This window comes from Myxine glutinosa, chromosome 11 (assembly GCF_964187855.1).
Source record: "Myxine glutinosa chromosome 11, kmMyxGlut1.1, whole genome shotgun sequence".
NCBI classification, from domain to species: Eukaryota; Metazoa; Chordata; class Myxini; order Myxiniformes; family Myxinidae; genus Myxine; species Myxine glutinosa.
In genome coordinates, this window is record NC_136271.1 from 75,820,004 (window position 1) to 75,964,182 (window position 144,179).

At 46.2% G+C, this 144,179-nt stretch overlaps 1 protein-coding gene across 2 annotated transcripts; it reads right to left on the reverse strand.

Annotated features, from left to right (window-relative positions):
* Positions 1-31,725: 31,725 nt before the first annotated feature.
* LOC137436787 (delta-type opioid receptor-like) lies at positions 31,726-111,762 on the reverse strand. Of its 2 annotated transcripts, XM_078786801.1 has the most exons (3): positions 111,410-111,762; positions 62,744-62,760; positions 31,726-32,613 (listed from the first exon to the last, which is right to left on the reverse strand). In XM_078786801.1, exons 1-3 carry the CDS (start codon positions 111,750-111,752, stop codon positions 32,086-32,088), a joined length of 888 nt encoding a protein of 295 aa, XP_078642927.1. In that variant the 5' UTR covers positions 111,753-111,762; the 3' UTR covers positions 31,726-32,085. The 2 variants fall into 2 exon arrangements, with proteins under 2 accessions (XP_078642927.1, XP_067986984.1); XM_068130883.1 differs by lacking the exon at positions 62,744-62,760 and having other exon boundaries at positions 31,726-32,624.
* Positions 111,763-144,179: the final 32,417 nt, after the last annotated feature.

Consider the following 144,179-nt stretch of genomic DNA (forward strand, 5'->3'; position numbering starts at 1 on the left):
CATGTTTTAGGCAAAATTTGGTCACGTTTTTGAGAGATTTACATGTTTTAGGCTAAATTTGGTCACGTTTTTGAGAGATTTCCATGTTTTAGGGTAAATTTGGTCACGTTTTTGAGAGATTTACATGTTTTAGGCTAAATTTGGTCACGTTTTTGAGAGATTTACATGTCACGTGGTCACGTTTTTGAGAGATTTCCATGTTTTAGGTTAAATTTGGTCACGTTTTTGAGAGATTTACATGTTTTAGGTTAAATTTGGTCACGTTTTTGAGAGATTTCCATGTTTTAGGTTAAATTTGGTCACGTTTTTGAGAGATTTATGTGTTTTAGACTAAATGTGGTCACGTTTTTGAGAGATTTACGTGTTTTCGGCTAAATTTGGTCACGTTTTTTTTAGAGATTTACGTGTTTTAGGCTAAATTTGGTCACGTTTTTGAGAGATTTACATGTTTTAGGCTAAATTTGGTCACGTTTTTGAGAGATTTACATGTTTTAGGCTAAATTTGGTCACGTTTTTGAGAGATTTACATGTTTTAGGCTAAATTTGGTCACGTTTTTGAGAGATTTACATGTTTTAGGCTAAATTTGGTCACGTTTTTGAGAGTTTACATGTTTTACGCTAAATTTGGTCACGTTTTTGAGAGATTTACGTTTCAGGCAAAATTTGGTCACGTTTTTGAGAGATTTACATGTTTTAGGCAAAATTCGGTCACGTTTTTGAGAGATTTACATGTTTTAGGGAAAATTCGGTCACGTTTTTGAGAGATTTACATGTTTTAGGCTAAATTTGGTCACGTTTTTGAGAGATTTATGTGTTTTAGACTAAATGTGGTCACGTTTTTGAGAGATTTACGTGTTTTCGGCTAAATTTGGTCACGTTTTTGAGAGATTTACGTGTTTTAGGCTAAATTTGGTCACGTTGTTGAGAGATTTACATGTTTTAGGCTAAATTTGGTCACGTTTTTGAGAGTTTACATGTTTTAGGCTAAATTCGGTCACGTTTTAAAGACATTTATGTGTTTTAGGCTAAATTTGGTCACGTTTTTGAGAGATTTATGTGTTTTAGGCTAAATTTGGTCACGTTTTTAAGAGATATATGTGTTTTAGGCTAAATTTGGTCACGTTTTTGAGAGATTTGCATGTTTTAGGCTAAATTTGGTCACGTTTTTGAGAGATTTACATGTTTTAGGCTAAAGTTGGTCACGTTTTTTAGAGATTTACATGTTTTTGGCTAAATTTGGTCACGTTTTTGAGAGATTTACATGTCACGTGGTCACGTTTTTGAGAGATTTCCATGTTTTAGGTTAAATTTGGTCACGTTTTTTAGAGATTTACATGTTTTAGGTTAAATTTGGTCACGTTTTTGAGAGATTTACATGTTTTAGGCTAAATTTGGTCACGTTTTTGAGAGATTTATGTGTTTTAGACTAAATGTGGTCACGTTTTTGAGAGATTTACGTGTTTTCGGCTAAATTTCGTCACGTTTTTTTTAGAGATTTACGTGTTTTAGGCTAAATTTGGTCACGTTTTTGAGAGATTTACATGTTTTAGGCTAAATTTGGTCACGTTTTTGAGAGATTTACATGTTTTAGGCTAAATTTGGTCACGTTTTTGAGAGATTTACATGTTTTAGGCTAAATTTGGTCACGTTTTTGAGAGATTTACATGTTTTAGGCTAAATTTGGTCACGTTTTTGAGAGTTTACATGTTTTACGCTAAATTTGGTCACGTTTTTGAGAGATTTACATGTTTCAGGCAAAATTTGGTCACGTTTTTGAGAGATTTACATGTTTTAGGCAAAATTCGGTCACGTTTTTGAGAGATTTACATGTTTTAGGGAAAATTCGGTCACGTTTTTGAGAGATTTACATGTTTTAGGCTAAATTTGGTCACGTTTTTGAGAGATTTATGTGTTTTAGACTAAATGTGGTCACGTTTTTGAGAGATTTACGTGTTTTCGGCTAAATTTGGTCACGTTTTTGAGAGATTTACGTGTTTTAGGCTAAATTTGGTCACGTTGTTGAGAGATTTACATGTTTTAGGCTAAATTTGGTCACGTTTTTGAGAGTTTACATGTTTTAGGCTAAATTCGGTCATGTTTTTGAGAGATTTACATGTTTTAGGCTAAATTCGGTCATGTTTTTGAGAGATTTACATGTTTTAGGCTAAATTCGGTCACGTTTTTGAGAGATTTACATGTTTTAGTCTAAATTCGGTCACGTTTTTGAGAGATTTGCATGTTTTAGGCTAAATTTGGTCACGTTTTTGAGAGATTTCCATGTTTTAGGGTAAATTTGGTCATGTTTTTGAGAGATTTACATGTTTTAGGCTAAAGTTGGTCACGTTTTTGAGAGATTTACATGTTTTTGGCTAAATTTGGTCACGTTTTTGAGAGATTTACATGTTTTTGGCTAAATTTGGTCACGTTTTTGAGAGATTTACATGTTTTAGGTTAAATTTGGTCACGTTTTTGAGATTTACATGTTTTAGGTTAAATTTGGTCACGTTTTTGAGAGATTTACATGTTTTAGGGTAAATTTGGTCACGTTTTTGAGAGATTTACATGTTTTAGTCTAAATTTGGTCACGTTTTTGAGAGATGTCCATGTTTTAGGCAAAATTTGGTCATGTTTTTGAGAGATTTACATGTCACGTGGTCACGTTTTTGAGAGATTTACATGTTTTAGGTTAAATTTCGTCACGTTTTTGAGAGATTTACATGTTTTAGGTTAAATTTGGTCACGTTTTTGAGAGATTTACATGTTTTAGGCTAAATTTGGTCACGTTTTTGAGAGATGTATGTGTTTTAGACTAAATGTGGTCACGTTTTTGAGAGATTTACGTGTTTTCGGCTAAATTTGGTCACGTTTTTTTAGAGATGTACGTGTTTTAGGCTAAATTTGGTCACGTTTTTGAAAGATTTACATGTTTTAGGCTAAATTTGGTCACGTTTTTGAGAGATTTACATGTTTTAGGCTAAATTTGGTCACGTTTTTGAGAGATTTACATGTTTTAGGCTAAATTTGGTCACGTTTTTGAGAGATTTACATGTTTTAGGCTAAATTTGGTCACGTTTTTGAGAGTTTACATGTTTTACGCTAAATTTGGTCACGTTTTTGAGAGATTTACATGTTTTAGGCTAAATTCGGTCACGTTTTTGAGAGATTTACATGTTTTAGGCTAAATTTGGTCACGTTTTTGAGAGATTTATGTGTTTTAGACTAAATGTGGTCACGTTTTTGAGAGATTTATGTGTTTTCGGCTAAATTTGGTCACGTTTTTGAGAGATTTTCGTGTTTTAGGCTAAATTTGGTCACGTTTTAAAGAGATTTACGTATTTTAGGCTAAATTTGGTCACGTTTTTGAGAGATTTACATGTTTTAGGCTAAATTTGGTCACGTTTTTTAGAGATTTACATGTTTTCGGCTAAATTTGGCCACGTTTTTGAGAGACTTACATGTTTTAGGCAAAATTCGGTCACGTTTTTGAGAGATTTACATGTTTTAGGCAAAATTCGGTCACGTTTTTGAGAGATTTACATGTTTTAGGCTAAATTTGGTCACGTTTTTGAGAGATTTATGTGTTTTAGGCTAAATTTGGTCACGTTTTTGAGAGATTTATGTGTTTTAAGCTAAATGTGGTCACGTTTTTGAGAGATTTATGTGTTTTAGGCAAAATTTGGTCACGTTTTTTAGAGATTTACATGTTTTAGGCTAAATTTGATCACGTTTTTGAGAGATTTATGTGTTTTAGATTGAGAGAGATTTACATGTTTACATGTTTTACGTGAGAGATTTACATGTTTTAGGCAAAATTTGGTCACGTTTTTGAGAGATTTACGTGTTGCAGGCTAAATTTGCTCACGTTTTTGAGAGATTTACATGTTTTAGGCTAAATTTGTTCAGGTTTTTATGAGATTTACATGTTTTAGGCTAAAGGTGGTCACGTTTTTGAGAGATTTACATGTTTTAGGCTAAAGTTGGTCACGTTTTTGAGAGATTTACATGTTTTAGGCTAAAGTTGGTCACGTTTTTGAGAGATTTACATGTTTTAGGCTAAATTTGGTCACGTTGTTGAGAGTTTACATGTTTTAGGCTAAATTTGGCCACGTTTTTGAGACATTTACATGTTTTAGGCAAAATTCGGTCACGTTTTTGAGAGATTTACATGTTTTAGGCAAAATTCGGTCACGTTTTTGAGAGATTTACATGTTTTAGGCAAAATTTGGTCACGTTTTTGAGAGATTTACATGTTTTAGGCAAAATTTGGTCACGTTTTTGAGAGATTTACATGTTTTAGGCTAAATTTGGCCACGTTTTTGAGAGATTTGCATGTTTTAGGCTAAATTCGGTCACGTTTTTGAGAGATTTACATGTTTTAGGCAAAATTCGGTCACGTTTTTGAGAGATTTACATGTTTTAGGCTAAATTTGGCCACGTTTTTGAGAGATTTACATGTTTTAGGGAAAATTCGGTCACGTTTTTGAGAGATTTACATGTTTTAGGCAAAATTCGGTCACGTTTTTGAGAGATTTACATGTTTTAGGCAAAATTCGGTCACGTTTTTGAGAGATTTACATGCTTTAGGCAAAATTTGGTCACGTTTTTGAGAGATTTACATGTTTTAGGCTAAATTCGGTCACGTTTTTGAGAGATTTACATGTTTTAGGCAAAATTCGGTCACGTTTTTGAGAGATTTACATGTTTTAGGCTAAATTTGGTCACGTTTTTGAGAGATTTATGTGTTTTAGGCTAAATTTGGTCACGTTTTTGAGAGATTTATGTGTTTTAAGCTAAATGTGGTCATGTTTTTGAGAGATTTATGTGTTTTAGGCTAAATTTGGTCACGTTTTTGAGAGATTTACATGTTTTAGGCTAAATTTGATCACGTTTTTGAGAGATTTATGTGTTTTAGATTGAGAGAGATTTACATGTTTACATGTTTTACGTGAGAGATTTACATGTTTTAGGCAAAATTTGGTCACGTTTTTGAGAGATTTACGTGTTGTAGGCTAAATTTGCTCACGTTTTTGAGAGATTTACATGTTTTAGGCTAAATTTGTTCAGGTTTTTATGAGATTTACATGTTTTAGGCTAAAGGTGGTCACGTTTTTGAGATTTACATGTTTTAGGCTAAAGTTGGTCACGTTTTTGAGAGATTTACATGTTTTAGGCTAAAGTTGGTCACGTTTTTGAGAGATTTACATGTTTTAGGCTAAATTTGGTCACGTTTTTGAGAGTTTACATGTTTTAGGCTAAATTTGGCCACGTTTTTGAGACATTTACATGTTTTAGGCAAAATTCGGTGACGTTTTTGAGAGATTTACATGTTTTAGGCAAAATTCGGTCACGTTTTTGAGAGATTTACATGTTTTAGGCAAAATTTGGTCACGTTTTTGAGAGATTTACATGTTTTAGGCAAAATTTGGTCACGTTTTTGAGAGATTTACATGTTTTAGGCTAAATTTGGTCACGTTTTTGAGAGATTTACATGTTTTAGGCTAAATTTGGCCACGTTTTTGAGAGATTTGCATGTTTTAGGCTAAATTCGGTCACGTTTTTGAGAGATTTACATGTTTTAGGCAAAATTCGGTCACGTTTTTGAGAGATTTACATGTTTTAGGCTAAATTTGGCCACGTTTTTGAGAGATTTACATGTTTTAGGCAAAATTCGGTCACGTTTTTGAGAGATTTACATGTTTTAGGCAAAATTCGGTCACGTTTTTGAGAGATTTACATGTTTTAGGCAAAATTCGGTCACGTTTTTGAGAGATTTACATGTTTTAGGCAAAATTTGGTCACGTTTTTGAGAGATTTACATGTTTTAGGCTAAATTCGGTCACGTTTTTGAGAGATTTACATGTTTTAGGCAAAATTCGGTCACGTTTTTGAGAGATTTACATGTTTTAGGCTAAATTTGGTCACGTTTTTGAGAGATTTATGTGTTTTAGGCTAAATTTGGTCACGTTTTTGAGAGATTTATGTGTTTTAAGCTAAATGTGGTCATGTTTTTGAGAGATTTATGTGTTTTAGGCTAAATTTGGTCACGTTTTTGAGAGATTTACATGTTTTAGGCTAAATTTGATCACGTTTTTGAGAGATTTATGTGTTTTAGATTGAGAGAGATTTACATGTTTACATGTTTTACGTGAGAGATTTACATGTTTTAGGCAAAATTTGGTCACGTTTTTGAGAGATTTACGTGTTGTAGGCTAAATTTGCTCACGTTTTTGAGAGATTTACATGTTTTAGGCTAAATTTGTTCAGGTTTTTATGAGATTTACATGTTTTAGGCTAAAGGTGGTCACGTTTTTGAGAGATTTACATGTTTTAGGCTAAAGTTGGTCACGTTTTTGAGAGATTTACATGTTTTAGGCTAAAGTTGGTCACGTTTTTGAGAGATTTACATGTTTTAGGCTAAATTTGGTCACGTTTTTGAGAGTTTACATGTTTTAGGCTAAATTTGGCCACGTTTTTGAGACATTTACATGTTTTAGGCAAAATTCGGTCACGTTTTTGAGAGATTTACATGTTTTAGGCAAAATTCGGTCACGTTTTTGAGAGATTTACATGTTTTAGGCAAAATTTGGTCACGTTTTTGAGAGATTTACATGTTTTAGGCAAAATTTGGTCACGTTTTTGAGAGATTTACATGTTTTAGGCTAAATTTGGCCACGTTTTTGAGAGATTTGCATGTTTTAGGCTAAATTCGGTCACGTTTTTGAGAGATTTACATGTTTTAGGCAAAATTCGGTCACGTTTTTGAGAGATTTACATGTTTTAGGCTAAATTTGGCCACGTTTTTGAGAGATTTACATGTTTTAGGCAAAATTCGGTCACGTTTTTGAGAGATTTACATGTTTTAGGCAAAATTCGGTCACGTTTTTGAGAGATTTACATGTTTTAGGCAAAATTTGGTCACGTTTTTGAGAGATTTACATGTTTTAGGCTAAATTCGGTCACGTTTTTGAGAGATTTACATGTTTTAGGCAAAATTCGGTCACGTTTTTGAGAGATTTACATGTTTTAGGCTAAATTTGGTCACGTTTTTGAGAGATTTATGTGTTTTAGGCTAAATTTGGTCACGTTTTTGAGAGATTTATGTGTTTTAAGCTAAATGTGGTCATGTTTTTGAGAGATTTATGTGTTTTAGGCTAAATTTGGTCACGTTTTTGAGAGATTTACATGTTTTAGGCTAAATTTGATCACGTTTTTGAGAGATTTATGTGTTTTAGATTGAGAGAGATTTACATGTTTACATGTTTTACGTGAGAGATTTACATGTTTTAGGCTAAATTTGGTCACGTTTTTGAGAGATTTACATGTTTTAGGCTAAAGTTGGTCACGTTTTTGAGAGATTTACATGTTTTAGGCTAAAGTTGGTCACGTTTTTGAGAGATTTACATGTTTTAGGCTAAATTTGGTCACGTTTTTGAGAGTTTACATGTTTTAGGCTAAATTTGGTCACGTTTTTGAGAGATTTACATGTTTTAGGCTAGATTTGGTCACGTTTTTGAGAGTTTACATGTTTTAGGCTAAATTTGGTCACGTTTTTGAGAGATTTACATGTTTTAGGCTAATGTTCGTCACGTTTTAAAGAGATTTATGTGTTTTAGGCTAAATTTGGTCACGTTTTTGAGAGATTTATGTGTTTTAGGCTAAATTTGGTCACGTTTTTGAGAGATTTACATGTTTTAGGCTAAAGTTCGTCACGTTTTTGAGAGATTTACATGTTTTAGGCTAAAGTTGGTCACGTTTTTGAGAGATTTACATGTTTTTGGCTAAATTTGGTCACGTTTTTGAGAGATTTACATGTTTTAGGTTAAATTTGGTCACGTTTTTGAGAGATTTACATGTTTTAGGCTAAATTTGGCCACGTTTTTGAGAGATTTACATGTTTTAGGCAAAATTCGGTCACGTTTTTGAGAGATTTACATGTTTTAGGCAAAATTCGGTCACGTTTTTGAGAGATTTACATGTTTTAGGCTAAATTTGGTCACGTTTTTGAGAGATTTACATGTTTTCGGCTAAATTTGGTCACGTTTTTGAGAGATTTACATGTTTTAGGCAAAATTTGGTCACGCTTTTGAGAGATTTACGTGTTTTAGGCAAAATTCGGTCACGTTTTTGAGAGATTTACATGTTTTAGGCAAAATTCGGTCACGTTTTTGAGAGATTTACATGTTTTAGGCAAAATTCGGTCACGTTTTTGAGAGATTTACGTGTTTTAGGCTAAATTTGGTCACGTTTTTGAGAGATTTACATGTTTTAAGCTAAATTTGGTCACGTTTTTGAGAGTTTACATGTTTTAGGCTAAATTTGGTCACGTTTTTGAGAGTTTACATGTTTTAGGCTAAATTTGGTCACGTTTTTGAGAGTTTACATGTTTTAGGCTAAATTTGGTCACGTTTTTGAGAGATTTACATGTTGTAGGCTAAATTTGGTCACGTTTTTGAGAGATTTACATGTTTTAGGCTAAATTTGGTCACGTTTTAAAGAGATTTACGTGTTTTAGGCTAAATTTGGTCACGTTTTAAAGACATTTATGTGTTTTAGGCTAAATTTGGTCACGTTTTTGAGAGATTTATGTGTTTTAGGCTAAATTTGGTCACGTTTTTGAGAGATATATGTGTTTTAGGCTAAATTTGGTCACGTTTTTGAGAGATTTACATGTTTTAGGCTAAATTTGGCCACGTTTTTGAGAGATTTACATGTTTTAGGCAAAATTCGGCCACGTTTTTGAGAGATTTACATGTTTTAGGCAAAATTCGGCCACGTTTTTGAGAGATTTACATGTTTTAGGCAAAATTCGGTCACGTTTTTGAGAGATTTACATGTTTTAGTCAAAATTTGGTCACGTTTTTGAGAGATTTACATGTTTTAGGCAAAATTTGGTCACGTTTTTGAGAGATTTACATGTTTTAGGCTAAATTTGGTCACGTTTTTGAGAGATTTACATGTTTTAGGCTAAATTTGGTCACGTTTTTGAGAGATTTACATGTTTTAGGCTAAATTTGGTCACGTTTTTGAGAGATTTACATGTTTTAGGCTAAATTTGGTCACGTTTTTTAGAGATTTACATGTTTTAGGCAAAATTCGGTCACTTTTTGAGAGATTTACATGTTTTAGGCTAAATTTGGCCACGTTTTTTAGAGATTTACATGTTTTAGGCAAAATTCGGTCACTTTTTGAGAGATTTACATGTTTTAGGCTAAATTCGGTCACTTTTTGAGAGATTTACATGTTTTAGGCTAAATTTGGTCACGTTTTTGAGAGATTTACATGTTTTAGGCTAAATTTGGCCACGTTTTTGAGAGATTTACATGTTTTCGGCAAAATTCGGTCACTTTTTGAGAGATTTACATGTTTTAGGCTAAATTTGGTCACGTTTTTGAGAGATTTACGTGTTTTAGGCTAAATTTGGTCACGTTTTTGAGAGGTTTTTTATGTTTTAAGCTAAATTTGGTCACGTTTTTGAGAGATTTACATGTTTTAAGCTAAATGTGGTCACGTTTTTTAGAGATTTACATGTTTTAAGCTAAATGTGGTCACGTTTTTTAGAGATTTACATGTTTTAGGCTAAATTTGGTCACGTTTTTGAGAGTTTACATGTTTTAGGCTAAATTTGGTCACCTTTTTGAGAGATTTACATGTTTTAGGCTAAATTTGGCCACGTTTTTGAGAGATTTACATGTTTTAGGCAAAATTCGGTCACTTTTTTGAGAGTTTACATGTTTTAGGCTAAATTTGGTCACCTTTTTGAGAGTTACATGTTTTAGGCTAAATTTGGTCACCTTTTTGAGAGATTTACATGTTTTAGGCTAAATTTGGCCACGTTTTTGAGAGATTTACATGTTTTAGGCAAAATTCGGTCACGTTTTTGAGAGATTTGCATGTTTTAGGCAAAATTCGGTCACGCTTTTGAGAGATTTACATGTTTTAGGCAAATTTCGGTCACGTTTTTGAGAGATTTACATGTTTTAGGCAAAATTTGGTCACGTTTTTGAGAGATTTACATGTTTTAGGCTAAATTTGGCCACATTTTTGAGAGATTTACATGTTTTAGGCTAAATTCGGTCACGTTTTTGAGAGATTTACATGTTTTAGGCAAAATTCGGTCACGTTTTTGAGAGATTTACATGTTTTAGGTTAAATTTGGTCACGTTTTTGAGAGATTTACATGTTTTAGGCTAAATTTGGTCACGTTTTTAAGAGATTTATGTGTTTTAGGCTAAATTTGGTCACGTTTTTGAGAGATTTACATGTTTTCGGCTAAAGTTCGTCACGTTTTTGAGAGATTTACATGTTTTAGGCTAAAGTTGGTCACGTTTTTGAGAGATTTACATGTTTTAGGTTAAATTTGGTCACGTTTTTGAGAGATTTACATGTTTTAGGCTAAATTTGGTCACGTTTTTGAGAGATTTACATGTTTTAGGCTAAATTTGGTCACGTTTTTGAGAGATTCACATGTTTTAGGCAAAATTTGGTCACGTTTTTGAGAGATTTACATTTTTTAGGCGACATTTGGCCACGTTTTTGAGAGATTTACATTTTTTAGGCTACATTTGGCCACGTTTTTGAGAGATTTCCATGTTTTAGGAAAAATTTGGTCACGTTTTTGAGAGATTTACATGTTTTAGGCTAAATTTGGCCACGTTTTTGAGAGATTTACATGTTTTAAATTCGGTCACGTTTTTGAGCGATTTACATGTTTTAGGCAAAATTCGGTCACGTTTTTGAGAGATTTACATGTTTTAGTCAAAATTCGGTCACGTTTTTGAGAGATTTACATGTTTTAGGCAAAATTTGGTCACGTTTTTGAGAGATTTACATGTTTTAGGCTAAATTTGGTCACGTTTTTGAGAGATTTCCATGTTTTAGGAAAAATTTGGTCACGTTTTTGAGAGATTTATGTGTTTTAGGCTAAATTTGGTCACGTTTTTGAGAGATTTATGTGTTTTAAGCTAAATGTGGTCACGTTTTTGAGAGATTTATGTGTTTTAGGCTAAATTTGGTCACGTTTTTGAGAGATTTACATGTTTTAGTCGAAATTTGGTCACGTTTTTGAGAGATTTACATGTTTTAGGCTAAATTTGGTCACGTTTTTGAGAGATTTCCATGTTTTAGGCAAAATTTGGTCACGTTTTTGAGAGATTTACATGTTTTAGGCTAAATCTGGCCACGTTTTTGAGAGATTTACATGTTTTAGGCTAAATTCGGTCACGTTTTTGAGAGATTTACATGTTTTAGGCTAAATTTGGTCACGTTTTTGAGAGATTTACATGTTTTAGGCTAAATTCTGTCACGTTTTTGAGAGATTTATGTGTTTTAGGCTAAATTTGGTCACGTTTTTAAGAGATTTATGTGTTTTAGGCTAAATTTGGACACGTTTTTGAGAGATTTACATGTTTTCGGCTAACGTTCGTCACGTTTTTGAGAGATTTACATGTTTTAGGTTAAATTTGGTCACGTTTTTGAGAGATTTACATGTTTTAGGCTAAATTTGGTCACGTTTTTAAGAGATTTATGTGTTTTAGGCTAAATTTGGTCACGTTTTTGAGAGATTTACATGTTTTCGGCTAAAGTTCGTCACGTTTTTGAGAGATTTACATGTTTTAGGCAAAATTTGGTCACGTTTTTGAGAGATTTACATGTTTTAGGTTAAATTTGTTCACGTTTTTGAGAGATTTACATGTTTTAGGCTAAATTTGGTCACGTTTTTGAGAGATTTACATGTTTTAGGCAAAATTTGGTCACGTTTTTGAGAGATTTACATGTTTTTGGTTAAATTTGGTCACGTTTTTGAGAGATTTACATGTTTTAGGCTAAATTTGGTCACGTTTTTAAGAGATTTATGTGTTTTAGGCTAAATTTGGTCACGTTTTTGAGAGATTTACATGTTTTAGGCTAAAGTTGGTCACGTTTTTGAGAGATTTACATGTTTTAGGTTAAATTTGGTCACGTTTTTGAGAGATTTACATGTTTTAGGCTAAATTTGGTCACGTTTTTGAGAGATTTACATGTTTTAGGCTAAATTTGGTCACGTTTTTGAGAGATTTACATGTTTTAGGCAAAATTTGGTCACGTTTTTGAGAGATTTACATTTTTTAGGCTACATTTGGCCACGTTTTTGAGAGATTTACATTTTTTAGGCTACATTTGGCCACGTTTTTGAGAGATTTACATTTTTTAGGCTACATTTGGCCACGTTTTTGAGAGATTTCCATGTTTTAGGAAAAATTTGGTCACGTTTTTGAGAGATTTACGTTTTAGGCAAAATTCGGTCACGTTTTTGAGCGATTTCCATGTTTTAGGCAAAATTCGGTCACGTTTTTGAGAGATTTACATGTTTTAGTCAAAATTCGGTCACGTTTTTGAGAGATTTACATGTTTTAGGCAAAATTTGGTCACGTTTTTGAGAGATTTACATGTTTTAGGCTAAATTTGGTCACGTTTTTGAGAGATTTACATGTTTTAGGCTAAATTTGGTCACGTTTTTGAGAGATTTCCATGTTTTAGGAAAAATTTGGTCACGTTTTTGAGAGATTTACATGTTTTAGGCAAAATTTGGTCACGTTTTTGAGAGATTTACATGTTTTAGGCTAAATTTGGCCACGTTTTTGAGAGATTTGCATGTTTTAGGCTAAATTCGGTCACGTTTTTGAGAGATTTACATGTTTTAGGCAAAATTCGGTCACGTTTTTGAGAGATTTACATGTTTTAGGCTAAATTTGGCCACGTTTTTGAGAGATTTACATGTTTTAGGCAAAATTCGGTCACGTTTTTGAGAGATTTACATGTTTTAGGCAAAATTCGGTCACGTTTTTGAGAGATTTACATGTTTTAGGCAAAATTCGGTCACGTTTTTGAGAGATTTACATATTTTAGGCAAAATTTGGTCACGTTTTTGAGAGATTTATGTGTTTTAAGCTAAATGTGGTCACGTTTTTGAGAGATTTGTGTTTTAGGCTAAATTTGGTCACGTTTTTGAGAGATTTATGTGTTTTAAGCTAAATGTGGTCACGTTTTTGAGAGATTTATGTGTTTTAGGCTAAATTTGGTCACGTTTTTGAGAGATTTATGTGTTTTAGGCTAAATTTGGTCACGTTTTTGAGAGATTTATGTGTTTTAAGCTAAATGTGGTCACGTTTTTGAGAGATTTATGTGTTTTAGGCTAAATTTGGTCACGTTTTTGAGAGATTTATGTGTTTTAGGCTAAATTTGGTCACGTTTTTGAGAGATTTATGTGTTTTAAGCTAAATGTGGTCACGTTTTTGAGAGATTTACATGTTTTAGGCTAAATTTGGTCACGTTTTTGAGAGATTTATGTGTTTTAGGCTAAATTTGGTCACGTTTTTTGAGAGATTTACATGTTTTAGGCTAAATTTGGTCACGTTTTTGAGAGATTTACATGTTTTAGTCGAAATTTGGTCACGTTTTTGAGAGATTTACATGTTTTAGGCTAAATTTGGTCACGTTTTTGAGAGATTTCCATGTTTTAGGCAAAATTTGGTCACGTTTTTGAGAGATTTACATGTTTTAGGCTAAATCTGGCCACGTTTTTGAGAGATTTACATGTTTTAGGCTAAATTCGGTCACGTTTTTGAGAGATTTACATGTTTTAGGCTAAATTTGGTCACGTTTTTGAGAGATTTACATGTTTTAGGCTAAATTCGGTCACGTTTTTGAGAGATTTATGTGTTTTAGGCTAAATTTGGTCACGTTTTTAAGAGATTTATGTGTTTTAGGCTAAATTTGGACACGTTTTTGAGAGATTTACATGTTTTCGGCTAACGTTCGTCACGTTTTTGAGAGATTTACATGTTTTAGGTTAAATTTGGTCACGTTTTTGAGAGATTTACATGTTTTAGGCTAAATTTGGTCACGTTTTTAAGAGATTTATGTGTTTTAGGCTAAATTTGGTCACGTTTTTGAGAGATTTACATGTTTTAGTCAAAATTCGGTCACGTTTTTGAGAGATTTACATGTTTTAGGCAAAATTTGGTCACGTTTTTGAGAGATTTACATGTTTTAGGCTAAATTTGGTCACGTTTTTGAGAGATTTCCATGTTTTAGGAAAAATTTGGTCACGTTTTTGAGAGATTTATGTGTTTTAGGCTAAATTTGGTCACGTTTTTGAGAGATTTATGTGTTTTAAGCTAAATGTGGTCACGTTTTTGAGAGATTTATGTGTTTTAGGCTAAATTTGGTCACGTTTTTGAGAGATTTACATGTTTTAGTCGAAATTTGGTCACGTTTTTGAGAGATTTACATGTTTTAGGCTAAATTTGGTCACGTTTTTGAGAGATTTCCATGTTTTAGGCAAAATTTGGTCACGTTTTTGAGAGATTTACATGTTTTAGGCTAAATCTGGCCACGTTTTTGAGAGATTTACATGTTTTAGGCTAAATTCGGTCACGTTTTTGAGAGATTTACATGTTTTAGGCTAAATTTGGTCACGTTTTTGAGAGATTTACATGTTTTAGGCTAAATTCTGTCACGTTTTTGAGAGATTTATGTGTTTTAGGCTAAATTTGGTCACGTTTTTAAGAGATTTATGTGTTTTAGGCTAAATTTGGACACGTTTTTGAGAGATTTACATGTTTTCGGCTAACGTTCGTCACGTTTTTGAGAGATTTACATGTTTTAGGTTAAATTTGGTCACGTTTTTGAGAGATTTACATGTTTTAGGCTAAATTTGGTCACGTTTTTAAGAGATTTATGTGTTTTAGGCTAAATTTGGTCACGTTTTTGAGAGATTTACATGTTTTCGGCTAAAGTTCGTCACGTTTTTGAGAGATTTACATGTTTTAGGCAAAATTTGGTCACGTTTTTGAGAGATTTACATGTTTTAGGTTAAATTTGTTCACGTTTTTGAGAGATTTACATGTTTTAGGCTAAATTTGGTCACGTTTTTGAGAGATTTACATGTTTTAGGCAAAATTTGGTCACGTTTTTGAGAGATTTACATGTTTTTGGTTAAATTTGGTCACGTTTTTGAGAGATTTACATGTTTTAGGCTAAATTTGGTCACGTTTTTAAGAGATTTATGTGTTTTAGGCTAAATTTGGTCACGTTTTTGAGAGATTTACATGTTTTAGGCTAAAGTTGGTCACGTTTTTGAGAGATTTACATGTTTTAGGTTAAATTTGGTCACGTTTTTGAGAGATTTACATGTTTTAGGCTAAATTTGGTCACGTTTTTGAGAGATTTACATGTTTTAGGCTAAATTTGGTCACGTTTTTGAGAGATTTACATGTTTTAGGCAAAATTTGGTCACGTTTTTGAGAGATTTACATTTTTTAGGCTACATTTGGCCACGTTTTTGAGAGATTTACATTTTTTAGGCTACATTTGGCCACGTTTTTGAGAGATTTACATTTTTTAGGCTACATTTGGCCACGTTTTTGAGAGATTTCCATGTTTTAGGAAAAATTTGGTCACGTTTTTGAGAGATTTACGTTTTAGGCAAAATTCGGTCACGTTTTTGAGCGATTTCCATGTTTTAGGCAAAATTCGGTCACGTTTTTGAGAGATTTACATGTTTTAGTCAAAATTCGGTCACGTTTTTGAGAGATTTACATGTTTTAGGCAAAATTTGGTCACGTTTTTGAGAGATTTACATGTTTTAGGCTAAATTTGGTCACGTTTTTGAGAGATTTACATGTTTTAGGCTAAATTTGGTCACGTTTTTGAGAGATTTCCATGTTTTAGGAAAAATTTGGTCACGTTTTTGAGAGATTTACATGTTTTAGGCAAAATTTGGTCACGTTTTTGAGAGATTTACATGTTTTAGGCTAAATTTGGCCACGTTTTTGAGAGATTTGCATGTTTTAGGCTAAATTCGGTCACGTTTTTGAGAGATTTACATGTTTTAGGCAAAATTCGGTCACGTTTTTGAGAGATTTACATGTTTTAGGCTAAATTTGGCCACGTTTTTGAGAGATTTACATGTTTTAGGCAAAATTCGGTCACGTTTTTGAGAGATTTACATGTTTTAGGCAAAATTCGGTCACGTTTTTGAGAGATTTACATGTTTTAGGCAAAATTCGGTCACGTTTTTGAGAGATTTACATATTTTAGGCAAAATTTGGTCACGTTTTTGAGAGATTTATGTGTTTTAAGCTAAATGTGGTCACGTTTTTGAGAGATTTGTGTTTTAGGCTAAATTTGGTCACGTTTTTGAGAGATTTATGTGTTTTAAGCTAAATGTGGTCACGTTTTTGAGAGATTTATGTGTTTTAGGCTAAATTTGGTCACGTTTTTGAGAGATTTATGTGTTTTAGGCTAAATTTGGTCACGTTTTTGAGAGATTTATGTGTTTTAAGCTAAATGTGGTCACGTTTTTGAGAGATTTATGTGTTTTAGGCTAAATTTGGTCACGTTTTTGAGAGATTTATGTGTTTTAGGCTAAATTTGGTCACGTTTTTGAGAGATTTATGTGTTTTAAGCTAAATGTGGTCACGTTTTTGAGAGATTTACATGTTTTAGGCTAAATTTGGTCACGTTTTTGAGAGATTTATGTGTTTTAGGCTAAATTTGGTCACGTTTTTTGAGAGATTTACATGTTTTAGGCTAAATTTGGTCACGTTTTTGAGAGATTTACATGTTTTAGTCGAAATTTGGTCACGTTTTTGAGAGATTTACATGTTTTAGGCTAAATTTGGTCACGTTTTTGAGAGATTTCCATGTTTTAGGCAAAATTTGGTCACGTTTTTGAGAGATTTACATGTTTTAGGCTAAATCTGGCCACGTTTTTGAGAGATTTACATGTTTTAGGCTAAATTCGGTCACGTTTTTGAGAGATTTACATGTTTTAGGCTAAATTTGGTCACGTTTTTGAGAGATTTACATGTTTTAGGCTAAATTCGGTCACGTTTTTGAGAGATTTATGTGTTTTAGGCTAAATTTGGTCACGTTTTTAAGAGATTTATGTGTTTTAGGCTAAATTTGGACACGTTTTTGAGAGATTTACATGTTTTCGGCTAACGTTCGTCACGTTTTTGAGAGATTTACATGTTTTAGGTTAAATTTGGTCACGTTTTTGAGAGATTTACATGTTTTAGGCTAAATTTGGTCACGTTTTTAAGAGATTTATGTGTTTTAGGCTAAATTTGGTCACGTTTTTGAGAGATTTACATGTTTTCGGCTAAAGTTCGTCACGTTTTTGAGAGATTTACATGTTTTAGGCAAAATTTGGTCACGTTTTTGAGAGATTTACATGTTTTAGGTTAAATTTGGTCACGTTTTTGAGAGATTTACATGTTTTAGGCTAAATTTGGTCACGTTTTTGAGAGATTTACATGTTTTAGGCAAAATTTGGTCACGTTTTTGAGAGATTTACATGTTTTTGGTTAAATTTGGTCACGTTTTTGAGAGATTTACATGTTTTAGGCTAAATTTGGTCACGTTTTTAAGAGATTTATGTGTTTTAGGCTAAATTTGGTCACGTTTTTGAGAGATTTACATGTTTTAGGCTAAATTTGGTCACGTTTTTGAGAGATTTACATGTTTTAGGCTAAATGTGGTCACGCTTTTGAGAGATTTACATGTTTTAGGCTAAATTTGGTCACGTTTTTGAGAGATTTACATGTTTTAAGCTAAATTTGGTCACGTTTTTGAGAGATTTACATGTTTTAGGCTAAATTTGGTCACGTTTTTGAGAGTTTACATGTTTTAGGCTAAATTTGGTCACGTTTTTGAGAGATTTACATGTTGTAGGCTAAATTTGGTCACGTTTTTGAGAGATTTACATTTTTTAGGCTACATTTGGCCACGTTTTTGAGAGATTTACATTTTTTAGGCTACATTTGGCCACGTTTTTGAGAGATTTCCATGTTTTAGGAAAAATTTGGTCACGTTTTTGAGAGATTTACATGTTTTAGGCTAAATTTGGCCACGTTTTTGAGAGATTTACATGTTTTAGGCAAAATTCGGTCACGTTTTTGAGCGATTTCCATGTTTTAGGCAAAATTCGGTCACGTTTTTGAGAGATTTACATGTTTTAGTCAAAATTCGGTCACGTTTTTGAGAGATTTACATGTTTTAGGCAAAATTTGGTCACGTTTTTGAGAGATTTACATGTTTTAGGCTAAATTTGGTCACGTTTTTGAGAGATTTACATGTTTTAGGCTAAATTTGGTCACGTTTTTGAGAGATTTCCATGTTTTAGGAAAAATTTGGTCACGTTTTTGAGAGATTTACATGTTTTAGGCAAAATTCGGTCACGTTTTTGAGAGATTTACATGTTTTAGGCAAATTTCGGTCACGTTTTTGAGAGATTTACATGTTTTAGGCAAAATTTGGTCACGTTTTTGAGAGATTTACATGTTTTAGGCTAAATTTGGCCACGTTTTTGAGAGATTTGCATGTTTTAGGCTAAATTCGGTCACGTTTTTGAGAGATTTACATGTTTTAGGCAAAATTCGGTCACGTTTTTGAGAGATTTACATGTTTTAGGCTAAATTTGGCCACGTTTTTGAGAGATTTACATGTTTTAGGCAAAATTCGGTCACGTTTTTGAGAGATTTACATGTTTTAGGCAAAATTCGGTCACGTTTTTGAGAGATTTACATGTTTTAGGCAAAATTCGGTCACGTTTTTGAGAGATTTACATATTTTAGGCAAAATTTGGTCACGTTTTTGAGAGATTTATGTGTTTTAAGCTAAATGTGGTCACGTTTTTGAGAGATTTGTGTTTTAGGCTAAATTTGGTCACGTTTTTGAGAGATTTATGTGTTTTAAGCTAAATGTGGTCACGTTTTTGAGAGATTTATGTGTTTTAGGCTAAATTTGGTCACGTTTTTGAGAGATTTACATGTTTTAGTCGAAATTTGGTCACGTTTTTGAGAGATTTATGTGTTTTAAGCTAAATGTGGTCACGTTTTTGAGAGATTTATGTGTTTTAGGCTAAATTTGGTCACGTTTTTGAGAGATTTATGTGTTTTAGGCTAAATTTGGTCACGTTTTTGAGAGATTTATGTGTTTTAAGCTAAATGTGGTCACGTTTTTGAGAGATTTACATGTTTTAGGCTAAATTTGGTCACGTTTTTGAGAGAGTTATGTGTTTTAGGCTAAATTTGGTCACGTTTTTTGAGAGATTTACATGTTTTAGGCTAAATTTGGTCACGTTTTTGAGAGATTTACATGTTTTAGTCGAAATTTGGTCACGTTTTTGAGAGATTTACATGTTTTAGGCTAAATTTGGTCACGTTTTTGAGAGATTTCCATGTTTTAGGCAAAATTTGGTCACGTTTTTGAGAGATTTACATGTTTTAGGCTAAATCTGGCCACGTTTTTGAGAGATTTACATGTTTTCGGCTAAATTCGGTCACGTTTTTGAGAGATTTACATGTTTTAGGCTAAATTTGGTCACGTTTTTGAGAGATTTACATGTTTTAGGCTAAATTCGGTCACGTTTTTGAGAGATTTATGTGTTTTAGGCTAAATTTGGTCACGTTTTTAAGAGATTTATGTGTTTTAGGCTAAATTTGGACACGTTTTTGAGAGATTTACATATTTTCGGCTAACGTTCGTCACGTTTTTGAGAGATTTACATGTTTTAGGTTAAATTTGGTCACGTTTTTGAGAGATTTACATGTTTTAGGCTAAATTTGGTCACGTTTTTAAGAGATTTATGTGTTTTAGGCTAAATTTGGTCACGTTTTTGAGAGATTTACATGTTTTCGGCTAAAGTTCGTCACGTTTTTGAGAGATTTACATGTTTTAGGCAAAATTTGGTCACGTTTTTGAGAGATTTACATGTTTTAGGTTAAATTTGGTCACGTTTTTGAGAGATTTACATGTTTTAGGCTAAATTTGGTCACGTTTTTGAGAGATTTACATGTTTTAGGCAAAATTTGGTCACGTTTTTGAGAGATTTACATGTTTTTGGTTAAATTTGGTCACGTTTTTGAGAGATTTACATGTTTTAGGCTAAATTTGGTCACGTTTTTAAGAGATTTATGTGTTTTAGGCTAAATTTGGTCACGTTTTTTAGAGATTTACATGTTTTCGGCTAAAGTTCGTCACGTTTTTGAGAGATTTACATGTTTTAGGCTAAAGTTGGTCACGTTTTTGAGAGATTTACATGTTTTAGGTTAAATTTGGTCACGTTTTTGAGAGATTTACATGTTTTAGGCTAAATTTGGTCACGTTTTTGAGAGATTTACATGTTTTAGGCTAAATTTGGTCACGTTTTTGAGAGATTTACATGTTTTAGGCAAAATTTGGTCACGTTTTTGAGAGATTTACATTTTTTAGGCTACATTTGGCCACGTTTTTGAGAGATTTACATTTTTTAGGCTACATTTGGCCACGTTTTTGAGAGATTTACATTTTTTAGGCTACATTTGGCCACGTTTTTGAGAGATTTCCATGTTTTAGGAAAAATTTGGTCACGTTTTTGAGAGATTTACATGTTTTAGGCTAAATTTGGCCACGTTTTTGAGAGATTTACATGTTTTAGGCAAAATTCGGTCACGTTTTTGAGCGATTTCCATGTTTTAGGCAAAATTCGGTCACGTTTTTGAGAGATTTACATGTTTTAGTCAAAATTCGGTCACGTTTTTGAGAGATTTACATGTTTTAGGCAAAATTTGGTCACGTTTTTGAGAGATTTACATGTTTTAGGCTAAATTTGGTCACGTTTTTGAGAGATTTACATGTTTTAGGCTAAATTTGGTCACGTTTTTGAGAGATTTCCATGTTTTAGGAAAAATTTGGTCACGTTTTTGAGAGATTTACATGTTTTAGGCAAAATTCGGTCACGTTTTTGAGAGATTTACATGTTTTAGGCAAATTTCGGTCACGTTTTTGAGAGATTTACATGTTTTAGGCAAAATTTGGTCACGTTTTTGAGAGATTTACATGTTTTAGGCTAAATTTGGCCACGTTTTTGAGAGATTTGCATGTTTTAGGCTAAATTCGGTCACGTTTTTGAGAGATTTACATGTTTTAGGCAAAATTCGGTCACGTTTTTGAGAGATTTACATGTTTTAGGCTAAATTTGGCCACGTTTTTGAGAGATTTACATGTTTTAGGCAAAATTCGGTCACGTTTTTGAGAGATTTACATGTTTTAGGCAAAATTCGGTCACGTTTTTGAGAGATTTACATGTTTTAGGCAAAATTCGGTCACGTTTTTGAGAGATTTACATGTTTTAGGCAAAATTCGGTCACGTTTTTGAGAGATTTACATATTTTAGGCAAAATTTGGTCACGTTTTTGAGAGATTTATGTGTTTTAAGCTAAATGTGGTCACGTTTTTGAGAGATTTATGTGTTTTAGGCTAAATTTGGTCACGTTTTTGAGAGATTTATGTGTTTTAAGCTAAATGTGGTCACGTTTTTGAGAGATTTATGTGTTTTAGGCTAAATTTGGTCACGTTTTTGAGAGATTTACATGTTTTAGTCGAAATTTGGTCACGTTTTTGAGAGATTTATGTGTTTTAAGCTAAATGTGGTCACGTTTTTGAGAGATTTATGTGTTTTAGGCTAAATTTGGTCACGTTTTTGAGAGATTTATGTGTTTTAGGCTAAATTTGGTCACGTTTTTGAGAGATTTATGTGTTTTAAGCTAAATGTGGTCACGTTTTTGAGAGATTTACGTGTTTTAGGCTAAATTTGGTCACGTTTTTGAGAGATTTATGTGTTTTAGGCTAAATTTGGTCACGTTTTTGAGAGATTTATGTGTTTTAAGCTAAATGTGGTCACGTTTTTGAGAGATTTATGTGTTTTAGGCTAAATTTGGTCACGTTTTTGAGAGATTTATGTGTTTTAGATTGAGAGAGATTTACATGTTTACATGTTTTACGTGAGAGATTTACATGTTTTAGGCAAAATTTGGTCACGTTTTTGAGAGATTTACGTGTTGTAGGCTAAATTTGCTCACGTTTTTGAGAGATTTACATGTTTTAGGCTAAATTTGGTCAGGTTTTTATGAGATTTACATGTTTTAGGCTAAAGGTGGTCACGTTTTTGAGAGATTTACATGTTTTAGGCTAAAGTTGGTCACGTTTTTGAGAGATTTACATGTTTTAGGCTAAATTTGGTCACGTTTTTGAGAGTTTACATGTTTTAGGCTAAATTTGGTCACGTTTTTGAGAGATTTACATGTTTTAGGCTAAATTTGGTCACGTTTTAAAGAGATTTATGTGTTTTAGGCTAAATTTGGTCACGTTTTTGAGAGATTTATGTGTTTTAGGCTAAATTTGATCACGTTTTTGAGAGATTTACATGTTTTAGGCTAATGTTCGTCACGTTTTTGAGAGATTTACATGTTTTAGGCTAAAGTTGGTCACGTTTTTGAGAGATTTACATGTTTTTGGCTAAATCTGGTAACGTTTTTGAGAGATTTACATGTTTTAGGTTAAATTTGGTCACGTTTTTGAGAGATTTACATGTTTTAGGCTAAATTTGGTCACGTTTTTGAGAGATTTATGTGTTTTAGACTAAATGTGGTCACGTTTTTGAGAGATTTACGTGTTTTAGGCTAAATTTGGTCACGTTTTTGAGAGATTTACATGTTTTAGGCTAAATTTGGTCACGTTTTTGAGAGATTTACATGTTTTAGGCTAAATTTGGTCACGTTTTTGAGAGATTTACATGTTTTAGGCTAAATTTGGTCACGTTTTTGAGAGATTTACATGTTTTAGGCTAAATTTGGTCACGTTTTTGAGAGTTTACATGTTTTACGCTAAATTTGGTCACGTTTTTGAGAGATTTACATGTTTTAGGCTAAATTTGGTCACGTTTTTGAGAGTTTACATGTTTTACGCTAAATTTGGTCACGTTTTTTAGAGATTTACATGTTTCAGGCAAAATTTGGTCACGTTTTTGAGAGATTTACATGTTTTAGGCAAAATTCGGTCACGTTTTTGAGAGATTTACATGTTTTAGGGAAAATTCGGTCACGTTTTTGAGAGATTTACATGTTTTAGGCTAAATTTGGTCACGTTTTTGAGAGATTTATGTGTTTTAGACTAAATGTGGTCACGTTTTTGAGAGATTTACGTGTTTTCGGCTAAATTTGGTCACGTTTTTGAGAGATTTACGTGTTTTAGGCTAAATTTGGTCACGTTGTTGAGAGATTTACATGTTTTAGGCTAAATTTGGTCACGTTTTTGAGAGTTTACATGTTTTAGGCTAAATTCGGTCACGTTTTAAAGACATTTATGTGTTTTAGGCTAAATTTGGTCACGTTTTTGAGAGATTTATGTGTTTTAGGCTAAATTTGGTCACGTTTTTAAGAGATATATGTGTTTTAGGCTAAATTTGGTCACGTTTTTGAGAGATATATGTGTTTTAGGCTAAATTTGGTCACGTTTTTGAGAGATTTACATGTTTTAGGCTAAAGTTGGTCACGTTTTTTAGAGATTTACATGTTTTTGGCTAAATTTGGTCACGTTTTTGAGAGATTTACATGTTTTAGGTTAAATTTGGTCACGTTTTTGAGAGATTTACATGTTTTAGGCTAAATTTGGCCACGTTTTTGAGAGATTTACATGTTTTAGGCAAAATTCGGCCACGTTTTTGAGAGATTTACATGTTTTAGGCAAAATTCGGTCACGTTTTTGAGAGATTTACATGTTTTAGGCAAAATTCGGTCACGTTTTTGAGAGATTTACATGTTTTAGTCAAAATTTGGTCACGTTTTTGAGAGATTTACATGTTTTAGGCAAAATTTGGTCACGTTTTTGAGAGATTTACATGTTTTAGGCTAAATTTGGTCACGTTTTTGAGAGATTTACATGTTTTAGGCTAAATTTGGTCACGTTTTTGAGAGATTTACATGTTTTAGGCTAAATTTGGTCACGTTTTTGAGAGATTTACATGTTTTAGGCTAAATTTGGTCACGTTTTTGAGAGATTTACATGTTTTAGGCTAAATTTGGCCACGTTTTTGAGAGATTTACATGTTTTAGGCAAAATTCGGTCACTTTTTGAGAGATTTACATGTTTTAGGCTAAATTCGGTCACTTTTTGAGAGATTTACATGTTTTAGGCTAAATTTGGTCACGTTTTTGAGAGATTTACATGTTTTAGGCTAAATTTGGCCACGTTTTTGAGAGATTTACATGTTTTCGGCAAAATTCGGTCACTTTTTGAGAGATTTACATGTTTTAGGCTAAATTTGGTCACGTTTTTGAGAGATTTACATGTTTTAGGCTAAATTTGGTCACGTTTTTGAGAGATTTACGTGTTTTAGGCTAAATTTGGTCACGTTTTTGAGAGGTTTTTTATGTTTTAAGCTAAATTTGGTCACGTTTTTGAGAGATTTACATGTTTTAAGCTAAATGTGGTCACGTTTTTTAGAGATTTACATGTTTTAGGCTAAATTTGGTCACTTTTTTGAGAGTTTACATGTTTTAGGCTAAATTTGGTCACCTTTTTGAGAGTTACATGTTTTAGGCTAAATTTGGTCACCTTTTTGAGAGATTTAAATGTTTTAGGCTAAATTTGGCCACGTTTTTGAGAGATTTACATGTTTTAGGCAAAATTCGGTCACGTTTTTGAGAGATTTACATGTTTTAGGCAAAATTTGGTCACGTTTTTGAGAGATTTACATGTTTTAGGGTAAATTTGGCCACGTTTTTGAGAGATTTACATGTTTTAGGCTAAATTCGGTCACGTTTTTGAGAGATTTACATGTTTTAGGCAAAATTTGGTCACGTTTTTGAGAGATTTACATGTTTTAGGCTAAATTAGTCCTGGACAAAATCACAGACTGGTCAAACAAGTGGAACATGTCTTTCAATCCTGACAAATCTCACACTCTTACAATGTCTCTCCGAAAGGACCGACTGGACAACCCTCCCATCTACTTTCTCAACAATCCTCTCCAAGAAGTTCTTTCGCTCAAGCTTTTGGGTCTCACTATCTGCCATGATCTTTCTTGGGAAAACCACATTTCCAAGCTGGCCTCCCAAGCCAGTCGCCGACTGGGCATCCTCCGTCGTGCGAAGTCCTTCCTTGGCACACCTGAGCTCCTCACCACATACAAGGCTTTCATCCGCAGCTCAATGGAATACTGTTCCCCCCCTCTGGGCTGGTGCTCCTGCCTCACACCTTGCTCGGCTTCACGCTGTTGAGGCCAAAGCTTTCAGAATCATTGGAATCTCCTGCGATGTAGTCAACGCCGAGGGCCTTTCACTCACTCACCGCAGGCAGGTTGGTTGTCTTTCTGTCTTCTTCCGACTCCTCTCCGGCCTTGCTCCCTCAGCTCTCTCTGTGCTCTTTCCCCCCAATATTCCTTCAGGTCGCACAAGATCTGCCTGCAACCCTCTTATGGTTAAACTGCCAAAGTCTAGGCTCTCTGCTCACCTTCACTCTTTCATTCCCCTTTTCTCCCGCCTCTGGAACAAACTCCCCCACTCCCTTCAATCCCACTCCTCCCTCCAGGTCTTTAAAACAGCTGTTCACCACCATCTCTTATCGTCCCCCATCGAAAACCTTGATCTTTTCTACCCCCGGTAATTCACCCCAGAGTCGTTGCAGTGTTCATATGTTTTAATCCTCTCACACCTCCCCCCAAGTCCTCCCGATGTCCCTGCTCTCAAATGTTGTGTTTGTGTCCTTCCCCTCTTCCCCCTCTCTTTTGTGTCCTTCCCCCTCTCTCCCCATCTTGTCTGCCGCTCCCCTTGTTTTTTGTGTTTTGTGTGTCGGTTTGTCTTTTTGTGTGATTAATGTTAGCTCTTTCACGAGCCTCGATCTTGTATACAAAAAAAAAAAAAAAAACACAATTTTCATATCCACAATATATATATATATATATAGATAGAAGGATTTTTTTTTAATGTAGGAGAGGTATATGGTTTTCTGGTGTAAAGTATATTTATGTTTGAAGGTAAACCGGATTGACGTGCTGTGGTGGTGTGGAGTTTGATTAAAGTTTGTCTGATATGAACATTGCTTTCCTGGTGTGAAATAACATTATATTCTTTTGTTTTTGCTGTATTGAATCATTTTGTTGTCCAGCTGTTTCCTTTTGCCCCAATTGTGTTTGCTGGTCCATAATTGTCCCCAGTTTGCTCATTTATAAGCATTGATTCCTGTATTATAGATTATTTGGAGACCATATGCTTCACACTTTTAGACAAAGGCAACTCGTAAGATCCTCATTGCGAAAGAAGATCCACCCTTAAGAAAACCACAACACACCTCCTCAACAAACCCTGTCACTCACAAACACCTACATCACCAAAATGAGCCCCCTAATTCCCATCCATTATGCATTCTTAACTCTGACCAACATAAGTAATGTGGAGTTCCCTCATTTGTGTACTCAATGCTTAAATAATGGCAGAGAGAGTAAAAATATGGAGTGAGGGGACCTCTCACTTGTTTTTTTGTGTGGTGTGTTGACACAATATTACCCCGCGTGTGGAGTGCCGTGCAGGGTTAAGCAATATTGGTTCACTCTGTCCGTCTGTCAGAAATCAGTTTATGATGGAGGAACTACTTCATTTCAATTGAGCTTTAGTTTTTAAACTGTAGAACACGAAGCAGAACTTTGGCTCTGAATTTGGCGAATTGTACTGAATTTTCAAAAAAATTTTATGAATTATTGCCCACCACAAAGCCTGCAGGGCCTCTCTAGGTGGTGCCGACCCAACAGATAAAACAAAAGCAGAACAACCAGCCCCTTGGATTGACACAAGACAAATATAGAAAAGTCTCTTCACAGAACAAAAAGGGCTGGTTGGGGGTGAACGAGTCTACTTCGAGACAACAGTGCCTCTATCCCCCATTATATTGTGCCGATCGCGCATGCGCACAGAGTAAGGTATTTCTTTTAGTGTGCCTTCCTCTCTGGCAGTCAACCAAACTTAAAAATCATTCCAAACAGGAAACTTACTGTTTTTAGGGACGTCATAATGGACACATACAGCAGGCACGAATAACTAATATGACATGTTAAACAATGTGGTGTAAAAGATGGCGCCTCAATGGTGGTAAACTTCCGAAGAAATGTTTTTTTTTCTGCAGCTTTTAAAAGTTTCATTTTATTTCAGTTGATTTATAAACTTGAACACTGCAGAACCTAAATCATCTGGTTTGCATTGAAGAAACCTTCAGTTTTGCAGTACTTGGGCAAAACTTTACACAATCTTGACCAATCAAGCAAGGCAAGGTGCTTTTACAACTGCATGCTACTACAGTGTTGTAATAAACTTTTATTGTGTAAATAAGTATGCACAGCCATTTGTAAAGAACTTTCAGATTAAACTGAAGCAATATTTCTGATCCCAGCCGTGGCAGAGCAAAGATTGTGGTCAAAAATCATTTGCAGACAAATCGAGTTTTTAATGTTAATTTACAAGTTTATATTTCAAGTTAAAATTCGTGCCAGTTAAATCCCAGCGCCAAAGCTTTTCCCAGTAAATACAGTATGGAACAGGCAACGTCAAATCTGTACCATTACAGATAGTTTAAAAAGTTAAATGTGGTTCTTCTTCTTTCGTGTGCATCAAATGGCTGTAAGTGGCATAATTGGCTGACGGGGGCGGGGCTCTCCCGCTGATGCAACGCCCCTTGTAGGTTAAGGCAGGAGTTTGTTCAGTGTGCCGGCGATAGCTTGCCTACTCTTCGCGAGTGACAGCACGGGATATTTAACGTCCATCAGCTGGCACAGGAGATGCCCAGTCTTAACGTCCATCCGAGGGACGTCACACATTGATGTGTCGCCTTGTATGTGAAACAGCAGAATGGCAGTTTGTAGTGGGCCGAGATTAAAACCCATGCTGGGCAGCTCAGAGTACATCTAGGCCACCCTGCCAGCCCTGCTAAATGTGATCGCATAAAGCGTTGATGAACACTTGGCTACACGAAGACCAAAAGAACCAATTAGCATACACCGATTTCAGCACTTCGAAGCAACATCATCTCAAATCTGAGACTTGCGCAGACCAAAGGTCAAATCAAATACACTTGAATCAAAAGAAGACACATAACGTTAACCCCTTCTTTTTTGCTCAATAATGGTAATTTATGCTTCAGCTCTGCTCTTGGAGCACGAACAGCACCTCAAATGCATTCCATGAAAAAAATATTGCATTTGAAGCCATTGCAAAGCAGGTGCGGCATAGCGATGAGAGTGATGTGCAGTCGCCATTACCGGTGAAAACCATCGACAGTGCATTATGATAGACCCATTATTATATATATATATATACACAGTGTGTTTCAAAAAGATTGATACAACTTTGACTTCTTGCCATTTCTTTGTTTTTTGACCTATTCCATTTTCCTTTTCAGGGTTTGGTGGTGTTATTGTGGTATTTGTTCCCTGGGATTTTTTTAGCTCCATAGCTCGACTATGCCATTGACAGTGGAGCAGAAGACAAAAGTGGTGGCTCTGTGTGGAATTCAGACAATCATATGTCGACTCCCGCCGGAGGTTCTGCCGGGAATACAACCTCATCATTGAGAGGTACCTGAAAGGGCCTAAGCCTAAGGTCACGCGCTTCTGTGCCGGCACACATCGAGAACGTCGATTACAAGGATTTTGCGTAAATGCCAATTTCAGACCTTGGGCTCTCACTAACTCTAGCAGTGACTTTACTGCAATAGCAATCAGTGGTAGAAAATACCATGTCATAAGCTTTCAAGAAATGTTTGGTTCACATTCTTGAGGTTTCTGTTTCTTTGTCAATAAACGTTTAAAGTTGTATCACTCTTTTTGAAACACACTGTGTATATATATATATATATATATATATATATATATATATATACATATATATATATATATATATATGTATATATATATATATATATATATATATATATATATATATATATATATATATATATATATATTTCTCTCCACAAGTTCACATAGACATCAGTCCTGGACATTGCTATTTCTGCCTTAACCAGCAGAATAAAATGGTTAATATCAAAACTTAGAAAAATTAAGTTAATTTTCTATTGGACTTAAAGCCAAAAGCCACCATTAATGTTCAGCATCAAGTTTAACTTTTTGTTTTCACATTATGTTTCAATTTTTTTTTTTTAACATAATTTGGTTGTTTGCTGAGTTTGGGGTTCTAAAGAATGAATCAAGAACATTCAAAGTGACTATCATAACACATTAATATGTGAAAATGAGAATTTCTGTATTTTATCCTGATGTTTTGCTTTGATTGAATGGAGCAGTTGATGATGGAATTGTTGTTATTATGGGACTTGTAATTTAGAGCATGCAAAATTTAGAACACAATTCAATCTTTAATTATTATTGGCAAAATTAGAACCAGCTAACTGGAAACAGGGGGGCACTGCATCAGCGCTCCGAGCAATGATGCAACCAGCAGCCACAGGCTGAACACTAAATGATGATGATAATGGAGTAAATATTTGCCCAGTAAAGTGGAAACTAGTCTGTGTAGTCTGGGGCCTTGGGACAGCCTTCTGTTTGGCTTTTGAGGGATGAGGGATGTGCCTGGAATTCCAAGCATAAAAGGACAATGACACCAGAGACAAACATGAAGAAGATCAAGGATAAAGACATTGGTGAAGTCGCTTCGCTGGGATCGCATCTCATTTTGAGCTATGCTCGGGCGGGTTCTCCCTTTGAAACAATGACGCTCTGAGGTTCAGCATACATAACAGCCTTGGCTGCAGTGGGGAGCAACTTAGCTACTTGGAGCAAACCTGTTCATGGGGCGTTGTTTCTACAAGGCTCTTGTGCTCCAATCAGGCCGTTCATCATGCTGGCAACGCTCAGCTCAACATCATAAACGGTGGAAGATTTCCCCATGGCAAGGCTGACGTCATGACTCCAAACAGGTATGCTTTGCACAGAAATGCCAAACAAAGCACTATCTCTCAGCACCCATGCATTGCACCGATCTTATAACATCATCTTCTAGTAATGCTTAGGTATCTGATTCAAAATTGTCTGTGTTTAAAATTAATTGCAACTGTCTACTGCTCACTACACTGCCAAGTCAATCATAAAGTGTTGGATGCAGAATCTCAAAGCACCTGCATATGGACTGCTGCCCTGGTTTGAGTTTCAGACATTGTGAACCGATGTATTTTGGTGAGCCGTAGCTTTTATTTAATTAATGGGATAAGGATAGGTTTTTGGTAATTTGAGTAAATTGTGTATATTGTAAATAAAGAGATTGTTTTCTGTTATCAACACTGAGGCATGTGTGTTGTTTCACTAGTATCTTGATAAAAAGACTATTTACTTGAACTGCTTGAAATCCGAGCCACAACTGGCTCCGTGATGCAGGCTGCGATTTGCTACCTTCTTGGGTGTGGCTGCCTAATTGCATGCAATCTGTGGGTTGTCGCAACTCCCGAGCACACAAAAAGATCATTTCATGATGAACATCGTGCAATTAGTGCGATCTTTGGTTCTCCAGTAATTGCAACTCCATGTAGACATGACATTAGGATTTTGATTAGGACGAGGTCATTTTCTTCGTGGATCATGACACACCACTATATTCTGAGGAGCTTCCTTTTCACAAAGTTCCGCTTTATTTATGTAATGGAGGGTATGAAAGCGGACAAGCCGGTAAAATTGTTGCTGATATAAACCCAGATAATCGTTTAAACCAGCATTGTTGGCATAATGGTTAGAGCGTCCTCTCTGAGTCTGGGAGGTTGGCAGCAACAACCCCGGTCGTCATACCAAAGACTTTAAAAAATGTTTCATGCTCAGCATTTAAAAATGATTGTGCCGGGCAAACACCCATTGGTAGTTATAATTGTGCAGGCTTTGGTGGGCCTAATGGCACACTCCTACGTCAAAGTTCCTTGGAAGGGAACTCATATCCATATATATATATATATATATATATATATATATATATATATATAAATGCCATTGTCTCTGTGTTTGTCTGTCTGCCTTTGCTTCTTATGCACGGCCACATCTTTTAAGTTACAAACTCCAAACTCGGTGTACAAATACAACTCTGTATAGGGGGTAACATAGGCTATGTGGCCGTGGCCTCACACGGGGGTGTGAAGGGCCGGGGATGGTGGGGATGGTGGGGTGGGGAAGACACAAATTTAGCCTCCTTCCCTCCCCCACCCACCCCACAAAATGGAGTGGTTTGTCAAAGCCCCCCCCTCCAAATGTATATGCAGTATATATCTCTCCGCTCTCCTCCTTTTCCCTCCATCCCATTCCCCTCCCTCCCATTCTCCCGATTCCCGCCCCTCCCCTACTTCCCCTTCCCATCCCTTCCCTTCCCCTCCCTTCCCTTCCCTTCCTCTCCCCTCCCTCCCTCTCCCCTCTTCCCACTTCCCCTCCGTCCCCCTCCCCCTTCTAGCAGCAAGAGACGTGACAACTAATTGGTCTGTCAGCGAAGCAACGAGTAGGCTCTTCTAGTTATTATATAATAAACCTTATGATCTAGATAGAAAAGTCAGCACACAGATTCTTCGAGCACACCCACAGTCCCACACCTTTCTCCAACAAGCCAAAATTGAAATGCGTCCACATTTTCTCTCATAAATAAACAAATATGGCAGAGCCACCAAAACATAGGGATCCTCCATTTTCACTCAAGGTCGAGGCACAAGTGCATGGATTCCGCCAACGAAACTCTACAATTGACAATTAATGAATAAATTACAGGTAGTAGTAAAAGTACACAGTACACCTTAAACTATAGTTTTCTTTCCTGTGTAAATATTTAACTTGGTTTGCCTTGTTCTGCAAATTGCGATTGTATTTACAATAATGGACTCATTAAAGCAAAGTTGCTTTCATAGCCCGAAATTAACTTGTGCTAAATGCTTTACCATGAAGTTTATACCATACAATACTGCACTTTTTGAGATACGAGAGGCAAAAGCAAGCTGTTTACTACATTTTACAATTCATACTGATCAGTTAACAAACTTCCACGTTCAGAGGTTGAATTCTATATCACCTTGGACCCGAGCAGAGGTTTAGTCAAAGTATTTTTTTGGTAGTTACACCTACAAAGGAGTTGCTCATTCGATTGAATGCACCTGGGGACTGCTCGAGAGAGCATAAGTGATTTGAGAGAATTCCGATGATGGATCCAGTCGTGATATGTCTGGTGAAATAACCTCCCCGATGGGATCAAGGCCTAGTCATGCAGGCTGCTGCATTCGTTCCGGAAAAGAGCCCAAGGACGGATCCTTGTTGGGCAGGGGGCTGCGGGAGCACGCCGATGGACGGTGTGGCTCGACGTTTCTCTGAGCCATCGCTGGAAGGCAAAACTCATGGAAGCATCGCTTGAAGTTGTGATCTAAGAAGGCGTATAGCACCGGGTTGAGACAACTGTTGGTATATCCGAGGGCAATGCAAAAGTGCCAGGCGGTGGTTACTGCTGGGGTGCTGGGTAAAGTGACGATGGCCTCGACAATGACAAATATATGAATAGGAGTCCAGCAGACGATGAAGACGGCAACGACGATGAGGACCATTCGAGTGATGCGGCGCAGGTTCCGATCCTTCTCCTTGGAGCCAGAAAGTAAGCGGATGCTGCGGAGACGATGAACCATGAGACTGTAGCAGACAGTTATGATGAGCACAGGGAAGATGAATGCAAAAACAAAAACAAAAACTTGGAGGAAGGTCTCCAAGTAGGACAATCGATCTGGGAAGTCGAGTAAACACTGGACGTTGTCTGAAAAAAAAAAATGAAAGCAGGAAAGATTCAACATTTCGATTCAACAAAAATGGCAAAATTTTGCATCACTTTATTTTTACTTTTCTCTTGAATATACTTCTCTATCGAGTTGAACTTTTTACTGTTACATATATGGAAAAAAAGGAGATTCAGGTGAATGAAAAGGATACTTCACCCACCTAGCCTTTTCTGTGCATAAAAACACACACACATACACACACAGACATGCACACACACACAAACACACATACACACACCCAAATTCGCAGACACACACAACACACACATATACACACACACAAACACATACACACACACACACACACACGAACACACACACCCAAACTCGAAAACACACACACACACACACACACACCCAAACTCGCAGGCACACACAAACACACACACACATACAAACACACACACAAACACACACACAAACATGCAGACACACACACACACACACACACACACACACACACATCAGTAGTTGAATGGAACAGGGTATGTATGGGAGAAATGACATATTGTATTCTAAATAACATGTTTTACTATATCACGGGAGCTACAGGGCATTTATACACTATATTATATGATTCTATTCTAAATAACATGTTTTACTATCTATATAATAATAGCGTAAGGACTCGACTTTGTTATCCCTTTTAAGCCAGACCCAGTGACCCGATGCCCACGGCACTAATGGATTTACGATCTACGAACCGCGCTCTTTGTTTATCACGTACAGCCATACTCGAAAAATCTGAATTAGCCGACGATGGGGCCCAAAAGCATCCGATTAACTGCCGATATGACGCCATCTTACGACGCCATCGTATTGGCGTCTGCTGGGCGAAGGCGAAGCAAGCCGTCCGCTGATTGGACAGGCGAAGGCGACAGCAAGCCGTCCACTGAGTGGACAATCCCAGAGTGGTGCTATGCCGATTCCTATTACGAATCCATTCATTTTTCAAAAGTATATGGTAGCGTTGTCATTTAAGTAGATTGCAGTAAATACGTTGTTCATATACGCACTCTTCATTCTCATCTTTCTTCCTAACTCTTATTCGGACAAGCAAATCCCCTATGCCATCCATAATGGTACACTCTATCCATACACCACATCCTCCCTTCCGTGGATGTTCCACGGGTTTCGGCTAGTCTTTCTAATAATAGCGGAAGGACTCGACATTGTTATCCCTTTTACGCCGCACCCAGTGACCCGATGCCCACGGCACGAATAGATTTACGATCTACAAACCGCGCTCTTTGTTTATCACGTACAGCCATACTCGAAAAATCGGAATCAGCCGAAGTTGGGGCCCAAAAGCATCCGATTAACTGCCGATACGACGCCATCTTATTGGCGTCTGCTGGGTGAAGGCGAAGCAAGCCGTCCGCTGATTGGACAGTCGAAGGCGACAGCAAGCCGTCCACTGAGTGGACAATCCTGAGCATGCATTTGTGCCGGTGTCGTCGATCGCGGTGTACGCTTCCTACTGCTCTGCCTTGACATTGACGCTTACCAATGCGCCAGTATGGGGCTAATTCCAGTCGATTTACTAATCCGTTCATTTTTTAAAAAGACGATGGTTCTACTGCTGTTCCTTTCCATTGACACACACCACTGCGCCAGTGTGGCCAGAGTGGTGCTATGCCAATTCCTATTACGAATCCATTCATTTTTCAAAAGTATATCGTAGCGTTGTCATGTAAGTAGATTGCAATAAATACATTGTTCATATACGCACTCTTCATTCTCATCTTTCTTCCTAACTCTTACTCGGACAAGCAAATCCCCTCTGCCATCCAAAATGGTACACTCTATCCATACACCACATCCTCCCTTCCGTGGGTGTTCCACGGGTTTCGACGAGTATTATAGGAGCTACAGTGCATTTATACACGATATTATATTATTGTATTCTATATAACATGTTTTACTATATCATAGGAGCTACAGGGCATTTATACACTATGCTCTATTATTATATTCTAAACAACATGTTTTACTATATCACAGGAGCTACAGGGAATTTATACACTATATTATATTATTGTATTCTAAATAACATGTTTTACTATATCAGAGGAGCTACAGGGCATTTATACACTATGTTATATTATTGTATTCTAAATAACATGTTTTACTATATCAGAGGAGCTACAGGGCATTTATACACTATGTTATATTATTGTATTCTAAATAACATGTTTTACTATATCAGAGGAGCTACAGGGCATTTATACACTATGTTATATTATTGTATTATAAACAACATGTTTTACTATATCAGAGGAGCTACAGGGCATTTATACACTATGTTATATTATTGTATTTTAAATAACATGTTTTACTATATCAGAGGAGCTACAGGGCATTTATACACTATGTTATATTATTGTATTCTAAACAACATGTTTTACTATATCAGAGGAGCTACAGGGCATTTATACACTATATTGTATTGTTACGGTCCGCGGATTAGGATGTTATTTTACCGAGCGGTGGTGCTGCCGCGGCCGAACAGTGCTTCCCTGATTAAAACCCGATTTACCCCAAACTTTGGCCGGATCGCGCCACCGCTATTCAATCGGGAAAACTCTAAAGCGACCGCATGCAAAGAGGAAAAGGAATAAGACGAGAAAAGGGTTGAAAATACTACTAAATTTATTTACTATTTACAGGCTCAAAATAACCAAGTGTTACATATTTATGTGAATGTAGGTGAATTACCAGTCAGGTTGCTTATCCGTGTGTATTATATTAAGGGTTGTTGTGATTGGAGGGTCAGGAGCCCTTCTGAACCAGTGGCCGGAAACGGAAGTGACCGAAAACGGAAGAAGAAAAAACACGAGGAGAAAAAAGGACGGTGATTCTTCTTCCTCGCCCCGCGATGACCAAAGGTGGAATCGACCTTGCGCTGCCGGGAAAACCGAGGCGTTCCGAAACCTGTCAGGCGAGAGGAATTCCCGGGGACGTGTACCTGCCCGGTGGAGACGTCAAGTTGACGTGGGGCCGTGCATCGACCCCGCGTCTGGAATCGGTCGCGGCACCGTCCAAACAGACGCGTGCGGGTCGCACGTTGGGGCCTAACGCGCCTTGCAAGCGGCGTGGGGTTTGGCTTGCTCTACCGTATCCGCTGCGCGAGGCCACGAGGGGCTGCCGCCACGGTGCCTGGTACGATACCTGCCCGGTGGAGAAACGTCCACCCGGGGTTCGTTCTACCGCCCGAGTGCGGTGACGGTGACCATCCTCTTGGTCAAGAGGGGCCCAGAGACATTGTGCGGGACCGAGACCAAAAGGGTTTCGTGAGTACTCACCGGGACACACATGTATAAGATGGCCATCTTAATCATAGGGAATTGATTGTGAATTGGGAATTGGTGAGGATTATGTATTGTTGATTGCTCGGGGAAAATCTCCGTGGTTGTGTCATTGAAATATTGTTGATGGTTGTGTCATTGAAATTGTTTGGTATCATTACCCTTGAAATATATCCTTGAACGTCAGTTGTCTCTTGGGTGAAATTCATATGGCTTGCGTGGCGAAAGCGCATATATAATACAGCTTTCTGGCGAAGTTCCTCTCACGGTCCGGGGGTCACTGAGACCAGGTATTCACCGAGGGGACCACGTAACAGAATTGGGGGCTCGTCCAAATTACGATTTGCGGTTTCGCAATTGGGTCTACGTCCGGGATTTAAAATTGTATAAAATAATAAAATAATAATTTTTATTAATTAAAATTTATTAATTAATTATTAATTGGTAAATTTTTTTTTTTGAGAAATTGGGGTAAAATCTTGGGTGAAGGTTAACAGGTGTTAACGATAGGCACCATGGCGTTTGTGGCACAGAACTTTGGGGTAACACCGAGTGAGGCACAGTTCCGAGCGTTGCTAAAGTCGGACCTCTTGAAATTGGCCAAACATTTTAACTTGGAGGTCCGAACTAATTTGAGGAAGGCAGAGTTGCAGGCCACGGTGATACAATCTATGGTGGGATTAGGAACATGGGACGAGTTAGCCTGGGAGTGGCTACCCGAAGAACCGGAAGACGTTGAGCTCCGGAAACTGGAGTTGCAATTACGGAGCCAGGAACGGATTAAAGAAGAAGAAAGGAAAGCAGAAGAGAGGAGGGAAGAGAAACAAGCGGAGGAAAGGAGAGTGGAACGAGAACTCCAGGAAAGGTTAGAAGACAAAAAAGCAGAGGAGAGGAGAGCTGCAAGGGACCTCGAAGCAGAGGAGAGAAAAGCGGAAAGGGAATTAAAGGAACGTGACATGGAGCTTCAGCAAGAAATCAAATTCAAGGAGCTGGAGTTAATGAGAGAACGGGGAGAGGCACCACCCTTGCTGACGGGGTCGACACCTAACCAGAAAACCTGGGATGTGGGCAGACATGTGAGGCTGGTTCCACCGTTCAGTGAAAAAGAAGTCGCGAAATTTTTTCCACACTTTGAGAAAGTGGCTCGACAATTAAACTGGCCGGAGGAGGCATGGACCATACTCGTGCAATGTGTGCTGGTGGGGAGAGCTCAGGAAATTTATTCGGCGCTACCAATGGACCAATGTGCAGATTATGAGGTACTGAAGAAGCACATCCTCAAAGCCTATGAGTTGGTTCCGGAAGCTTACAGGCAAAAATTCAGGAATGCCAGGAAGAGGGAGAGTGAGACCCATGTGGAGTTTGCCAGAGTGAAAGAAAACATGTTTGATCGGTGGTGTGAGTCAAAAGGAGTCGGGAAAGACTTCGAGGCATTGCGGGACTTGATCCTGGTGGAGGAATTCCAGCAGTGTGTCCACGAGGACATCAAAGTGTACCTGCAGGAAAAGAAGGTACCAAAGTTGTGGGACGCAGCCACCATGGCAGATGATTATGCCTTAACCCACCGAATAGGGGTCCACGAACCTAACTCCTCGCCTAGATCTCCGCAGGGGAGGTGGGGAACCGCAGGTGCGGAGAACGACCATACATGGCGGCGGCCTCGAGATGATTATGGGGACAACTATGATACCCCACCGGTTCGAAATCAGAGGGATGCGGGCCCAAGACAAACTTATAGTTCGGGGGGCCCGAGGCAGACCCCGAGTTTTTCCTCCGGACCTACTTGCGCGTTTTGCAAGAAACCTGGACACTTGATGTCCAGTTGTTACCTCATGAAAAGGGACAACCCAGAGTGGAGTCCGACTATTACAACTCCGAATGCGATGGCTAGCGTAAGAAAGCGCCATCAAAAGGGTTACCAACCATTTATTTCAGAGGGGTTTGTGTCACTGGATGGAGCCTCGACTAACCGGAGACCGGTTAGGATATTGAGGGACACAGGGGCCCATCAATCTTTAATGCTTGAAGGCATTTTGCCATGGTCCGAGGAGACGGCAACGGGGGATAGTGTGCGTTTACAGGGGATCGGGGGCGGTGTTAGTGCTCCCCTTCAGGTCATCCAGTTGGAGTCCGATTTGGTGTCAGGACCGGTCACCGTCGGTTTACAAGCCACGCTTCCTGTAGAGGGTGTATCTGTGGTTATCGGGAATGATTTGGCCGGGGGTCAAGTTTATGGTAACCAGAGGGTTGGTAAAGAGCCCAGCAGGGAAAATAACACCACACCAACTCGGGATGGCGACAAAAGTGCCAAGTTATTTGTAGGGGGACTGAACTTCAAAACAGAGGAAGAAGTTCTGACCTCTGTCTTCAACAGATATGGGCCGCTGGTGGAAGTGCGGTTGGTAAGAGACTGGGAAACGCAACAGTCAAGAGGGTTCGGCTTTGTCACGTTTGCCAGCACAAAAGACGCCAGAGAGGCAGAGAAGAATTGGAATGGCAAGGATTTGGAGGGTCGGACCATAACAGTAGGGAAGGCATTTCGTAGGCGTCGAGAGGTCTACAGGAGAGGACAACTGGGCGGTAGTTTTGGTGGTGGCCGCAATCAATATTATTATGAAGGCTCCCTGAGTTACAGCAGCTCCCGAAGGAAGGATTGTCAAAGTAGTGGCCGAGAAGGAGACCGCTATTCATGGGACTACAGGGACAAGTGGTCCCACCATAATTATTAGGGAAGTTCTGAGAAGTTGAAGCACTGAAGGCGGCGGAGCCGCCGAGCCAAGATTCCTACACGAATTAACCGTGAACGCCGTTCCTAAAGGCGTCCATGTAGTGAACTTTCATGCACGGACTAACCGTGAACTCCACGTTCCTCAAGGCGCCTATGTAGAGAACTTTCCTGCACGGACTAACCGTGAACTCCGCGTTCCTAAAGGCATCCATGTAGTGAATACTCGGCTTGGCCTCCCGGAAAAAGTGCTATCGAGTTGCTTAACTTTGGATCTTTGATCAACCCCTTAACCTTCATTCCCAAGATACGGATGGTCAAAGTCAGAGGGTCATGAGATGGAGTTTGATTTGGCAGGGACAATGTCGTTGTTGGTACTTAGTCCAGAGGGAGGAATCTGGAGGGGTTGTGGTGAAATTTTGGTTGCTTTATTTTTACGTGATAACTGTGCCCGGGGGGAACTGATAATGTGGGGGGGGGGTTGAGTTATCTGGTTTGTTTCTCCAAATTGGCCGGCAAAGAAAGTTTTCGCTGGGTTCAAACTTTCTTTCTTGAAGGGGGGGAGTGTTACATATTTATGTGAATGTAGGTGAATTACCAGTCAGGTTGCTTATCCGTGTGTATTATATTAAGGGTTGTTGTGATTGGAGGGTCAGGAGCCCTTCTGAACCAGTGGCCGGAAACGGAAGTGACCGAAAACGGAAGAAGAAAAAACACGAGGAGAAAAAAGGACGGTGATTCTTCTTCCTCGCCCCGCGACGACCAAAGGTGGAATCGACCTTGCGCTGCCGGGAAAACCGAGGCGTTCCGAAACCTGTCAGGCGAGAGGAATTCCCGGGGACGTGTACCTGCCCGGTGGAGACGTCAAGTTGACGTGGGGCCGTGCATCGACCCCGCGTCTGGAATCGGTCGCGGCACCGTCCAAACAGACGCGTGCGGGTCGCACGTTGGGGCCTAACGCGCCTTGCAAGCGGCGTGGGGTTTGGCTTGCTCTACCGTATCCGCTGCGCGAGGCCACGAGGGGCTGCCGCCACGGTGCCTGGTACGATACCTGCCCGGTGGAGAAACGTCCACCCGGGGTTCGTTCTACCGCCCGAGTGCGGTGACGGTGACCATCCTCTTGGTCAAGAGGGGCCCAGAGACATTGTGCGGGACCGAGACCAAAAGGGTTTCGTGAGTACTCACCGGGACACACATGTATAAGATGGCCATCTTAATCATAGGGAATTGATTGTGAATTGGGAATTGGTGAGGATTATGTATTGTTGATTGCTCGGGGAAAATCTCCGTGGTTGTGTCATTGAAATATTGTTGATGGTTGTGTCATTGAAATTGTTTGGTATCATTACCCTTGAAATATATCCTTGAACGTCAGTTGTCTCTTGGGTGAAATTCATATGGCTTGCGTGGCGAAAGCGCATATATAATACAGCTTTCTGGCGAAGTTCCTCTCACGGTCCGGGGGTCACTGAGACCAGGTATTCACCGAGGGGACCACGTAACAGAATTGGGGGCTCGTCCAAATTACGATTTGCGGTTTCGCAATTGGGTCTACGTCCGGGATTTAAAATTGTATAAAATAATAAAATAATAATTTTTATTAATTAAAATTTATTAATTAATTATTAATTGGTAAATTTTTTTTTTTGAGAAATTGGGGTAAAATCTTGGGTGAAGGTTAACAGGTGTTAACGATAGGCACCATGGCGTTTGTGGCACAGAACTTTGGGGTAACACCGAGTGAGGCACAGTTCCGAGCGTTGCTAAAGTCGGACCTCTTGAAATTGGCCAAACATTTTAACTTGGAGGTCCGAACTAATTTGAGGAAGGCAGAGTTGCAGGCCACGGTGATACAATCTATGGTGGGATTAGGAACATGGGACGAGTTAGCCTGGGAGTGGCTACCCGAAGAACCGGAAGACGTTGAGCTCCGGAAACTGGAGTTGCAATTACGGAGCCAGGAACGGATTAAAGAAGAAGAAAGGAAAGCAGAAGAGAGGAGGGAAGAGAAACAAGCGGAGGAAAGGAGAGTGGAACGAGAACTCCAGGAAAGGTTAGAAGACAAAAAAGCAGAGGAGAGGAGAGCTGCAAGGGACCTCGAAGCAGAGGAGAGAAAAGCGGAAAGGGAATTAAAGGAACGTGACATGGAGCTTCAGCAAGAAATCAAATTCAAGGAGCTGGAGTTAATGAGAGAACGGGGAGAGGCACCACCCTTGCTGACGGGGTCGACACCTAACCAGAAAACCTGGGATGTGGGCAGACATGTGAGGCTGGTTCCACCGTTCAGTGAAAAAGAAGTCGCGAAATTTTTTCCACACTTTGAGAAAGTGGCTCGACAATTAAACTGGCCGGAGGAGGCATGGACCATACTCGTGCAATGTGTGCTGGTGGGGAGAGCTCAGGAAATTTATTCGGCGCTACCAATGGACCAATGTGCAGATTATGAGGTACTGAAGAAGCACATCCTCAAAGCCTATGAGTTGGTTCCGGAAGCTTACAGGCAAAAATTCAGGAATGCCAGGAAGAGGGAGAGTGAGACCCATGTGGAGTTTGCCAGAGTGAAAGAAAACATGTTTGATCGGTGGTGTGAGTCAAAAGGAGTCGGGAAAGACTTCGAGGCATTGCGGGACTTGATCCTGGTGGAGGAATTCCAGCAGTGTGTCCACGAGGACATCAAAGTGTACCTGCAGGAAAAGAAGGTACCAAAGTTGTGGGACGCAGCCACCATGGCAGATGATTATGCCTTAACCCACCGAATAGGGGTCCACGAACCTAACTCCTCGCCTAGATCTCCGCAGGGGAGGTGGGGAACCGCAGGTGCGGAGAACGACCATACATGGCGGCGGCCTCGAGATGATTATGGGGACAACTATGATACCCCACCGGTTCGAAATCAGAGGGATGCGGGCCCAAGACAAACTTATAGTTCGGGGGGCCCGAGGCAGACCCCGAGTTTTTCCTCCGGACCTACTTGCGCGTTTTGCAAGAAACCTGGACACTTGATGTCCAGTTGTTACCTCATGAAAAGGGACAACCCAGAGTGGAGTCCAACTATTACAACTCCGAATGCGATGGCTAGCGTAAGAAAGCGCCATCAAAAGGGTTGCCAACCATTTATTTCAGAGGGGTTTGTGTCACTGGATGGAGCCTCGACTAACCGGAGACCGGTTAGGATATTGAGGGACACAGGGGCCCATCAATCTTTAATGCTTGAAGGCATTTTGCCATGGTCCGAGGAGACGGCAACGGGGGATAGTGTGCGTTTACAGGGGATCGGGGGCGGTGTTAGTGCTCCCCTTCAGGTCATCCAGTTGGAGTCCGATTTGGTGTCAGGACCGGTCACCGTCGGTTTACAAGCCACGCTTCCTGTAGAGGGTGTATCTGTGGTTATCGGGAATGATTTGGCCGGGGGTCAAGTTTATGGTAACCAGAGGGTTGGTAAAGAGCCCAGCAGGGAAAATAACACCACACCAACTCGGGATGGCGACAAAAGTGCCAAGTTATTTGTAGGGGGACTGAACTTCAAAACAGAGGAAGAAGTTCTGACCTCTGTCTTCAACAGATATGGGCCGCTGGTGGAAGTGCGGTTGGTAAGAGACTGGGAAACGCAACAGTCAAGAGGGTTCGGCTTTGTCACGTTTGCCAGCACAAAAGACGCCAGAGAGGCAGAGAAGAATTGGAATGGCAAGGATTTGGAGGGTCGGACCATAACAGTAGGGAAGGCATTTCGTAGGCGTCGAGAGGTCTACAGGAGAGGACAACTGGGCGGTAGTTTTGGTGGTGGCCGCAATCAATATTATTATGAAGGCTCCCTGAGTTACAGCAGCTCCCGAAGGAAGGATTGTCAAAGTAGTGGCCGAGAAGGAGACCGCTATTCATGGGACTACAGGGACAAGTGGTCCCACCATAATTATTAGGGAAGTTCTGAGAAGTTGAAGCACTGAAGGCGGCGGAGCCGCCGAGCCAAGATTCCTACACGAATTAACCGTGAACGCCGTTCCTAAAGGCGTCCATGTAGTGAACTTTCATGCACGGACTAACCGTGAACTCCACGTTCCTCAAGGCACCTATGTAGAGAACTTTCCTGCACGGACTAACCGTGAACTCCGCGTTCCTAAAGGCATCCATGTAGTGAATACTCGGCTTGGCCTCCCGGAAAAAGTGCTATCGAGTTGCTTAACTTTGGATCTTTGATCAACCCCTTAACCTTCATTCCCAAGATACGGATGGTCAAAGTCAGAGGGTCATGAGATGGAGTTTGATTTGGCAGGGACAATGTCGTTGTTGGTACTTAGTCCAGAGGGAGTAATCTGGAGGGGTTGTGGTGAAATTTTGGTTGCTTTATTTTTACGTGATAACTGTGCCCGGGGGGAACTGATAATGTGGGGGGGGGGTTGAGTTATCTGGTTTGTTTCTCCAAATTGGCCGGCAAAGAAAGTTTTCGCTGGGTTCAAACTTTCTTTCTTGAAGGGGGGGAGTGTTACATATTTATGTGAATGTAGGTGAATTACCAGTCAGGTTGCTTATCCGTGTGTATTATATTAAGGGTTGTTGTGATTGGAGGGTCAGGAGCCCTTCTGAACCAGTGGCCGGAAACGGAAGTGACCGAAAACGGAAGAAGAAAAAACACGAGGAGAAAAAAGGACGGTGATTCTTCTTCCTCGCCCCGCGACGACCAAAGGTGGAATCGACCTTGCGCTGCCGGGAAAACTGAGGCGTTCCGAAACCTGTCAGGCGAGAGGAATTCCCGGGGACGTGTACCTGCCCGGTGGAGACGTCAAGTTGACGTGGGGCCGTGCATCGACCCCGCGTCTGGAATCGGTCGCGGCACCGTCCAAACAGACGCGTGCGGGTCGCACGTTGGGGCCTAACGCGCCTTGCAAGCGGCGTGGGGTTTGGCTTGCTCTACCGTATCCGCTGCGCGAGGCCACGAGGGGCTGCCGCCACGGTGCCTGGTACGATACCTGCCCGGTGGAGAAACGTCCACCCGGGGTTCGTTCTACCGCCCGAGTGCGGTGACGGTGACCATCCTCTTGGTCAAGAGGGGCCCAGAGACATTGTGCGGGACCGAGACCAAAAGGGTTTCGTGAGTACTCACCGGGACACACATGTATAAGATGGCCATCTTAATCATAGGGAATTGATTGTGAATTGGGAATTGGTGAGGATTATGTATTGTTGATTGCTCGGGGAAAATCTCCGTGGTTGTGTCATTGAAATATTGTTGATGGTTGTGTCATTGAAATTGTTTGGTATCATTACCCTTGAAATATATCCTTGAACGTCAGTTGTCTCTTGGGTGAAATTCATATGGATTGCGTGGCGAAAGCACATATATAATACAGCTTTCTGGCGAAGTTCCTCTCACGGTCCGGGGGTCACTGAGACCAGGTATTCACCGAGGGGACCACGTAACACAAGGAAGAAGGAAAGATAAGAAAATAATATACAGAAGCTTTTTGGAGACACAGTGCAACGCTAGCTTACCTACAGTCTTAATTAACCCAGGGACAGAACAAACAAGGACAGACTCACGCGGGGAATGATGATAGGACTGGCGGGAGATGGATGGATGGCTGGCCGGATAGGGAGGTCCAACTGGTCCTGCCGCCGATCGACTCGTGGGCAGCCGCCGCTCCTTCGCGGCCCTGCTCCAAACTGCCGTCCAGGCCTCACGCTGCTGTGGCTGCAGTTTCGGTGGCTCCAGCTGCAGCAAATGCAGTTGCGGTGGCTCAAGCTGCAGCAAGTGCAGTTTCGGTGGCTCGAGCTGCAGTGAGTGCAGTTTCGGTGGCTCGAGCTGCAGTTCAACCCTGGACTTCTTCTCGTCTCTCTGTCAAAGCTCATCTCTTTGGGAAACGCCCTGCCTGCGGGTTATATAGGCCCCGCCCCTCAACCTTCGCGAACCTCCTCGATGTTTCTCTCCACACCCTCTCCAAGTCCAACCCCTGGCTCATGGTTGGTCGAGTGGGGCTGGCTCACTCCTCCCCTCTATGACGAGGTGGAGACACGCCTTTCTTCTCCGACCCTGCCTCGTGGCCAATGGCGGCAATTGTTGGTTGGCAATGCGAATGGCAATTGACGAAAAGGGGGAATGGAAGTTTTGGGAGTGGGAATGAAGGGAATCTATTTCTTTCACTGGTGCAATGGAGTATTTCAATTAATGGGAGACACAGCCTTACCCTAAAACACATAATAAGATATAAGCTATCGAACAGGGGTATTCTATGATTAGCTGTGGTGTGGATGCTTTATGGACTAATTATGGGACGCCCTTTGACCTTTACACAGCTCCGGAGGCAGGAGGCGCAGAATAAACAATAATAATAATAAAGCACACAATCAAAAAAAAAATACAGTCCTCATATCCGCAACACTGCACCCTCCTCCTCTTAGGCACGGCCCGGGCCTACAACTTTTATTTAGTGTGACACGTAGGTGTAGTTCCCTCTACTTTTAACCTGACCCTGAGTGCGACAGTTTTAAAACATAAATAAATGTGTCCCGCTGCTCCATTGCACCCTGCCTAACAGACTTACGCCCACAGTTAACCGAATTGCAGAATGGTCTTCAAACTACACACTGACGGTGGGGAGCATTATTTACAATGACACTACTTTTATTTACAAGACTAACCCAGGACCTGTAGTTGTTCTTTCTGGGGGGGGAGACAGTCTGCTCTGCATCAATGCACCATGAAAGCACCTATAATGCACCAACACACCCTCAAGCACCAATCGGTGCAGTCACCACAGTTCATCAGTGTTCAATGCATGTTCAATAAAAATATAATCAACAACCCCTAACCCTGTAGGTGGTCTCTTGCTCTTCGGCTCCCTCTGCTGGCTATTATTATGTCTTCCAGTTGTTGTCATTTTTTTCATTTGCTTACTGGCGGCCTATTTGCAATAAAGCTTGCCCAAACGTGTCCATTTTATTTATTTTATTTATGGCCCACAGGGCCGACTACTTGTGGTTCACCTGTGGGGCATCGGTGCCCTGTGGCCAAGGTCCGCCAGCAAGATTTCGGGCCCTCCTGGCCGGTTCCAGCAGAGGGGCCATGCCCCAACCCATGGGGTCCATCAGTGGTGCTCGGCCACAGGCATGTGGTCCATAATGTGGTGCATCGATGCAGACAGCTGGTTCTGGGAATTTCGGGCGCACGATGGCCGACTCATGCACGCTCCCCTCGGCGCCCAATGGCGCACAGGTCATGTGGGAGACAAAAGAGACAAATGAGCGAGGGGTAAGGTCACAAGGGTACACATCAATAAGGCAATGCAAGGCGAAATGCGTACGGAGGGCGAAGTGAGAAAGCTCGTCCCTACCGTACGTCACCCCCCTGTCACCTACACTACCCTTGCCCTTACCCCATATGTACAAAAATCTACACATTTACAAATTCGTCGCTAATGTCTCGTCTCCCCATATTTCTCCAATACCAAATTCGTCACCACAATCCCTCTAGCCAAAATTTGCCATCACCCAATTCAATTCGTCATCAATCCTCATAAGGAGGAAGAGATGGAACATCAAGCACAATGTCACACCCACGTCATGATGCGTCTCACATTCCAAACATTTGCACAGTAAAATAACAAAACATGGCATGGTGTGGAGGTACGTCATCTTTACTTCAGGTGAGTGGATGCAGATGGTGCGAGGAGACTCCAATCCTAACTATCCTCTAAATGACATTAACACACTTTGCACTACCCGGGGTCTTTCCCTGCCTATCCATTGGCCAACTTACACTATGGGTTCTAAAAACCAATTCCCATTGACCAAAGTGTGGTGCTTCTCAATTTGGGGTCTCACTCTCCCGATTCATCTCCCGGTGCCCTTGCACAATTTCTGGGCTGTGACGTGTAGCTCTCCCAGCAGGTCTACCCACCTGCACACCTCCACCACTGTAGTTGCCACCCGAGCTTACCTAGCTCCTCACCCTAACCTAACTAACTGGGGAAGGCCCCTCCTGGCTCTGTCACCCCTTGGTGTCCTCTGGCACTGGGCTACCCGGGTCCGTCCTCCGGATCCTCGGGCCCCATCCACAACAACTACTACCGGCTCCCAGAGCCCACCTGCGGCCTCACCTGGCCGACATCCTCACAGTGGTGGAGTGCCCAAACCAACTACACACACTAACAGGCTACACGCCCAGCCATTTCCACAACACTAATGCACCCATCCAATCACCATTCTTCCACCCGCACCGCAGATGCCAATATCCAACCACAATTTACCTGTACCCTCTACCTAACACTTACACTACCTGCCCCGGGTATTCGTGATGGGGGTCCATTCTTCCCCCATTCACACCTTTGCACCATCCACTCCACTCCACAATTTCCACCATACTCACTCCACGACCATCCATTCCAATACCCCATATATTCCAGACCATTTATTCCACACACCTGTTCCTCATTCACCTGTCGTTGCACACCTGTGCACTCTTACCTGGTGCCACCTGCACCCTCCTCCTCTTCCTGGACCATTTGGTCAACACCACACGCAATCACCACTACTCCCTCATACACTGCTCCATCCACCTGTTCAGTTGCACACCTGTGCAATCACACCTGTTCCTCACACTCATTTACTCATACCCTGCTCAATACACTTGAATACACCTCCAACACTCACACGGCATCATCTCAACTACCTGTTGCCCTGCTAACTTAGTGCTCCCCGTCTTCCCTTTAAACTAAGCACATACCACGTCATTATCATCCACACTAATCTACCTGCGTCCCCACTACAGGGTATCCTTGTCACTAACTAATCTTAACGTTACCTAAGGTCATCTTCGCTAGATCCCTACACACGATATATCCTAACCCACCCGGGCTAGTTTTCACTGCCATACACCCCATAAGCTAGTGCTCCTTTGCCCCCCGTTTCTGTGAGGGATGGTGGATTTGCCATCCCACCACATCGGGGGTCTCTCACTATAAATTTTGCTCGTCCAAATTCAATAAATCAAAAATTTGCCAATCATCTGCCAATCACTGTACCATTACCAATCATCACTCTGCCAATCCTTTGCCAATCATCAAATTTTGTTTTTCTAATTTCGGGGCCAAAACACTATTCTCGTCACACAGTCTACTCACTAATGCCTCTCGGTGCGCCAATTCCTGTCCAAAGCCCGGCTTCGTAAAGCCGAGCAATGAATGCGGGTTCTTTGGTGCCGGCGGATGGATGCGTCCGGCACTCGGTGCAGGGACGGGGGCTTACCCGGGCCGAGATCCCATGCACCACCTCGGCGTGGAGCCATCCAATTGCCCGATCTCGACCTGCCGGAACGCCTTAACAAAAAGGGGTCGCCATGACGACCCTTCCTATCGGGCTGCCCGTTCCGCCTAGCGGAGCACGGACGCGGCCGTTCCCAGCGCGGCCCAGCGTGGATCACGTACGGCGGTCCTTTCGGACCCGCCGTGCTTCGGATCCCCGCTGGTTCTCGCGGCACGCGAAGTCCGGCACGCACCGAGGGCCCGATTCGGCTATAAGTCGCTCTAACCGCTAACCCGGTTACCCTCGATGCCTCACCTGCATGCTTACACGCATACGCTACCCCTTCCTTGCTCATACATCCAGCTGTTTCCCTGCTCTTGGTCATTGCACCTTCTCTTACACACCCAGGTACACTCATTCCACTCACAGACTTGGTCACACACCTGACCACCGAACACCTTTTCACACACTCGTCGCTCGCACACCTCACCAACACACCTCATCGTGCCCCCTCCTCGGTCACCTCCTCTGTGACAATCACAGGTGTGCTCTCACTCGCACACCCATCCACGTGCCTCACGACCAACTCAAGTGTGCATTCCCACACACGCTCTACCATTCCAGGTGTGCATACTTCCATTCCAGGTGTACATCCTCGCTCACCTGTCACAACCAACTCACGCTCCGTGTCACTCTCACTACTTTCACCACCACTCTTGGCAGCGCACTCACCCTTACTCTCGACAGCGCACTCTTTCCTCATGCACCTGTCCGTTACACACCTTTCTCACGCACACTCTCCCGTTACTTCCTCTGTAACACTCCCCACAGGCGTGCATTCTCCCTTTCTCTTGACAGCGCACTCTTTCCTCATGCACCCGTCCATTACACACCTTTCTCGTGCACACTCTTGCGCACACTCTCCCGTTACTTCTGCCGTAACACTCACCACAGGTGTACACTCTCTCGTTACATCCTCTGTAACACTCACCACACCGCGCTTCCATGTGCCCCCTCGCACACGCACTACGACCGACTCACTCTTGACAGCACACTCACTCCTTGGCGCGCACTTTTTCCTCACACACCCCAGAGTCGGACATTCTCGCACACCTCCTCCTTCGCACACCAGACCTGTCGCACACTTCACCAACGGCCTTTCATGAACACCCGGATCCAAACCAATCCCCAAGCCGACTGAAGCTCCCCTCACATCATGTACATTTCCACGTATATCGCCACTCACCTTGGCACCTCGTCTCCTCACCTCCTTCGCCACCTGCAAACTCTTTATTTGGTTAGTGAGCAGCACGTCATGAGTTGAGCACCGACCTTGTACATATTCCATCACCTCCTCCTGTATTTCCTTTTTAGTTTCCCTTCGTCTCTTCTTAATTTCACTCACCCCTTCTTCCACCTCCTCTAATTTTTCCTTTACTTCCTTCATCTCCCGGTGCGCCTCCTCCAGCTCTTCCTCTAACGCCACCTTAACCGTTTCTATGTGCGTCCTCACCTCTCGGTCCTTCGTCTCCATTACTTCTGTCACCTCTTCCAACTTCTTCGTCAACCCCTCATGTACCATCTGACATTCCTTCTGTGTCGCTATTAATTCGTTCTTAATGTCTTTTTGTGTCGCTTTTAATCCCCCGATTATTGCCGTGTTCTTTTCCACTTGGTCCACTAGTTCCTTTTGTCCCACTGTCAACTGTTCTACTCCCTTCGTCAGACCCTCTATTCCCCCCTGTAACCTAGCCGTATTATTCCTCACCTCTTTCTCTATACGCTTTTCACCTCGCTTTACCTCCTCGCGTACCCCCGAGACCTCCTCACTTACACCTCGTCGTATCTCCTCTTTCATCTCCTCCCTCTCTTTTGTAGATGCTACCCTCATCTGTCCCAATTCATCCCTCTGAGCATCCAATTTACTTTCTAACCCGATTTTCACCTCCTCTATCTGGTTCCCCATCTGTTCGATTTCCCGGGCGGATTGCTCCCCTATCTCCCGCAATTTGTCTTCCATCCTATTTTCTAACCCCATTAACCCATTTTTCACCCCCTCTAACTGATTCTCCTGGGCAGCCATTCTATTTTCCACCCCCGTTAACCCCTTCTTTACCTCTTTTATCCCGTTGTCTAACCCCTCAAATTTAGCTTCTAGCCGTTCCCCCATTTCTCCCATTTTGCCCCCCATTTCGCCCCCCAATCGCTCACTATCAGCCCTCGCTTGCTCACCCTGCAGTTTGAGGGACGCCTGCATTTGCGCCATAAATTGCTCCATGAGGGCCTGCATTTGGGCCATCCCTCCCACTTGTGCAGCGGGTGCGGCCGCCGTAGCCATGTGCGAGGCGCCACTTTGCGCGCCTGAAGCCTCGTGCGCGAGGACGCCATTTTGCGCGCCTGAAACCTCCTCAACCCCATTGCCAATGTTCTCCTCATTGCTCCCCTCCATCTGATCCTGGGTTACTCCTAACCCCTCTTCTAGCTCACCCACCGGCATCCGATCGCCTTGACCAGCCATGGCGCGATTTCAAAATTCGGGTTTTGCTTTAAAACAACACAAATTTCCAGCTGCTTGTAATTTTGAGTGCGTTAAGCGCGCTTCGGGTCCGTATCCCACTCCTGACACCAATTTGTTACGGTCCGCAGATTAGGATGTTATTTTACCGAGCGGTGGTGTTGCCGCGGCCGAACAGTGCTTCCCCGATTAAAACCCGATTTACCCCAAACTTTGGCCGGATCGCGCCACCGCTATTCAATCGGGAAAACTCTAAAGCGACCGAATGCAAAGAGGAAAAGGAATAAGACGAGAAAAGGGTTGAAAATACTACTAAATTTATTTACTATTTACAGGCTCAAAATAACCAAGGAAGAAGGAAAGATAAGAAAATAATATACAGAAGCTTTTTAGAGACACAGTGCAATGCTAGCTTACCTACAGTCTTAATTAACCCAGGGACAGAACAAACAAGGACAGACTCACGCGGGGAATGATGATAGGACTGGCGGGAGATGGATGGCTGGCCGGATAGGGAGGTCCAACTGGTCCTGCAGCCGATCGACTCGTGGGCAGCCGCCGCTCCTTCGTGGCCCTGCTCCAAACTGCCGTCCAGGCCTCACGCTGCTGTGGCTTCAGTTTCGGTGGGTCCAGCTGCAGCAAATGCAGTTGCGGTGGCTCGAGCTGCAGCAAGTGCAGTTTCGGTGGCTCGAGCTGCAGTTCAACCCTGGACTTCTTCTCGTCTGTCTGTCAAAGCTCATCTCTTCGGGAAACGCCCTGCCTGCGGGTTATATAGGCCCCGCCCCTCAACCTTCGCGAACCTCCTCGATGTTTCTCTCCACACCCTCTCCAAGTCCAACCCCTGGCTCATGGTTGGTCGAGTGGGGCTGGCTCAATCCTCCCCTCTATGACGAGGTGGAGACACGCCTTTCTTCTCCGACCCTGCCTCGTGGCCAATGGCGGCAATTGTTGGTTGGCAATGCGAATGGCAATTGACGAAAAGGGGGAATGAAAGTTTTGGGAGTGGGAATGAAGGGAATCTATTTCTTTCACTGGTGCAATGGAGTATTTCAATTAATGGGAGACACAGCCTTACCCTAAAACACATAATAAGATATAAGCTATCGAACAGGGGTATTCTATGATTAGCTGTGGTGTGGATGCTTTATGGACTAATTATGGGACGCCCTTTGACCTTTACACAGCTCCGGAGGCAGGAGGCGCAGAATAAACAATAATAATAATAAAGCACACAATCAAAAAATATATACAGTCCTCATATCCACAACAGTATTATTGTATTCTATATAACATGTTTTACAATATCAGAGGAGCTACAGGGCATTTATACACTATATTATATTATTGTATTCTAAACAACATGTTTTACTATATCAGAGAAGCTACAGGGCATTTATACACTATGTTGTATTATTGTATTGTAAATAACATGTTTTACTATATCAGAGGAGCTACAGGGCATTTATACAGTATAATATATTATTGTATTCTAAACAACATGTTTTATTATATCAGTGGAGCTACAGTGCATTTATACACTATATTATATTATTGTATTCTAAATAACATGTTTTACTATATCAGAGGAGCTACAGTGCATTTATACACTATATTATATTATTGTATTCTAAACAACATGTTTTACTATATCAGAGGAGCTACAGTGCATTTATACACTATATTATATTATTGTATTCTAAATAACATGTTTTACTATATCAGAGGAGCTACAGTGCATATCTATACTATATTATATTATTGTATTCTAAATAACATGTTGAAGGAGCTGGGGCTCCCACGTCGATCAGAAGAATGGACGCGACAAAAAGCTGGAATTCATCTGAGTTGCTTTATTGAAATCAAACACTCAGGCACTCTGAAAACCCGTTTTCGGTCAGCAATATATATCTATTAACCCAGGGGGTTTGCCCAGGCCCGGCGCCAGGGGGCGTGGCCCAGCGTCCTGGCTGCGGCCTGGCAAGTTGAGGGCGAGCCTGCCCGGGCATGCCCGGGCATGCCCGGGCGTCCCGACCGAGGCCTGGCAAGTTGAGCGCGGGCCTGCCCGGGCGTCCTGGACGAGCCCGGCATGGTGATCGCTCCGCGTCCTTGATAGGTGCAAGGCGATTGTGAAACCCCAGCGGCAGCCGCTACACACGTCCCCCCAGAATCGACTTGCACCGGCAGGGTCAATTTGAGGGGGGTCCTGATGACCCGGCCGAAGCGACCCCTGGTGGGTCGTGGGGGGGGTCCGGTGTGGTGGTGGGCGGTCGAGTGGGGGGCACCGTGGACGGGGGACGGCCTCGCCACGGCGGAAGGGCCACCCGTGGTGGTTGGTCGACGTCCACGTGCGCCGGCTTGAGGCGGTCGACCGCAATCCGGTCCGACCTGCCGCCGATGTCGATGACGAACGTCTTGTCGTCCCGTCGCAGGACCCGGAAGGGCCCGTCGTACGGCGGCCGGAGTGGCCCCCGATGTGCGTCGTGGCGCACAAAAACATACTCCGCTGTGCAAAGTGCTGGGGGGACGTAGGACTGGGGGTCACCGTGGTGGGATGTTGGCACGGGGACAAACCGTCGGGCGGCCTCCTGGAGGTCCGAGCGCTGGTGAGCTGCGGACCAGGGACTGGTAGCGTCGGGCACGAATTCGCCTGGGACGCGTAGCGCCTGGCCGTAGACAAGCTCGGCGGTGGATGCCTGGAGGTCCTCCTTGGGGGCCGTGCGGAGGCCCAAAAGGACCCACGGCAGCCGGTCGGCCCAACCGCCGTCTTGAAGGCCGGCCATGAGCGCGGCCTTCATGGAGCGGTGGAATCGCTCGCACAACCCGTTTGCTTGGGGGTGGTAGGCCATAGTACGGTGGAGCTTGACCCCTAGGTTGCGGGCGACCGCGCCCCACAGCTCGGAGGTGAACTGTGGTCCGCGGTCTGATGAGATGTCCGCCGGTGCGCCGAAGCGGGCGACCCAGGTGGCGATGAAAGCCTGCGCCATGTCGGCGGTGGTGGTGGAGACGAGGGGAACGGCATCAGGCCACCTGGTGGTCCTGTCCACCATGGTGAGCAGGTGTGTGAACCCCCGTGACGGGGGGAGGGGGCCCACCAGATCCACGTTGACGTGGTCGAAACGTCATTCGGGCACGGTGAAAGGTGCCAGCGGGGCCTGGGTGTGTCGGTGGAGCTTGGCCCGTTGGCAGGCTGTGCAGGTGCTGGTCCAATCGCGGACGTCCCGACAAAGGCCGTGCCAGACAAATCGCGCCGACACCAGCTTCTGGGAAGCTTTCCGGCCCGGGTGGGAAAGGCCATGGAGGGAGGCAAAGATGCGGCGTTGCCAGGTGACGGGCACGATGGGGCGAGGCTGGCCTTGGGAGACGTCGCAGAGCAGGACAGCTGACAGCTGCCGGCTGAAAAAAGCGAGTGGCTGCCAAACCCCGTTCACCCATTGCTCATGTACGGCGCCCACTGCGTAGTCGGAGGCATCCGTGGTGAGGGCGATGGGAGCGTTGAGCACTGGGTGAGCGAGCAGTGTTGCGTCAGCGAGGGCCCGCTTTGAGCTTTGGAAGGCCGCGTCCATTGCTGCGGACCAGGCGATGTCGTGCTTGGCCGGCTTGCCCCGGAGGGCTTCGTAGAGGGGCCGCATGAGTTGAGCAGTGCGGGGCACGAAGCGGTGATAAAAATTCACCATTCCCAGGAATTCCTGCAGGGCCTTTATGGTGCGGGGACGTGGGAACGTGGTGATGGCCTCGACCTTGGTTGGCAGCAGCACGGCCCCGTTCTTGGTGATGTGGTGGCCCAAAAAATCAACGGCCGTGGTGCCGAAGTGGCATTTGGCCGGGTTGACGATGAGGCCGTGCTCGCTGAGGCGCCCGAACAGTGTTCGGAGGTGGAGGAGGTGCTCGGCACGGGACGTGCTGGCGACGAGGATGTCGTCCAGGTAAACGAAAAGGAACGGCAGGTCACGCAGCACGCCGTCCATCAAGCGCTGGAACGCCTGAGCCGCGTTCTTGAGACCAAACGGCATCCGTAAGAATTCGAATAAGCCGAACGGCATGATGACTGCCGTTTTAGGGACGTTGGCCGCCCTGACAGGTACCTGGTGATATCCCCGTATGAGATCAATTTTCGAAAAAATGACCCGTCCCGCCAGACGGGCGGAGAAGTCTTGGATGTGCGGGATCAGATACCTGTCGGGGGTGGTAGCGTCGTTAAGGCAGCGGTAGTCGCCACATGGTCGCCAGCCGCCCCCTGGCTTTGGGACGATGTGTAGTGGCGAAGCCCATGCGCTATCGGAGCGCCGCACGATGCTGAGGTGTTCTAAAGCGTCGAACTCGGCTTTGGCCACGGCGAGCTTGGCTGGGTCGAGGCGGCGGGCTCTGGCATAGACCGGGGGGCCCGTGGTTGGTATGTGGTGCTCGATCCCATGCCGTACTGCGACGGCCGAAAACGTCGGCCGCGTGAGGGCCGGGAACTCCGTGAGCAGGCGAGCAAACTCGTTCGCCGCCGGGAGGGCGCATGCCAGCTCGGTCGGCGCGGAGCTGCTCAATGTGCATACCAGGGAGCTGAAGGTTTCGGCGTTGATTAAACGACGCCGTTGCATGTCCACCAGCAGTCCGTGTGTGCAGAGGAAGTCGGCGCCTAGCAGAGCCATGGGCACGTTTGCGGTTACAAACGTCCAAGCAAAGCGTTGGCCGCCGAAGCAGAGAGTGATGTTGCGCGGGCCGAAGGTGCGGATGGCCGATCCGTTGGCCGCAACCAAGGAGGGGCCGCAAACCGCGGACTGCCTGTCCTGGTCAGAGGCGGGTATGACGCTCAGTTGGGCGCTGGTGTCGCACAGGAAGCGCCGTCCGGACGCTTTATCCGTGATGAACAGTAAGTTGCCCGTGTGGCCGGCGCTCATGGCTGGTAATGAACGCCGGCCCGGCCGTTTCCCGGCCTGCCGAAGGTGCACGGGGGTCGGCATGTCCGGGCCTTCTGTCCGAACCTGGCATGATAGTAACACCACGCTTGGTCAGGTGGAGGCCCCGGTCGTCGTGCTGGAGGTGGTCGGCTCGGTGTAGCGGCCGCCAATTGCGTCGGCAGTTCGGTCGTCGACAGTGCCAGGTGCTCGGGCGCCATGGGTGTTGCGTCGGACGGCGGTGGGCCCCAGGTCACTGCTGCGATGCGCTGGCCTGCGGCGGAGATCTTGTCGGCTTCCCTGGCAAGGGCACGGGGATCCGTGATCGTCGTGCTTGCCAGGGCGAGGCGTACCGGGCTAGGCAGCTGACGGAGGAACAGCTCCCGGAACAGGAATGCCGGAGAGTGCTCGCCGAGCAGCGAAAGCATGCAGTCCATTCGCTCGGAAGGGCGCGGGTCGCCGAGCTCGGGCAGGTCGAGCAGGCGCCGTGCGCGTTCCGCCGATGGGAGGGCGAAAGCGTCGAGGAGAAGCTTTTTAATCGCGCCGTATTTGTCAGCGGCTGGCGGGCTCTCAAGGAGGCTCAGGGCGCGGGCCGTGGTGGCTGAACCGAGCGCTGCAACCACATGGTGGAAGCGGGTGTCGTCGGCCGTGATGCCTCGCAGGGCGAACAGGGAGTCCGCCTGTGCGAACCAAACCGCCGCGTGAGCCTCCCAGAAGGTAGGCAGTTTAAGGGCCACTGCCGTGTCCATGTCGGTAGGTCACCAATGAAGGAGCTCGTGCTCCCACGTCGATCGGAAGAATGGACGCGACAAAAAGCTGGAATTCGTCCGAGTTGCTTTATTCAAACAAAACACTCAGGTACTCTCAAAAGCCCGTTTATCGGGCAGCAATATATATACACACATTATCCCGGAGCGTTTGCCCAGGAAAGGCGAGAGGGGGCGTGGCCGAGCATCCTGGCTGCGGCCTGGCAAGTTGAGGGTGCGCCTGCCCGGGAATGCCCGGGCATGCCCGGGCATCCCCGACCGAGGCCTGGCAAGTTGAGCGCGGGCCTGCCCGGGCGTCCTGGACGAGCCCGGCATGGTGATCGCTCTGCGTCCTTGATAGGTGCAAGGCGATTGTGAAAACCCAGCGGTAGCCGCTTCACTATATTATATTATTGTATTCTAAATAACATGTTTTACTATATCAGAGGAGCTTCAGTGCATTTATACAATATATATTATATTATTGTATTCTATATAACATGTTTTACTCTATCATAGGAGCTACAGTGCATTTATACACGATATTATATTATTGTATTCTAAATAACATGTTTTACTATATCAGAGGAGCTACAGGGCATTTATACACTATATTATATTATTGTATTCTATATAACATGTTTTACTATATCATAGGAGCTACAGTGCATTTATACACGATATTATATGATTGTATTCTAAACAACATGTTTTACTATATCATAGGAGCTACAGGGCATTTATGCACGATATTATAATACTAGCCGAAACCCGTGGAACATCCAAGGCAGGGAGGATGTGGTGTATGGATGGCATAGGGGATTTGCTTGTCCGAGTAAGAGTTAGGAAGAAAGATGAGAATGAAGAGTGCGTATATGAATAACGTATTTATTGCAATCTACTTACATGACAACGCCAAGATATACTTTTGAAAAATGAATGGATTCGTAATAGGAATCGGCATAGCACCACTCTGGCCACACTGGCGCATTGGTAAGCGTCAATGTCAAGGCAAAGCAGTAGGGAGCGTACACCGCGATCGACGACACCGGCACAAATGCATGCTCTGGATTGTCCACTCAGTGGACGGCTTGCTGTCGCCTTCGACTGTCCAATCAGCGGACGGCTTGCTTCGCCTTCACCCAGCAGACGCCAATAGGATGGCGTCGTATCGGCAGTTAATCGGATGCTTTTGGGCCCCAACGTCGGCTAATTCAGATTTTTCGAGTATGGCTGTACGTGATAAACAAAGAGCGCGGTTCGTAGATCGTAAATCCATTGGTGCCATGGGCATCGGGTCACTGGGTGCGGCGTAAAAGGGACAACAAAGTCGAGTCCTTACGCTATTATTATATAGACTAGCCGAAACCCGTGGAACATCCACGGAAGGGAGGATGTGGTGTATGGATAGAGTGTACCATTATGGATGGCATAGGGGATTTGCTTGTCCGAATAAGAGTTAGGAAGAAAGATGAGAATGAAGAGTGCGTATATGAACAATGTATTTATTGCAATCTACTTACATGACAACGCTACGATATACTTTTGAAAAATGAATGGATTCGTAATAGGAATTGGCATAGCACCACTCTGGCCACACTGGCGCAGTGGTATGTGTCAATGGAAAGGAACAGCAGTAGAACCATCGTCATTTTTTCTCTTTAAGTTAAGTCCAATCAGTCCTCTCTGTTCGAAGTGCTCAGGCCATGCCTTCCCGCTCTCATACTTTTATTTCTGTTCGGTGTAGAAAGAGATTGACATATCATTCGTCTGTTTTCAGCTCGTTATCTTTTCGCTTCCTTACGTCTCGCCACCTGCTACACCTCTCTGAGTTACGAGGATTTATGCAACGCACCCCGAGTATCGCAACGTCACTCCATTTAACTTTATTTAAATGACGATAAAGACGTGAAACCAGTGGAACATCCACGGAAGGGAGGATGTGGTGTATGGATAGAGTGTACCATTATGGATGGCATAGGGGAGCGCTCATGGGATCTTCTTCTTCCGTTAAGCTCCAATTTTTTCTCTTTAAGTTAAGTCCAATCAGTCCTCTCTGTTCGAAGTGCTCAGGCCATGCCTTCCCGCTCTCATACTTTTATTTCCGTTCGGTGTAGAAAGAGATTGACATATCGTTCGTCTGTTTTCAGCTCGTTATCTTTAAGCTTCCTTACGTCTCGCCACCTGCTACACCTCTCTGAGTTAGGAGGATTTATGCAACGCACCCCGAGTATCGCAACGTCACTTCATTTAACTTTATTAAAATGACGACAAAGACGTGAAACCCGTGGAACATCCACGGAAGGGAGGATGTGGTGTATGGATAGAGTGTACCATTATGGATGGCATAGGGGAGCGCTCATGGGATCTTCTTCTTCCGTTAAGCTCCAATTTTTTCTCTTTAAGTTAAGTCCAATCAGTCCTCTCTGTTCGAAGTGCTCAGGCCATGCCTTCCCGCTCTCATACTTTTATTTTCATTCGGTGTAGAAAGAGATTGACATATCGTTCGTCTGTTTTCAGCTCGTTATCTTTAAGCTTCCTTACGTCTCGCCACCTGCTACACCTCTCTGTGTTACGAGGATTTATGCAACGCACCCCGAGCATCGCAACGTCACTCCATTTAACTTTATTAAAATGACGATAAAGATGTGAAACCCGTGGAACATCCACGGAAGGGAGGATGTGGTGTATGGATAGAGTGTACCATTATGGATGGCGTAGGGGAGCTCTCATGGGATCTTCGTCTTCCGTTAAGCTCCAATTTTTTCTCTTTAAGTTAAGTCCAATCAGTCCTCCCTGATCGAAGTGCTCAGGCCATGCCTTCCCGCTCTCATACTTTTATTTCCGTTCGGTGTAGAAAGAGATTGACATATCGTTCGTCTGTTTTCAGCTCGTTATCTTTAAGCTTCCTTACATTTCGCCACCTGCTACACCTCTCTGAGTTATGCAACGCACCCCGAGTATCGCAACGTCACTCCATTTAACTTTATTAAAATGACGATAAAGACGTGAAACCCGTGGAACATCCACGGAAGGGAGGATGTGGTGTATGGATAGAGTGTACCATTATGGATGGCATAGGGGAGCGCTCATGGGATCTTCTTCTTCCGTTAAGCTCCAATTTTTTCTCTTTAAGTTAAGTCCAATCAGTCCTCTCTGTTCGAAGTGCTCAGGCCATGCCTTCCCGCTCTCATACTTTTATTTCTGTTCGGTGTAGAAAGAGATTGACATATCATTCGTCTGTTTTCAGCTCGTTATCTTTTCGCTTCCTTACGTCTCCCCACCTGCTACACCTCTCTGAGTTACGAGGATTTATGCAACGCACCCCGAGTATCGCAACGTCACTCCATTTAACTTTATTTAAATGACGATAAAGACGTGAAACCAGTGGAACATCCACGGAAGGGAGGATGTGGTGTATGGATAGAGTGTACCATTATGGATGGCATAGGGGAGCGCTCATGGGATCTTCTTCTTCCGTTAAGCTCCAATTTTTTCTCTTTAAGTTAAGTCCAATCAGTCCTCTCTGTTCGAAGTGCTCAGGCCATGCCTTCCCGCTCTCATACTTTTATTTCCGTTCGGTGTAGAAAGAGATTGACATATCGTTCGTCTGTTTTCAGCTCGTTATCTTTAAGCTTCCTTACGTCTCGCCACCTGCTACACCTCTCTGAGTTACGAGGATTTATGCAACGCACCCCGAGTATCGCAACGTCACTTCATTTAACTTTATTAAAATGACGATAAAGACGTTTACTTATATATCCTAATTTAAAATGTTCAAGGGAATAAAAAGACCATTTGGTTCACACCACCCATTTTCACACCACTCGACTGTCCAATCAGCGGATGGCTCGCTTCGCCTTCGCCCAGCAGACGCCAATACGATGGCGTCGTATCGGCAGTTAATCGGATGCTTTTGGGCCCCAACGTCGGCTAATTCAGATTTTTCGAGTATGCTTGTACGTGATAAACAAAGAGCGCGGTTCGTAGATCGTAAATCCATGAGTGCCGTGGGCATCGGGTCACTGGGTGCGGCGTAAAAGTGATAACAAAGTCGAGTCCTTACGCTATTATTATATAGATTGCATTCTAAATCACATGTTTTAATATATCAGAGGAGCTACAGTGCATTTATACACTATATTATATTATTGTATTCTAAATAACATGTTTTACTATATCAGAGGAGCTACAGTGCATTTATACACTATATTATATTATTGTATTCTCAATAACATGTTTTACTTTATCATAGGAGCTACAGTGCATTTACACACTATGTTATATTATTGTATCCTAAACAACATGTTTTACTATATCAGAGGAGCTACAGGGCATTTATACACTATATTATATTATTGTATTCTAAAGTACATGTTTTACTATATCATAGGAGCTACAGGGCATTTATACACTATGTTATATTATTGTATTCTAAACAACATGTTTTCCTATATCAGAGGAGCTACAGGGCATTTATACACTATATTATATTATTGTATTCTAAATAACATGTTTTACGATATCATAGGAGCTACAGGGCATTTATACACTATATTATATTATTGTATTCTAAATAACATGTTTTACTATATCAGAGGAGCTACAGTGCATTTATACACTATATTGTGGCGGACACAAAAGCCCACTGGCGTGGTGACATCATTCCGCGCACCAAGTGGGCGGTGGCCACGCCCGAGGGGTAGGCGTGGCCTCATGATATACACCGGGCGCGCAGCCCAGAGCGCGCCAGTGTTACAGTGAGCTCCTGAAATAAAGACGCTTATAAGTTACCGCTTGTCTGCTTCCTCCTTGCTCGCAAGCAGCGCGCGTAACGCCGCGCTTTACTGGTGACCCCCTCGACGTTGGATCTGCCGGAGCGATCCTTCCACACGAGACGCCATTGCCATGGCCAACCTCATCAAACTTCCCGAATTTTGGGAGGCTCAGGCCGAAGTCTGGTTCGTCCAGGCCGAAGCCCAATTTCAGCTTCGGCGCCTCACCGGCGATGACACGCGCTATTGCCACGTCGTCGCCTCCCTCGGGCCCGGCACGGCCGCTCGAGTTGTGTCCGTCCTTCGCCACCCACCGGACGGCCACAAGTACGTGGCACTCAAGCGGCTACTCCTAGCCACGTTCGGCCTCACGGACGACGCACGGGCCGACCGCCTCCTGGATCTCCCCGAGCTCGGTGACACGCGCCCGTCGGTCCGAATGGACCATATGCTGTCACTGTTGGGCGACGAAGCCCCCGGTTCTCTATTCTGGGCGCTTTTCCGTCGCCAACTTCCAGCACAGGTTCGCCTCGCGTTGGCCGGGACCGGGCTAACGGAACCCCGAGCATTGGCAGCCGAGGCGGACAGGTACTTCGCCGCTTCGGACACGCGGGCGAGAGTCGGCGTGGCCGTCACGGCCCTCGAGGCTGATGCTGCTGATGCTGCTGTTCCACAGCATCAGCTTATACAGCATACGCAGCATGCTGATACGCACCTCGTGACCGCCGCCACGCCCCGCCCACCGCCGTGGCGAAAACCGCCACCGCGGGGAAACCCGCCAACTCCACCGGCCTGGCAGAGCCAGCCGCGCTCCTCCAGCTCCACCACCTGGTGCTGGTTCCACGCCAAGTTCGGCCACGAAGCTCGGCAGTGTCATCCGCCATGCTCCTTCAACAGGTCGGAAAACGCCCGGGCCAGTGCTCAATAGTGGCGATGAGCGCCGGCCGTTCGAGCAGCCTGCTGTTCATAACGGACACCTTCTCCGGGCGCCGTTACCTGTGCGACACGGGAGCGCAGGTGAGTGTTGTTCCCGCCGGCACGTCAGACAAGCACGCCGCGGGTGGGGGCCCCGCGCTACTTGCCGCGAACGGGACGCCCATCCGTACGTACGGAAAATGCTGCCTCTCTCTGCGGTTCAGAGGGCAGGTTTTCCGATGGACGTTCGTCACCGCCGACGTGCCCATGGCACTGCTTGGCGCGGACTTCCTGTGCGCTAATGGGCTCCTGGTCGACGTCAAGCGCAGACGTCTTGTCCAGGCCGAGACGTTCAGCTCGCTCGCTTGTGCGTTGCCCAGCTCAACGAGCGGCTTGCCAAGCGGCTTGCCGAACGGTTAGGTTCCGGCCACGTTGGTCTGTACGCTTCCGGCAGCGGACGCATTCACCCACCTCCTCGCCGGCTTCCCGGCCCTCACGCGGCCCACCTTCTCGGCGGCGGCGGTCAAGCACGGGGTGGCCCATCACATCCCCACCGTCAGGCCACCGGTCTACGCCCGGGCACGCCGCCTCGAGCCGACGAAGCTGGCGGTGGCAAAAGCGGTGTTCGCTACCCTGGAGCGACTCGGCATCGTTTGGTGCTCAGAGAGCGCTTGGGCGTCACCGCTGCACATCGTGCCGAAGCCCGGCGGGGGATGGCGACCGTGCGGGGACTATCGCCGTCTCAATGACGCCACGACTCCCGACCGCTACCCCGTCCCCCACATTCAGGACTTTTCCGCCCGTTTGGCGGGCAGGTCCTTCTTCTCGAAGGTGGACCTCATACACGGCTAACATCAGGTCCCCGTCAGGCCGGAGGACGTCCCGAAGACGGCTGTCATCACGCCATTCGGACTCTTCGAGTTCCTGTGCATGCCCTTCGGTCTGAAGAATGCGGCTCAGGCGTTCCAGCGACTGATGGACAGCATCCTGCGCGACTTGGATTTTGTCTACGTCTACCTGGACGATATCCTCGTCGCCAGCGCGTCCCGCGAAGAGCACCTATGCCACCTCCGCACGCTCTTCGAACGCCTGGGCCCGCATGGCTTGATTGTGAACCCCGCAAAGTGCCGGTTCGGCGCCGCCATAATTGATTTTCTGGGGCACCGTGTCACCAGGCACGGAGCCGTCCCCCTGCCGGCCAAGGTGGAGGTGGTGAAGGGGTTTCCGCGCCCCCGCACGATCAGAGGGCTGCAGGAGTTCCTGGGCATGGTGAACTTTTACCATCGGTTCCTGCCCCGTATCGCCCAGCTCCTGCGCCCCCTGCACGAAGCTCTCCGAGGTAAGCCGGGCAAAGGCGACGTTACCTGGACCGAGCAGATGGACACGGCGTTCACGGGCGCGAAGCTCGCCTTGGCTAACGCCACCATGCTCGCGCACCCGGCACCCGATGCACCGATCGCCCTCACCACCGATGCCTCGGACTACGCGGTGGGCGCGGTGCACGAGCAATGGGTGCGTGGAGCTTGGCAACCGCTGGCGTTCTTTAGCCGGCAGCTTCGCTGCCCGAACGCCGTTACAGTACCTTCGACCGCGAGTTGCTCGGGCTTCACTTGGCGGTCAGGCACTTCCGCCATCTGCTCGAGGGCTGTGCGTTCACTGCCTTCGTCGACCACAAGCCGCTGATCTTCGTGATGGGCAAGGTCACCGAGCCATGGTCGGCCCGGCAGCAGCGTCACCTCTCGGCCGTGTCCGAGTACACGACGGACATCCAGCACGTCGTGGGGAAGGACAACCCGGTGGTGGATTGCCTTTCCCGGGCCGTCGCCCACGCAGTCCACCTCGGCATCGACTATGCCCGGATGGCAGCGGACCAGGCCGCTGACCCCGACGTCCAGGCCTTGCGGACCGCCGTCACGGGCCTCCGCGTCACCAAGGTGCCGTTCGATGGCGCGGGCGCGGCCCTCTTGTGCGACGTGTCCCTCGGGCGTCCTCGCCCCATCGTGCCTGCGGGCTGGCAGCGCCAGGTGTTTGACGCCATCCATGGCCTGTCCCACCCGGGCGCGAGGGCCTCCCAAAGGCTGATCGCCGACAAGTTCGTCTGGCATGGCCTCCAGAAGGCCGTCCGCGGCTGGCTCAGGACGTGCCTCGCGTGCCAGCGCGCCAAGGTGCACCGGCACACCCAGGCCCCGTTGGCCCCGTTCACGGTGCCGGAACGCCGGTTTGACCACGTCCATGTGGACCTGGTGGGACCTCTGCCCCCCTCGCGGGGTTTCACCTACGTCCTCACCATGGTGAACCGCACAACCCGGTGGCCGGAGGCCGTGCCCTTGGCGTCGACAACGGCGGCCGATGTCGCGCAGGCTTTCATCGCCACCTGGGTCGCCCGGTTCGGCGCCCCCTCAGACATCTCGTCCGACCGCGGCCCCCAGTTCACCTCGGAGCTCTGGGGGGCGGTCGCGCAGGGGCTCGGGGTCCGGCTGCACCGAACCATGGCCTACCACCCCCAGGCTAACGGCCTGTGTGAGCAATTTCACCGCTCATTGAAGGCCGCGCTCCGGGCCACCCTCCGCGACGGCGGCTGGGTCGACAGGCTCCTCTGGGTCCTGCTGGGCCTCTGGACGGCGCCCAAGGAGGACCTGCGCGCATCCGCGGCGGAGTTGGTCTTCGGGCAACCGCTGCGGGTGCCGGGCGAGTTCCTCCCCGACTCCACGGCACCATGGTCCGCGGCACAGCAGCGCTCCGCTCTGCATGAGACCGCCCAGAGGTTCGCCCCGGTGCCAACGGCATGCCACGGGCACCCACCGACGCACGTCGCCCCGGAGCTACGCAAGGCGGAGTACGTCTTCGTCCACCACGATGCCCGCCGGACACCACTGCGGCCCCCGTATGACGGGCCTTTCCCCGTGCTGGAGACCGGGGCAAAGCACTTCACCCTGGATATTGGCGGTACTCCTGACCGCGTTTCGGTAGACCGCCTCAAGCCGGCCCACCTCGACGTGGACCATCCACCACCAGTGGCCCGACCCCCACGTCGGGGCCGCCCCCCTGCGGGCGGACCCCCGGCACCGCCCAGCCCCGCCGCCACGCCGCCCCCCGGTCCTGCACCCATCCCAGGGGCAGCCAGGGGCATCCCACCTGGCATCCCTGCACCCCGGACGCCGCCGATCGCCAGGGGGCGCTTCGGCCGGGTCATTCGTCTGCCCCGCAAACTGGCCCTCCAGGTGCGCGGGAATTCTGGGGGGGCGCGTGTGGCGGACACAAAAGCCCACTGGCGTGGTGACATCATTCCGCGCACCAAGTGGGCGGTGGCCACGCCCGAGGGGTAGGCGTGGCCTCATGATATACACCGGGCGCGCAGCCCGGAGCGCGCCAGTGTTACAGTGAGCTCCTGAAATAAAGACGCTTATAAGTTACCGCTTGTCCGCTTCCTCCTTACTCGCAAGCAGCGCGCGTAACGCCGCGCTTTAATATTATATTATTGTATTCTTAACAACATGTTTTACTATATCAGAGGAGCTACAGGGCATTTATACACGATATTATATTATTGTATTGAAGTGCGCGGTGCTACGCGCGCGACTTGCTACCAAGGAGGAAGCGGACAACGCGGTAAGTTTAATGTTCTTTATTAAAAGAGGTCACTGTAGCATTGGCGCGCTCCGGGCTGTGCGCCCGGTGTATATCCTGAGGCCACGCCTACCCCTCGGCGTGGCCGCCGCCCACTTGGTGCGCGGAATGATGTCACCATGCCAGTGAGCTTCCGTGTCCGCCACACGGCCCCCCCAGAATTCCCGCGCACCTGGAGGGCCAGTTTGCGGGGCAAACGGATGACCCGGCCGAAGCGCCCTCTGGCGACCGGCGGCATCTGGGGTGCAGGGATGCCAGGTGGGATGCCCCCGGCTGTACCCGGGATGGGTGCCGGACCGGGGGGTGGCGTGCCTGCGGTGCTGGGCGGTGCCGGGGGTCCGCCCGCAGGGGGGCGGCCCCGACGCGGGGGCCGAGCCACCGGCGGTGCGTGGTCCACGTCGAGGTGGGCCGGCTTGAGGCAGTCTATGGAGACCCGGTCAGGAGTGCCGCCGATGTCCAGAGTGAAATGTTTCACCCCGGTCTCCAGCACGCAGAAAGGCCTGTCGTACGGGGGCCGCAGTGGTGTCCGGTGGGCATCATGCCAGACGAAGACGTACTCCGCGGTGCGAAGCTCCGGGGCGACGTGTGTAGGAGGGTGCCTGTGGTGCGCCGTCGGCACTGGGGCGAACCACCGGGCGGTCTCTTGCAGCGCAGAACGCTCCTGCGCCGCGGACCATGGTGCCGTGGGGTCGGGGAGGAACTCGCCCGGCACCCGCAGCGGTTGTCCAAAAACCAACTCCGCCACGGAGGCGCGCAGGTCGTCCTTGGGCGCCGTCCGGAGGCCCAGCAGGACCCAGGGGAGCCTGTCGACCCAGCCGCCATCGCAGAGGGTGGCCCGGAGCGCGGCCTTCAAGGAGCGGTGGAAGCGCTCGCACAGGCCATTGGCCTGGGGGTGGTAGGCCGTGGTTCGGTGCAGCTGGACCCCGAGCCCCCGCGCGACCGCCCCCCAGAGCTCCGAGGTGAACTGGGGGCCGCGGTCGGACGAGATGTCCGAGGGGGCGCCGAACCGGGCGACCCAGGTGGCGATGAACGCCTGTGCGACGTCCGCCGCCGTCGTTGTCGCCAAAGGCACGGCCTCCGGCGACCGGGTGGTGTGGTCCACCATGGTGAGGACATGGGTGAAACCCCGCGAGGGGGGCAGAGGTCCCACCAGGTCCACGTGAACGTGGTCGAACCGACGTTCCGGCACCGTAAACGGGGCCAAGGGGGCCTGGGTGTGTCGGTGCACCTTTGTGCGCAGGCACGCGAGGCACGTCCTGGTCCAGCCGCGGACGGCCTTCCGGAGGCCATGCCAGACAAACTTGTCGGCGACCAACCTCTGGGAGGCCTTCATGCCCGGGTGGGACAGGCCGTGGATGGCGTCAGAAACCTGGCGCTGCCAGCCTGCGGGCACGATGGGGCGAGGCCGCCCGAGGGAGACGTCGCAAACGAGGGCCGTGCCCGCGCCGTCGAAGGGCACCTCGGTGATGCGGAGGCCCGTGACGGTGGTCCGCATGGCCTGGACCCCGGGGTCGGCGGCCTGGTCCGCCGCCATCCGGGCATAGTCGATGCCAAGATGGACTGCGTGGGCGACGGCCCGGGAAAGGCAATCGGCCACCGGGTTGTCCTTTCCCGCGACGTGCCGGATGTCCGTCGTGTACTCGGACACGGCCGCGAGGTGACGCTGTTGCCGGGCCGACCACGGCTCGGCGACCTTGCCCATCGCGAAAACCAGCGGCTTGTGGTCGACGAAGGCCGTGAACGCACGGCCCTCGAGCAGATGGCGGAAGTGCCTGACGGCCAGGTGAAGCCCAAGAAACTCGCGGTCGAAGGTACTGTACTGGCGTTCGCCCGGCGAAGCTGCCGGCTGAAGAACGCCAGCGGTTGCCAGGCACCACGCACCCATTGCTCGTACACCACGCCCACCGCGTAGTCCGAGACGTCGGAGGTGATGGCGATCGGTGCATCGGGCGCCGGGTGCGCGAGCATGGTGGCGTTGGCCAAGGCGAGCTTCACGCCCGAGAACGCCGCGTCCATCTGCCCGGTCCAGGTAACGTCACCTTTGCCCGGCTTCCCTCGAAGGGCCTCGTGTAAGGGGCGCAGGAGCTTGGCGATGTGGGGCAGGAACCGATGGTAAAAGTTTACCATGCCCAGGAACTCCTGGAGCCCCTTGATCGTGCGGGGGCGCGGAAACCCCTTCACCGCCTCCACCTTGGCCGGTAGGGGGGCCGGCCCCGTGCCTGGTGACGCGGTGCCCCAAAAAGTCGATGCTGGTGACGCCGAACCGGCACTTGGCGGGGTTCACGATGAGGCCATGCTGGCCCAGGCGTTCAAAGAGCGTGCGGAGGTGATGAAGGTGCTCTTCGCGGGACGCGCTGGCGACGAGGATGTCGTCCAGGTAGACGTACAAAAAATCCAAGCCGCGCAAGACGCTGTCCATTAGGCGCTGGAACGTCTGAGCCGCATTTTTCAAACCGAAGGGCATCCGAAGAAATTCGAAAAGCCCGAACGGCGTGATGACAGCCGTCTTCGGGATGACCTCCGGCCTGACGGGGACCTGATGGTAACCGCGTATGAGGTCCACCTTTGAAAAGAAGGACATGCCCGCCAACCGGGCGGAGAAGTCCTGTATGTGGGGGACGGGGTAGTGGTCGGGGGTGGTGGCGTCGTTGAGGCGCCGGTAGTCCCCGCACGGTCGTCATCCCCCACCGGGCTTGGGCACGATGTGGAGCGGCGACGCCCCCAGCGCTCTCGGAGCGCCGCACGATGCCGAGCCGCTCCAGCGTGGCAAAATCTGCTTTTGCTACCGCGAGCTTCGTCGGCTCGAGGCGGCGCGCCAGGGCGTAGACCGGTGGCCCGGCGGTGGGGATGTGGTGTTCCACCCCGTGCTTGATGGTCCCCGCCGAGAAGGTCGGCCGCGTGAGGGCCGGGAAACCCGTGAGGAGGCGGGTGAATTCGTCCGCTGCCGGAAGCGTACAGATCAACCTGGCCGGAACCGAACCGCTCAGCAAGCCACTCGGCGAGCCGCTCGATGAGCCGCTCTGTGAGCTGCTCAACGAGCCAGGCAGCGCGCACGTGAGCGAGCTGAACGTCTCAGCCTGGACAAGCCTTCTGCGCTTTACATCGACCAATAATCCATTAGCACATAAGAAGTCCGCGCCGAGCAGTGCCATGGGCACGTCGGCCGTAACGAACGACCAACGGAAAACCTGCCCTCCGAACCGCAGGGAGAGACAGCGTTTTCCGTACGTGCGTATAGACGTTCCATTGGCCGCAAGCAACGCGGGACCTCGGCCCGCGGTTTGCTTGTCGGACGTACCGGCAGGAACGACACTCACCTGCGCTCCCGTGTCGCACAGGTAACGGCGCCCGGACAAGGTGTCCGTTATGTACAGAAGGCTGTTTGAATTGCCGACGCTCACAGTTGCCACCGAGCGTCGGCTCGCCCGTTTCCCGAACTGCCGAATGAGCACGGCGGGCGACACTGCCGAGCCTCATGGCCGAACTTGGCGTGGAAGAAACACCAGGTGGGCGGCTGCGGCGTCGGAGGCTGCGGTTTTCTTCGCGGCGGCGGCGGTGGTGGTGGGCGGGGCGTGGCGGCGGACACGAGGTGCGGTGCATCAGGGAAAGCCTCGGGAGCCTCAGGAGCGGCGACCGTGCCAAGACTCGCCTGCGTGTCCAAAGCCGCGTAGTATTTGTCGGCCTCAGCAGCGAGCGCACGGGGTTCCGTTACCACGGAACTGGCCAAAGCGAGGCGGACTCGTGCTGGCAGCTGGCGTCGAAATAATGCCCGGAATAGAGCGTTCGGGGTTTTGTCGCCCATGAGCGCCAGCATATGAGCCATACGGACCGAAGGTCGCGTGTCCCCGATCTCGGGGAGGTCCAAGAGGCGATCGGCCCATGCGTCCACCGTAAGGCCGAACGTGGCGAGGAGGAGATGCTTGACTGCCTCGTACTTGCCTTCGGCAGGTGGATCCCTTAGGACCGATACGACGTGGGTGGCCATGCCGGGCCCGAGGGCGGCGACCACGTGGCAGTACATGGTCTCGTCCACCGTGATGCCTCGAAGTCAGAACTGGGCTTCTGCTTGCAGGAACCAAACTTCGGCTTGTGACTCCCAGAATTCGGGGAGATTGATGGACACCGCGTTGGTAGCCATTGTTGCGGCGGTTTCGGGTGGTCAGCGACGGCTGACTCGAATGTTGGAGGTCACCAATGAAGTGCGCGGTGCTACGCGCGCGACTTGCTACCAAGAAGGAAGCGGACAACGCGGTAAGTTAAATGTTCTTTATTAAAAGAGGTCACTGTAGCACTGGCGTGCTCCGGGCTGCGCGCCCGGTGTATATCCTGAGGCCACGCCTACCCCTCGGCGTGGCCGCCGCCCACTTGGTGCGCAGAATGATGTCACCACGCCAGTGAGCTTCCGTGTCCGCCACAATATTATATTATTGTATTCTAAACAACATGTTTTACTATATCAGAGGAGCTACAGGGCATTTATACACGATATTATATTATTGTATTCTAAACAACATGTTTTACTATATCATAGGAGCTACAGGGCATTTATGCACTGTATTATAATACTAGCCGAAACCCGTGGAACATCCACGGCAGGGAGGATGTGGTGTATGGATAGAGTGTACCATTATGGATGGCATAGGGGATTTGCTTGTCCGAGTAAGAGTTAGGAAGAAAGATGAGAATGAAGAGTGTGTATATGAATAACGTATTTATTGCAATCTACTTACATGACAACACTAAGATATACTTTTGAAAAATGAATGGATTCGTTATAGGAATCGGCATAGCACCACTCTGGCCACACCGGTGCATTGGTAAGCGTCAATGTCAAGGCAAAGCAGTAGGAAGCGTACACCGCGATCGACGACACCGGCACAAATGCATGCTCAGGATTGTCCACTCAGTGGACGGCTTGCTGTCGCCTTCGACTGTCCAATCAGCAGACGGCTTGCTTCGCCTTCACCCAGCAGACGCCAATAAGATGGCGTCGTATTGGCAGTTAATCGGATGCTTTTGGGCCCTAACGTCGGCTAATTCAGATTTTTCGAGTATGGCTGTACGTGATAAACAAAGAGCGCCGTTCGTAGATCGTAAATCCATTGGTGCCGTGGGCATCGGGTCACTGGGTGCGGCGTAAAAGGGACAACAAATTCGAGTCCTTACGCTATTATTATATAGACTAGCCGAAACCCGTGGAACATCCACGGAAGGGAGGATGTGGTGTATGGATAGAGTGTACCATTATGGATGGCATAGGGGAGCGCTCATGGGATCTTCTTCTTCCGTTAAGCTCCAATTTTTTCTCTTTAAGTTAAGTCCAATCAGTCCTCTATGTTCGAAGTGCTCAGGCCATGCCTTCCCGCTCTCATACTTTTATTTCCGTTCGGTGTAGTAAGAGATTGACATATCGTTCATCTGTTTTCAGCTCGTTATCTTTAAGCTTCCTTACGTCTCGCCACCTGCTACACCTCTCTGAGTTACGAGGATTTATGCAACGCACCCGGAGTGTCGCAACGTCACTCCATTTAACTTTATTAAAATGACGATAAAGACGTTTCCTTATGTATCCTAATTTAAAATGTTCAAGGGAATAAAAAGACCATTTGGTTCACACCACCCATGTTCACACCACTCGACTGTCCAATCAGCGGATGTCTCACTTCGCCTTCGTCCAGCAGATGCCAATACGATGGCGTCGTAAGATGGCGTCGTATCGGCAGTTAATCGGATGCTTTTGGGCCCCAACGTCGGCTAATTCAGATTTTTCGAGTATGCTTGTACGTGATAAACAAAGAGCGCGGTTCGTAGATCGTAAATCCATGAGTGCCATGGGCATCGGGTCACTGGGTGCGGCGTAAAAGGGATAACAAAGTCGAGTCCTTACGCTATTATTATATAGATTGTATTCTAAATAACATGTTTTACGATATCAGAGGAGCTACAGTGCATTTATACACTATATTATATTATTGTATTCTAAATAACATGTTTTACTATATCATAGGAGCTACAGTGCATTTATACACTATGTTATATTATTGTATTCTAAACAACATGTTTTACTATATCAGAGGAGCTACAGGGCATTTATACACTATATTATATTATTGTATTCTAAAGAACATGTTTTACTATATCATAGGAGCTACAGGGCATTTATACACTATATTATATTATTGTATTCTAAAAAACATGTTTTACTATATCATAGGAGCTACAGGGCATTTATACACTATATTGTAGCGGCTACCGCTGGGTTTTCACAATCGCCTTGCACCAATCAAGGACGCGGAGCGATCACCATGCCGGGCTCGTCCAGGACGCCCGGGCAGGCTCGCCCTCAACTTGCCAGGCCGCAGCCAGGATGCTGGGCCACGCCCCCTCTCGCCTTTCCTGGGCAAACGCTCCGGGATAATATGTATATATATTGCTGCCCGATAAACGGGCTTTTCAGAGTGCCTGAGTGTTTGGTTTGATTAAAGCAACTCGGATGAATTCCAGCTTTTTGTCGCGTCCATTCTTCCGATCGACGTGGGAGCCCCAGCTCCTTCATTGGTGACCTACCGACATGGACACGGCAGTCGCCCTTAAACTGCCTACCTTCTGGGAGGCTCACGCGGCGGTTTGGTTCGCACAGGCGGATTCCCTGTTCGCCCTGCGAGGCATCACGGCCGACGACACCCGCTTCCACCATGTGGTAGCAGCGCTCGGTTCGGCCACCGCGGCCCGCGCCCTGAGCCTCCTCGAGAGCCCGCCAGCCGCTGACAAATACGGCGCGATTAAGAAGCTTCTCCTCGACGCTTTCGCCCTCCCATCGGCGGAACGCGCACGGCGCCTGCTCGACCTGCCCGAGCTCGGTGACACGCGCCCTTCCGAGCGAATGGACTACATGCTTTCACTGCTCGGCGAGCACTCTCCGGCATTCCTGTTCCGGGAGCTGTTCCTCCGTCAGCTGCCTAACCCGGTACGCCTCGCCCTGGCAAGCACGACGATCACAGATCCCCGGGCCCTTGCCAGAGAAGCCGACAAGATCTCCGCCGCAGGACAGCGCATCGCAGCAGCGACATGGGACCCACCGCCGTCCGACGCAACAACAATGGCGCCCGAGCACCCGGCACGGTCGACGACCAAACTGCCGACGCAATTGGCGGCCGCTACACCGAGCCGACCACCTCCAGCACGACGACCGGAGCCTCCACCTGACCAAGCGTGGTGTTACTATCATGCCAGGTTCGGACAGAAGGCCCGGACATGCCGACCCCCGTGCACCTTCGGCAGGCCGGGAAACGGCCGGGCCAGCGTTCATTACCAGCCATGAGCGCCGGCCACACGGGCAACTTACTGTTCATCATGGATAAAGCATCCGGACGGCGCTTCCTGTGCGACACCGGCACCCAACTGAGCGTCATACCCGCCTCTGACCAGGACAGGCAATCCGCGGTTTGCGGCCCCTCCTTGGTTGCGGCCAACGGATCGACCATCCGCACCTTCGGCCCGCGCAACGTCACCCTCTGCTTCGGCGGCCAACGCTTTGCTTGGACGTTTGTAACCGCAAACGTGCCCATGGCTCTGCTAGGCGCCGACTTCCTCTGCGCACACGGACTGCTGGTGGATGTCCAACGGCGTCGTTTAATCAACGCCGAAACCTTCAGCTCCCTGGTATGCACATTGAGCAGCTCCGCGCCGACCAAGCTGGCATGCGCCGTCCCGGCGGCGAACGAGTTTGCTCGCCTGCTCACGGAGTTCCCGGCCCTCACGCGGCCGACGTTTTCGGCCGTCGCAGTACGGCATGGGATCGAGCACCACATACCAACCACGAGCCCGCCGGTCTACGCCAGGGCCCGCCGCCTCGACCCAGCCAAGCTCGCCGTGGCGAAGGCCGAATTCGACGCGTTGGAGCACTTCGGCATCGTGCGGCGCTCCGATAGCGCGTGGGCCTCGCCACTGCACATCGTGCCAAAGCCGGGGGGTGGATGGCGCCAGTGTGGCGACTACCGCCGTCTCAATGACGCTACCACCCCCGACAGGTACCCGATCCCGCATATCCAAGACTTCTCCGCCCGTCTGGCGGGACGGGTCATTTTTTCGAAAATTGATCTCATACGGGGATATCACCAGGTACCTGTCAGGGTGGCCGACGTCCCTAAAACGGCAGTCATCACGCCGTTCGGCTTATTCGAATTCTTGCGGATGCCGTTTGGTCTCAAGAACGCGGCTCAGGCGTTCCAGCACTTGATGGACGGCATGCTGCATGACCTGCCGTTCCTTTTCGTTTACCTGGACGACATCCTCGTCGCCAGCACGTCCCGGGCCGAGCACCTCCTCCACCTCCGAACACTGTTCGGGCGCCTCAGCGAGCACGGCCTCATCGTCAACCCGGCCAAATGCCACTTCGGCACGACGGCCGTTGATTTTTTGGGCCACCACATCACCAAGAACGGGGCCGTGCCGCTGCCAACCAAGGTCGAGGCCATCACCACGTTCCCGCGTCCCCGCACCATAAAGGCCCTGCAGGAATTCCTGGGAATGGTGAATTTTTATCACCGCTTCGTGCCCTGCGCTGCTCAACTCATGCGGCCCCTCTACGAAGCCCTCCGGGGCAAGCCGGCCAAGCACGACATCGCCTGGTCCGCAGCAATGGATGCGGCCTTCCAAAGCTCAAAGCGGGCCCTCGCCGACGCAACACTGCTCGCTCACCCGGTGCTCAACGCTCCCATCGCCCTCACCACGGATGCCTCCGACTACGCGGTGGGCGCCGTACATGAGCAATGGGTGAACGGGGTTTGGCAGCCACTCGCTTTATTCAGCCGGCAGCTCCGGCCGAACGAGCTCAAATACAGCACGTTTGACCAGGAGCTCCTCGGTCTACACCTGGCCGTCCGCCAATTCCGCCACCTCCTGGAGGGCCGACCTTTCACGGCGTTCTTCGACCACAAGCCGTTGGTTTACGCCATGGCCAAGGTCACGGAGCCGTGGTCGGCCCGCCAACAGCGCCACCTCTCCGCCGTGTCGGAGTTTACCACGGACATCCGGCACGTCGCCGGCAAAAACAACGCCGTGGCCGACTGTCTTTCCCGGGCCAGCGTGAACGCGGTCCACCTGGGCGTGGACTTTGCGCTTATGGCGGCGGACCAAACCACCGACACCACAGTGCAAGCCCTCCGGGCAGCGGACACGGGCCTCCGCCTGGCCGACATCCCCTTCGCGGACACTGTCCTGCTCTGCGACGTCTCCCAAGGCCAGCCTCGCCCCATCGTGCCCGTCACCTGGCAACGCCGCATCTTCGCCTCCCTCCACGGCCTTTCCCACCCGGGCCGGAAAGCTTCCCAGAAGCTGGTGTCGGCGCGATTCGTCTGGCACGGCCTTCGTCGGGACATCCGCGATTGGACCAGCACCTGCACGGCCTGCCAACGGGCCAAGGTCCACCGACACACCCAGGCCCCGCTGGCACCTTTCACCGTGCCCGAACGACGTTTCGACCACGTCAACGTGGATCTGGTGGGCCCCCTCCCCCCGTCACGGGGGTTCACACACCTGCTCACCATGGTGGACAGAACCACCAGGTGGCCAGAGGCCGTTCCCCTCGTCTCCACCACCACCGCCGACGTGGCGCAGGCTTTCATCGCCACCTGGGTCGCCCGCTTCGGCGCACCGGCGGACATCTCGTCAGACCGCGGACCACAGTTCACCTCCGAGCTGTGGGGCGCAGTCGCCCGCAACCTGGGGGTCAAGCTCCACCATACTACGGCCTACCACCCCCAAGCAAACGGGTTGTGCGAGCGATTCCACCGCTCCATGAAGGCCGCGCTCATGGCCGGCCTTCAAGACGGCGGTTGGGCCGACCGGCTGCCGTGGGTCCTTTTGGGCCTCCGCATGGCCCCCAAGGAGGACCTCCAGGCATCCACCGCCGAGCTTGTCTATGGCCAGGTGCTACGCATCCCGGTCGAATTCGTGCCCGACGCTACCAGTCCCTGGTCCGCAGCTCACCAGCGCTCGGACCTCCAGGAGGCCGCCCAACAGTTTGCCCCCTTGCCAACATCCCACCACGGTGACCCCCAGTCCTACGTCCCCCCAGCACTTCGCACAGCGGAGTATGTTTTTGTGCGTCACGACGCACATCGGGGGCCACTCCGGCCGCCGTACGACGGGCCCTTCCGGGTGCTGCGACGGGACGACAAGTCGGTCGTCATCGACATCGGCGGCAGGTCGGACCGGATTGCGGTGGACCGCCTCAAGCCGGCGCACGTGGACGTCGACCACCCACCACGGGTGGCCCTTCCGCCAAGGCGAGGCCGCCCCCCGTCCACGGTGCCCCCCACTCGACCGCCCACCACCACACCGGACCCCCTCCCACGACCCGCCAGGGGTCGCTTCCGCCGGGTCATCAGGACCCCCCTCAAATTGACCCTGCCGGTGCAAGTCGATTCTGGGGGGATGTGTGTAGCGGCTACCGCTGGGTTTTCACAATCGCCTTGCACCTATCAAGGACGCGGAGCGATCACCATGCCGGGCTCGTCCAGGACGCCCGGGCAGGCCTGCGCTCAACTTGCCAGGCCGCAGCCAGGATGCTGGGCCACGCCCCCTCTCGCCTTTCCTGGGCAAACGCTCCGGGATAATATGTACATATATTGCTGCCCGATAAACGGGCTTTTCAGAGTGCCTGAGTGTTTGGTTTGATTCAAGCAACTCGGTTGAATTCCAGCTTTTTGTCGCGTCCATTCTTCCGATCGACGTGGGAGCCCCAGGTCCTTCAATATTATATTATTGTATTCTAAATAACATGTTTTACTATATCAGAGGAGCTACAGTGCATTTATACACTATGTTATATTATTGTATTCTAACCAACATGTTTTACTATATCAGAGGAGCTACAGGGCATTTATACACTATATTATATTGTTGTATTCTAAACAACATGTTTTACTATATCAGAGGAGCTACAGTGCATTTATACACTATGTTATATTATTGTATTCTAAACAACATGTTTTACTATATCAGAGGAGCTCCAGTGCATTTATACACTATATTATATTGTTGTATTCTAAACAACATGTTTTACTATATCAGAGGAGCTACAGGGCATTTATACACTATATTATATTGTTGTATTCTAAACAACTTGTTTTACTATATCAGAGGAGCTACAGTGCATTTATACACTATATTATATTATTGCATTCTAAATAACATGTTTTGCTATACAGAGGAGCTACAGTGCATTTATACACTATATTATATTATTGTATTCTAAATAACATGTTTTACTATATCAGAGGAGCTACAGTGCATTTATACACTATATTATATTATTGTATTCTAAATAACATGTTTTGCTATATCAGAGGAGCTACAGTGCATTTATACACTATATTATATTATTGTATTGTAGCGGTTACCGCTGGATGTACATAATCGCCTTGCACCGGCCAGAACACGGCCAGACGCGCCTCTCCCGGGAATGCCCGGACTCACTGTTCCCGGGCACGCCCGAACCTCCCGGGCACGCCCGGTCTCGTCTTTCCCAGGCATGCCCGCTCTCGCCTTTCCAGGGCTCGCCCAGAGCGTCCGGGCATGCCCGCTATCGCCTTTCCAGGGCTCGCCCAGAGCGTCCGGGCATGCCCGCTATCGCCTTTCCAGGGCACGCCCAGAGCGTCCGGGCATGCCCGCTATCGCCTTTCCAGGGCTCGCCCAGAGCGTCCGGGCATGCCCGCTATCGCCTTTCCAGTGCTCGCCCAGAGCGCCCGGGCACGCCCAGCCTCGACTTGCCAGGCCGCAGCCAAACACGCCCGGGCAGGTCCAGACTCGCCTTTCCAAGGCTCGCCCTTGATACCCGGGCATGCCCGGTATAGCTTTTGCCGGGCAAACTTCCCGACATAAATGTGTATATATATTGTTGCCCGAAAAACGGGCTTGTCAGAATACCTGAGCTGTTTTGTTTCAATAAAGCAACTCGGACGAATTCCGTCTTTGGTCGCGTCAATTCTTTCGACTCGCGTTGGAGCGCAGTTCCTTCATTGGTGACCTACCGACATGGATACGGCAGTGACGCTTAAACTGCCTACCTTCTGGGAGACTCACGCGGCTGTTTGGTTCGCCCAGGCGGACTCCCAGTTCGCCCTGCGAGGCATCACCGCGGACGACACCCGCTTCCACCATGTTGTGGCGGCGCTCGGTTCCACCACCGCGGCCCGCGCCTTGAGCCTCCTCCAGCACCCGCCGGCTGCTGACAAATACGACGCGCTGAAGACGCTCCTCCTCGGCGCTTTCGCCCTCTCACCGGCAGCACGCGCACGGCGCCTGCTTGACCTGCCCGAGCTCGGCGACACGCGCCCGTCCGAGCGCATGGACTATATGCTCTCGTTGCTCGGCGAGCACTCTCCGGCATTCCTGTTCCGGGAGCTGTTCCTCCGTCAGCTGCCTAACCCGGTACGCCTCGCCCTGGCTGGCACGTTGATCACGGATTCCCGCGCCTTCGCCAGGGAAGCCGATAAGATCTCCTCGGCGGGCCAGCACATCGGCGCGGTTACCTGGAGCCCGCCGCCGTCCAAGGCGACGCCCACGACGCCCGAGCGCCCTGCGCGGTTGGAGGCCGAACTGCCGGTGCAACTGGCGGCCGCCACGCCGCACCGCCCGCTTCCGACACGACGGCCGGGGCCTCCACCTGACCGGGCGTGGTGTTATTACCACGCCAGGTTCGGACACAAGGCTCGGACGTGCCGGCCCCCGTGCACTTTCGGCAGGTCGGGAAACGGCCGGGCCGGCGTTCATTCCCAGCCATGAGCGCCGGCCACTCGGGCAACTTGCTGTTTATTCGGGACAAAGCGTCTGGACGGCGTTTCCTGTGCGACACCGGCGCCCAACTGAGCGTCATACCTGCCTCCGAGCAGGACAGGCTGGACGCAGTTTGCGGCCCCTCTTTGGTCGCTGCTAATGGCTCGGCCATACGCACTTTCGGCCCACGCGTCGTCACCCTCTGCTTCGGCAGCCAGCGCTTTCAATGGACTTTTGTTACTGCCAGCGTCCCCGTGGCTTTGCTGGGCGCCGACTTCCTCTGCGCGCACGGGCTGCTGGTCGACGTCAAACGACGTCGCCTTGTCCACGCCGAGACCTTCAGCTCCCTGGCGTGCACAATGAGCAGCTCCGCGCCGACCGAACTGGCGTGCGCCCTCCCGGCAACGAACGAGTTCGCTCGCCTGCTCGTGGAATTCCCGGCCCTCACGCGGCCGACGTTTTCGGCCGTCGCGGTACGGCACGGGATCGAGCACCACATACCGACTACGGGCCCGCCGGTCTACGCCAGGGCCCGCCGCCTCGACCCACCCAAGCTCGCCATGGCAAAGGCCGAATTCGACGCGTTGGAGCACCTCGGCATCGTGCGGCGCTCCGATAGCGCGTGGGCCTCGCCACTGCACATCGTGCCAAAGCCGGGGGGTGGATGGCGCCCGTGTGGCGACTACCGCCGTCTCAATGACGCTACCACCCCCGACAGGTACCCGATCCCGCAGATTCAGGACTTTTCCGCCCGTTTGGCGGGACGGGTCATCTTTTCGAAAATTGACCTGATACGGGGCTACCACCAGGTACCTGTCCGGGCGGCTGACGTCCCGAAGACGGCCGTCATCACGCCGTTCGGCCTGTTCGAATTTTTGCGGATGCCGTTTGGCCTCAAGAACGCGGCCCAGGCGTTCCAGCGCTTGATGGACGGCGTGCTGCGCGACCTGCCGTTTCTTTTCGTCTATCTGGACGACATCCTCGTCGCCAGCACGTCCCGCGCCGAGCACCTCCTCCACCTCCGAACACTGTTCGGTCGCCTCAGCGAGCATGGCTTAATTGTCAACCCGGTCAAATGCCACTTCGGCGCGACGACCGTTGACTTTTTGGGCCACCGCATCACCAAGACCGGGGCCGTGCCGCTGCCGACCAAGGTCGAGGCCATCACCACGTTCCCGCGTCCCCGTTCCATCAAGGCCCTCCAAGAGTTCCTCGGCATGGTGAATTTTTATCACCGATTCGTGCCCCGCGCTGCTCAGCTCATGCGGCCCCTTTACGAGGCCCTCCGGGGCAAGCCGGCCAAGCATGACATTGTTTGGTCCGCGGCCATGGACGCAGCCTTCGCCAGTGCCAAACGGGCCCTCGCCGACGCAACGCTGCTGGCTCACCCGGTGCTCAACGCTCCCATCGCCCTCACTACGGACGCCTCCAACTACGCGGTGGGCGCCGTCCATGAGCAATGGGTGGACGGGGTTTGGCAGCCACTCGCTTTTTTCAGCCGGCAACTCTGGCCGAACGAGTTAAACTACAGCACGTTCGACCGCGAGCTGCTCGGGCTATTCCTGGCCGTTCGCCATTTCCGACACCTCCTGGAGGGCCGCCCGTTCACGGCTTTCGTCGACCACAAGCCGTTGGTCTACGCAATGGCTAAGGTCACGGAGCCGTGGTCGGCCCGCCAGCAGCGCCACCTCTCCGCCGTGTCGGAGTTCACCACGGACATCCAGCACGTCGCCGGCAAAGACAACGCCGTGGCCGACTGCCTTTCGAGGGCCAGCGCGAACGCGGTCCACCTCGGCGTGGACTTCATGCTCATGGCGGCCGACCAGACCACCGACGCCTCGGTGCAGGCACTCCGCGTGGCGGACACGGGCCTCCACCTGCCGACATCCCCTTCGCGGGCACCGTCCTGCTCTGCGACATCTCCCAGGGCCAGCCTCGCCCCATCGTGCCCGTTTCCTGGCAGCGCCGAATCTTCGCCTCCATCCACGGCCTTTCTCACCCGGGCCGGAAAGCTTCTCAGAAGCTGGTGTCGGCGCGTTTCGTCTGGCACGGCCTTCGACGAAACATCCGCGACTGGGCCAACGCCTGCATGGCCTGCCAGCGATCCAAGGTCCACCGCCACACCCAGGCCCCGCTGGCACCTTTCGCCGTGCCTGAACGGCGTTTCGACCACGTCCACGTGGACCTGGTGGGTCCCCTGCCCCCCTCGCGGGGGTTCACCCACCTGCTCACCATGGTGGACAGGACCACCAGGTGGCCGGAGGCCGTGCCCCTCACCTCCACCACCACCGCCGACGTGGCGCAGGCGTTCATCGCCACCTGGGTCGCGCGCTTCGGCGCACCAGCGGACATCTCATCCGACCGCGGCCCACAGTTCACGTCTGAGCTTTGGGGCGCGGTCGCCCGTTCGTTGGGGGTCACGCTGCATCGCACCACGGCCTACCACCCCCAAGCCAATGGGTTGTGCGAGCGGTTTCACCGCTCCATGAAGGCCGCACTCATGGCCGGCCTTCAGGACGACGGTTGGGCCGACCGGCTGCCGTGGGTCCTTTTGGGCCTTCGCACGGCCCCCAAGGAAGACCTCCAGGCATCCGCCGCTGAGCTCGTCTACGGCCAGCCACTCCGCGTCCCGGGCGAATTCGTGCCTGACGCTACCAGTCCCTGGTCCGCCGCTCGCCAGCGCTCGGACCTCCAGGAGGCCGCCCGACGATTTGCCCCCGTGCCGACGTCCCGCCACGGTGGCCCCCAGTCCTACGTCCCCCCGGCGCTTCGCACAGCGGAGTACGTCTTTGTGCGTCATGACGCGCACCGGGGGCCACTCCGGCCGCCGTACGACGGGGCCTTCCGGGTCCTGCGACGGGGCGACAAGTCTTTCATCGTCGACTTCGGCGGCCGGCCGGACCGGATTTCTGTGGACCGCCTCAAACCGGCGCACATGGACGTCGACCGACCACCACGGTTGGCCCTTCCTCCGCGGCGAGGCCGCCCCCCGTCCACAGTTCCCCCCGCTCGACCACCCACCACCACGTCAGACCCCTCCCCACGACCCTCCAGGGGTCGCTTCGGCCGGGTCATCCGGACCCCCCTTAAATTGACCCTGCCGGTGCAGGTCGATTCTGGAGGGGCGTGTGTAGCGGTTACCGCTGGATGTACATAATCGCCTTGCACCGGCCAGAACACGGCCAGACGCGCCTCTCCCGGGCATGCCCGGACTCACTGTTCCCGGGCACGCCCGAACCTCCCGGGCACGCCCGGTCTCGTCTTTCCCGGGCATGCCCGCTCTCGCCTTTCCAGGGCTCGCCCAGAGCGTCCGGGCATGCCCGCTATCGCCTTTCCAGGGCTCGCCCAGAGCGTCCGGGCATGCCCGCTATCGCCTTTCCAGGGCACGCCCAGAGCGTCCGGGCATGCCCGCTATCGCCTTTCCAGTGCTCGCCCAGAGCGCCCGGGCACGCCCAGCCTCGACTTGCCAGGCCGCAGCCAAACACGCCCGGGCAGGTCCAGACTCGCCTTTCCAAGGCTCGCCCTTGATACCCGGGCATGCCCGGTATAGCTTTTGCCGGGCAAACTTCCCGACATAAATGTGTATATATATTGTTGCCCGAAAAACGGGCTTGTCAGAATACCTGAGCTGTTTTGTTTCAATAAAGCAACTCGGACGAATTCCGTCTTTGGTCGCGTCAATTCTTTCGACTCGCGTTGGAGCGCAGTTCCTTCAGTATTCTAAATAACATGTTTTGCTATATCAGAGGAGCTACAGTGCATTTATACACTATATTATATTATTGTATTCTAAATAACATGTTTTACTATATCAGAGGAGCTACAGTGCATTTATACACTATATTATATTATTGTATTCTAAATAACATGTTTTACTATATCAGAGGAGCTCCAGTGCATTTATACACTATATTATATTATTGTATTCTAAATAACATGTTTTACTATATCAGAGGAGCTACAGTGCATTTATACACTATATTATATTATTGTATTCTAAATAACATGTTTTACTATATCAGAGGAGCTACAGGGCATTTATACACTGTATTATATTATTGTATTCTAAATAACATGTTTTGCTATATCAGAGGAGCTACAGTGCATTTATACACTATATTATATTATTGTATTCTAAATAACATGTTTTACTATATCAGAGGAGCTCCAGTGCATTTATACACTATATTATATTATTGTATTCTAAATAACATGTTTTACTATATCAGAGGAGCTACAGGGCATTTATACACTATATTATATTGTTACAGACGCGGATTAAAGATGTTATTTTACCGAGCGGTTGGTATTACCGCGTCCGAACAGTTACTCCCCGATTAGAACCCGATCCCGCCCAAACGTTGGCCGGATCGCACCGCAGCTGCTCAATGAGGGAAAAGACGAAAACGACGAATGCAAAGAGGAAAACGAAGGCAAAGAAAGGTTTGGAAATACTACTGAATTTATTGACTATTTACACACATAAGCAAAAAGAAAGCAGTCACCTTTATTTACAAGCACATAAGACGCAGGTGACACAGTGAAATCTTTAGCTTACCTACACAAGCTTAATTAACCCAGGACAGAACAAACAGAACAAACTCACGTGCACAAGAAGGGTGGAAAGGCAGGAGGTGGATGGCTGGAGGGAGAGGGAGGTCCAAGGGGGTCCTGCAGCTCAACCGGCGTGTTTAGCCGCTGCCGTTCCTTTACGGCCCTGCTCCAAACCGCCGTTCAGGCCCCCAAGCTGCTGTTGTGGCTGCTGTGGACGTCACGTGCTTTGCCAGGCCTTGTCCGACTCGTCTGGTCCAAACCCTCAACTCGTTCTTGGTCCACTCACTCTTTACCACCGACTCCTCACCGCAACCAACGCAACCAACTGACCACCACCACCGACTCCTCACCGCAACCAACGCAACCAACTGACCACCGACTCCACTGACTGACTCCTCAGGACTCTCTCCTGGCAACCGACTCACGACTCACTTGCGTGCGCGCCTTTTATAGCGCCTCCGGCGATTAAGCCGCCGGCCTTTTGGACACGCCCATCGGGGTGCTCACCTCGGCCCTGGTTGGTCGCCTGACCCTCTGGCTCCGCCCTTGATGACGACGGGCGGGCACGCCTTTCTTCTCCGATTCGAGCACATGTTCAATGGCGGTTATTGGAGGGGAGGTAATTCGGCAATCGAGGCCCGGCAATGACGGAAGGGGGTGTAAAAGGAAATGGAGATTTTGGGGATGGGAAGGAAAGGGGATCTATTCTCTTTCACTGTTGCAATGGAGTACTTCAATTAATGGGAGATACAGCCTTACTCTAAAACACAGAATAAGAGATAACTATCAACAGGGGTATTCTATTATTTGGCTGATGTGTATGCTTGTGGACTAATTATGGGATGCCCTTTCACCTTTACACAGCTCCGGAGGTAGGGGGGCGCAGAATAAACAATAATAATAATAGTACAGCACACAATCAAAAAATATACAGTCCTCATCTCCGCAACAATATTATTGTTTTCTAAATAACATGTTTTGCTATATCAGAGGAGCTACAGTGCATTTATACACTATATTATATTATTGTATTCTAAATAACATGTTTTACTCTATCAGAGGAGCTCCAGTGCATTTATACACTATATTATATTATTGTATTCTAAATAACATGTTTTATTATATCAGAGGAGCTACAGGGCATTTATACACTATATTATATTATTGTATTCTAAATAACATGTTTTGCTATATCAGAGGAGCTACAGTGCATTTATACACTATATTATATTATTGTATTCTAAATAACATGTTTTACTATATCAGAGGAGCTCTAGTGCATTTATACACTATATTGTATTATTGTATTCTAAATAACATGTTTTACTATATCAGAGGAGCTACAGTGCATTTATACACTATATTATATTATTGTATTCTAAATAACATGTTTTACTATATCAGAGGAGCTACAGTGCATTTATACACTATATTATATTATTGTATTCTAAATAACATGTTTTACTATATCAGAGGAGCTACAGTGCATTTATACACTATATTATATTATTGTATTCTAAATAACATGTTTTACTATATCAGAGGAGCTCCAGTGCATTTATACACTATATTATATTATTGTATTCTAAATAACATGTTTTACTATATCAGAGGAGCTACAGTGCATTTATACACTATATTGTATTATTGTATTCTAAATAACATGTTTTACTATATCAGAGGAGCTACAGTGCATTTATACACTATATTATATTATTGTATTCTAAATAACATGTTTTACTATATCAGAGGAGCTACAGGGCATTTATACACTATATTGTATTATTGTATTCTAAATAACATGTTTTACTATATCAGAGGAGCTACAGGGCATTTATACACTATATTATATTATTGTATTCTAAATAACATGTTTTGCTATATCAGAGGAGCTACAGTGCATTTATACACTATATTATATTATTGTATTCTAAATAACATGTTTTACTATATCAGAGGAGCTCCAGTGCATTTATACACTATATTATATTATTGTATTCTAAATAACATGTTTTACTATATCAGAGGAGCTACAGTGCATTTATACACTATATTATATTATTGTATTCTAAATAACATGTTTTACTATATCAGAGGAGCTACAGGGCATTTATACACTATATTATATTATTGTATTCTAAATAACATGTTTTACTATATCAGAGGAGCTACAGTGCATTTATACACTATATTATATTATTGTATTCTAAATAACATGTTTTACTATATCAGAGGAGCTCCAGTGCATTTATACACTATATTATATTATTGTATTCTAAATAACATGTTTTACTATATCAGAGGAGCTACAGTGCATTTATACACTATATTGTATTATTGTATTCTAAATAACATGTTTTACTATATCAGAGGAGCTTCAGTGCATTTATACACTATATTATATTATTGTATTCTAAATAACATGTTTTACTATATCAGAGGAGCTACAGGGCATTTATACACTATATTGTATTATTGTATTCTAAATAACATGTTTTGCTATATCAGAGGAGCTACAGTGCATTTATACACTATATTATATTATTGTATTCTAAATAACATGTTTTACTATATCAGAGGAGCTACAGTGCATTTATACACTATATTGTAGCGGCTGCCGCTGGGGTTTCACAATCGCCTTGCACCTATCAAGGACGCGGAGCGATCACCATGCCGGGCTCGTCCAGGACGCCCGGGCAGGCCCGCGCTCAACTTGCCAGGCCTCGGTCGGGACGCCCGGGCATGCCCGGGCATGCCCGGGCAGGCTCGCCCTCAACTTGCCAGGCCGCAGCCAGGACGCTGGGCCACGCCCCCTGGCGCCGGGCCTGGGCAAACCCCCTGGGTTAATAGATATATATTGCTGACCGATAAACGGGTTTTCAGAGTGCCTGAGTGTTTGATTTCAATAAAGCAACTCAGATGAATTCCAGCTTTTTGTCGCGTCCATTCTTCTGATCGACGTGGGAGCCCCAGCTCCTTCATTGGTGACCTATCGACATGGACACGGCAGTCGCCCTTAAACTGCCTACCTTCTGGGAGGCTCACGCTGCGGTTTGGTTCGCACAGGCGGAGTCCCTGTTCGCCCTGCGAGGCATCACGGCCGACGACACCCGCTTCCACCATGTGGTAGCTGCGCTCGGGTCGGCTACCGCAGCCCGCGCCCTGAGCCTCCTCGAAAGCCCGCCAGCCGCTGACAAATACGGCGCGATTAAGCAGCTTCTCCTCGATGCTTTCGCCCTCCCATCGGCGGAACGCGCACGGCGCCTGCTCGAACTGCCTGAGCTCGGCGACACGCGCCCTTCCGAGCGAATGGACTACATGCTTTCACTGCTCGGCGAGCACTCTCCGGCATTCCTGTTCCGGGAGCTGTTCCTCCGTCAGCTGCCTAACCCGGTACGCCTCGCCCTGGCAAGCACGACGATCACAGATCCCCGGGCCCTTGCCAGAGAAGCCGACAAGATCTCCGCTGCAGGACGGCGCATCGCAGCGGCGACATGGGACCCACCGCCGTCCGACGCAACAACCATGGCGCCCGAGCACCCGGCACGGTCGACGGCCGAACTGCCGACGCAATTGGCGGCCGCTCTACCGTGCCGACCACCTCCACCCGACCAAGCGTGGTGTTACTATCATGCCAGGTTCGGACAAAAGGCCCGGACATGCCGACCCCCGTGCACCTTCGGCAGGCCGGGAAACGGCCGGGCCGGCGTTCATTACCAGCCATGAGCGCCGGCCATACGGGCAACTTACTGTTCATCACGGATACAGCGTCCGGACGGCGCTTCCTGTGCGACACCGGCGCCCAACTGAGCGTCATACCCGCCTCTGACCAGGACAGGCAATCCGCGGTTTGCGGCCCCTCCTTAGTTGCGGCCAACGGATCGACTATCCGCACCTTCGGCCCGCGCAACGTCACCCTCTGCTTCGGCGGCCAACGCTTTGCTTGGACGTTTGTAACCGCCAACGTGCCCGTGGCTCTGCTAGGCGCCGACTTCCTCTGCGCACACGGACTGCTGGTGGACGTCCAACGGCGTCGTTTAATCAACGCTGAAACCTTCAGCTCCCTGGTATGCACATTGAGCAGCTCCGCGCCGACCGAGCTGGCATGCACCGTCCCGGCGGCGAACGAGTTTGCTCGCCTGCTCACGGAGTTCCCGGCCCTCACGCGGCCGACGTTTTCGGCCGTCGCAGTACGGCATGGGATCGAGCACCACATACCAACCACGGGCCCGCCGGTCTACGCCAGGGCCCGCCGCCTCGACCCAGCCAAGCTCGCCGTAGCGAAGGCCGAATTCGACGCGTTGGAGCACCTCGGCATCGTGCGGCGCTCCGATAGCGCGTGGGCCTCGCCACTGCACATCGTGCCAAAGCCGGGGGGTGGATGGCGCCCGTGTGGCGACTACCGCCGTCTGAATGACGCTACCACCCCCGACAGGTACCCGATCCCGCATATCCAAGACTTCTCCGCCCGTCTGGCGGGACGGGTCATTTTTTCGAAAATTGATCTCATACGGGGATATCACCAGGTACCTGTCAGGGCGGCCGACGTCCCTAAAACGGCAGTCATCACGCCGTTCGGCTTATTCGAATTCTTGCGGATGCCGTTTGGTCTCAAGAACGCGGCTCAGGCGTTCCAGCGCTTGATGGACGGCGTGCTGCGTGACCTGCCATTCCTTTTCGTTTACCTGGACGACATCCTCGTCGCCAGCACGTCCCGGGCCGAGCACCTCCTCCACCTCCGAACACTGTTCGAGCGCCTCAGCGAGCACGGCCTCATCGTCAACCCGGCCAAATGCCACTTCGGCACGACGGCCGTTGATTTTTTGGGCCACCACATCACCAAGAACGGGGCCGTGCCGCTGCCAACCAAGGTCGAGGCCATCACCACGTTCCCGCGTCCCCGCACCATAAAGGCCCTGCAGGAATTCCTGGGAATGGTGAATTTTTATCACCGCTTCGTGCCCCGCGCTGCTCACCTCATGCGGCCCCTCTACGAAGCCCTCCGGGGCAAGCCGGCCAAGCACGACATCGTCTGGTCCGCAGCAATGGATGCGGCCTTCCAAAGCTCAAAGCGGGCCCTCGCCGACGCAACACTGCTCGCTCACCCGGTGCTCAACGCTCCCATCGCCCTCACCACGGATGCCTCCGACTACGCGGTGGGCGCCGTCCATGAGCAATGGGTGAACGGGGTTTGGCAGCCACTCGCTTTTTTCAGCCGGCAGCTCCGGCCGAACGAGCTCAAATACAGCACGTTTGACCGGGAGCTCCTCGGTCTACACCTGGCCGTCCGCCATTTCCGCCACCTCCTGGAGAGCCGACCTTTCACGGCGTTCGTCGACCACAAGCCGTTGATTTACGCCATGGCCAACGTCACGGAGCCATGGTCGGCCCGCCAACAGCGCCACCTCTCCGCCGTGTCGGAGTTTACCACGGACATCCGGCACGTCGCCGGCAAAAACAACGCCGTGGCCGACTGTCTGTCCCGGGCCAGCGCGAACGCGGTCCACCTGGGCGTGGATTTTGCGCTTATGGCGGCGGACCAAACCACCGACACCACGGTGCAAGCCCTCCGGGCGGCGGACACGGGCCTCCGCCTGGCCGACATCCCCTGCGCGGACACTGTCCTGCTCTGCGACGTCTCCCAAGGCCAGCCTCGCCCCATCGTGCCCGTCACCTGGCAACGCCGCATCTTCGCCTCCCTCCACGGCCTTTCCCACCCGGGCCGGAAAGCTTCCCAGAAGCTGGTGTCGGCGCGTTTCGTCTGGCACGGCCTTCGTCGGGACGTCCGCGATTGGACCAGCGCCTGCACGGCCTGCCAACGGGCCAAGGTCCACCGACACACCCAGGTCCCGCTGGCACCTTTCACCGTGCCCGAACGACGTTTCGACCACGTCAACGTGGATCTGGTGGGCCCCCTCCCCCCGTCACGGGGGTTCACACACCTGCTCACCATGGTGGACAGGACCACCAGGTGGCCGGAGGCCGTTCCCCTCGTCTCCACCACCACCGCCGACGTGGCGCAGGCTTTCATCGCCACCTGGGTCGCCCGCTTCGGCGCACCGGCGGACATCTCGTCAGACCGCGGACCACAGTTCACCTCCGAGCTGTGGGGCGCGGTCGCCCGCAACCTGGGGGTCAAGCTCCACCGTACTACGGCCTACCACCCCCAAGCAAACGGGTTGTGCGAGCGATTCCACCGCTCCATGAAGGCCGCGCTCATGGCCGGCCTTCAAGACGGCGGTTGGGCCGACCGGCTGCCGTGGGTCCTTTTGGGCCTTCGCACGGCCCCCAAGGAGGACCTCCAGGCATCCACCGCCGAGCTGGTCTATGGCCAGGTGCTACGCGTCCCGGGCGAATTCGTGCCCGACGCTACCAGTCCCTGGTCCGCAGCTCACCAGCGCTCGGACCTCCAGGAGGCCGCCCGACGGTTTGCCCCCGTGCCGACATCCCACCACGGTGACCCCCGGTCCTACGTCCCCCCAGCACTCCGCACAGCGGAGTATGTTTTTGTGCGTCACGACGCACATCGGTGGCCACTCCAGCCGCCGTACGACGGGCCCTTCCGGGTGCTGCGACGGGACGACAAGTCGTTCGTCATCGACATCGGCGGCAGGTCGGACCGGATTGCAGTGGACCGCCTCAAGCCGGCGCACGTGGACGTCGACCACCCACCACGGGTGGCCCTTCCGCCGCGGCGAGGCCGCCCCCCGTCCACGGGGCCCCCCACTCGACCGCCCACCACCTCACCGGACCCCCTCCCACGACCCGCCAGGGGTCGCTTCGGCCGGGTCATCAGGACCCCCCTCAAGTTGACCCTGCCGGTGCAAGTCGATTCTGGGGGGACGTGTGTAGCGGCTGCCGCTGGGGTTTCACAATCGCCTTGCACCTATCAAGGACGCGGAGCGATCACCATGCCGGGCTCGTCCAGGACGCCCGGGCAGGCCCGCGCTCAACTTGCCAGGCCTCGGTTGGGACGCCCGGGCATGCCCGGGCATGCCCGGGCAGGCTCGCCCTCAACTTGCCAGGCCGCAGCCAGGACGCTGGGCGACGCCCCCTGGCGCCGGGCCTGGGCAAACCCCCTGGGTTAATAGATATATATTGCTGACCGATAAACGGGTTTTCAGAGTGCCTTAGTGTTTGATTTCAATAAAGCAACTCAGATGAATTCCAGCTTTTTGTCGCGTCCATTCTTCTGATCGACGTGGGAGCCCCAGCTCCTTCAATATTGTATTATTGTATTCTAAATAACATGTTTTACGATATCAGAGGAGCTACAGGGCATTTATACACTATATTGTATTATTGTATTCTAAATAACATGTTTTGCTATATCAGAGGAGCTACAGTGCATTTATACACTATATTATATTATTGTATTCTAAATAACATGTTTTACTATATCAGAGGAGCTACAGTGCATTTATACACTATATTATATTATTGCATTCTAAATAACATGTTTTACTATATCAGAGGAGCTACAGTGCATTTATACACTATATTATATTATTGTATTCTAAATAACATGTTTTACTATATCAGAGGAGCTACAGTGCATTTATACACTATATTATATTATTGTATTCTAAATAACATGTTTTACTATATCAGAGGAGCTACAGTGCATTTATACACTATATTGTATTATTGTATTCTAAATAACATGTTTTACTATATCAGAGGAGCTACAGTGCATTTATACACTATATTATATTATTGTATTCTAAATAACATGTTTTGCTATATCAGAGGAGCTACAGGGCATTTATACACTATATTATATTATTGTATTCTAAATAACATGTTTTGCTATATCAGAGGAGCTACAGTGCATTTATACACTATATTATATTATTGTATTCTAAATAACATGTTTTACTATATCAGAGGAGCTACAGGGCATTTATACACTATATTATATTATTGTATTCTAAATAACATGTTTTGCTATATCAGAGGAGCTACAGGGCATTTATACACTATATTATATTATTGTATTCTAAATAACATGTTTTGCTATATCAGAGGAGCTGCAGGGCATTTATACACTATATTATATTATTGTATTCTAAATAACATGTTTTACTATATCAGAGGAGCTACAGTGCATTTATACACTATATTATATTATTGTATTCTAAATAACATGTTTTACTATATCAGAGGAGCTACAGTGCATTTATACACTATATTGTATTATTGTATTCTAAATAACATGTTTTACTATATCAGAGGAGCTACAGTGCATTTATACACTATATTATATTATTGTATTCTAAATAACATGTTTTGCTATATCAGAGGAGCTACAGGGCATTTATACACTATATTATATTATTGTATTCTAAATAACATGTTTTGCTATATCAGAGGAGCTACAGGGCATTTATACACTATATTATATTATTGTATTCTAAATAACATGTTTTGCTATATCAGAGGAGCTGCAGGGCATTTATACACTATATTATATTATTGTATTCTAAATAACATGTTTTGCTATATCAGAGGAGCTACAGTGCATTTATACACTATATTATATTATTGTATTCTAAATAACATGTTTTACTATATCAGAGGAGCTACAGGGCATTTATACACTATATTATATTATTGTATTCTAAATAACATGTTTTACTATATCAGAAGAGCTACAGGGCATTTATACACGATATTATATTATTGTATTCTAAATAACATGTTTTGCTATATCAGAGGAGCTACAGGGCATTTATACACTATATTATATTATTGTATTCTAAATAACATGTTTTGCTATATCAGAGGAGCTACAGTGCATTTATACACTATATTATATTATTGTATTCTAAATAACATGTTTTACTATATCAGAGGAGCTACAGTGCATTTATACACTATATTATATTATTGTATTCTAAATAACATGTTTTACTATATCAGAGGAGCTACAGTGCATTTATACACTATATTATATTATTGTATTCTAAATAACATGTTTTGCTATATCAGAGGAGCTACAGGGCATTTATACACTATATTATATTATTGTATTCTAAATAACATGTTTTGCTATATCAGAGGAGCTACAGTGCATTTATACACTATATTATATTATTGTATTCTAAATAACATGTTTTACTATATCAGAGGAGCTACAGTGCATTTATACACTATGTTATATTATTGTATTCTAAATAACATGTTTTACTATATCAGAGGAGCTACAGTGCATTTATACACTATATTATATTATTGTATTCTAAATAACATGTTTTACTATATCAGAGGAGCTACAGTGCATTTATACACTATATTATATTATTGTATTCTAAATAACATGTTTTACTATATCAGAGGAGCTACAGTGCATTTATACACTATATTATATTATTGTATTCTAAATAACATGTTTTACTATATCAGAGGAGCTACAGTGCATTTATACACTATATTGTATTATTGTATTCTAAATAACATGTTTTACTATATCAGAGGAGCTACAGGGCATTTATACACTATATTATATTATTGTATTCTAAATAACATGTTTTACTATATCAGAGGAGCTACAGTGCATTTATACACTATATTGTATTATTGTATTCTAAATAACATGTTTTACTATATCAGAGGAGCTGCAGTGCATTTATACACTATATTGTATTATTGTATTCTAAATAACATGTTTTACTATATCAGAGGAGCTGCAGTGCATTTATACACTATATTGTATTATTGTATTCTAAATAACATGTTTTACTATATCAGAGGAGCTCCAGTGCATTTATACACTATATTATATTATTGTATTCTAAATAACATGTTTTACTATATCAGAGGAGCTGCAGTGCATTTATACACTATATTGTATTATTGTATTCTAAATAACATGTTTTACTATATCAGAGGAGCTACAGGGCATTTATACACTATATTATATTATTGTATTCTAAATAACATGTTTTACTATATCAGAGGAGCTACAGTGCATTTATACACTATATTGTATTATTGTATTCTAAATAACATGTTTTACTATATCAGAGGAGCTACAGTGCATTTATACACTATATTATATTATTGTATTCTAAATAACATGTTTTACTATATCAGAGGAGCTACAGTGCATTTATACACTATATTATATTATTGTATTCTAAATAACATGTTTTACTATATCAGAGGAGCTCCAGTGCATTTATACACTATATTATATTGTTACAGACGCGGCTTAGATGTTATTTACCGAGCGGTTTGGTATGACCACGTCTGCACAAGTTACCCGATTATACCCGAACGTTGACTAATCGCGCTACGCTAGATCAATGAAGGAAAAGACACACGGCTGGGATTAAAATGACACGACACCAGGGATACGGTTCTCAAGACCTCCGGAGGAGATTATATTAGGGCGGAAGGTCAGATTACAGGGATGAGAGGTACAGCATAGAAAGACAAGCACTTAGACACACTCTTATATTAACCCCAACAGACGACAGATAAACGGGACAAAAGGCTGACTCACACGGGGATTGATGGCAAGGAAAGCGGGTATCGATGGCTCAAGGTGCACTCTTGGCTCAAGGACAGGGTACAGTACGGTCCAGTAGATGCAGGAGGTCTCTCAGCGCTCGGAGGTAGTGACTGGTTCTTCCTCTTCAAGCTCGGGGCGCATCTCCCGTCACGTCCGGAACGTGGCCGCGTATATCCGGCGGGGAGTGACACGCCCTCGGCTCGTTAACTCCGCCCCAGATGGAATCGGCACGATGCTTCTCATTGGGTGCGTGCTGGGGGGGGGGGTTACCGGCTCCGCCCTTGACGAGGGGCTGACAAGGAGCCCCTTCGTGGTAACCCCGTCGGAGCGCATCGTCAATGGCGGCTAACCGAGCCGGTGTGAGGACGCACACTCCTCCGCGCAGCGCCGTTGTTGTAGTTGTTGTTGTAATTGTTGTTGTAGTTGTAGTTGTAGTTGTAGTTGTTGTTGTTGTGGTTGTTTTATGGAAGAAGACGGGAGGAGGTAAGGGAAGGTCCTAAACTCACTACTGGTGCCATATAATCACATTCTGGTGCAACGAAGAGTCGGAATTAATGGAAACGAGTCCTTAACTGACATAGACTAAGACTAACTAGCAAGATGTCCGAAAGTTGTCTACGTGAGATGCGGTGGACCTGGGCACGACATTTAATGGGGGAAAAAGGGGAAGGTCGGTTCTACAGAGTGTTGTTTACAGACAATGGGACTAGGGAATGGGGGATTGGGGATAGTTGGGGAGTATTGGGGAAATAGGGGAATATTTACAAGCGGATATGGAGGCCAAATTCCATATTCGCAACATTGCACCCTTCTCTACCCTCGGGGCGTCCCGACCCGATAAATTTTTACCTAGTTTAGTGTGGCACTCAGATGTAGTTCCCACTACTATTAACTCTACCCTGAGTGCGACAGTTTTACAGATATTCACAAATGAGTAAATATGTCCCCCTGCGACGTTGCACCCTTCTCCTCTCAGAAACACACCCACAGGATAACCGAATCCGGAAAGAATTCTCAAACTAAACATACAGCCGGTAGGGAGCATTTTTTTGCAAGACTACGCTGATATTTACACTACGATCCAGGACCTGTTTTTGGAGGGACACATGCAGATGTTATGCATAGAGAGAGCACGCATGCCAGCATCGATACACCAACCCACGAGTGCTCTGTGGCCTACGGCCTTTAATAATGTGCAGAGCACCCCTTCCAAGCATCAAAAGCACCACCCCTTCACACAGTCAGCACCATCCGGTGCACCAATAAAGTGTTTATGAATCACCGGTGGTGTCACAGCCGGCCGATGTTCTGCCGCTGGTCTTGCCTTCGTGTGGTGCACTTGGTGTTCTTGCCTCTTTCAAAAAATAAAGAAAGGCGCCAACCGCGTCCATTTCTATATTGTGGCCTTCAGTGGTGTCTACTAAAAGTGGTTCACCTGTATGGCATAGGTGCCACGTTGACCCATAGGTCCATCCACGGGTGGTGCTTGGCCGCAAAAGAGCTGCGGTCCATTGTGGGTGGCCACAAACATTGCGGTCCATATGGTGTATCGATCCAAGCAGCAAGCAGCGAAAGTGCAGGCCCACAACTGCGGAGCCAGCACCTCTCTCTCCTCTCTCTCTACCCCAAAGCCAGATCCTCGGAGGTGGGAGACAAAAGAAGCAGACAAGTGAGTAAGGTGGTAAGGGCGCAAAAGTGCACGCAATACAAGATGATGCACACTGGGGGCACATGGGAACCAGGTGAGACAGGTACGTTCCAATCGTACGCCCCCCCCCCCCCCACCAGGTAACCTACATGGCCCCTCCCTTACCCCTTACTGTATCCACAAAACACAACACTACCCATAAACATCTACTTTACAAATCAACAAACATCCCTACTGTCTTCCCCGTTCCTCCCATAAACCAAATTCGTCTTCTCTCCCTCCTAACCAATCAAATTTGCCATTTTCAACTCTCATCAAAATTTGCCATCTCCAACTGAACATCAAAATTTGCCATTACCAATTCATCATCAGTCCCTCCTAGGGAGGGAGAGATGGAATCACCCCAATGTCTCATCCACGTCGTGATGCGTCTCACAAATCCACAGCAATCTCATTTCCTGCAACAAAACAAAGAAAACACAGGTGTGGAGTCATCATCATCACCACAGGTAAGTGGCTGCGTATGGTGCGACAGGTTCATCAATCCTAACTATTTCCTAAATGACTTTAACAACTTTACACTACCCGGGGTCTTTCTCCGGCCAAACCATTGGCCCTCTTACACTATGGGTTCTAAAAACCAATTCCCATTGGCCAAACTGTGGTGCTTTTCAATTTGGGGTCTCACTCCCCCGATTCATCTCCCGGTGCCCTCGCACAATTTCTGGGCTGTGGCGTGTACCTCTCCCAGTGGGTCTACCCACCTGCACACCTCCACCACTGCAGTTGCCTCCGAGCTTACCTGCTCCTTACCCTAACCTAACTACCTGGGGAAGGCCCTCTGGCGCTCTCCCCACTCGGTGCCCTCTCTGGCACTGGGCTGCCCGATCCACACCCGGGATCCTCAGGCACCCACTCACAACTACCGGCTCCCAGAGCCCACCTGCGGCCTCACCTGCCCGACATCCTCACAGTGGTGGAGTGCCCAACCAACTACACACACTAACAGGCTACACGCCCAGCCATTTCCACGACACTAATGCACCCATTCACAACACCATTCTGCAACCGCACCACAGATGCCAATATCCAACCACAATTTACCTATACCCTCTACCTAACACTTACACTACCCGCCCCGGGTACTCGTGAAAGGGGTCCACTCTTCCCCCATCCACACCTTCGCACCATGCACACCACTCCGTACCACTTACTCCAACTCTCTCCACACACCTGTACTTGCACACCTGTGCTCTCACACCTGGTGCCACCTGCACCCTTCTCTCCCCAAGCGCATTCGCGCTGATCCACACACTCACTACTCACACACTGCTCCACTCACCTGTCCAGTTGCACACCTGTGCAATCACACCTGTCCAGTTGCACACCTGTGCAATCACACCTGTTCCATCCTCACACACACGGCATCATCTCAGCTAACTACTCCCCTCTGAAACTTGCGCTTCCCAGTCGTCCCTTTAAACTATTGCGCTCCCACGTCATTATAATCCATACTAATCTACCTGCGTCCCCACTACAGGTATCAGTCACTAACTAAACTTAACGTTACCTAAGGTCATCTTCGCTAGATCCCTACACACAATATAACCTAACCCACCCGGGCTAGTTTTCACTGCCATACACCCCATAAGCTATTGCTCCTTTGCCCCCACCATGGGAAGGGTGGCAGGGATGCCACCCTTACCCACCGGGCCTATCGCTCACTACCAATTGTGCACATCAAATTTCAACAAATCAAAAATTTGCCAATCACGACCCATCATCTGCCAATCATTACTGCCAATCCCTTGCCAATCATCAAATTTTGTTTTTCTCTAATTTTGCGTCCAAAACACTATCCTCATCACCCGTCTACTCACTAATACCTCTCGGTGCGCCAATTCCTGTCCAAAGCCCGGCTTCGTAAAGCCAAGCCATGAATGCGGGTTGTTTCGTGGCAGCGGCTGGATGCGTCCGGCACTCGGTGCAGGGACGGGGGCTTACCCGGGCCGAGATCCCACGCACCATCTCGGCGTGGAGCCATCCAATGTACCGATCTCGACCTGCCGGAATGCCTCAACAAATAGTGGTCGCCATGACGACTCTTTCTATCGGGCCGCCCGCTCCGCCTAGTGGAGCACGGACGCAGCCGTTCAAAGCGAGGCCCAGCACGCACCGAGGGCCCGATTCGGCTATAAGTCGTTCTAAACTCTACCCTGTCTAACGTCGATGCTTCACCTGGACGCTTACACCCCGCAGCCCGTTCCTTGCTCACACATCCAGCCGTTTCCATGCTCCTTGTACCGTTCCTTACACACCCAGGCACACCCATTCCACTCACAGCCTTGGTCACACACCTGACCACCGAACACTTTGGCACACATTCGTTGGTAGCACACCTCACCAACACACCTCTTCGCACCCCCTCCTCTGTCACCTCCTCTGTGACAATCACAGGTGTGCTCTCATTCGCACACCCAACCACGTGCCTCACCACCAACTCCAGCGTGCATTCCCACTCACGCTCTACCATTCCAGGTGTGCATCCTGCCATCCCAGGTGTACATCCTCGCTCACCTGTCACAGCTAACTCACTCTCCTTGTCACTCTCACTACTCTCACCTCCATTCTTGACAACGCACTCACCCTTACTCTTGACAGCACACTCTTTCCCCATGCACCTGTCCGTCACACACCTTTCTCGCGCACACTCCTGCGCACACTCTCCCGTCACACCCTCTGTAACACTCACCACACCGCGCTTCCATGTGCTCCCTCGCACACGCGCTACGACCGACTCATTCTCGCCAGCACCCTCACTCCTTGGCACGCACTTTTTCCTCACACACCCCAGAGTCGGACTTTCTCGCACACCTCCTTTTTCGCACACCAGACCTGTCGCACACTTCACCAACGGCCTCTCACGAACACCCGGGTCTATCTCGACCCCCAAGCTCCTTAAATCCCCTGGCGCATCATACGCACGACCATATTGGTCACCACTTACACCGGGTCCTCTTCCTCTTCGCTTCTCCTCCATCACCTGCGAATCCCTCATCCGGTTAATGAGCACATCATCACGATCCGAACACAGACTTTGGACCAATTCTTTTATCTCCTCTTTTATCTCTTTCTTATCCTCCCTCCGTCGCTTCTTAATTTCGCTCACCCCTTCTTCCACTTCTTCTAATTTCTGCTTCACCTCTTTTATTCCCCGGTACGTCTCCTCAAGCTCGTCCTCCAAGGCTACCTTGACCGTTTCCATGTGCGTCCTCACCTGCCGGTCCTTCGTCTCCATTACCTCTATCACCTCGTCCAGCCTCGTTGTCAGTCCCTCACGTACCATCTGACATTCCCTCTTCGTCGCTATCAAGTCATCTTTTAGGTCATTTTGTGTCGCTTTTAACCCTCCTATTACCGCAGTGTTCCTTTGTACCTGCTCCACTAACTCCGTCTGTCCCACCGTCAGCTGCTCCACCTCCTGCGTCAGGTCCTCTATGCCCCCTTGTAACTTTACAGTCCCCTTTCTCACCTCCTTCTCCATGTGCTCCTTACAGTGCCTCACCTCCTCGCGCACTCCTCCGACCTCCTCACTCACTCCTCTTCTGATCTCCTCTCCCATCACTTGCATCTCCTGCCCAGATGCCACCCTCATCTGCTCCATTTCCTCCCTGTGAGCATCCAGTTTGGTTTCTACCCCCATTCTGACCCCCTCTATCTGCTGCCCCATTTGGTTAACTTCCCTTTCCGCTTGGTCCCTCATGTCCCTCAATTTGCCTTCCATGGTGTTTTCTAACCCCTCTAACCCTTTTTGCATCCCTTCCATTTGATTCTCTTGAGCGGCCATTCTGTTTTCTATCCCCATTAACCCCTCCTGTATTTCCCCTAATCTATTGTCTAATTTCCCAAATTTCTCGTCTAATCCCTTAAAATTATTGTCTAATCCCTCACCAGTACCCCTCGCTTCGTCCCTCATTACCCCCATTTGGCCCTCTAATCGCTCACCCTGAGCATCCATCCGGTTCCCCATTACCCCCAATTGCTCACTCTGAGCATCCATCCGGTTCCCCATTACCCCCATTTGGCCCTCCAATCGCTCACTATTCTGGGCCATAAGGGCCTTTATTTGTATAAAAAAAAGGTTCAAATCCACCAGGGGCGCTGCCACGGTCGCGGGCGTGGACGCCGTGGCCATCTGCGAGGTGCCATTTTGCGCGCCCGCTACTTCGTGCATGACGGCGCTACTTTGCGAACCTGCTACCCTCACTGCTTCGCTCTCCTCGCGTCCCTCAATTTGGTCCTGGACCGACCCTGCCTCACTCTCCACTACCGGACCCCAGCTGTCTTGGTCTGCCATAGCGCGACTTTCAAAATTCGGGTTTTTATTTTCGTATAACAAAATCAAATTTCGCCGTTATAATTACGCGCGGGAAACGCGCTCCGAATCGATTCTACTACAAATTTGGGCCTAATAAATTTAGTCCCGGGTCCGAATTCCACTCCTCGACACCAATTGTTACAGACGCGGCTTAGATGTTATTTACCGAGCGGTTTGGTATGACCACGTCTGCACAAGTTACCCGATTATACCCGAACGTTGACTAATCGCGCTACGCTAGATCAATGAAGGAAAAGACACACGGCTGGGATTAAAATGACACGACACCAGGGATACGGTTCTCAAGACCTCCGGAGGAGATTATATTAGGGCGGAAGGTCAGATTACAGGGATGAGAGGTACAGCATAGAAAGACAAGCACTTAGACACACTCTTATATTAACCCCAACAGACGACAGATAAACGGGACAAAAGGCTGACTCACACGGGGATTGATGGCAAGGAAAGCGGGTATCGATGGCTCAAGGTGCACTCTTGGCTCAAGGACAGGGTACAGTACGGTCCAGTAGATGCAGGAGGTCTCTCAGCGCTCGGAGGTAGTGATTGGTTCTTCCTCTTCAAGCTCGGGGCGCATCTCCCCCTCCCGTCACGTCCGGTACGTGGCCGCGTATATCCGGCGGGGAGTGACACGCCCTCGGCTCGTTAGCTGCGCCCCAGATGGAATCGGCACGTTGCTTCTCATTGGGTGCGTGCTGGGGGGGGGGGTTACCGGCTCCGCCCTTGACGAGGGGCTGACAAGGAGCCCCTTCGTGGTAACCCCGTCGGAGCGCATGGTGGCGGCTAACCGAGCCGGTGTGAGGACGCACACTCCTCCGCGCAGCGCCGTTGTTGTAGTTGTTGTTGTAATTGTTGTTGTAGTTGTAGTTGTAGTTGTAGTTGTTGTTGTTGTGGTTGTTTGGGGAAGAAGACGGGAGGAGGTAAGGGAAGGTCCTAAACTCACTACTGGTGCCATATAATCACATTCTGGTGCAACGAAGAGTCGGAATTAATGGAAACGAGTCCTTAACTGACATAGACTAAGACTAACTAGCAAGATGTCCGAAAGTTGTCTACGTGAGATGCGGTGGACCTGGGCACGACATTTAATGGGGGAAAAAGGGGAAGGTCGGTTCTACAGAGTGTTGTTTACAGACAATGGGACTAGGGAATGGGGGATTGGGGATAGTTGGGGAGTATTGGGGAAATAGGGGAATATTTACAAGCGGATATGGAGGCCAAATTCCATATTCGCAACAATATTATTGTATTCTAAATAACATGTTTTACTATATCAGAAGAGCTACAGGGCATTTATACACTGTATTATATTATTGTATTCTAAACAACATGTTTTACTATATCAGAGGAGCTACAGTGCATTTATACACTATGTTATATTATTGTATTCTAAATAACATGTTTTGCTATATCAGAGGAGCTACAGCGCATTTATACACTATATTATATTATTGTATTCTAAATAACATGTTTTACTATATCAGAGGAGCTACAGGGCATTTATACACTACATTATATTATTGTATTCTAAATAACATGTTTTACTATATCAGAGGAGCTACAGGGCATTTATACACTATATTATATTATTGTATTCTAAATAACATGTTTTGATATATCAGAGGAGCTACAGTGCATTTATACACTATATTATATTATTGTATTCTAAATAACATGTTTTGCTATATCAGAGGAGCTACAGTGCATTTATACACTATGTTATATTATTGTATTCTAAATAACATGTTTTGCTTTATCAGAGGAGCTACAGGGCATTTATACACTATATTATATTATTGTATTCTAAATAACATGTTTTACTATATCAGAGGAGCTACAGGGCATTTATACACTATATTATATTATTGTATTCTAAATAACATGTTTTACTATATCAGAGGAGCTACAGTGCATTTATACACTATATTATATTATTGTATTCTAAATAACATGTTTTGCTATATCAGAGGAGCTCCAGTGCATTTATACACTATATTATATTATTGTATTCTAAATAACATGTTTTACTATATCAGAGGAGCTACAGTGCATTTATACACTATATTATATTATTGTATTCTAAATAACATGTTTTACTATATCAGAGGAGCTACAGTGCATTTATACACTATATTATATTATTGTATTCTAAATAACATGTTTTGCTATATCAGAGGAGCTACAGTGCATTTATACACTATATTATATTATTGTATTCTAAATAACATGTTTTACTATATCAGAGGAGCTCCAGTGCATTTATACACTATATTATATTATTGTATTCTAAATAACATGTTTTACTATATCAGAGGAGCTACAGGGCATTTATACACTATATTATATTATTGTATTCTAAATAACATGTTTTGATATATCAGAGGAGCTACAGTGCATTTATACACTATATTATATTATTGTATTCTAAATAACATGTTTTGCTATATCAGAGGAGCTTCAGTGCATTTATACACTATGTTATATTATTGTATTCTAAATAACATGTTTTGCTTTATCAGAGGAGCTACAGGGCATTTATACACTATATTATATTATTGTATTCTAAATAACATGTTTTGCTATATCAGAGGAGCTACAGTGCATTTATACACTATATGATAATATTGTATTCTATATAACATGTTTTGCTATATCAGAGGAGCTACAGTGCATTTATACACTATATTATATTATTGTATTCTAAATAACATGTTTTGCTATATCAGAGGAGCTACAGTGCATTTATACACTATATTATATTATTGTATTCTAAACAACATGTTTTACTATATCAGAGGAGCTACAGTGCATTTATACACTATATTATATTATTGTATTCTAAATAACATGTTTTACTATATCAGAGGAGCTACAGTGCATTTATACACTATGTTATATTATTGTATTCTAAATAACATGTTTTGCTATATCAGAGGAGCTACAGTGCATTTATACACTATGTTATATTATTGTATTCTAAATAACATGTTTTACTATATCAGAGGAGCTACAGTGCATTTATACACTATATTATATTATTGTATTCTAAATAACATGTTTTACTATATCAGAGGAGCTACAGTGCATTTATACACTATATTATATTAATGTATTCTAAATAACATGTTTTACTATATCAGAGGAGCTCCAGTGCATTTATACACTATATTATATTATTGTATTCTAAATAACATGTTTTACTATATCAGAGGAGGTCCAGTGCATTTATACACTATATTATATTATTGTATTCTAAATAACATGTTTTACTCTATCAGAGGAGCTCCAGTGCATTTATACACTATATTATATTATTGTATTCTAAATAACATGTTTTACTATATCAGAGGAGCTACAGGGCATTTATACACTATATTATATTATTGTATTCTAAATAACATGTTTTGCTATATCAGAGGAGCTACAGTGCATTTATACACTATATTATATTATTGTATTCTAAATAACATGTTTTACTCTATCAGAGGAGCTCCAGTGCATTTATACACTATATTATATTATTGTATTCTAAATAACATGTTTTACTATATCAGAGGAGCTACAGGGCATTTATACACTATATTATATTATTGTATTCTAAATAACATGTTTTGCTATATCAGAGGAGCTCTAGTGCATTTATACACTATATTATATTATTGTATTCTAAATAACATGTTTTACTATATCAGAGGAGCTCTAGTGCATTTATACACTATATTGTATTATTGTATTCTAAATAACATGTTTTACTATATCAGAGGAGCTACAGTGCATTTATACACTATATTATATTATTGTATTCTAAATAACATGTTTTACTATATCAGAGGAGCTACAGTGCATTTATACACTATATTATATTATTGTATTCTAAATAACATGTTTTACTATATCAGAGGAGCTACAGTGCATTTATACACTATATTATATTATTGTATTCTAAATAACATGTTTTACTATATCAGAGGAGCTACAGTGCATTTATACACTATATTGTATTATTGTATTCTAAATAACATGTTTTACTATATCAGAGGAGCTACAGTGCATTTATACACTATATTATATTATTGTATTCTAAATAACATGTTTTACTATATCAGAGGAGCTCCAGTGCATTTATACACTATATTATATTATTGTATTCTAAATAACATGTTTTACTATATCAGAAGAGCTACAGGGCATTTATACACTATATTATATTATTGTATTCTAAATAACATGTTTTACTTTATCAGAAGAGCTACAGTGCATTTATACACTGTATTATATTATTGTATTCTAAATAACATGTTTTACTATATCAGAAGAGCTACAGTGCATTTATACACTATATTATATTATTGTATTCTAAATAACATGTTTTACTATATCAGAAGAGCTACAGGGCATTTATACACTGTATTATATTATTGTATTCTAAACAAGCATTCTGAGTATTGCGCTGCAATACATGTCCCCTACCAAAGTTCAAAGTGCCATAACTTTGTCAAAAATGATCGAATATGCAAATTTATGCACGGTTGATGCTGGTTTTCAAACTTGATCTGCGTTATGCTGAGACACGTGTGTGTACAAAATTTTGTTGAAATCAGCCAATGTTTGGTGCAGTTATCGTACGGAAACCAAACTGTGACAGACGAACAGACGGATCTAATTAAATATGCAAATTTATGCACGGTTGATGCTGGTTTTCAAACTCGATCTGAGTTATGCTGAGACACATGTGTGTACAAAATGTTGTTGAAATCAGCCAATGTTTGGTGGAGTTATCGCATGAAACCAAAGTGTGACAGACGAACCTCATTAAATATGCAAATTTATGCACGGTTGAATGTGGGCGCGGATGATGTGAGACCGGGTTATCCTGACCGGGTTATCCTGACCAGGTTATCCTGACCGGGTTATCCTGACCGGGTTATCCTGACCAGGTTATCCGCGGACCGTGGAAGCTATGTTACTTCTGATGCGTACTGTGTATACTGCTAAGAGGGCAGAGTATCAGATACATATTTAAAGAAGTATTCACGCAGATTATACGCACAGAAGCATATGGTAAAGTGACACTCCAACCTCCCTAGATGTATTGTTGATTTATTGGTAAACGATTTGAATTCAATGTATTCTTGCCTGATATGAAGAATTGTGTCAATGGAAACAAAATTCAGTGAAAACGTTTTTGACTTGATGCTTATTCTCGGAAAGCATTTTAAGGAACAGTCCACGATTACAGCATATTGTACGCAAGGAATATTAACAGCTTTGACCCCCCGCACTCCAAATTATAGTCCGGAAAACTGTTGGGGAAATTACCAAGGGTTATTTACCTACAGGTTCTGAATCGTTCCAATCACTTATTACCTCAGGACGGGCTCACCTGTGATTCGCACTCGGGACTTCGATTTATACACCTCGCAGACAGGTCAGCAGAAGCACGAGAAAATACGTTGTTTTTCAAGATCAATGATCGATGTGTATATATACGAGTATGTTGCTCGGCTTGGCTCCGCCCCTCCTGAAAGAGCGTGCTGTGTCGCGCTTTTGACGTTCGCGAGACGAGGCTGAGGGCGCGCGTTGCGGCTTGAGGAGATCTCTAGAATAAACAAAGTGCCATAACTTTGTCAAAAATGATCGAATATGCAAATTTATGCATGGTTGATGCTGGTTTTCAAACTTGATCTGAGGTATGCTGAGACACATGTGTGTCACGCCTCGCCTCGTTGATAAGCCTGCAAGGTCACTCCGTGCAGCGGCCTGCACGTATTGCACTGTGTGAATTATATAAATTATTACCAACTCACAGTCGGAGGTACTGGCGATTCAAGAGATATCCATTTAAAAAAAAAAAAATTTCGTTTAATTAACGATATCTGCCAAACCACGTGCCCTATCGCAAATTCCAAAATGACATTTTAGTAGACTGACATGCTGAACAGATTTGTGAAGTTTCCCCTTGATTGGATCAAAAATGAGGGAGGAGCTCGGTTTTAAAGGTTCATGCTTAAAAACGTCATAACTCTGAAACCATGTGACGCATGACGTCATGCTCGCTGACCTTTTTGTTCGTCATGGGTATGCGATTCTGCCTGCAAAGCTTGGCCTTGATCTGTTCAGCCGTTGCAGAGAAAAAGTGGTTTTCGTGTTTTCACGAAAAACGATATGGCGGCCGAACCAAGTGACCTGTGACGTCATAATTACCATTAAAATACTCTACAGACCGAGTCCATCATATGGTGATCGGTCCACCATATGATGACTGAATAGGACCGATCTCAATCGGTCCTATTATTGCAGAGAAACTGGTTTTTAAAGGAAATTAAAACTTAAAATGGCACCGAGTTAAGGAGCATCAGAATTATAAAAATTACCAAAGTTCAAAGTGCCATAACTTTGTTAAAAATGATCGAAACGTCGTGAAGTTCGAACTTGACCTGTAACTTATCATGAGGAAACCATGTACCAAGTTTGAAACATTAGCATTAAGCGTTTAGAAAAAAGTTCCGGAAAACTGTTTTTTTTTTTTTGACGGACTGACGGACTGACGGACTGACGGACGGAGGGACGGCGTGCAAACCTATAGTCCCCTCCGGTGTACACCGGTAGGGGACTAATAACATGTTTTACTATATCAAAGGAGCTACAGTGCATTTATACACTATATTATATTACTAGCAGAAGTACCTGGCATTTCCGGGTGGGGGAGGAGAGGGAGAGGGGGAAGGGGAGGGGAGGGGAATGAGGGGGAGGGGAGGAGAGCAAGGGGGGGGAGGGGAGGGGGAGGGGAGGAGAGGGGGGAGGGGGAGGGGGGAGGGGGAAGGGGAGGGGGGAGGGGGAGAGGGAGGGGGAAGGGGAAGGGGAAGGGGGAGGGGGAGGGGGGAAAGGGAGGGGGCAGGGGAGGGGGAGGGGGGAAGGGGAGAGGGTAGGGTGGAGGGGGAAGGGAGGGAGAAGGGGGGTAGGGGGAGGGGGAAGGGGAAGGGGAAGGGGTAGGGGGAAAGGGAGGGGGAGGGGAGGGGGAGGGGAGGGGAGGGGAAAGGCGAGGGGGAGGGGGGAAGGGGAGAGGGTATGGTGGAGAGGGAAGGGAGGGGGAAGGGGAGGGGGAAGGGTAGGGGGAGGGTGGAGAGTGAAGGAAGGGGGAAGGGTAGGGGGAGGGGGGAGGAGAAGGGGGAGGGGGGAAAGGGAGGGGGAGGAGGGAAGGGGAGGGCAGGGATATAGATGGTTACTGGCAATTGATAACATCCACAAATGATGTAATCCACACAATTTATGTACTTTACATAACGTTAATGGGAATACATGGCCGTGTAGATGGGAAATACAGTTTGTTTGAAATAAATCACAAATATCAGATGAAAGTTTTTAAAATTTAGAACTATTTTCACTCAGAGTTAAATATCACCGCAATATTACGCGGTTGCTTCAACGTTTTCTGTGAATTATATGTCATCATTGTGAGATTTTTTTGGATTTTTTTTTTTGAAATGAGATTTTTATATTAAAAAAAACGTCAAAAAAGCATCAGAACAGCTGTGAAAAAGCATCAAAACAGCAGTGAAAAAGCATCAGAGCAGCAGTGAAAACGCATCAAAACAGCAATGTAAAAGCATCAAAACAGCAGTAAAAAGGCATCAAAACAGCAACAATTGTCCGGTGATTTTTCAATCACCGCAGCTAAATGTGTCGGAGTAATTAACTATTTTCCTTCGTGCCTTTTATTGTGTGTTTTTTTTAATACACATAAATACATAAAATCACATAAAATACACATAAATACACATACAAATCTGATCAGAATCAGAATCAGAATCGATATTCTCACAATCATCATAACACACCAGACACGTAGTTAATTACGCAGTGCTTCCTTGTAAACAATGTTCTTTGTTTGTCCTTGTTCGGATAGGAAATTTCGGTTGCTCACCTGGTTGAGGGTGGATAGAGCCAATGAGGTGGTATACCTGGCATTGCACCTTGAATGTAGGCATGAATCCTTGCTCAGTGACGACGCGATCTGCTCCAAACGAAGTCATTTGGAACGAAGAGTTGTAATTACGGATTTCTTTCAGGAAGTGTCTGGATTGAGTCGTAGTTGATTGAAGTAGTTCTTTCAAAGGTTCCGGTGGAGATTGGAGAGAAGGCAAAAGGACATTGCCTCCGCTGCAACACATTCATGGTGTTTCTCCCTTCCATTTCAAGGCATGGCAAAACTGACAGGTGAACGACATGGAGCCAATATCAACGTTTGAGGAGTAGTCAGTGTTCGGATTGTAACTGAATGCAGCCTTCTCCCATGCAATGGCCGGCTGCCGTCTGCCTGATGGTTGCCAGTTGTTGAGTCGTTTTTGGCGCTGTTCTTCTGTCTCCTGCTGTCTGGCCCTCGCTACACTTTGTTGATTGGCGTTTAGACGTGCCTCTGTCTCATCTTCTGTCTCTCGCTGTCTGGCCCTCGCCACACGTTGTTGATTAGCGTTCAGACGTGCCTCTGTCTCATCTTCTGTCTCTCACTGTCTGGCCCTCGCCAGACGTTGTTGATTGGCGTTTAGACGTGCCTCTGTCTCATCTTCTGTCTCTCGCTGTCTGGCCCTCGCCAGACGTTGTTGATTAGCATTTAGACGTGCCGTTCTCTCATCTTCTGTCTCTTGCTGTCTGGCCCTCACCAGACGTTGTTGATTGGCGTTTAGACGTGCCGTTCTCTCATCTTCTGTCTCTTGCTGTCTGAATCTAGAGACACGTTCTTGATTGGCTTGTCGATGGTGAAAAGTATCTTCATCGGTTTCATGGAGTCCGATCAGCAATTTTCCTTGCTTGGGAGGTTGAACGCGACAAATTTCTTTTCTTCGGTGCCATTGCCTTTATCACAGTCAGTCTTCCAGTCACTCACTCGTAGACAAATTCAATTTTTTTCACTTTTACGTTTACACGTGGTAATGAAGATTGCAACTTCTGCAATCAAACAAACGACACAAACTCAAGATTGCAACTCTGCGTCGTGTCGTGGGCATGGCCAACGTGGCCTCATGCGCCCAGGTGATTGGCTAACTCGAGCTCGAGCGAGCCATAATGCGCTACGTTATGGCAAAATATATGGATCTAAAGAGGAAAGAAAAAAAAACCTATGTGGTGTGAATGGCAATGGTCATTCGATATATTTTCACTTTTACGTTTTGGCTAACTTGTTCGCGAACCTGACGAAGATCCTGAGCGAGGATCGCTACGCTACGCTACGTTATGCTAACGCTACGTTAGCTTCGCTACGTTACGCTACATTATGGCTAAAAATATGGATCTAATGATGAAAGAAAAAAAAACCTATGTGGTGTGAATGGCAATGTTCCTTGCTGAAATGTGAAAAAACGCAATCGCTTTCACTCTGAATTACGTGCGAACGCGTAACTGTGAGATTATGGCGGCAAGGATGGAACATCACGTGATCGCTCTGAGCGAATCAGCGCGCTGCTCTGCTACCGGCTCAGATTCCGTGTATAATATTCCTCGCTGAAATGCGCTGAGGTAAAAATATGGATCTCGTCAAATATTTTTAGGTCGGCCATGTTCTTCCCAGGCTCAATGGCCATGTCTATGCCAAATATCAAGCACGTGAGCCTCTCGGTTTAGGAGTCTATTGGTAACATTACACACACACACACACACACACACACACACACACACACACACACACACACACACACACACACACACACAAACTGTGTTTTATATATATAGATTGTATTCTAAATAACATGTTTTACTATATCAGAGGAGATACAGTGCATTTGTACACTATATTATATTATTGTATTCAAAATAACATGTTTTACTATATCAGAGGAGCTACAATGAAGTACATACTGTACCATTAGATTTACAGTGAATTGCTGAATAATATGGTCATAGCCTACAATGTATAAATGTAGTCGGATAAACTACATTTATACATTACTGTTTGCTAAATGGCAATATCTTGCCACATCAAATGAACTGCGATACGTTACTCTAGTTTATGATTCCTTCCCTACAATATGAACTACACTACCTAAAAGGATGCTGCAGAGGTAACACACACCTTTGAGCTATCTAGCCTGGGTTCTATTCCCGACCCGACCACAAATTACCCAATCGGTGATATGCAGGTATTGTTGCATCGCTGCATCACAAAGTGCGCCATCCCTCGGATGGATGGTAAACTGGGTGTCCCGTCTGCTTGCATTAGTTAGTTGATAGATGTTAAATATCCCACAGGGTCTTTCACGAAGAGTTGGCGAGTTATACCCAGCACCCCGAACAAATTACAAATTAATGTCCAAATCACCTCAAATCGGGCCAGCCTGATTAATGTCAGGCCTGGCCAGCCGGTTCATGAAAGGCTTGGGCCAAAGTTTTCCTCATGGCAAACTGCACAATAAGGTGGGAATAATTGAGGCCATTAAAGTGGTAGTAGTATTCGTCACAGATGTAGTAGTGCAGTATTCTCCAATTTGAAGTACAGTAGATTACTGTACCATATGAACTGTTGTGCATTGATGCATCCAAATGACAATACATTACTATATACCATTACTCTTTACTAATGTACAAAGCATTGGTGTGCAATGAACTATAATGTTATTGAATGATGAAACAATGTTAATTTTCCCTTAGCAGTTTCACCAGAGGAGACTATAGGTTTGCTTTCTGTTTCTCTGTCCGTCTCTTCATTACTTGACAAAAATTTTTTGTGTGTGTTTGTTTGTCTGTCCGCTCACATATACTTGCGTACAGGTCACAATTTTAAACCGATCTTCACGAAACTTCACCAAATAGTAGAGTTCATGGTCTGACAAAATCCTATATATTTTGAGGTCAAAAGGTCAACATAGGCCAAAGGTCAACCACTTTTTTTCAAAAAAAATTAATTCTCAATTTTCATCCGATTGACTTGAGATTTGAATAGGATTCTCATATCAGCTAGCTTAATTCAACCACCAACTATTTTTGAGGTCAACGTAGGTCACAAGGTCAACATAGGCCATAGGCAACCACTTTTCTCTAATTTCTAAAATCCTCAATTTTCATCTGATTGACTTTAAATTTGAATAGGATTAACATATCAGCGAACTGAATTCAACCACTAACTATTTTTGAGATCAACATCGGCCAGAAGGCCAACATAGGCCAAAGGCAACCACTTTTCTCTAATTTTTAAAATCCTCAATTTTCATCTGATTGACTTTAAATTTGAATACGATTAACATATCACTGAACTGAATTCAACCACTAACTATTTTGAGATCAACATCGACCAAAAGGCCAACCTAGGCCAAAGGTGAACCACTTTCTTTAATTTCTAAAATCCTCAATTTTCATCCGATTGACTTTAAATTTGAATAGCATTAACATATCGGCGAACTGAATTCAACCACAAACTATTTTTGAGGTCAGCGTCGGTCACAAGGTCAACATCGGCCAAAGGCAACCACTTTTTTGAAAATGCTAAAATCCTCTATTTTCATCTGATTGACTTGAAATCTGAATAGGATTTTCATATCAGCTTACTGAAACCAATCACCAACAATTTTTGAGGTCAACATAGGCCAAAAGGTCAACATAGGCCGAATTTCTAAAATTGCCACTTTTCATCGGATTAACTTAAACTTTGAAGACGATTTGCATATCAGGTCACTGAATTCAACCACTAATTATTTTTGAGGTCAAAACGATGCTCTACTGAGTGCCAATCTACTTTGTTCTGTTTTGTCAAGTGTCCCTCTGAGTGATTTTTCATCTGTCTGTCTGTCTGACTGTCTGTCAGACTTGTGGTTTTTTAGACTTTTTCCCCATACCTCTTAACATATTGAACTGAAACTTGGTATATGACTTTATTATGATAAGTTACAGAACAAGTTTGCGTTTCAGGGTGTTTCGTCAATTTTTAGCAAAGTTGTGCGCTTTTTTGGAACTGGAAAATATCACACCGGGAGGGAGCATGTGCAGCAAAGCAATTCATGCTCTTGTTTTTCTTGGTTGTTTCGTCAGTGTAGCTACTTTATTTATAAAAATCAAACATAAAGTGTTTCGAAAATAACTTGTAAAAACGATGAAGAAAAGCACCAATTTAGAAAAGGTCAAAAGCCTTCCTTATGAATCATTTATTTTTCTCACCTTTTTGACGTTTTGCTGACGCCATCACGGCAACGGGAATTCCAATGCCGGATGAAACAATCCAGATGCAGATGCTCATAATTTTGGCCTTGCTCGGCGTGCGGACGTCGAGAGCCTTCACCGGATGACAAACGGCTATGTAGCGGTCCACACTCATGCTGGTCAGCGTGAAGATGCTGGTGAACATGTTGTAATAGTCAATGGACATGACCACCTTGCAAAGAAACTGGCCAAACGGCCAGGTGTTGAGGAGGTAATTGGCGCTTTGGAAGGGCAGTGTGCTGGTCACCAGGGCATCTGCCAGTGCCAAGTTAAAGATGTAGATATTGGTTGCTGTCTTCATCTTGGTGAACCTACATGAAGAAACAAAAGGAATGGTGTACTGATGATGGCTTGCGTCCCAATACTGATAGTTCCATGAAAAGTTTTACTATTTACAATTTGCATGATTCATCCCTCTACACACTACTAATAGTTCATAATAAATTATCATAAATTTCCTGATAATTCATTTCCATAGAAATGGCCTTTACACTCCGGACTATAGCGAGCAATAACTCCTGATATAGAATGCTCCAATGAACCAGAACAACAGCAAACAATGGAAACAGCAGCGACATCAACAACAGTACTGTACCTATTACTGCTGTGGATTTGCCAATTGTCTACCAGTACTAGTATCCTTGTAAAATGAATAAAAGTACACTGATATCTCCTACATTATCCTTGTTCTACATGTCACATATACACATGATACGCACAGGCCTTCCGAGATGTTCTTGCATCAGCATAGTGTCGCTGCACTGAAGTAGTGCACCTGATATTTGTTTCGTGTCCTTGAACTACTTTTGTTTGGATTGTGACCCAACTAAAACACCGGTTTTGATCATAAATGGAATAATTTTCCTCCGATTTTCATTATGTTGAGTTCTGTGGATAGATTTTAGATGGGCACACATTTTCTTTAGTACACTCTATCCCTAAATGTCGAAGGTCAAGGTCATATTGCGGTCAAAAAAATAATATGGCCATCATTGGATTGAGGGTGCCGGTGGAGTTTTACCCTTGGCGATCGTTTTGTGATTGCAGATACAGTATTTATATTTATTATTACTATTTTTTTCAGTATTATTATTTCTACTAGTAAAAAGCCCGTCAAAATGACGGGTTGGAACAGTTTATTCGAAGGTACAGCCTTGTGAGCGTGCCAAGGTCTGAAGCATCGGCCTAGTTTATATCTTCTGTGTTTATATCTTCTTGGACATCATACATACGTAAACGAACACTCGTTTTACTCCGCGCTCATTGCACATCACGTGCATAGAATTTCACCTCCCTGCGCCTTATATATTGTTGCGAATATGGAATTTGGCCTCCATATCCGCTTGTAAATATTCCCCTATTTCCCCAATACTCCCCAACTATCCCCAATCCCCCATTCCCTAGTCCCATTGCCTGTAAATAACACTCTGTAGAACCGACCTTCCCCTTTTTCCCCCATTAAATGTCGTGCCCAGGTCCACCGCATCTCACGTAGACAACTTTCGGACATCTTGCTAGTTATTCTTAGTCTATGTCAGTTAAGGACTCGTTTCCATTAATTCTGACTCTTCGTTGCACCAGAATGTGATTATATGGCACCAGTAGTGAGTTTAGGACCTTCCCATGCCTCCTCCCATCTTCTTCCCCAAACAACAACAACTACAACAACGGCGCTGCGCGGGGGAGTGTGCGTCCTCACACCGGCTCGGTTAGCCGCCACCATGCGCTCCGACGGGGTTACCACGAAGGGGCTCCTTGTCAGCCCCTCGTCAAGGGCGGAGCCGGTAACCCCCCCGCACGCACCCAATGAGAAGCAACGTGCCGATTCCATCTGGGGCGGAGCTAACGAGCCGAGGGCGTGTCACTCCCCGCCAGATATACGCAGCCACTTGCCGGACGTGACGTGAGATGCGCCCCGAGCTTGAAGAGGAAAAACCAGTCGTGACCTCCGAGCGCAGTGACCTCCCTGCATCTACTGGACCGTACAGTACCCTGTCCTTGAGCCAAGAGTGCACCTTGAGCCATCGATACCCGCTTTCCTTGCCATCAATCCCCGTGTGAGTCAGCCTTTTGTCCCGTTTATCTGTCGTCTGTTGGGGTTAATATAAGAGTGTGTCTAAGTGCCTATCTTCCTATGCTGTTCCTCTTGTAGTTGTAATCTGACCTTCCGCCCTAATATAACCTCCTCCGGAGGTCTTGAGAACTGAACCCTTGGTGTCGTGTCATTTGAATCCCAGCCGTGGTGTCCTTTTCCTTCATTGACCTAGCGTAGCGCGACTCGGCAACGTTCGAGTATAATCGGGTAACTTGTGCAGACGTGGTCATACCAAACCGCTCGGTAAACTAACATCCACGACCGCGTCTGTAACAATTGGTGTCGAGGAGTGGAATTCGGACCCGGGACTAAATTTATTAGGCCCAAACTTTGGGAGGTAGAATCGATCCGGAGCGCGTTTACTGCGCTCGACGAAATTATAACGGCGAAATTTGATTTTGTTATACGGAAATAAAAACCCGAATTTTGAAAGTCGCGCTATGGCAGACCAAGTCGGCTGGGGTCCGGTAGTGGAGAGTGAGGCAGGGTCGGTCCAGGACCAAATTGAGGGACGTGAGGAGAGCGAAGCAGCGAGGGTAGCAAACGCACAAAATGGCGCCTCGCTGGTCACTGCGGCCGCGACCGTGGCAGCGCCCCTGGTGGATTCAAACCTTTTCCTCCTGCAAATGAGGGCCTTTATGGAACAAATGGGAGACCAAATTGGAGGTTTGGGGAGCCGGATGGATGCTCAGAGTGAGCAATTGGGGGTAATGGGAAACCAAATGGGGGTAATGAGGGACGAAGCGAGGGCTCGGAGTGAGCAATTGGGGGTAATGGGAAACCAAATGGGGGTAATGAGGGACGAAGCGAGGGGTACCAGTGAGGGGTTAGACAATAATTTTAAGGGATTAGATGAGAAATTTGGGAAATTGGACAATAGATTAGGGGAAATACAGGAGGGGTTAACGGGGGTAGAAAACAGAATGGCCGCTCAAGAGAATCAAATGGAAGGGATGCAAAAAGGGTTAGAGGGGTTAGAAAACAGTATGGAAGGCAAATTGAGGGACATGAGGGACCAAGCGGAAAGGGAAGTTAAACAAATGGAGCAGCAGATAGAGGGGGTCAGAATGGGGGTAGAAACTAAACTGGATGCTCACAGGGAGGAAATGGAGCAGATGAGGGTGGCATCTGGGCAGGAGATGCAAGTGATGGGAGAGGAGATCAGAAGAGGAGTGAGTGAGGAGGTCGGAGGAGTGCGCGAGGAGGTGAGGCACTGTATGGAGCACATGGAGAAGGAGGTGAGAAAGGGGACTGTAAAGTTACAAGGGGGCATAGAGGACCTGACGCAGGAGGTGGAGCAGCTGACGGTGGGACAGACGGAGTTAGTGGAGCAGGTTCAAAGGAGCACTGCAGTATTAGGAGGGTTAAAAGCGACACAGAAAGAACTAAAAGACGACTTGATAGCGACGAAGAGGGAATGTCAGATGGTACGTGAGGGACTGACAGCGAGGTTGGACGAGGTGGTAGAGGTAATGGAGACGAAGGACCGGCAGGTGAGGACGCACATGGAAACGGTCAAGGTAGCCTTGGAGGACGAGCTTGAGGAGACGTACCGGGGAATAAAAGAGGTGAAGCAGAAACTAGAAGAAGTGGAAGAAGGGATGAGCGAAATTAAGAAGCGACGGAGAGGGGATGAGAAAGAGATAAAAGAGGAGATAAAAGAATTGGTCCAAAGTCTGTGTTTGGATCGTGATGATGTGCTCATTAACCGGATGAGGGATTCGCAGGTGATGGAGGAGAAGCGAAGAGGAAGAGGACCCGGTGTAAGTGGTGACCAATATGGTCGTGCGTATGATGCGCCAGGTGATTTAAGAAGATTGGGGGTCGAGATGGACCCGGGTGTTCGTGAGAGGCCGTTGGTGAAGTGTGCGACAGGTCTGGTGTGCGAAAGAGGGGGTGTGCGAGAAAGTCCGACTCTGGGGTGTGTGAGGAAAAAGTGCGTGCCAAGGAGTGAGGGTGCTGGTGAGAATGAGTCGGTCGTAGCGCGTGTGCGAGGGAGCACATGGAAGCGCGGTGTGGTAAGTGTTACAGAGGGTGTGACGGGAGAGTGTGCGCGAGAAAGGTGTGTGACGGACAGGTGCATGGGGAAAGAGTGCGCTGTCAAGAGTAAGGGTGAGTGCGCTGTCAAGAATGGAGGTGAGAGTATTGAGAGTGACAAGGAGAGTGAGTTGGTTGTGACAGGTGAGCGAGGATGTACACCTGGGATGGAAGGATGCGCACCTGGAATGGTAGAGCGTGAGTGGGAATGCACGCTGGAGTTGGTGGTGAGGCACGTGGTTGGGTGTGCGAATGAGAGCACACCTGTGATTGTCACAGAGGAGGTGACCGAGGAGGGGGCGCGAAGAGGTGTGTTGGTGAGGTGTGCTACCAACGAATGTGTGCCAAAGTGTTCGGTGGTCAGGTGTGTGACCAAGGCTGTGAGTGGAATGAGGGTACCTGGGTGTGTAAGGAAAGGTACGAGGAGCATGAGAACGGCTGGATGTGTGAGCAAGGAACGGGCTGCGGGGTGTAAGCATGCAGGTGAGGCATCGAAGGTAACCGGATTAGAGGTTAGGTCGACTTTTAGCCGAATCGGGCCCTCGGTGCGTGCTGGGCCTCGCTTTGAGCGGCCGCGTCCGTGCTCCACTAGGCGGAGCGGGCAGCCCGATAGAAAGGGTCGTCATGGCGACCACTTTTTGTTGAGGCAGTCCGGCAGGTCGAGATCGGGACATTGGATGGCTCCACGCCGAGATGGTGCGTGGGATCTCGGCCCGGGTAAGCCCCCGTCCCTGCACCGAGTGCCGGACGCATCCAGCCGCTGGCACAGAACAACCCGCATTCATGGCTTGGCTTTACGAAGCCGGGCTTTGGATAGGAGTTGGCGCACCGAGAGGCATTAGTGAGTAGACTGGGGGATGAGGTTAGTGTTTTGGCCCCAGAATTGGAGAAAAACGAAATTTGATGATTGGCAAAGGATTGGCAGTAGTGATTGGCAGATGATGGGTAGTGATTGGCAAATTTTTAATTTGTTGAAATTTGATGTGCAAAATTGGTAGTGAGCGATGGGCCCGGTGGGTAAGGCTGGCATCCCTGCCACCCTTCCCATGTGGGGGCAAAGGAGCAATAGCTTATGGGGTGCATGGCAGTGAAAACTAGCCCGGGTGGGTTAGGTTATATTGATAGGGATCTAGCGAAGATGACATTAGGTGACGATAAGGTTAGGTAGTGACTGATACCTGTAGTGGGGACGCAGGTAGATTAGTGTGGATGATAATGACGTGGGAGCGCAATAGTTTAAAGGGACGACTGGGAAGCGCAAGTTTCAGAAGGGAGTAGTTAGCTGAGATGATGCCGTGTGTGTGAGAATGGAACAGGTGTGATTGCACAGGTGTGCAACTGGACAGGTGTGTGGAGCAGTGTGTGAGTAATGAGTGTTGTGGATCAGCGCGAATGCGCTTGGGGAGAGAAGGGTGCAGGTGGCACCAGGTGTGAGAGCACAGGTGTGCAGGTACAGGTGTGTGGAGAGAGTTGGAGTAAGTGGTACGGAGTGGTGTGCATGGTGCGAAGGTGTGAATGGGGGAAGAGTGGACCCCCATCACGGATACCCGGGGCGGGTAGTGTAAGTGTTAGGTAGAGGGTATAGGTAAATTGTGGTTGGATATTGGCATCTGTGGTGCGGTTGCAGAATGGTGTTGTGAATGGGTGCATTCGTGTTGTGGAAATGGCTGGGCGTGTAGCCTGTTAGTGTGTGTAGTTGGTTGGGCACTCCACCACTGTGAGGATGTCGGCCAGGTGAGGCCGCAGGTGGGCTCTGGGAGCCGGTAGTTGTGAGTGGGTGCCTGAGGATCCCGGGTGTGGATCGGGCAGCCCAGTGCCAGAGAGGGCACCGAGTGGGGAGAGCGCCAGAGGGCCCTCCCCAGGTAGTTAGGTTAGGGTAAGGAGCAGGTAAGCTCGGAGGCAACCGCAGTGGTGGAGGTGTGCAGGTGGGTAGACCCGCTGGGAGAGGTACACGTCGCGGCCCAGAAATTGTGCGAGGGCACCGGGAGATGAATCGGGGGAGTGAGACCCCAAATTGAAAAGCACCACAGTTTGGCCAATGGGAATTGGTTTTTAGAACCCATAGTGTAAGAGGGCCAATGGTTTGGCCGGAGAAAGACCCCGGGTAGTGTAAAGTTGTTAAAGTCATTTAGGAAATAGTTAGGATTGATGAACCTGTCGCACCATACGCAGCCACTTACCTGTGGTGATGATGATGACTCCACACCTGTGTTTTCCTTGTTCTGTGTGCAGGAAATGAGATTGCTGTGGATTTGTGAGACGCATCACGACGTGGATGAGACATTGGGGTGATTCCATCTCTCCCTCCTTAGGAGGGACTGATGATGAATTGGTGATGGCAAATTATGATGTTGAGTTGGAGATGGCAAATTTTGAGGAAAGTTGGAAATAGCAAATTTGATTGGTTAGGAGGGAGAGAAGACGAATTTGGTTTATGGGATGAACGGGGAAGACAGTAGGGACGGTTGTTGATTTGTAAAGTAGATGTTTATGGGTAGTGTTGTGTTTTGTGGATACAGTAAGGGGTAAGGGAGGGGCCATGTAGGTTACCTGGTGGGAGGGGGGCGTACGATAGGAACGTACCTGTCTCACCTGGTTCCCATGTGCCCCCAGTGTGCATCATCTTGTATTGCGTGCACTTTTGCGCCCTTACCACCTTACTCACTTGTCTGCTTCTTTTGTCTCCCACCTCCGAGGATCTGGCTTTGGGGTAGAGAGAGAGGAGAGAGAGGTGCTGGATCTGCAGTTGTGGGCCTGCACTTTCGCTGCTTGCTGCTTGGATCGATACACCATATGGACCGCAATGTTTGTGGCCACCCACAATGGACCGCAGCTCTTTTGCGGCCAAGCACCACCCGTGATGGACCTATGGGTCAACGTGGCACCTATGCCATACAAGGTGAACCACTAACAGTTGGCCCCCTGATGGCCACAATAAAGAAATGGACGCGGTTGGCGCCTTTCTTTATTTTTCTAAGGAAGTAAGAAGGCCAAGTGCACCACACGAAGGCAAGACCAGCGGCAGAACATCGGCCGGCTGCGACACCACACCATGATTACTAAACATTTTATTGGTGCACCGGATGGTGCTGACTGTGTGATGGGGTGGTGCTTTTCGTGCTGGGAAAGGGTGCTCTGCACGTTATTAAAGGCTGTAGGCCACAGAGCACTCGTGGGTTGGTGTATCGATGCTGGCATGCGTGCTCTCTCTATGCATAACATCTGCATGTGTTCCTCCAGAAACAGGTCCTGGATCGTAGTGTAAATATCAGCGTAGTCTTGTAAATAATGCTCCCTACCGGCTGTATGTTTAGTTTGCGAATTCTTTCCGGATTCGGTTATCCTGTGGGTGTGTTTCTGAGAGGAGAAGGGTGCAACGTCGCAGGGGGACATATTTACTCATTTGTGAATATCTGTAAAACTGTCGCACTCAGGGTAGAGTTAATAGTAGAGGGAACTACATCTGCGTGCCACACTAAAGTAGGTAAAAATTTATCGGGTCGGGACGCCCCGAGGGTAGAGAAGGGTGCAATGTTGCGAATATGGAATTTGGCCTCCATATCCGCTTGTAAATATTCCCCTATTTCCCCAATACTCCCCAACTATCCCCAATCCCCCATTCCCTAGTCCCATTGCCTGTAAATAACACTCTGTAGAACCGACCTTCCCCTTTTTCCCCCATTAAATGTCGTGCCCAGGTCCACCGCATCTCACGTAGACAACTTTCGGACATCTTGCTAGTTATTCTTAGTCTATGTCAGTTAAGGACTCGTTTCCATTAATTCTGACTCTTCGTTGCACCAGAATGTGATTATATGGCACCAGTAGTGAGTTTAGGACCTTCCCATGCCTCCTCCCATCTTCTTCCCCAAACAACAACAACTACAACAACGGCGCTGCGCGGGGGAGTGTGCGTCCTCACACCGGCTCGGTTAGCCGCCACCATGCGCTCCGACGGGGTTACCACGAAGGGGCTCCTTGTCAGCCCCTCGTCAAGGGCGGAGCCGGTAACCCCCCCGCACGCACCCAATGAGAAGCAACGTGCCGATTCCATCTGGGGCGGAGCTAACGAGCCGAGGGCGTGTCACTCCCCGCCGGATATACGCAGCCACTTGCCGGACGTGATGTGAGATGCGCCCCGAGCTTGAAGAGGAAGAACCAGTCGTGACCTCCGAGCGCAGTGACCTCCCTGCATCTACTGGACCGTACAGTACCCTGTCCTTGAGCCAAGAGTGCACCTTGAGCCATCGATACCCGCTTTCCTTGCCATCAATCCCCGTGTGAGTCAGCCTTTTGTCCCGTTTATCTGTCGTCTGTTGGGGTTAATATAAGAGTGTGTCTAAGTGCCTATCTTCCTATGCTGTTCCTCTTGTAGTTGTAATCTGACCTTCCGCCCTAATATAACCTCCTCCGGAGGTCTTGAGAACTGAACCCTTGGTGTCGTGTCATTTGAATCCCAGCCGTGGTGTCCTTTTCCTTCATTGACCTAGCGTAGCGCGACTCGGCAACGTTCGAGTATAATCGGGTAACTTGTGCAGACGTGGTCATACCAAACCGCTCGGTAAACTAACATCCACGACCGCGTCTGTAACAATATATATATATTTTTTTTTTAAACGCTTCTGTACACCGCCCTTGCAGCTCGGTTTGCAAGCCACCATCTACAATTCTAATAGAAGAGACATAATTACTCTTTTATGGAAAATATTTTTCGAGTTTGTTTTATCCTCAAAAATAGACTGAAGTGAACACACATTAGTGTTAAAACATTGTCTTTTAAAACCTACCATTATGAAGGGGGACAGACATCTGTACAAACACACAAACTGTTATTATGTTTTATAAGGCAGATTATTATTTTGATATTAAGAATGAAAAAGCTATTATTTGTTACCTTGTCATCGATATGTGAACAGTCGCAGCCTGTGTTTGTGCAGAGACATCATGATCAATACTCCGATAAAATCAACTCTACACTACCGTTAATGACCGCTCCATGCTCCAGGTAGCAAAGCACACATTTCAACGAATTCCACAAATGATTCACACACTCTATAGAAATTGTCTTTACAGTACGGACTATAACAAGCGGTAATTCATGATATAAAACATTCCAATGGATCAGAACAACAACGGCAACAGCAGCAATGACAGTCCACATACAGTAATACTGTTGTCACATTGTCGGCTAATGTCCTTGTAAAATGCACAAAAGCACTCTGATGTCTCATACAGTGTCCTTGTCCCATACGTGAACTGATCACGTACAATTCCTCATTGAGCTTTAGATCACTGTACATGTCGGAATAACTAGCTAGAATGGCACTCAGAAGAGCTCATACCTCCTCCAGGCTGAACAGTTTATGTTTTGTATCCTACTGATAGGCCGGATCTGGATTTGGACCTGAACCAAAATCTAATCCACCTGTTCTCGTCATCTAACCAACTCGTCCACTTCGTTTTGGCATAATCGGTCCACAACTCTGAAATATCATGCGATATATCGTTTGTGGCCCCATCATTCAATGGTGAAGAATCACTTAAAAATTCTCTGATCCGGATCCGGATTCAAATCTTCACCAAAAGCCAATCATTTCATCCTTATCACATACCTAACCTCTCCACGTAATTTCGTAGGAATCCATCCGCAATATTTTTCAGCTATTATATTATATCCTTATAATATCCGCTATATTAATATATAATATAATAATATATAATATTAATAATAATATAATAATAATAATAATAATAATTAATAATAAATATATATAATATTATAATAATATCTCCGCTTATAATATCTTATATTATATATAATATCCTTATTATATCCTTATAATCCGCTTATATATTATATCCTTTTCCCAAAAACTTACAAACACAGACAAAGAGACAGGAGTGAAAACATGTCCATCCACCTTCGGTGGCGGAGGTAACGAGAACAGAACAGCACGCTCCGACATCACGACGTTGACCAATTTGCCTTCGTCCACATTATTACATCATTATATGTACTTGTACCAAGTTTGATTTAAATCCATACAGTTGTTCTCAAATATCACATTTTTCCATGACATGACCTCTGACCTTTGACGCCAAAATGTAATCAGTTCATCTTTGGATTATAATATAAACTTATAACAAGTTTGATCGAACTCCCATCACTGGTTCACAAGTTAGCAGAGTAACATAATTTTTACCTAATGGCACCTTTGACCTCTTGACCCCATCAATTCGGATATGTTTCTTCGATAAAACTAAGATTAGTTTCTTCGATAAAACTAATCCGTTTTATCTTTACATCACTGTACATACTTGTACCAAGTTTGACTTAGTTCCCTTCAGCCGTTCTTAAGTTATTGCAGTAATGAAAACCTATTATAGACCCTGTCTGACCTTTCACCTCTTGATGCCGAAATATAATCAGTTAATATTTTAATCATAATATATACTGATGCCAAGTTTGGTCAAAATCCCATCACTGGATCACAGTTTAGCACGGTAACATAATTTTTTTTTACTAAACACGACCTTTGACCTCCTGACCCCAAAATCGAATCAGTTCATCCTTGCATCATTGTACATACCTGTACCAAGTTTGGCTTAGATACCTTCAGCCATTATCAAGTTATCAAGGTAATGAAATATTTTTTTACTTAACATGACCTCTAACCTTTGACCTGTTAACCCCAAAATCATAATCGTTCATCTTTACATCATAATATATACTTATACCATGTTTGGTGAAAATCCCATCACTGGTTCACAAGTTATCTTGGTTACAGAATTTGTACTTAACAGTACCTTTGACCTTTGACCTCTTGACCCAAAATCTAATGCGTTCATCTTTTTATCATTCTATATACTCGTACCAAATTTGATTTAGATCCCTTCAGCCATTGTTAAGTTATGGCGGTAACGAAAATCTATTATGGACGGACAAACCAAATACATAATGGCTCCGGTGACTTTGATGGTGGAAGCATAAAAAAAAAGAATTCCCACAATACCCTAAAATTTCTGCATGAATTCCCACAAAACCGTCAATCCTCAAAGATGAATCCTTAATTCTAACCTTCAATATAAAAGCAATAATGGAAATAGCTACTGATTGACAAACGACATGAATTGGCAATTATTTTGTTTAAAACTTTCTGTTCTTACCAAATTGTTTATGTATCCCCTGGTATGTTAAGGTGCAGTCTCCCATTTTTGCCCCTGGGTATCCCATATGCCGCTGTCCCCTCTCATATTATTGTCAGTTTATTAACCTTCTGCCCTTTTCCAGGCAGCCTTTCCATGAGATTAGACAGCCTATGAAAGGAGGGGAATTGACAGCACTAAAGTGGTGTCGGAGGTGAAGTTTCCATCCAATGCATCATCAGCATATATGTGGACCTTTCAAGAGTTCCACCTCACCCTTTCTCCGAAAAGCCATTTGGATCCACAAGCATTTCAGCTCATCGAGTGTACGTTACTCGTAAACCATGTTTTCTATCAGATTCTGTGGAAATCCATAGGAATATTTAAATGTTCCAGTCCACTTGGCTATTACAAGTGACAGGATCGAAGGAGAAGAGTTTTCATGATTATGTATTGTACATGGATAACAGATTACCTTTTGTGATCCCACCCATACCCCCTTATCTCACTCCAAACACTTCCACCTGACTTTGAGCTCATCCCAACTAGAGCTGGCCGTCTGACCAAACTGAGCAAACGGATAAGAAGGACCTTGGTCAGTGAGGTGATGAAGAACCCACCCAATGACCACTGACAGAACTACAGAGTTCCTTGGCTGAGATGAGAGAACCTGCCAGGAGGACAACAGTCTCTGCAGCAATTCACATTCCTTGGCTTTATGGGAGAATCGCCAGGCAGAAGCCACTCCTGAGAAAAAGGCACATGACAGCCCACCTGGAGTTTGCAAAAAGACATGTGAAAGACTGAGACCATGAGGCAAAATATTCTGTAGTCTGATGAGATGGAAATTGAACTCTTTGGCCTGAATGCAAAGTGCTATGTCTAGTGGAAACTGAGCACAGCTCATCACCCTTCTAACACCATCCCAACCGTGAAGCATGGTCGTGGCAGCATCATGCTATGGGGATGCTTTTCAGCGGCAGGGACTGGGATACTTTTAAGGGTGGAGGGAGCAATGAACAGTCAAATGCAGAAAAATCCTTGAGGATAACCTGCTTCAGAGTGCAAAAGACCTTCGACTGCTCCGAAAATTTATATTCCAACAGGCCAATGACCCAAAGCATACATCCAAAGCAACACTGGGATGGCTTCAGAACAAGAACGTGAAAGACACTGAGTGGCCCAGCCTAAGCCCAGACTTGAATCCCATTGAGAGTCTGTAGAAAGACTTGAAGATTGCTGTTCACAGACGCTCGCCATCCAACATGACAGAGCTTGAGAAAATCTGCAGGGAAGAATCTGAGAAACTTCCAAAATCCAGCCACATGTGTAAAGCTGATGATATCAGAAGACTCAAAGCTGTAATCACTGCCAAAGGTGCTTCTACAGAGTTTTGACTCAGGGGGTTGAATAATTATTGACTCGACATTTAAACTTTTCATTTTTAATTATTTTGTAAAAGTAAAAAAAAAAAAAAATTCTCATTATGGGATATTTATTTATTATGTGCATATAAGTGACAAAAAAAATCTCAGTTTAATCAATTTTAACTTTAACAGACTGTAACACCACAACATGTGAAAAAACTCAATGGTTGTGAATACTTTCTGAAAGCGCTGTAGTTATAAACAGACAGCCAGACAGGTTGTTGTTGTGGTCTTTCAATACGTCTAACGGATTCAAGCAGTCTAGCAGACGGGACATCCAGCTTAATGTTCATCCGATGGCCGGCGCACACATCGATGAATCTCCCTGCCTGCGAAGCACCAGTATGGCAGTTTATAACTCGGCCAAGATTCTAACCCAATTTCTACAACTCAGAGACGAGTGTGCATACTTCCAGGCTATGCTGCCAGCCCTGGTCAGACAGGGTGCTAATGTAAATGGTTATGAGAGGCAGAACCAGCAGCAAATATATAAACGATGTATAGGAGCTGCACGCCCTCTGTCGTTAAAATGTATAACTGCTGGACACTCTTGTACAAGGAGCAAGTCCCATGATATCCGATCACCTGAAACGTTCAGCTGTCGATTGGGAAAATAAGGATCCTGGTTTGTGTGGTGTCAGGTGGAGGTGGGTGAGGATCCTGGTCTGGGTGGTGTCAGGTGGAGGTGGGTGAGGATCCTGGTCTGTGTGGTGTCAGGTGGAGGTGGGTGAGGATCCTGGTCTGGGTGGTGTCAGGTGGAAGTGGGTGAGGTTCCTGCTCTGTGTTGTGTCAGGTGGAACTGGGTGAGGATCCTGGTCTGGGTGGTGTCAGATGGAGGTGGTGGGTGAGGCTCATGGTCTGTGTGAGGTCAGTTGGAGGTGGGTAGTACTGGGTCACCATATATTGATGTGTATGTCTTGCTTTTTAATGATTGCAACTCAAGTAAAAACTTGGAGACGTTGTAATTGCAACTAGATTAGTTTGCCATTTATTTAATATGTATGTACGCAGTTGAAAGGTGTATGTCATTGGTTGGGATCTCGAAATACGGGTTTCAGAAGGTGGAACGGAGCCCTCCCAGTTCTCAAAGTATCCACCTTCGTGTGTGTGTGTGTGTGTGTGTGTGTGTGTGTGCATACAAAATGTATGAAATATATCATGCACAAGTTGCGTGTAGACAACATACCACTGTACAACATGTCATGCATAACATGTGTGTATACAATACAAGATGTGCACAATAGGTATATATATATATATATATATATATATATATATATATATATATATATATATATATATATATATATATATATATATAAGCGAAATGTCCGTTTGTTTGTTTGTTTGTTTGTTTGTGAACCTACTCCTCTGAGCTCCCAAGGTTAATCGACACTAAACTTTATAGGATAACATATTTTACCACCCTGCACCTAAATAGGGTTTTTTTAAAACAGTTATTGTCTCACAATTCATAACTTTAAACCATCCGAGCCGCCACCTGTCGCCATGATCTCCGAGGGTCGATCCACATATACAAATCTTTATAACAAGCCCAATTTTTATCGGATTAAAACACGGATATCGATATCATTAGTTTGAGGGTAAGCTCCGATCATCAAATATGTTATCATATGTGAGAAACAACTCTTAGTTAAGACGTTACCATGACTGGTTAGTTCGGCAATGGAGTCACGTGACCTCTCAAATGTGCTAATTATTCAAAAACCTAACATAGTACAAACACAACCTATACAGCGTTTTAAAGGTAATTTTACTGCTCCTATAACATCACTCTAAAGTGTGAAAAGATAGTTTGTAGAAAAAAGGAACCACATGATGCCAACTTCAAACTGCCACTTGACAATGGTGAACCTCCAATGATTACCTCATGGCTCATCCTCACATCAAGGTGAGTTGTTTTGCTTTTTGTTTGGGTTGATACTGCTTTGAGCTCCCAAGTTTAATCACAACTAAACTTTCTACCATCAGATTTTAAACCACTATATACCTGAATGGGGGTTTTATACCGTGACGAGGAGGTCATTTGGCCTGATATTGTCGTGTTGCACTCCTGAGTTAATTTATTTATGAACCCGAGGTATTTTCTTTACAACAGCTTCACTCCCTTTTACACCCTTTATACCCTTTCCTCCCCTTAGACCCTTTCACCCCTTCGACCCTTTCCGTCCCTTAGACTCCTCTAGACCCTTTAAACCCCTTATACACCTTTAGAACCCTTACACTACACACCTTAGACCCTTTAAACCCCTTATATCCCTTTTGACCCTTTCACTGCTTAGATCACTTTGACCCTTCACACCCATTAGAACCCTTTGATGCTTTACACCCCCTTAGATCCCTTTGACCCTTTACACCCCTTTAAACCTCTTAGACCTTTTACACCCCTGAGACCTTTCCACCCTTTAGACCCTTTCATACCCATTTCGACCCTTTTGATACATTTTTCAGACCGATTGACTTTTTAAAACCCTTTGGACAATGTAAGACCCTTTGGACACTTTTGACCCCTTTTGCTCTTTCGTCCTTAGACGCCTATCGACCCCATTTGGCCCTTTTAAGAGCCTTAATTCTTTAAACACTTTAGTCTCGCATATGACTCTAAAAACACTTTAGAGTTTAGATTCATAGAAAATTGGAAAAAAAATTCCTCCCAAAATCGGTTTTTCCGACCATTCTGTGCACTATACGTATCACATCACAAGTTGCAATGACGAATCTAAACTGATATATCAAAGTGAAACTGATGTTGAAACGTGAAACTGAAACTACTGACATATGGATCATGATCATCGAATGGGAAACCAGAATGAAATACTGTGAGAAATAGCTTAAATCAATGCTATGGGGAGTATAGAGAGAGGTGGAGGGTCGGGAGCTGAAGAAACGATGTGGAGAAGGATAGGTGCCTGGAGGTGTTCAGTTGTTATGGAAAGAACTTTGGTGATCTTCTGTCAGCCTGTAAACCCAAAACATGCCTACACCCGTTTCCCAGCTGAGCCTTCATAATATCACCTTCACTCCTGAGCAATCGTGGCCAAATGTATTGGCACCCTTGCACTTTTTTCAAAACAACTTACAATTTTCTCTAAAATAAGTTGAAATTGACAAAAGTATTTGTCTCCACAATTCTTTATTTCACTGTTAATTTTACAGAACCTTTGTTTTTGATTCAGAACTTAATATATCCTTTTAAATCAGAAAATAAAAAGAAACGTCATTGACAAAATTATTGACACCCTCGACTTAATATTTTGTAGCACAACTTTTGGACAAAATAGCTGCAGTGAAGCACTTCCTATAGCCATGAATGAGTTTCCAAACCTCTCTACTGGCAGTTTGGCCCACTCTTCTTGTGCAAACTGCTCCAGTTCTCCCAGATATTAAGGGAGCCTTCTCCCAACTGCTGTTTTCAGATCTCCCCACAGGTGTTCAATGGGATTTAGATCAGGACTCATTGCTAGCCACTTCAGAACAGTCCAGCGTTTTGTCTTGAACAATTCGTGGGTGCTTTTTGAAATGTGTTTGGGGTCATTGTCCTGCTGCAAGAGCGATGACCTTTGACGGAGTCTCAGCTTTCTGACACTGGCTTGAACATTGCGCTCCAAAATGCCTTGGCAATCTCCTGATTTCATGATGCCATGCACACATTCAAGGCATCCAGTGCCAGAGGCAGCACAGCAACCCAAAAACATCACTAAACCTCCTCCATGTTTGACTATCGGGAAGATTTTCTTTTCTTTGAAGGCTTCATTTTTTTCCTGTAAACATAGAGATGATGTGCTTTTCCAAACTCTAATTCGATGTCATCTGTTCACAGGACGTTCCTCCCAGAAGGAATTTTCAGGTGTGAATTTTTTTTGGGGTTGTTCAGGTGTGTTTTGGTAAACTCAAGTCGGGTTTTCTTATGTCTCTCTCAACAGTGGGCTTCTCCTGGGTCTCCTACCATAGAACCCCTTTCATTGAGTTGGCGACAGATGGTGCGAGTTGAAACTGCCGTACCTTGTGTCTGAAGGTCAGCTTGAATCTGTTTGGCAGTTGATCGAGGTGCGTTCTCCACCATTCAATCAAGATCAAGTTTCGATCAAGTTTTCTCTTGTGGCCACATCCAGGGGAGTTGGCAACAGTGCCATTGACCTTAAACTTCCTGATAACATTGCGTACGGTGGTCACAGGAACCTCAAGGTCTCTGGAGATGGGGCTTGTAGCCTTTAAATTGTCCATGCTTGGCTACAATCTTGTGTCTGACCTCCTCACACAATTCTCTGGTTTTATTTCTTTTCTCCATGCTCATTGCAGTACACACAGTGACACAAAATAGTAGAATGACACCTTTTCGCCATTCAAACTGGTTAAACGAGTGATTTTTATATTGCGGGCACCTGCAACTCACCATAGATGAGTTCAATTCCAAAGTAAAGGATAATCATTAGCTTGGAATCTAATTATTTCTCACAACTTCTAAAAGGTGCCAATAATTTTGTTACGTTTGTGTGGGGGGGGGGGGGGCAATGGGAGGGGGGGCAATACCACACCAGCCACGCACTCCGCACCTATACTAAAAACACCATATGAAGTAACTGGAACCAGGACATTCAAATACCACTGGAGCCGCAAGCCGAGTCATCACAACACCAAGCAGGGAGGGGCGTGAGGCCCCACCCCAAAGGGAGATGATTTGTCCGGGTGATGAGATAGACTCTTTGATTGGAGCACCCATGGACATCATCGGATGACGTTCGAGACCGGGGAACAAAAAGACTGGGTCCCGACATTTTCCCTCTCTGGCTTTGTGGATGTGATCGCAGGCAGATGCATTCTTTATCTTGGTCTGGGCGATTGGTGCGAGTGGTGCACCTGAGAGACCTTGGTACGTGTGGAGTGTGGGACGAGGTAGGAGCGAGGGCCTGCTCACTTGTGTGGCATGGCGTTGAACACAGCTTCGCACCAGGGCGTGTTTTCCCGCGCAAGGACGCCGGGCCTGTAACGATCCCGGATGGTCAAGGGGACCAGAGCTGAGTACCTGCTAACATTCCAAATGCACACACATTTATTTTCCATTTAGTATTCCCATAGTGTTGTATATGAGTCCGTGTGGAGGGTCCCTCAATTTAGGAATTTAGTGTTACTTTTTTATTGTCCTGCATTTATTTTTATTAAACCATAATTGTTGCATTTTAATTCCTCGCCCTGTCATGTTTATCTGTCAGTGAGTTGGAAAACAACCCGTGCAGCACACTCCGTGCATGTAAGCCTCGTCACTCTCCACTACTCCCAGTGCATATAAAGAAGATCCGCCATAGTTAACTGAACGCCTCGGAGATAAGCTCGATCGTTCATTCGTCCGAGGCCAGTCTTTATCGGCACGGACACAACAAAATTGGCCGGGCCATTTTAGGATTTCTGTGTGGAATAAGCGAAGATTTAGTAATTTTTCAGCTTTTTTTTTGGTTTTGTTCCACTGCAAACAAAAGAAATACATGTGGTTACCAAAATACTTTTTAATTTCAACAATTTTCTGGAAGAAATGGTGCATTATTTGAAAAAAATGCAAGGATGCCAATATTTTTTGCCACGACTGTACACAAGCATGGATTGGAAATCTTAGCTGATAGAATGAAACGAGGTTGTCGAGGTTACCAGCTGCACCCATAGTGACATATGTTTACTGAATATTTACACTGAATTCCCGTTTCTACCAATACACACTACAAAGGAAATTGCTCATTTCAGGTGAGACATCTATGAACCCACATCATTGACGGGTACCTTTGCTAGTGTTTATATAATGCATAAAATTAATGTGTGCATACAATACACAGCATATGATGTCTCGCAAAATAAAAGAAAACATGCCAAAACAAAACTAAAGCCAACCATGTGTATAAACCATAATCGTGCATGTGCACATGCAGATCACGACCTGCGTGCGCGCGTGTGTGTGTGTGTGTGTGTGTGTGTGTGTGTATGTGAATGCATACATCACCGCCACTGGTCCTCATCTCTCTCAGGCCCCCCTTCCACTCGGGTCTGGCAAATCTCAGGCCCCTGTCCCACTCGGGTCTGCCAAATCTCAGGCCCACTTCCCTGTGCACGTGTGCATGTCGTCCTCCTTGACAGGTTGGAGTCAGAAAAACCTCTCAAGCCACGGATGCCTCGCCCTCCCCCCACCAAAGCTGCCCATCGAGCTGTTGTATTTGGCACATCACTGGATCTCATAGAGAACGGTTTCCTGCAGGCATAACATGGCATAAAGGGAGTCGTCAAATCTTGGGTTTTTGCTCTCAGAATGATGAGGTCAGGGAAACCCAGCAAGCTGCCAGGCCAGGCCGCGTCACAGACGTTCCACACGACTTCAAGCCCCATGTGCACAGCCCTCTGCCCCACAAAAACTGCCATGCACTCCAAAGCCGTCGTGCACCCCAAAGCCGCCATGCACTCCAAAGGTGCTGCATATGGAACGAATCTTCAATCTCACCTCAATGGACGGAGCTCTGCAGGAGGAGGCTTGTCAAAGCCCAGGCCTTCCCACCTGGGAGCATGGGATCCAGAAATCCCACCAAGCTCCAAAGCCAGGCTGCCCAAACGCACATTGAACGGCATGACATCGACCATCATCTTCTCCCATCAAAGCTGCCATTTTCAGGTCAGTCTTCACTGTCTCTGCAACTGATTTGTTCGACACAGCTCCAGTCCCAGGCAAGAGGGAAGCGGCATGACCGGCAAATCATACCGCCTCCTTAGCTGCCACTGTCTTATAATACAAAGCATATGGTGTGTGTGTGTGTGTGTGTGTGTGTGTGTGTGTGTGTGTGTGTGTGTAATATTTGTGTATATAATATGAAAAAAGAATTAATCCCATCCCCTACTTTAAGGGTAACGTTATCCCCCCCCTTTTAAACAAGTGCTTCTCTTATGGTTAATGCTCCTGCGCCGCATTGTGTGTGTGTGTGTGTGTGTGTGTGTGTGTGTGTGTGTGTGTCTGTGTGTGTGAGAGAGATATAAATATGTCTGCTCTTTTGTGTCTTTTTACTTTGCTTGTTTTTGGTGTGGATGCATGCCATTTTGCCTTTAATTTTGCTTGGTAAATAAAGCTGTGTAAAAAATGTGCTCCTCACCATTGCTTTGTAAATAAATAATAATTGTGCATTTTCCATCCGATCGCTCTTGTCCTTTCTTCCATTGATCTGACACGGTGTAAATGTAGCCAGGAGTTCTGCTCCACAGTTTCGCTTTGGTGGTGTTTAGTTAGCATTCATTCACAGTTCGCTTGGCCATAGTAGTTTTCATAGTACTTGGAAGGTGGGTGGATGCTGAGGGCGCGGTCCTTAGCTGAGGGCATAGGTCACCAACAGGTAACATGACATAAAGGCGGGAGGACCCCGTTAGACCTAGTTATCCCAACCGGCGTCCGCGGTTGCTTAACCAGTCAGGCCTGCTTGCCTCATTCGTGGCCTGGTGGCCTCAGGTCTGAGAGTCAGGTAGCAGGTCAGAGGAACCTTCTCGTGGTAACCCCTGAACCCCGGTTCTGTAACAATGTTTGTTTGTTTATATATTGTTTCGTATTACCTCCCAAAACTCCAGTTACGGTGCCCCTCAGAGTCTCGGCCAGGAACACGGCAGAAAGATTTGTTATTCTGAGTGTTCTAATAAACCATGGTAAAACCACACCAATGTAATTGTAGAACAAAACAAGTAATGTATTGAGAACTCTCACATACACAATAATGACACCATTAAAGAAAGTACAATGAAAATGTCACTTGCATCAAATCAACAATACATATGATGGTACCATCATTCCTCAATGCTCTCAAAACAACAAACTCACGATACGCCAAACGTGAGTGGAATGTAACATTCCCCAAAGTCCGTGCACAGATCCCCATGCTGGTTGAAGGTGGAGGTCATGCAGAATGGGAAAACAACAGGCAGGTATTAGCGCAAGTGCAGACGAAGAGTTATGAGGTGAGAGGTTTGGCAGCTTGCGGCTCACGGGACAATGATCCCCCAAAACGTGAGTGTAATCCATGCCTCACATCCACCAACGATTAAGCCGATATGGAAAACCAATGGTGATCAACACAATGATGTCGATATGGGAATCCCAATGACAAAATACGAAGCACCAAGCGAACAGCCTCTTCGAGGACTAAATGGCATATAGGCCTGTAATGGAGGCGCTGGCTCCCTCCAACAATGACTCACAGTTGGTGATAAAACCTGAGACGCAGGTTTAATTGCACTCGCAATATAGGACGATGTTGTGGGGAATCTCTCCCCTGGGAAGCCTGAATTAATTTGCGACCAACATAAAAAATAAAGTCTGCTCGCAGCCTCGATGCGACTCATGGCTGTATCTCTCTCATGGCCATATATCTATCTCTCTCCCTCTCTCTTCCAGTTTGTTTGCCATGTTTTGTCTTTTTCCTCGACAAACATTTATTTTTACCTTTTACGAAAGTCATCTCCATTTCAGACAAAAATCTTAACAACAATATTACTTGTAGCTAAAAATCTTACAAATATATAATAACAACAAAGGCGGAAGTGACAGATCCGTAATAATATGCTTCAAAAACTAAAAATCAACTGAACCAAATCCAACCAAATTTAGCATGTTGCCAAAGGGTACCCTAAGTATGGTTTCTGTTGGAGTATCATATCTGGGGGAGGTGGTTCCAGGGAATGGGGTTCAAGGTGAGGGGAAGACCCCAATTCGCTCTATGTAAATGTGCATCAAATAGCGCAACACAGTGGAATCCGACATTACAAGTCATCTTATATAAAGAGAGTTCAAGCAACTCAATAATATGCATTACGGTGATGTTGAAATCTAAGTAAAAATAATTCGAAATTTTCAAAATGTTTCATTTCATTCATTTTAAACGGGGGTTCAAACCAAAGCAAACACGAAAGTGCTTTGCTTTGCAAAGTGGAAATTATTTATAGGTTATCTCATCTCAATTCTCAAGAGATGAACTTATAACATAGGTCGTGATGTCCGGATATCTATTCATCCGGCCGTCCATCCGTTAACCTTTTTGCTATTTTTGATACTCATCGTTTATCTTCCGGCTGACTGTTCTGATTCTTGACATATGAATACAAGATAGTATCCCGCATACTCGCTCAGGCTTCGATTTTGGTTTATGGGGGCTGCCGGAGGTTGGAGGTGTTACCCCACAAACTTTGGATCCCTACTCGTCCTTTATTTACCAACCGATTGCTCTGAAACCCAATACAACCCTTCTAATCTACTGGCCGCAGGATTTCTCAGTCTTTAATTTCATTTTTGCATTTTTCAAATGTGGATCATTTGGATCAGGGGGCCTCCCACGGATGAGGGAGCTCCCAGGGTTGTTCCCCCAAATCAGCAGAGATCTGAGCAGAGGTCTGAACTACATTCTCAAGAGATGACCATCAGCCCACTTGGGGCTATTTATTGTTCATGCCAAATACAAATATAAGCAGCAAGGTTGGTTGATGAAGGTGATGTTACTTATATCAATTTTAATGCAAAGGCTGGATATATGCCTATAATGAGGTGTTAGTATTTTTGTCTACAGAGTCTAGGCTCATGGAGTGCTAGAATTAGTACAGTTGAGAGAGGGGTGGACACCAACAGCAGAGTTTAATGCCAATATAGAGGCAGACTTAGACAAACAATGGGTGTGGGGAGGAATGGGGTAGGACAGGATGTGTAGGGTGGACAAGATGGATACAAAAGGAAATTCTCAGGAGGGAAACCTGGAAATTTGGAAGGAGGTGGGGTTGGGGTTTGGAAGGAGGGAAAAATTTGGAAGAAGGAGGGAAAGTTTAAACAACTCAATAACATGCATTATGGTGATGTTGAAATCCGAGTGAGAATAATTCGAAATTTTCAAAATGTTTCATTTCACTCATTTAAGTGGAGGTTAAACCAAATAATCCAACACTGAGCCTCGCAGTAAAGTGGAGGTGAGTTTTGCTCACACCATATACAGTATATCAGCAGTGAGGATGGTTGATGAAGGTGATGTTAGCTGACTTCCAAGCATATGGAAGATGACCTCCAGTAAATTATAGAGTGAATATCGTAGAATATTTGTGAAGTACAACATGCTGTGCTTTCCTTCAATATATCAGCAAAGCGACGGGTACTTTTGCTAGTTTGGGTATAATTTTCAAATTAAATTCTACCCGGTTTCACTAGAGTGAGTCCATGTAGGTCTTCAAAGAGAAGAGTTGAACTATAAGAAATTGGCTCAGTGAGTCTGTGAAATCCCAAAATGGTCTCTGCTAAGGTGTTGGTATTTGTACGCACCTAGAGGTACGCACACTCGCCTCGCAACTGTCTATCCTGGGTTCGAATCTCAGCCCAGCGATAAACTCTCATCCCGGGAGTGTGATTCATTATTGTGTGTGTCCTCCATCCCATGGATGTTAAACTGGGTGTCCCTTGTGCTGTTATTAGTTGGTGGACGTTGAAGATCACACGGTGTCCTTCATCAACAGTTGGGAAGACATAAACTGCACCTGGGCCAATTTCTAAATTCCTGCTCTAACCTGCAGAGGGCATTGCATCAGTGGCACAGCCTCAGCAGTTTTGTGCTGTATGCGGAAGAAGAAGATGACCAGAAGAAACAGGACAGAGCATATTATTTCCTCTGTGAATGTAATTAAGTAAAGTAGCTTGGATTTTCTGAAGGTCATTGTGTAAATCATGAGCTGGGTTTCTGGTAGTAATTCTCCTTAGGTTTCTGGAAGGATGAAATCTGAGTGCATATAATATTGCTGCCTTCACCTGGATTTGAACCTGCATCTTTTGGGATGCTTGACCGGTGTCTTTATTACCGTTATACCTGATTGAGAATACTTGTTTGAGTACCTGTCTGGTATTACCCATCTCATCCATGGATTTGATTTTCTGCAGGATATACTATTGCATGTTTTCCACTAGAGGACAGAGAATGACAATTCAAACAGACATGGATCATGTCATCTAAGATATCCCATTTCCCGATGTGAACTAATGAATGGAATTGTATTTCTCGTGGAAGTAACAGTCAAATTGGAGGCCTGTTGCGTGGGAGCACGGGAAGTCTAAACGATACTCTTTTCACAAATAAAAGGAAGCCGTAAAGCACCCCTTCCTTTATACAGACTTGGCATTTAATATGGAATTTTTTTTTTCTTGACTTGGTTTACTTTCTTACCTCAGTATATCAATCTGGTGAGTTTCTTTTACACTTTGGTGATTTATTTGTTAAAAGAACCATGTCACTGATTGTCGCAGCAAGAAGTCAACAACACGATTATATCACAGGGGGCGTGGCAAAATCTCCAGACAGGTGCATTTGATGATTGGCTTCACAGTCGGGTATACAAGGGTTGTTGCGTTCTGTATTAGTGGAAAACAACTGCTGCACGTCTCCAAAAGTTATTGCCGCTTCCTCTGGAGATGGTCCGTCAACTCGACAATGCTGTTTGTCATGGAGTGGTGGCTTTACGAAATTACGGCATGAAACAGCGTGCTATTGCTCGGCAGTATGGCATCACTCAAGGTCAGGTGTCAAAGATCCTGAAACGAAATGCTCAGAGGGGTGTCCCTACTCCAATACCGAGGCCAGGACGTCCCCGCAGAACCACAAGGACGGATGATCGCCAGCTGTACCGGTTAGTCCGCAATGGCCGTACCAAGTCAGCTAATCCGCTTAGGGCTGAGTGGCAGCAACTGACAAATGTACCTGTATCCAGAAGGCTAGTCAACCAACGACTGGTTCAAGCAGGCTATCGTGCCAGGCGTCCCCTGAGAAAGCCACGCCTGACCAGACAACACCGCCAGCGCCGATTGCAGTGGGCCAGAGAGCACCGTCAATGGCAGCCAGGACACTGGAATCACGTGATCTTCAGTGACGAGTCTAGATTTCTGGTCTATCGTCAAGATGGCCGCGTCCTAGAGCGCAGACAAGTGCATGAAGCCTACAACAAAGATTGTATAGTGCCAAGAGTCCAAGCTGGAGGTGGTGGGGTGACCGTTTGGGCTGCTTTTCATGCAGGGGGCAAAACTGACCTGGTTGTTCTGAATGGAAACCTGAAACAGTTCAAGTACCGGGCCATTCTGGAAGAAACATTGCTTCCATTTGCTCGTGCAGCCTTTCGAGGAAACTTTGTCTTCCAAGATGACAATGCACGGCCTCATCATGCTCGCATGATCCAACACTTTCTTGCTGACCATGGTGTAGAGCATATGGAGTGGCCTGCCATGTCCCCGGATATGAATCCGATAGAGAACTTGTGGGCAGAATTAACGCGTCAAATCGCCCACTTGGACCAGCAGCCGACCTCTGTGCGTGAATTGCAGCAGGCTATTGTCACTGCATGGCAAGCGATTCCTGTTCAAACCTTGGCAAATCTCGTGAACAGCATGCGTCAACGTGTACGTGCTCTCCTGAATGCTCGTGGGGGTTACACGAAGTACTGAACTGTAATTTTACTGTCCGTAATCCCAGTCGTAATTTAACTTTTGTTTTTGTTAAAAAAAAATTCGGCTAATGTGCAAAATAAAGAGATACTTCTGGAAAACGTACAGAAGTTTAACACAGTACTGTCCATGAATTGAGTTCGATGTCAGCTTACATCACTTTCAAGGTTCAATTTATTTGCTTCTAAATGTCAAATGTGGTTTTTGTTTCTTTTAAAGGTCACATTAACAAATCTAGAATAATTTCAACATAATTCCAATGAACTTTTGGTTCTGAGACATCTTGAAAAGTAAGTTCACCCCCACAAAAAAATATTCCATATTAAATGCCAAGTCTGTATAAGGGATCGTCTCTCTGTATGCAGCTTTTACATGGGGACTGAAAATGCGTTTCTCGAATTCCACTGGTATATTGTATATATATATATATATATATATATATATATATATATATATATATATATATATATATATATATATATATATATTATATATATATATATATATATATATATATATATATATATAAATTTTATATATCAAAAAATATATATATATACAGGGTGTTTCAAAAAGATGGACCAGATTTGAAATCGCTATATCTCTGCAACCACGAACCGCCCATAAATGAACCTCTTACCACTTGAAAGGGCGGGGCATAGAGTTTCAAATGACCACTGCTAGATGCCTCTCCCAGCGCACCAACAGCCTCTAGCCTCAGTCGTTCGCAAGATGGCGACCCCGCAACACAAGGCGTTTTGCGTTCTGCATTTCAGCAAGACTGAATCCGTAATTGCGGTGCAGCGTGCGTTTCAACTGCGTTTTGGCATTGATCCGCCAATGCCAAAGGGCATTCGTCGTTGGTACCGACAATTTGAGGAAACAGGCTGTTTATGTAAGGGGAAGAGCCCAGGGCGACCACGCACTTCAGAGGAAAACGTGAGAAGAATTCAAGAGAGTTTTCTGCATAGCCCGCGCAAGTCCACTCGTCGTGCCAGCCGAGAACTTGCGATCCCTCATACGACTGTCTGGCGTGTGTTGAGGCAACGTTTAATCCTCAGGCCATACCGGTTGCAACTGGTACAGGCTCTTCGTACAAGTGAAAAAGGAAAGCGTGTAGAATTTAGTGATGTGATGTTACAGAACATGGAAGACGACAGCTTCTTACTGCGTTTGATTTTTAGTGATGAAGCAACGTTTCATCTAAGCGGTAAAGTTAACCGTCACAATGTGCGCATATGGGGACTAGAGAATCCACACGAAACTGGAAACATGAGCGTGATTCCCCGAAAGTGAACGTGTTTTGTGCTGTTTCTCAAATAAAGGTTTATGGCCCTTTCTTTTTCGAGGGAAAAACAGTTACGGGGCAAACCTATCTCGAAATGCTGCAGAACTCGCTCTTTCCACAACTTTCCAAAAGATACAACAATCACGGCGATCACGGCGAGGTCACGTCTTTTCGAAGCTGTTCCATGCGCTCATGCTTTCGAAGCTAAGTGATATTTCTCAATTGTGTTTTTGTCGAGACTGTATCTATCTTTCGGTGTCTGTACCTATAGCGTATCTTTTGGAAAATTTTTCGGTGCTAATTTTTCGTACATGTATACACAATCGTCGGTTAATGCGTATCGAGTATTCTGCGGCCTAGTACTCGTAGGCTTCGGCTACCGTACCGTCTCCGACCTTGTGGTTTTGTTTTTCTCTCAGCGATTCGTCGAATGCGCTGAAATTATTTTCGTTCACTGTTTCGTCCCAGTCGTTCACCCCATACCTCCTTGTTTAATATCTCTACTCACAAAAAAAAAAAAAAATTCCCTTCCCAGGTCTTATTCGTTTATTTGTTGTTCTTTTTGTTCGTTCGTTCTTCGTTCGCGATCACGCGATCACGTGGTTAGAAATGTATAATCTCTCCCCTGAACAACTATTTTCTCTCATATATTATAACACCCTTTTCTTCTTTTCCTACAAAAGGATGCTTTCGTCTTGCTCACCAAATCTATTCATTCCAAAAAATATATATAATACCATTTCTTACAGTTCCTCCTTTCTACATTCCCTAAACTATCCAGAACTCCACCCCTCCTTCAGTGTCCTCAAACGTATTTTTGACTCGAAGGTCTCAAACTCATTTTGCAAAAAATGTTAGTTTCCCATGAATCGTACACTTTTCAAAATCCAATCTCACCCCTCCCCTCCAAATCCTCCCCATCACCCATCCCTTTCAAATCTCCCCCCTTGCCCCTTCACTCCCCTCCCTCCTAAACTCCCCCCACACCCCTCCCCTCCGAGACTCTCCCTCGCTCCTCCCCTCCTAGACTCCCCTCTCACCCCTCCTCCTCAAAGCATCCTCCCTGCTTCTTCCCCCTTCCAACTTTCACCTTCATCTCCCCCAACCTTCTGCCTCGCTCTTCCCCCTCCTCAAATAACACCTCACTGTGCCTCGCCCAATCTCCATCAAACCTTTTGTCCGCCCCATTCTTCCCTTTCTCCAAGCTATTCTGAAATCTCTGAAATCTCTGACACACCTTCAACAGCTCTCCCTACCTCTTCCTCCTCTTCCACATCTTACCCTACCCCTCCCCCCCCCTGTTCTGGACCCGATGCTCCCCCTTCCTCTTCATTAACGGTATGGACCTCAAACATCCGGGGCCTTCGCTCAAACTTGACTGACCTCTCCATACAGGTTGCTTCTGACAAACCAGATGTGATCTGCTTAACAGAAACTTTCCTCCTTCATGATGTCTCTGATGCCTTGGTATCTCTCCCAGGTTACTCCCTCCTCCGGTATGATAGACCTGAGCCTTGTCCTGGAGGTGGGGTTGCTATCTTTATAAAAAACTCTCTTCCTCACTCGCCCTCTACTGCCCTCTCACCACCTCACCCCCAGGAATACCTTTGGCTACGGCTTCCCCTTCACTCCCACCTTTTGTTCATATGTGTGTTGTACCGTCCACCAAACAGCGATGACTCCATCTACATCTCACTGTCTGATAATATGGACCAACTTCTATCTACCCATCCCAACTCTCTCTCTTCCTCATATGTGGTGATTTCAATTGTCACCATGCCAGTTGGCTGGGTGTGGGTACCTCTCTCACCAGCCATGGCTCTTCAGCAAAGGACTTCTGCGACTCACTGGGACTGACACAATCTGTCACTTTCCCGACCTGGATCTCAGTCAACGGAGCATCTTCTCTTCTGGATTTGGTTATGACAAACTTCCCTGAAAATGTCTGCTGCTCTTCTTCTGCTCCAATCGGCTCATCTGATCATGTGCTTGTCAAAGTGGACATCTCTCTGACCATTCTCAGAGAGCCTCCTCAGCGTCGACGAGTCTGGCATTTCACTCAGGCCAACTGGCACGGTCTTCAAGCAGCCATCAATCATCTGGACTGGTCTCCCATCTCTAACGCCTCTGACATCAACTCATCCTGGGAATTCTTTCAAAGTAAATTGCTCTCTCTCATGCACAGATTTATCCCATCTCGTCTTCAGTTGTCATACCCTTCCTCCCGTCCATGGTACACAGAATCTTGTGGTGAGGCTGTTGCCCTGAAACAACTTGCTTTCGTCTCCTGGAAAGCAAATCCAACGGAAGGAAATCGCATTTCCTTTCACAAAGCCCGAAACAAGTGTGTGTCCACCCTCAGGAGAGCCAGGAAACAATATCTCACCGTTCTCAAGACAGAACTCTCTTATCTGTCTCCCTCTTCCAAATCCTGGTGGCGTCTGGTCAAATCTGTTTCTGGTGTTTGTTCCCCCTCCATCCCCTCCCTCACCTCAAACGGCTTAACGGCTGACTCCGCACGTGAAAAAGCTGAATGCCTCAACTCTGTGTTTGCCTCTAAATCTTGTGTCCCAAACCCATCCCTCTTTGTACCCACCGTACCCAGTCGTACCCAGCTGCTCCTGGACTCTGTGTCCTTTCCTCCTGACAAGGTGGAAAAGTTTCTGTCAACCCTCGACTCTGATTCTGCAACTGGTCCTGACGGCATCAGCCCACGAGTCCTAAAATCATGTTCTTCTGCTCTTTCACTCCCTCTTTCTGTTCTCTTCACCCTCTCTTTTGCTCAAGGTCATCTGCCATCTGCTTGGAAATCAGCCAACATCACCGCTTTGCACAAAAAAGGTGCAAAAACAGATCCCAGCAACTACAGACCAATCAGCCTTCTCCCAATTATCAGCAAAGTCATGGAATCCATCATTGCTTCAGATATGAAATCTTTCCTCTTCTCCAATGGCTTGATCTCTGATCATCAATTTGGTTTCAGACCTGGTCACTCTACTCTGGACATGCTGCTTCTGCTTTCTCAACAATGGATGGAGGTCCTCAACGCCAAACAGGAAATTAGAGCTGTCTCCCTTGACATTTCACGTGCCTTCGATACGGTATGGCACCCTGCTCTGCTCACCAAACTCTCCTCCTTAGGTATCCATGGAAATCTCCACGCATGGCTGGTGGACTTCCTCTCTGGTCGTAGTCAACTTGTGGCCCTGAATGGGTTTCTCTCACCTCCTCTTCCTGTTCAGGCTGGAGTTCCCCAAGGTAGTGTTCTGGGCCCTGTGCTTTTTCTGGTCTTCATCAATGATCTCTCTGACTCTCTTGAAAATCCTCTCTATCTCTTTGCTGACGACTCTACTCTCTGTCGCTCCATTCCTCATCCCTCAGATCGGCAGTCTGCAGCCTCCTCACTCTCTGCAGACCTGGACAAAATCACAGACTGGGCAAACAAATGGAACATGTCTTTCAATCCTGATAAATCTCACACTCTTACGATGTCTCTCCGAAAAGACCGACTGGAAAACCCTCCCATCCACTTTCTGAATAATCCTCTCCAAGAAGTTCTGTCACTCAAGCTTTTGGGTCTCACTATTTGCCATGATCTTTCCTGGGAAAACCACATTTCAAATCTGGCCTCCAAAGCCAGTCGCCGACTGGGCATCCTCCGTCGTGCGAAGTCCTTCCTTGGCACACCTGAGCTCCTCACCACATACAAGGCTTTCATCCGCAGCTCTATGGAATACTGCTCTCCCCTCTGGTCTGGTGCTCCTGCCTCACACCTAGCCCGTCTTCACGCTGTTGAAACCAAAGCGTTCAGAATCATTGGAATCTCCCGCGATGAAGCTAACTCCAAGGGCCTTTCACTCACTCACCGCAGGCAGGTTGGTGGTCTTTCCGTCTTCTACCGACTCCTCTCTGGCCTTGCCCCCCCAGCCCTCTCTGGGCTCTGTCCCCCAAATATTCCTACAGGTCGCACAAGATCTGCCTGCAACCCTCTTATGGTTAAACTGCCAAAAACAAGACTTTCTGCTCACCTTCACTCCTTCATTCCTCTTTTCTCCCGCCTCTGGAACAAACTCCCTCACTCTCTTCAATCCCACTGCACCCTCCAGGTCTTTAAAACAGCTGTTCACCACCATCTTTTATCCTCCCCCATCCAAAACCTTGATCTTTTCTACCCCCGCTAATTTCGGTCCCCTTGTGTTTTATACCTCTCCCCCCCGCCCTCCCCCTCCCACGCCTCCTGCCCCCAAGCCCTCTCCCTCCCACACTTCTCCCTGCTCTCAAATGTTGTGGTTGTGTGCTTCCCCTTCTCTCCCCATCTTGTCTTCCGCTCCCTCTTTTTGTGTGTTTTGTTTGTCTGGTTGATTTGTTTGTGAAATAAATGTTAGCTCTTTCACGAGCCTCGATTCAGTATACAAAAAAAAAAAAAAAAAAAAAAAAAAAAAAACTTAATGAAGATTCCGATGACTTGATTTTTCAGCAAGATGGAGCACCGCCACATTGGCACCTGCAGGTTCGACGTTTTCTAAATGACACACTGCCTCAACGTAGGATAGGTCGCACAGGACCCCAAGAGTTGGCGCTACACTCTTGGCCCCCAAGATCCCCAGACATTACACCCTGCGACTTTTTATTGTGGGGTTACGTCAAAGACCATGTTTTTGTGCCACCATTACCGACTAATCTGGATGACCTCAAAAACAGAATCACGGCAGCGTTGACTTTAGTGAAAGAAGACACTCTGAGAGACGTTTGGGACGAATTCAACTATCGTCTCGATGTTGTCCTTGCAGCAGGTGGAGGGCACATAGAGCATTTATAAAATGGTTAGTAAAACTTGATAACTCATTAAACCGTTTGTAACTTTTTGTGTAATTGTAACATGTTGCCATCGTGAAATATACTGCTTTGAAATTGGGTCCATCTTTTGGAAACACCCTGTATATATGTATATATATATATATATGTATATATATATATATATGTATATATATATATATATATACAACGGGGAGTGAGTCATCAATTTCGAAATAAAGGAGATGGGATAATTGATACTCTAATGGGTAGTAACAAAAATCCTCTTCCTATAATATGAAAGCTGGAGAACTGCACATATATTTGGATATATATATATATAAATGTACATATATACACACTTTATAACCCTTTAAAATATAAAAAACCCAATTCTAATTGTAAGTGGAAATCCATCTAATCAAAGAGTCCATCTCATTGCTCCATGGTACCGACCAATCATCACCTATCGGGGCGGGGCCTCACGCCTCTCCTGTGCCCTTGTGATGACTCGGCTGGCGGCATTAGTGGCATTGTTCAAATGTCTGAATCCCGTCCGTTTATTTAATGTTTATAATTACGCGCCGATCGTTTGGCTCGTAGTGTGTGTAGTATAGTTTCACAACGAACAAGGGAACAATCACAGAGGTCATTTACATACAGGGGATTTACCCTTAACCCCGAAGCTACTTAGCACAAGAGCCACCCTCCGTATGGCCACACGTCACACTTAATCCGAACACACGGAGCTGACTTAAGTTAGAGGAAGTGGCTACATGACATCCGGAGCATGGTAATCTACACATTCCAACCTGGCTCCAAGGTATTTCATTGGCTACCCCCCATAAAGGTAACAAAAAAATTATATATATACAGTCATGTGAAAAAGTAAGTACTCCCCATGTAAAATTTTGGACTTTTTCAACATATTTCAACATACAGCTATTTGATCTTCATTTCAACAATATTGATCAATAAAGGTGAAAAATATAACAAATATCATGAAACATTTACATTTTGTAGTCCATTGTATAATTTAAATAAACATAAATGCAAATTTTGCATGTGGAAAAAGTAAGTACACCCCTACATTTATCACTACTTCAAATACGTAAAATTAGAATCAGGTGCACCAGCTCAGGTGCAAATGATTAGAACACCATTAGAGAAGATCTTGGAGGAACCTATCTTATTTAAAACTCAGACATTTCGTTTGGTTTGCTCTTTGTTGTTGAAGTGTGAGGCGTCACCATGCCGAGATCAAAAGAGCTCTCTGAGGCCTTCAGAAAGAAGGTTATAGATGCCTACGAGTCTGGGAAGGGATTTAAAAAGATCTCCAAACAATTTGAAATCAATCATTTGACTGTCCGGAAGATCATTGATAAGTGGAGAAGATTCCAAACAACTGCCAACTTCTTCAGGCTATGCCGCTCCAGCAAGTTCAGCCCGAGAGC

Coding starts and splice junctions, on each gene's coding strand:
- LOC137436787 (XM_078786801.1), bottom strand. CDS start 111,752: ATGAAGACAGCAACCAATATCTACATCTTTAACTTGGCACTGGCAGAT.